Below are 112,086 nucleotides of genomic sequence, written 5' to 3'. Positions count from 1 at the left end.
TGGGTAGGAGGCTGTGAGTCCCCACCATGGCTACTAAAGGTAGGTTTATGCCCAGCACAGCTAGAGTTTTCCTGCCTGTGTATGTTAAGCAGCATCTCAGTAGACTCCTCATCTATTTCATTTCCAGGGATGCCATGATCACCACTACAGATCCCTGCTGGTCAGCACACTCTGGTTGTTTCCTCAGAATCACCACCATTGCTGGATCCCATCACTTCCATGGAGTTAAGGGAAGCCAATTCCAGGGCAGCATTTCCTGCTGTCATTCCTGACCTATAGAGAATAGCCACCAAAGAGCCTTGGAAGGTTGCTAATACCCAAGACCAGGAGCAGGGAGAAAGAGGGGAGGCATCCAGGACACAATAATTAAGGAGGCACTCACTCTCAGGCTCGTGCAAGTGTAGGGCTGGCACCTGAGGCTGAGCACCTCCTTCAGCGATGCTCTGTGGCACCTATGTGCCTTACCACCACTGGCCACCCCCACTGCAGCCCTGCCAGTACCCTCCTCACCAATGCATGGCCTAATTCCTTGGGGATAGGTACATTGTCTGGGCTTGCACAGGAATTATGGTTAGGTTGTAATGTTGAAGCATGTTACACATAATCACTGAATTTTTGTAAATCTTTGAGCTCCTTCTTCTAAGATGGTGCCACTCAAACTGTAATGTGTAATGTGCATATGAATCCCATGGAGATCTTGCTGAGACTTTAATTGAGATGGTCTGGGATGGAGCCTGATATTCTGCATTGTTAAATAGCTCCCAGTGATGCTAATGTTGCTGGCCCAAGGTTGCATTTTACATACAGAGGCTGTAGCAAATGACAAGGAAGTAAAGGCATTTCAAACTCATTAACTATTTTTATTTTTTAAGTGAGAGGAGGGGATATAGTGAGACAGACTCCCGCACGCACCCCAACCAAGATCCACATAGCAATCCCCAACTTGGGCCGGTAATAGAATCAACCAAACTATTTTAGTACCTGAGGCTGACACACTACAATCTACCGAGCCATCCTCAGTGCCCTGAGACAATGCTGAAACCAATTGAGTCACTGGAAGGGGGAGAGGGCAGAGAAAGAAGCAGCTGGTCCCTTCTCATGTGTGTCCTGAGTGAGAATTGAACCTGGGATGTCCATATGCTGGGCCAACACTCTACCCACTGAGCAAACCATCCAGGGCCTCAAACTCATTAACTATTGACCACTGTTGAGTCCAGGCATCAATTAGCCAAAATCAATTTGTTAATTCTAGCATAATATTAACACCTTCCATTGTCAACACATTCAATCCCAGCTGAGTGTCTATGATTTTAGGCAGATCAAGCCCTTTATTTCACCCGCCTTCATTGAACATCTTTAGTATACATTGCCATAGTTGCTCCCCAGGCTCTGCCAATATACATGGATGAGATGCTGAAACTCTTTTGCCTATGGGCTATCTCCTCTAGGAACAGGTCTTCACCTCTGGGCCATGTTGGGATCTAACTCTTATTATGGGGCTGGGTTTGAGTCTTGAGGAACATTAGCATCAGGTGGTGAGGAAGCTGGCCCAAGTGCAGTCAATCAGCTATCACAATGCTTTTTCGCCTGGGAAGGCTACTTTCCTTACACATGGTGTGCCTCCCTCTCTAAAGGTATTTGGGGGTCCAGAGTTCTCAACACCTACCCAAACATCCTTATTTTGTGTCTCAGGGTCTCACTCCTTCCACACCAGTGCCCTTCCCTTAGTGCAAAAGATCTGGTGTGGTTGTAGGTTTTGCACTGAATTCAGCAACCCTAACAATCATGTCTTCGGCATGGTGCTCAGCCATGTCTGCCCTGCTGCGACCAGGGGACCAGGGACTCTTCCCAAACTGTCATGGTCTTTGGGTTTTCCATGAATCTTCTCAGCCGGATAGTTTTGGACATGATCTCAATTTTTTCATTGTTTATACTTCCTAGAACTATCAGAAAGAGTTTGCTCCACAATCTTTATAATTACTATTATTGCCACAGAAACTAAATGCCAGTGCCTTGCCCTCCACCTTCACTTCATCCTCCTCCGATAATGACGATGCCCATGTGTGTGCAAATGTTATTAGGTAGCCTGAAAATGCACCTGCCAAAGCCCTGATGGGTTCTGCTGCTGCGGAGCAAGGAGAGAAATTATATAGGAAAGAGAAGAAAAATGAATTCAAATTTCCCTAAGCAATTTTATTTCTATTTTTTAATAGGTTGAAGCAACTATGAAAAGAAATAGCTCTTATAAATCCTGGATAGCAAAGATTTACTACATTCATATTCTTACCTTTTGTGTTTAAATTTTACCCCTCGTCACTCACCATACATCATTATTCATTATGATCATAGGGGCTTATCCCAGGTACAGGTTGATAGAAAACTAAGAAAGTAATTCATAAAACTATTACATCAGTAAGTGAAAACACACACATATGGCAAAATCACATCAGTAAATACCCAAAATAACTACATTGTACCAAATCCAAAAGTCATAAAAAGCAAAATCTGTCTTTTTTCTCATCTGGGTTCCCTCACATTCATTTGCCCTTCCCCAGAGCCAAACACTATTACCAGTTTCTCAGTACACTTCCAAAGATATTGAATACATTTACAAGCACATCTCTGTATCAATTCCAAAAGTCAAAAATAAGCATCTTAGAACATTGCTTTGCTATATCTTCATAGTATTGATATACCATAAGTTAATCAATCCAATCTATTGAGGGAGATATTTACTATTTTACACTCTTCTGCTATTTAAAAAAGTCCAATTAACTGTCATTGCACACATTGAGCATATATGTGGAATAAAATCCAAAAAGAAGAATTGCAAGTTAATGGAATACCTACCTGTAAAATTTTGATAGCTACTGCCAGATTGATAAAAGTTTTCCTACTTTATAGCAATGTATAAAAGTGCAATTCCCCGCCATCATTTGTTTAAACTTAATGATTTTGTCAATTAAGTGAAAAAGAGAGATATGTTGTTGTAGCAGTGTTTAGTTGATGCTTCCATATCATGACTAAAAGATTCCATATATTTAGGAACTATTTTTAAATTTTCTTTTCTGGGTTCTTCTTCCTGTTCACATTTTTTGCCCATTTTTCTTTGGGAATCTTAGAGGTTTTTCTCTTTGATTTTTAGAAACTTGTTTAAAAATACAGAGTAAACTATTTGTCTACGACTTTCATTGCAAATATTTTTTTACTGTGTTATTTGTTTCTTGACCTATTTTCATGGTGTTTTTTGCTACAAAGATAATTTTGATTAAAATAGTCAATGTTTTCTTTTGTGGTTTCTGATTGGGGGCCATATTTAGGCCTGAGATTATAAAAATAAATGTCCTATTTTTGTTTCATGTACTTCCATAATTCCGTATTTTTATGTTTAAGTATTGAATCCACCTGGAGTTTATTTTGGTGTCCAGTGTGATGCCCAAGCCTAACTTTTTGCAGACAGGTACCTAAGTCATTCAACATCATTTATCAAATAATCCATCTTTCCCCTGCAAATGTGATTGCCACCTTTAGCATATGCTTTATTCCAACACATATTTGTATTTAGTTTTTGGCATTCTTGTCTGCTCCATTTACCTGCCACACAACAGAACACATTGTTTTAATTATTGTAGCTTTATGTTCTAATATTTGGTAATGCTAATTACTCTCAGGTTTTTTCCCTTTTTAGATTTTTCCTGGATATTCTTGCTCTTTGTCAATGAAGTTTAAAATTATTTTGATGCTTTGGGATAAGATCTGTTAGGTTTTTTATTTTATGGGTTTTGTTTAGGGTTTTGTTTGTTTGTTTTTTTTGGTATTTTTCTGAAGTGAGAAGCAGGGAGGCAGACAGACAGACTCCTGCATGTGCCCAACCAGGACCCACCCGGCAAGACCACTAGGAGGCGATGCTCTGCCCATCTGAGGCATTTCTCCATTGCAACTGGAGCCATTCTAGTGCCTGAGGTGGAGACCATGGAGCCATCCTCAGCGCCTGGGGCCAACTTTGCTCCAATGGAGCCTTGACTGTGGGAGGGGAAGAGAGAGAGAGAGAAAGAAGAGGGGGAAGGACGGAGAAGCAGATGGGTGCTTCTCCTGTGTGCCCTGGCCGGGAATCCAACCTGGGACTTCCACACACCCAGCCAATGCTCTATCACTGAGCCAACTGGCCCAGGTGATCTGTTGGTATTTTTATTGGATGACATTTAATTTATAGGTTAGCTTAGTGAAAATGGATATATTTATGATTCTGAATCTTCTTATCCAAAAATCACATTGTGCTTTTTATCTGTTCAAATTCCCTTTGGTGCTCTTTAGTTTCACTTTACAGTTTTATTCATAAAGAGCTTGTATGTTTCTTGTTACAGTTATTCTTATTTTACCTTTTTTTTTGTTGTTGGAATTACAATTAGCCTTTTTTTCCTTCATTATATCCTCTAACTAGAAGTAGTTTGCATAGAGGGAGGCAATTGGATTATTTGGCAATTAACAAATAATATACATAGGTCACTTTATGTTTTATTAATTTATTTGTTCACCCTTTTCTCTTGAAATCAATACTTTCTTCTCAGTTCCTTTATCTCTTACTGAAGTACCTTATTTAGTAATTATTTTAGGGAATTCCAAGTTGTTACAGTCTGAAGTTTTATTTATTTTGCCCTCAACTTTGAGTGATAGTTTGGGGAGAGAAGATTAGGCTCCAAGTCTCCAAGAAGAGCAGAGGCGTGCATAAAAGATATTGGAAGGAATAACAGCTGAAAGTTTTCCAAATTTGTTGACACTATCAACCTATAACTGCAAGAAGCTCTCAAAAACCTCAACCACAAGAATGTTGTTTAATTACCAAAAATCATCATAATTAAATTCCTTACTTCAGTAATAAAGAAAAAAAATCTTAAAAGCTATCAGAGAAAAAGGACACATTATGTACAGAGGAACAAAGATGAGGGGAACAGCAGATTTATCATGGGAAATGATGCAAGGTAGAAGACATTGAAGTAGCATGTTTAACTTGCTAAAAAACAAAACTATCAACCTAGACCTCCACCCAGCACAACTATCATTTTTTAAAAAGGTAAAATAAAGATTACTTTTTAATGCATTCAAAATCTAAATGAATTCATCAGCAGCAGACCAATAGTATCGAAAATGTTAAAGAAATTCCTTTGAGCAGAAGGGAAATCATGCAAGATAGAAATCTAGGTTTACACAAAGGAATAAAAACCACCAGAAATGGTACTTACTGCATAGGTAAATATAAAGAATTTCTTTCATAGTATTTATATCTCTTTAAAAGATAAGCAGCTGCTTAAAGCAAAAATAATATCAACAGTTATGGGATTTATAACATATATAAAAATAAAATACATCTCAACAATAGCACAAAGGTTTGAGAAAAAAAGGAAGTACACTGTTGTAAAGTTCTTACACAATACATGAAGTGATGTAATATCACTTGGAAGTAGACTGCGATAAGTTTAAAGATATATACTGTGAACTTTAGGGCTATAGCTAAAATAACAAACCAGAAAGTTATAACTAATAAGCCAATAAAGAAGATAAAATGTATTTTTTTAAATGCACAATTAAGTCAAAAGGATGCAGAAAGAAAGAACAAAAGGAACAAAGAAGAAGTGGGGGAAAAAAGAAAAAAATAGGGTAGATAAAAATCCAAATATAGCAATAACATGAAAAATTGGGTGAAATATACAGGGAATCCCTCTATACTACTCAGTACTGCCTTCGCAACTTCCTGGGAGTCTCTAGATATTTCGAAATAAAGGGTTAAAAAATCAAATGCTTTAAACACCTCAACTAAAAGGTAAAGATAGATTGGATTAAAAAGCAACTGAATATTGCTCCAGAGAAGTGCACAGCCAGAATGATTGTTCACACTTAACAAATAATTGAATTTTTCTGCATGGATTGTTAAGAATTATTTCAATCAGAGGATTTCTTTTTTTCTTTTCTTTTTAGGTGAGAGGAGGGGAGGCAGACTCCCACGTGCACCCCAACCAGGATCCAACTGTTAACCCCATCTGGGGATGATGCTCATGTACCAAGCTATTTTTAGCATCTGATGCTGACCCACTCCAGTGGAGCTATCCTCAGGACCTGGTACCATGCTGGTATCAGTTGAGGCACTGGCTGCAGGAGTAAAAAAGGGAGAGAACGGGGAGAGGAAGGGGAGGAGAAGCAGATGGTCGCTTCTCCTGTGTGCCCTGACCAAAATCAAACCAGGGATGTCCATACACTGGGCTGATGCCATTGGCCAGGGCCCTGAATAATTATTTTTTTAATTTTTCCCTTATTATATCTTAGAATATTTTACCATTCTATTTATTGAGTTCTTTATTTTATAACCATCTTTTGTGGATCACTGTACTCTAGGTATATCCTCTTTATAATTACCTTAATATTTACCTTATTTCTCTCCATTTATGTGATTATCTCAAGGCTTCCCATAAGCCAGGAATTGGGTTTTCAATTTCTTTTTTTTTCTTTTTTTCTTTTTTCTTTTTTTTTGTGACACAGAGAGACAGACAGATAGGGACAGACATGCAGTAAAGGAGAGAGATGTGAGAAGCATCAATTGTTCATTGCAGCTCCTTACTCTCCCTAGTTGTTCATTGATTGCTTTCTCATATGTGCCTTGACTGGGTGCTACAGTAGAGCAAGTGACCCCTTGCTCAAGCCAGAGACCTTGGGCTCAAGCTAGAGACCTTGGGCTTCAAGTCAGCGACCTTGGGCTTAAGCCAGCAACCATGGGGTCATGTCTTTGATTCCACACTCAAGCCAGTGACCCCATGCTCAAGCTGATGAGTCTCGCTCAAGCCAGATGAGCCCGCACTCAAGCCAGCAACCTCAGCGTTTTGAACCTGGGTCTTCCGTGTCCCAGTCTAATGCTCTATCCACTGAGCCACCACCTGGTCAGGCGGGTTTTCAATTTCTTGTTGCTTCTAATTTATTTTCCACCTGTAATGCTTCACAATCTGTCTTCTTAGCAATATCCATCTTGATCTTTTTTGGCGGCTTTGTCATTTGGTCTTGCAATTCTTGTTTTATGGAACTGTGAAGTTCTGTAGCAATTCTTGTTTTATGGAACTTGAGAAGTTCCTCTGTAGCATGAGACACTTGCAGGGAGTTTACTTCTGTCCCATGAGTTATATTTCCTTGCAGGCTCATCTGGCTCATCTCATGTTTCTTTTTTACATTTTTCCCCCATAGTCTTTCTGACTACTTCCCATGCCATTGATCTTTCTAACATTTAATAAGAGCAGCTCAGGATAGTTTTTCCACGTACTTTAAGGCGTGAAAAGACTCTCTTTGACAACTTTCTTTATGAAGTAGAACTTACTTGTCTTCCTCTTCACTGTATAGTTGGGAGCCTTAGTGGTATCTTCCATCTAATTCTCTGCAGCCTGATCTGACCTGCTGTTATATGAGATTGCACTCTTGATTGTTGCCTATGCATTTCTATTAATTCCACCATACCAGGGGCTGTATCTTATTCCCAAGGGCCTTGCCTCCTTCTCTGAATTCACAGAAAACCCTAAAAACTACTTCCAATCCCTAGAGAGAGTCCTCAGGAACAATCGGGGGCTTCTGTGCTTGAGGGTCTCTGGCGTTTTCCCAAGCCGCCTATCAGTGACTCAGATGGCATTCTTTAAGTTGATCATGTTAGTGAGAATTCTGATTTTCTTTTTCTCATGTACCTTCTTTACTTCACACTACCTTGGGCGTGTGTGAGATTAGCTATGCCTCTACATAAATCTTTTTCATTCTGTTTTTTATGTCCATACATATTTATTAGACGTTTATGGTGTGTGGTTGAGCTCCATTCTTTGCTTTTCTTTTGCTGGTAAACTTTAGCCTGTAATTTTACTAATTTTCTTCATTCTTTTTGGTAAAGGGAGAGTGCATGAACTGGATTGATCCAGCTCTTTATTTAGAATTGCTAATTCTTATATTAATTTTATTGTAAAAGTATCTCTCTATACTAGCCTAAGTTATTTGCAATGTATTCCAAGTTATCTGCAAATCATTTTACAATAAATTATTTCTATATTTTCCCATGGATGGGTCTCAAAATTTTTATAGTTCTTAATATTGTAACCAGCTACCAGAAATAACAAATTCTAGCTTCAAATTCATACTTCTTACAATGAGATTTCAATTTCCCTATTTTGGGGAAAGAGTGGGGTCTTTATTTAATCAAGAATTAACTCTGACTATTTTAGTTTAAATTTCTCAGGAAAGAGGGATTTCTTTAACTTCAAATATTGTGAGAATTTCTGAGAGACTTACAGTACACAAGGAATTTGCCCTTTGAAAGCCTAGCTAAAATCCTAAAGGATCAGAAGAACAAAGATATTAAATTTACTTTATCATTTCATTGGTTATTAAATTATGTGAAAAGCAAATTGAAAACTCTGAGTTCAGTACATTCATCCTCTTAGGGACCCTTGCATTTTAAAATTAATTAAATACACAATATGTCTTCCTGAGCGACTGTGGCAATCTTAACTTTGAGCAGTAACCTAAGAGCCTCCATAGAAACAGTATTCAAGCCAAGCTAAACAGCAGAGATTTCAAATAACTGAAAAGCACACATAAAACTTTAAAAAATAGTGATCAAAAATACTAAGACCATTAAAGGAAAATAACAAAGTAATGTAATGTGGCCTTCCAAAAAATTATAATTCGTACCTTCTGATTGTACATTTTGAAACATGCCACAATCGTTCCTGGCCAATAAAAGCTCAGACACACTACACCTCTCCATCCTTCATACTCTCCCAGCACGTCATCATACTCAAGCAGTTCTGCACATGGCTATGTTACAAATAATGAAGATACCCGAGTCTTCCTGGCACAAACAGCTCAGAGATCTTCTCGTGACTTCTTTCCTGCTGAGCACTTCTCTGACCACCCTAAATAACCAACCTCTCTGTATTTACATACACACACACACACACATACACACACACACTCACACACAATCTCTGCATCTCAAGTCCCTCCAATTACTACTCTGATGTTCCTTATTACTATCTGAAATGTCTTGTTCTTGTGTTGTTTCACTCTCTGTTATTTGCCTTTGCCCAAAAGAAGAAATTTTATCTGTCTGGTGCATTAACTGAGCCAAACCCCAGAGCCTGGAAGAATACATGGCTCACTGTGAATGTTCATTAAATATTTGGTGATTAAATGTTTTAAATGTTTAGATCAAATAGTTTCACAGTTAACCAGAGATGAGGGCTACTTAACTCTTTCATAGATTAAGATCTTCCTGTTCGTTAGAAAACATCAGAATATATAGATGTTTCCTCGCCCTGGAAGCCAGACAGAGCAGAAGATTGTGGAAAACAGCTGGCTCGGCTGCCCTTGGATCAATCCCAAACACTATGTTTCTTTCCAGGCCTGAAAATCGACGGACACTGTCCAACACAATGTGATTGCCCGTAATATCTGATGCATTTTCGATCCGTACTAACAGATCAGATTCCTCACTGAGTTGAGAATGTGTTCTCTTCCTCATTGCTCTTTGAAGCTTAGGTTTGTATTTGTCCACATCACTTGCTTTGCTGCAAAGCACAGCAATATCCTTGCAGGAATAACCTTCTTTGAAGAGAAGCTGGCATTTCTCTGTTATATAACCCACCATCTGTTCCAAGTCATCGCACTTCATAGTCTCAAAGCAGCCTGGAACACCCTGAGACCATTTAGCTCCACAGAGTATCTCCAGGGACCCAGGAGGGATGTTAGGTGGTGGATTTCTTCTAACCTCCTGCATTATTTCTTGTAGGTGATTGGCTATTGGATCTGCATTGCGGACCACTCTGTTGAGCTCTTCTCTTGACTTCTGTTCTGAGAAATGGGGAAGGCCACTGCATTCCACATGACTAGTCTGGAAATAGTCCAGAAAGATCCAGAGAATTCCAGGGCAATCCCTTTCTCTCTGAGTGATGGTTTTTGCCTTCTTGTACCAGTCCCCATCTTCACTGCGAAAATTCTGAGCTTCATCGATGACGATGTGTTGAATCTTTCCAAAGTCTGTTTTCATGAAGGTTTTTCGTGTCACTGCCTGGCAAATGTTTTTGTGTCTGAAAATGTAAGAAACACAGTCAAGTTTCCCCAGTCAAACAAAGGAAGTCAATTTTCTTTCTTTCTTTCTTTCTTTCTTTCTTTCTTTCTTTCTTTCTTTCTTTCTTTCTTTTTTTTTTGACAGAGACAGAGAAAGAGTCAGAGAGAGGGACAGACAGACAGGAAGGGAGAGAAATGAGAAGCACTTTAGTTGTTTATTGATTACTTTTTTATACATGCCTTGACTGGGGGGCTATAGCAGAGTGAATAACCCCTTGCTCAAGCCAGCGACTTTGGGTTCAAACCAGAGACCTTTGGGCTCAAGCCAGTGACCAGTGACCATGCAGTCATGTCTGTGACCACATGCTCCAGCCAGCGGCCCTGCGCTCAAGCTGGTGAGCCTGCACTCAAACTGGTGACCTCAGGGTTTCGAACCTGGGTCCTCTGCGTCCCGGTCTGACGCTCTATCCACTGCACCACCACCTGGTCAGGCATCAGTTCTACTCTTTAACTCCTCTGGGCATAGTAAATACACTATGAATCTTAGCATGTAAATTTAAAGCCACACCAGCCAAACTTATTAAAAGGAAGAGAACACAGGCTGCATACCTCACAAATTCTTGCAGGGGCTTGTTCTCACAGATGTAAAGAATGTCACCTGGTTGACAGTCAAACACATTCCTGATCTTTTCTATGATCTTAAGAGCCAGGATGGTCTTCCCTGATCCAGGTAAGCCATGCACAAACAGCTCTGGGGTCTTGCGAAGGTTCTTTGAAAGCAACTCATACTGTTTATCTGTGAGTAGGTTCAAAATCTCAGAGCCCAGCTCTTCACTTAAGAAAGATCTGAACCCAAACAAAACTATCAAAAGGGACTGTAACAGAGTTTCCATGTGCTCAGTGGACTTCAGTTTATAGGACTTGGGGTAAAGTTGCAATTCTGAATCATGAAGGTCTGTTGCTGTTCTATCAGGATTCAGCAGGATGACCAAGGGGGTGATGCACAATTTTCCAGTGTAGCCACCCATGTTCACCAGCTTCTGCTTTAAGGAACAGGCAACTCTCAGAGAATAGTCCTTCCAGGAGTCATCACATTCTCTGAGGATAGTGTAGAGGACTGGGAATTTGTTCTGGGAAAGTAGAAGAGCATCACAGATGACTTCCTGCTTCTCTGGCAGACCCAGGTCCACAGCCCAGCTTCGAGAAAAAATCAGTATTCCTTCAGAGATAGCACGCATTTTCTTATTTATTAAGTTTCTGAGTCCTTTATGTTCTGAAAATAGTCTCCTGTAGAGCTTTTTTGGTCGAAACACCACTCTGTCAGTTAATACTAGATAAGGAAAGAATTGGAATAAATTAGAGAATTCACAGACAAGCAAATAATCGTCATTATATGCAACCGATTCAATCCCCATTTGGGTCTACCATGCGTTAGTATTAGGTTATGCATTAGTAGCAACAAGATAAAACAATCCAGTCCAGTGGAGCTGCTAATGGACAGGCATAAAAGGAGAAAACAATAATTATGGCACAAACTGGTAAATCAATGGGGAAGAAGTGCACAAAGCATTATGTGAATGCCAAGGAGAGGTGCAGCTTAGAAGAGAAGAAAATATGAAAGTCTTTACGAAGGAGATATCTGAGCTGCTTCTTACATGGCGATTGGTAGTTAGCCTGTTGAAGGAAGGGAGGATGGAGACTAAGCAAAAGGGGTATATGAATAAAGCATGGAGACAAGAAGCAGCAGGGTCCGTGCAGGCAGCTTCAAGGAGTTTGTGTTGCTGACGTATAAAGTGAGAGGCAAAGCAGTAGACATAGGGAGCGAAGCATTACAGTGCCATCTGAACAGCTGGCCATGCTGATGATCGTTAACAATATCGTATAATTATATACTTGAAAGTTGCTAAGAGAGATCTTAAATGTTCTCAACACACAAATGATAATCATGTGAAGTAATGAATATGGTAATTATTCTTACTGTGGTAATCATGTTGCACACCTTATACATGATGTTGTCAATTGTAACTTCATAAAGCTGAGGGGAAATACCTGGCAAAGGCAATACACTATATCAGTGGTCCCCAACCCCGGGGCCACGGACCAGTACCGGTCCGTGGGCCATTTGGTACCAGTCCGCAGAGAAAGAATAAATAACTTACATTATTTCCGTTTTATTTATATTTAAGTTTGAACGATGTTTTATCTTTTTTTTTTTTTAATGACCAGATTTCCTCTGTTACATCCGTCTAAGACTCACTCTTGATGCTTGTCTTGGTTACATGATACATTTATCTGTCCCACCCTAAAGGCCGGTTCATGAAAGTATTTTCTGACACTAAACCGGTCCATGGCCCAAAAGAGGTTGGGGACCACTGTACTATATGATTTCACCTACATCGTATTCTGTGAAAGGCAAAATTCTTAGGATGGAGAACATATTAATGGCTGCTAGGGGCTAGGGTTGGAGGAGATTTTGACTAAAAAGGTGCAGCACAAAGGAGCCTATTTTTGGTGATGGAATTGTTCTGTTTCTTGAATGTAGTGGTGGCACACAAATCTATATATATTTAAAATCCCTACCCTGGCTGGATAGCATGGTTGGTTAGAGCATTGTCCTGAAGATCAGTGGTTGCTAGTTCAATCCCCAGTCAGGGCACATACAGGAATAGAGTAATGTTTCTCTCTCTCTCTCTCTCTCTCCCTTTCTCTTTCTCTAAAATCAATAAAATAAACATTTTTAAAAATAATATAATAAAAAATAAAAACCCTTAGTCTATTTACAAAAAAGTCCACTGTTACATTTGTAATTTTAAAAAATTCTTAAAAGTGCTTTTTATTTTTTATTAAATTTTTTTTCCTTTGATTTGAAGGGGACAGAGGGAGGGAGAAATGAGAGAGAGAAACATCAACTTTGTCCCATTTAGTTGTGCATTCACTGATTGCTTTTCTTTTAGCTTTTATTTATTTATTTTAAAGAGGAGAAGAAAGAGAGAGAGAGATAGAAGGAGGGAGAAGCAGGAAGTATTAACTCCCATGTGTGCCTTGACCAGGCAAGCCCAGGGTTTTGAACCAGCAACCTCAGCATTCTAGGTTGATGCTTTATTCACTGCGCCACCACAGGTCAGGCCATTGATTGCTTCTTCTACGTGCCTTGATCAGGGATTGAACCCGTAACTGCAAGCAATTGGATGCACCAGTAAAGTTTGTCTGAGCTTAGAGAAATACTGTTTTCTATAAAAGTGGACTAAACTAAAGGTACCTCCTACCACTATTTTGATTTAACACATTCTGGAATTATTGGCCAATGAAGTGAAACAAGTAAAAGAAATAATGTGTATAAATATAAAAAAAGTTAGTTTAAAATTACTTTTGCTTTTGCATGAATAAAAATATTAAGTAAAATGTTTAAAAATAGCATAATTTAAAACTATGAGCTTTCCAACATGCCAGCAATTCATAATCAGAAATTATTATTATATAATGATCTCATTCTAGGAATATACATAATTTAACATATATTATAAAATATGGATAAAACATTGAAATTATTAAGAGATATGCCATATTTCACTGATCATAAATATACTTTAATAGCTCTTAAATTAAGATATATCTTCTAGTTTAATAAACACTATTTTCTTTTTAGTGGTAAATAAAATAATAATATAATATTAATTTCTTAAATTTGATGAAATATAACAAAGAAAAATTTTAATAAATGGCCAAATATTCCTTGTGTAACTATCTCACTGTTGTAAAAATTGCAATTCTTCCAAAATTCACTTATCAATTTTATGTAATTGCTATCAATAATAATCTCATAGTACCCTTTTCCTTTTTTGTGGAACAAAATAATTCTAAGCTTCTCCTAGAAGAGAAATGTCATGATAATATCATTTTGGGAAAGTGTATACTGGTTGTTTTGAATTACAATTTTTTAATGTTCATCTAAGTTTACAAGTTTAAATAAGCGATAGCCTAGGTGTTTGCAAAGTTCTACTTTTTGGCCTGAGTGGTGATTAACACAGGTTTCACTACATAATTATTTATTAATTTATACCACTGTTTTATGTACTTTCTGTATAAATAGTATATTTTTCAATAACAACAGCCAAAACTTAATAACATCCATGTTGAGGAATACTATGAAATACTATAGTATAACCAATGAAAGAATCATGTAAACCTATAAGTTAACTTATGACAAGATGTACATACACATTACTCAGATTTAGCTCTACGCTTGCGTATAGCTGCAATGCATTTATTTTCACTGCTGAATGATATTCCACTATGTGAATATACTACAACATATTTATGCTTTGTTGTGACAATAGACAATTGAGCTGTTTCCTATTTGGAGTTATTACAAATAGTAAACTTATGAGCCCTATGAGATATTAATATAGGTCCAATTTATATATATTTCCTGATGTATGTGCACACATTTTTCTTTATAAACTAGAAAAAATGCTGAATGGTAGAGTAGGCAAATAACCAATCATACAAGATAATGTCAAATTTGTTTTCCAAAGGAATTCAGCCAATTTAAGTTCCCAGCAGCAATATAAAAGATCCTGATTACCCACAACTGGGGTTAAGTATCCCTTCATAACTTTTTTGGGTATATGTGTTTCCTTTTCTGAGAAGTGCACCTTTATAACTATTGCCCAGTTTTCTACTAAGTTGTTTGTTCTTTTAAAAATGTACAGCCCTGGCGCCCTGGCCGGTTGGCTCAGCGGTAGAGCGTCGGCCTAGCGTGCGGAGGACCCGGGTTCGATTCCCAGCCAGGGCACACGGGAGAGGCGCCCATTTGCTTCTCCACCCCTCCGCCGCACTTTCCTCTCTGTCTCTCTCTTCCCCTCCCGCAGCCAAGAGTGGCTCTGGTCGCAACATGGCGATGCCCAGGATGGGCAGAGCATCGCCCCCTGGTGGGCAGAGCGTAGCCCCTGGTGGGCGTGCCGGGTGGATCCCGGTCGGGCGCATGCGAGAGTCTGTCTATCTCTCCCTGTTTCCAGCTTCAGAAAAATAGAAAAAAATAAATAAATAAAAATAAATAAAAATAAAAATGTACAGCCCTGGCTGGGTGGCTCAATGGAGAAAGCATTGCTCCAGAGCACCGAGGTCACAAGTTTGATCCCCGGTCAGGGTATATGGAGAAGCAATCAATGAGTGCACAACTAAGTGGAACAATGAATTGATGCTTCTCTCTCTCTTTCTCCCTTCTATCTCTCTCTTAAATCATAGAGGAAAAAAATTTTAATTTATGTAAGGTTTTTATATATTCTTGATACTAGTCCTTTGTCAGCTACATGGTTTGCAAATATCTTTCAAGATTGTAGTTATATCTTTCACTCTCTTTAAGGTATCTTTTGAAGAGCAGAAGTTCTTAATTTTAATATCGCAAAATTTATCAGTTTAAGTTTTAATTCTTTTGTGTCTGGTTTAGGAAATCCTTTCCTACCTGAACAACACAAAATTATTCACGTACATTTTCTTTTCTTTCTTTTTTTTTTTTTTCCTGAAGCTGGAAACAGGGAGAGACAGTCAGACAGACTCCCGCATGCGCCCAACCGGGATCCACCCGGCACGCCCACCAGGGGCAGACGCTCTGCCCACCAGGGGGCGATGCTCTGCCCATCCTGGGCGTTGCCATGTTGCGACCAGAGCCACTCTAGCGCCTGAGGCAGAGGCCACTTAGCCATCCCCAGCGCCCGGGCCATCTTTGCTCCAACGGAGCCTTGGCTGCGGGAGGGGAAGAGAGAGACAGAGAGGAAGGCGCGGCGGAGGGGTGGAGAAGCAAATGGGCGCTTCTCCTGTGTGCCCTGGCTGGGAATCAAACCCGGGTCCTCCGCACGCTAGGCCGACGCTCTACCGCTGAGCCAACCGGCCAGGGCCACACGTACATTTTCTAATAAAAGTTTGAAAAGTTTGTTTTTTACACTCAAATTCTAAAACCATCTGGAACTGGGCCCTGGCCAGTTACTCAATGGATGGAGCAGTGACCTGGCATATGGACATCCGAGGTTATGTTCCAGTCAGGGCACACAGGAGAGGCAATCATCTACTTCTTTCCCTCTCCCCCTTCCCCTTCACTCCCTCTTCCCCTCCTGAAGCCAGTGGCTCATCTGGTTTGAGCATGGCCCCATGGGCTGAGGATAGCTTGGTACTTGAGCACCAGCCCCAGATGAGGTTGCCAGGTGGATCCCAGTCAGAGTGCATGTGGCAGTCTGCCTTACTATCTCCCCTCCTTTCACCTAAAAAAATTAAAATTAAACTTTCTGGAATTGATTTTTTATAGCATAAAACAGGAATCCAATTCTATTTTTTCCATATGGATGAACAACCAACCTATTCCAAAGCAACCACCGATAATGAATTACCTGGAAAATGACGTTTTTGCTGTTCTTCCAGACATTCCAAATTCTTATGAATGCACACACTCCTGCTGCAGGGTGTGGTGGATGACAAATGCATCTGAAGGCACATCTCAGATAGTCTGGAAAGATCTTAGGAAACAAGAACCAAGGGTTCAATATGCAAAAAAGGCTGATCCCCAACTTAGAGTTGAGCTGTGTTGCAAAGTCTTTCACTAAAGTCTGAGAACTCAAAGTCTTGGACAACGGATATTTGATTTCTCATCCCAAGTCAGCTCAGAATAGCCTACTGATATCTTGGGGTAGGGGGAGAAACTGGTGTGGAGCAATGGTTTTTCATTTTTAATTTTATTACATTGAATCAAACTATTTTTATATTTGTAGAATGCTTCTATTGAAAAAAAACAGGATTAGAAGATGTGTTTCTGAGCTGATTCTGAAATGGACTTCGTTTATCTAGGCTTTTGAGGAAGTTTCCATTGATCGCCTTTTTTCTAATTTCTCTCAGGCTTTCTTTTTCTAAGGTGGTTGCGTATCAAACACTTTATTTTTGGGCTTATCAGTCATGGTGGACGTCATATGTTGGTTCTCAAAAAGAAAAGTGGGAAAGGAGAGGGACAGCTGTGGGTTGGTCATCTTTCAGCTCAGAAATGGAAGTGGGGCAATAAGACAGGGAGAATATTTATTCCTGAGAATCATACAAATGGGAAGGCAGAGGAAAGTGGGAGTAGCTTAGAGAGGACATGTGAAAACGCATAATTAAGTATGAATTTATAACCAGAAAGGAAGAGATTTGAATGTGAACACAAGAGAGGATGTGAAGATAAAAATTACTAGGTGAAACAAAAGTTACTAGGTCAAACAGCCCCCTGTACCACTCACTCTCTTGTGGGTCAACTAGCCCAGGGCATCTGCTGAATGCAGGGTATTTAAAATGGACAGAGGGAATGAAGGACAATGCTCACCAACTGCATCTATAGGAATTAATAAATCCGAAAGCTGCACCTCAGAGAGTACTCCTCTTTGCCAAGGTTCTAAAACAATGCCCGCCCTTTCTCCCTCCCAACCCCCACCTCCCAGCAGCGTGATCATTACTGCGAACTCTGCTCCCAGACCTGGGTCGTCTTCTGTCATCCAAACTGCCCATTCCTTCAGGGACAGACGTCTCACACGGTTGTCCTTCACCTGCCAGGCACTAGGCTCTTTGGCAAACACCGCACAGCAGAATCGTTCCACCTTGACCGCGCAGACATATCCATGGAGGGCCCCCTGATTGTGTACTTCAAGGAAATTAATGGCATATTTTATCTCATGCCTCTGGGTACAGAAATGATAGACAGGTAACTTCCTAATACAGCTACCAATGTAGTCCTTCAGGGTGGTAGGATCTATTTTCTCTTTTTCACATCCAACGACTTGAAGGGTCTCATAATTCACCCCCCAAAATATGTACCCTCCTTCGGTGTTTGCAAATGCAGACACACAACTGGGGAGATCCTTGTCAAAGCATTGAGATACCCCTGCTGGGAACATTTTAAATTCAACATGTGTGGACTTGGTAAAGTTGAGCTTTTCCAGGTACTGAAGGTGAGCTCTATCAAACAAAGCAGCAGCTAAGGTCTTTATGGTACTTTCATTTTGGACCCCATCTTGAAGTTCCTGTGAACTTGGCAAAGAGGGATCATGGTTATTCATAAGCATCCTTTCTTTGAGGAAATCCACTGCTTCCCGAGACCCCATAAGATTAGTAGATGTTTGATGTCTGTGGTACAAGTAGGAACACAAAGTAGCAAGCCGTACACCAGAGGCCTTTACGTTCCATGATTGCACAAAAATATAAAAGAGATCTTTCTTTTGCATCTCATCTAAATAGCTTTTGAAATGCGAAGGCACATCTAATCCTGTTTCATTATTGTTATACTCGTAGTCTTTGTTCACAATCTCAGCCATGACCACTCCCCCACCGGAATTCAGCAGAGCACATATTGCATGCACGATGACTTCATTCTGCTTCTTCCGCAAGTGAGGGTCCATTTCATTCCTTTGCTTTCTCCCAAGGACGATGTTTCCTGCATTTAAAACACACTCAGCAAAGTTTGTTTCCAAATCAATCCTGAGACTCATCTTCTCAGCACTTTTTCTATTGTTACCGTGAAATGTTCTCCTGAAAAACAAGAAGATAGAACCATTAGACTGAGACAAGAATAGGAGGAGTAGGACATCGACAGTTTGAGGCCACTCTTCTGAAGATGGTCACTTTCTGTATTTCCACTGAGCTGGGGGCCAGATTCATGCAGGAATTAAGGGCACAGAACAGGTTGAGAAACTACTAAGTCTGCCAGAAGCCCACTACCACCACAGAAATGATCAAGAGGTTATTTTTTATGCTATGATTTTTAGGAACTGTCTCTGCTAAGTTCTGTAAATGACAAGGTCTCTCAAGACACCTGCAGAAAACATAAAATATTACAAAGATACACGTGGAATGGAACTGCAATGCAACTGGAAAGATTTCATGGTCAAAATATATATTTGAGTTTTACTGATATTTATTGTTATTCTCAGTACTTTTTCTCTTTCCTCTCACTGAGACCAAGACAATTCTTATATTATTTTATAGTCCAATTTTGTGAAGGAGCAAATCTGATTGAGTTGGTAATTTATCATTGTTGTTATAAAACAGATCATTTAGCTTCTCCTGGTCCAAGCACTTCCCACCTTATGAAAAAAAATATATAGATGTATGTCTATATGTAATATATTTTATATGTTAAACACATATAATAATTATTATATACTTACCTATATATAATTTTTGCAACCAATTAACAAATTATTGACCGTTTCTTTGGAACAACCAGGATGTCAGGTTGAGGTGGACTTTTGACATTTCCTAAACCTCAGCTGACAACAAATAATCTCAGAAGGAAAGCTGAGTGAGAACATGCAGACACAACATCTCTGCAACCACCCTCCAGAACTGAAAGCAGGTGTGAGTGATACACATCTCTGTAGCTTCCAATCTTTGGCCAATGTGTGGCAGTTGAGGAAGAACGGGGAGCAAATAAACTAACTCACACACAATTCCAAAACCCTCTATAGTAAGAAACTTCCCTGAGAACCAAGAAAATGTCATGCTGTCTGGACAGTGTCCTGGCTCTGTCCTCCCACACCCCAACACACACATTTCCATCCTCAAATACCTGGATGAGGGAACAGAAGATGAAACCCAAGAAAGAAGCATGCACAACCCCCTGGATGAGTGTAGAGATAGAGCCCAGAATGACAGCAGCGGGACAGGACTAAAGGATCACGGGGGGAAAAACTGGCACCAGATGGTAGCAAGCTTCAGTGGGTGGCACCGGAGATTATCCAATTGCTGGGATTTAATAAGTTAGCCAATGAGGAAGTGGAGACTTTGAGAATAAATTAGTAATAGGGACTTAGGAAAATATGCAAATACAAATATAAGACAATAACTAAGATTAAAATAAAAAGAAGCGTAGGAGCCTGATCAGGCGGTGGCACAGTGGATAGAGTGCCAGACTGGGATGCAGAGGACCGAGGTTCAAAACTCCGAGGTCCCTAGCTTGAGCATGGGATCATAGACATGACCCCATGTCGCTGGCTTGAAGTTCAAGGTCGCTGGCTTGAGCAAGGGGTCACTTACTCTGTTATAGCCCCCCGGTTAAGGCACATATGAAAGAGGTATCAATGAACAACTAAGGTGCTGCAACGAAGAATTGATGTTTATCTCTCTCCTTTCCTGTCTGTCTGTCCCTATCAGTGCCTCTCTCTGTCTCTGTCTCACACACACACACACACACACACACACACACGAGTGTAGGAAATAAAATATAATCATAAGGCTATGGTACTGCTATAAATAAAATGACAGCCCTGGCTGGTTGGCTCAGTGGTAGAGCGTCGGCCTGGCGTGCAGAAGTCCCGGGTTTGATTCCCGGCCAGGGCACACAGGAGAAGTGCCTATCTGCTTCTCCACCCCTTCCCCTCTCCTTCCTCTCTGTCTCTCTCTTCCCCTCCCGCAGCGAGGCTCCATTGGAGCAAAAGATGGCCCGGGCGCTGGGGATGGCCCCTTGGCCTCTGCCCAGGCGCTAGAGTGGCTCTGGTCGCAACAGAGCGACCCCCCCCCCAGAGGGGCAGAGCGTCGCCCCCTGGTGGGCGTGCTGGGTGGACCCTGGTCGGGCATATGCGGGAGTCTGTCTGACTGTCTCTCCCCATTTCCAGCTTCAGAAAAATACAAATAATAATAATATAATAAAATGACAATCATAATAATATAAACTCTGAATATTGTTCTGACCAGAGATAATGATATAATTGTACTGTCAGCCTGTGGGGAGAGAAAGTGTAGGGAAAGAAGTGTGAGAAATTGATACCTATATCTCCAAAAACAGGTAATATCTAAAATTGACTGTGGGAGGGTTAGAGAGGGCATAAGCATGTTTAGAAATATATAGTTAAGTGCCAAAATTTAAAGCCAAAGAGGCAAAAGCATGAAAAGGGGGTGAGGGTACAGGTCATGGGGTTTTTTATTATCTTTTATGGAACAATGACTTTCAAAAACTGAATGCATGAAGCTTCCACTTCCAGTCAGAGTAGAATACCAACGACTAGATTACTCTCTTGTCTGAAACGGCTAAAATATTTTTGAATAAATAATGGCCACAAAATTTCCAAATTTGATGTAAACTCTAAAATATCAAGATCAAGATCTAAAATAATCAATGAGCACAAGAAACATGAAGAAACTACACCAAGCACATCACAATTAATTTGCTCAAAACTGTGATAAAGAAATAATCTTAAAAGCAACCAGAAGGAAAAGATATATAACATACAGAGGAACAACAAAATGACATTAGATTTTTTTATTTTTTTTTTGTCAGAAACAAAGCAAGTAAGAAGATAGTGGATCACCTCTGGCTGGTTGTCTCAGTGGATAGTGTGTGGGTCTGGGGTATGGATGTCCTGAGTTAGATCCCCAGTCAGAGCACACATGAGAAATGACCATCTGCCTCTCTTTCCCTTCCTCTCCCCTTCTTCTCTCTCTTCCCCTTTTGCAGCCAGTGACTCAATTTGTTCCAGCATCGCCCCTGGTGCTGAGGATAGCTCCATTGGTCCAAGCACAGCCTGGGCACTGAGGATAGCTGGGTTGATTCCAGCATGGAGCATCAGCCCCAGATTGGGATTGCAGGTGGATTCCAGTGGGGGCGCATGTGAGAGTCTGTCTATCTCCCCTCTTCTCACTTAATGCCTGACCAGGCAGTGGTGCAGGGGATAGAGTATCGGCCGGTGATGCTGAGGACCCAGGTTTGAAACCCAGAAGTCGCTGGCTTAAGCATGGGATCATAGACATGGCCCCATGGTCGCTGGCTTGAGCAAGGGGGTCACTGGCTCGGCTGCAGCACTACTCCCCCCCCAAGGCACATATGAGAAAGCAATCAATGAGCAACTAAAGTGCTGCAACTACGAAATGATGCTTCTCATCTCTCTCCCTTCCTGTCTGTCTGTCCCTCCATCTCTTTCTCTTTCTCTCTTAAAAAAAAATTGATTCCTGTTTTCTGATAGATAAAAAACAACTGTGAATTTTCATAATTAGGCCAAGAGTAGGTCATCACATTTCAGTCTTCTTCCACTTGCAAGAAAATTCTAAAACTTGTGATTCCTCATTTTCTTATTTAAACAAAAAAGTTGAAGAGTCTTGGACATTTAAAAGAACACTTCTGACACAGGACACTGTTCTTAAGCTGCTCATCTTCCCTGCTCTTCTGGCCACAGGAACTCTCAGCTCCGCCCTAATGTCCGCCCCTGACAGACTCAGGAAGAATCAGTTTCTCTTTCCCCACCAAGGCAGGCATAGCCTCCCCACTTTTCAGAAGGGGTAGGCCAGGAAACTTGAGCTACCGCACTCATTTTCTCAGAGCCCGTGATGGGTGTGGATGAACCCTCAGGAGCCAAGAAAAAGTCCCACCGTCCAGCAGCCCCTCCCTACCACACTAGTTGTCAGGGATTCCTTTCGGCTCCTAGACAGGCCTGTGCAAAGGTAGACCGGAATCGCCACAGCGTAGCCCCTGTGGACAGAGCCCCTGAGAACTCGAGTGAGCCACCTGAAGGGGGTTAGGGAGCTTGGGGCCCAAGCTGAGAACCCACCCACCCATGTTTAAGGACTGATATGCCAAGCCAGGGCTTATGCCAAGCCAGGGGCTTAGGGCAATCCCAGAACACAGCTTTTTTTTTTTTTTTCCGAGAGAGAGAGAGAGGGAGAGAGAGAGAGAGAGAGAGAGAGAGAGAGAGAGAGAGAGAGAGAGAGAGAGAGAGAGAGGAGGGAGGAAGGGAGGGAGGGAGGGAAGGAAGGAAGGAAGGAGGGAGGGAGGGAGGGAGGGAGGGAGGGAGGGAGGGAGGGAGGGAGGGAAGGAGAGAGACACTGACTTGTTCCACTTATTTAGGCATTCGTTGGCTGATTCTTGCGCCCTGACTGCGAATGAACCCTCAACCTTAAATTACGCCACCAAGGCCCTAACACAGCCTCTTGTAGGCTTCGCTTTTAGGAGCCTCGGTACCTCGTGTAGCTGTTTCCTTTAAATTTCTTCCAGTTCCTGAACCGTGGGGAAATCCTACCAGGCTCGGTTTGGTAAGATTTGGGCTGTGAAGCTGCGCGCCTCTCCTTCCTCCCAGCGCGCCAGGCGTTCCAAACCTCCCCGCTCCCGGACCCTTCACTGCCCATCTGTTGGAAGTTGCTACTACTGAGCGCGAGTCCATAAGCCCAGTCTCCCCAGCGAGGAAAGGAGCTCCCAGGGCAGCGCCCAGGCCCCGGGACGCAGTCGCTGCACCTGGCCTTCACCACAACCGGGTCGGGAAGCAGAGCGCGCCGGGGACGGGGGGGAAAACCGAGCTTCTGGAGAACCTGTGCAAAGGAGCGCGGGATCTCATTACCGATCAAGGTTTCTCCTCTGCAGCGCGCCGCCCTCCCGTAGAAAGCGATGGAGCTTCCCAGGTCCAGAGCAGCGAGCGGCCTTGACCCTGCAGGGTCGGGTCCTTATATCAGCTGAACTCGATGGCACCTCATGGGCGTGGCACCGCGCAGCTCTACAGTTTCGTTTCTGTGAACCCAGAACCCCACCAAGGCAGCAGCCTGGTTACCGGATATGGGTGGGGTGATGAGTGGGTTGGGGGTGTCTTCTTTGTTGTTTATGTTTTTTTGTTTTTTGATTTTTGTTTTTTGTGGGGTTGTTTTTTTTTTTGAGATTGGAGTACTCGCCTCCACCCAGGGTTCTCTAGCCCTGTCCGAACACCCCAGGGTCCTGTGCGCGGGGAAGTGTCTCTCTCCCCAACGCTTCCAGCTTCTGGATTGCGGCCGTAATTGCGGGATCAGCCTCCCAGCTCTCCCTCCGGAGGAAGTGGGAGCAGAGAATTAAGCCTCCGCTTCTGCCGCACCTCCCTCCCAGAACTGGGAAAAGTTCATTCTGCCTCCTGTCTTTTGAGGGTACCTCGATTTGTAAAAGGCTGATGACTGCTGCTAACGGCTCCAGCGAAACCGGCCGGAAGTGTCGCCGTGTGCTAGAACCTTGTCAGGATCGGGCGATGGCGTTTTGGTGAAAGAAAAGGAAAAATGTCTCTTTGATTCACCAGCCCGCTACAGACTTCCTCACACCTAGGTCTTGTTCAAAACCACAGTTTTCCGTTTGTTTGTCCTACTCTTATAACCAAGCGTGTTCTGGGCGCTAGAGAAGGACCTGGCTCGGTGCCGGGCGCGGCGCGGACGCTCCTCACCTGCCGCGGCTCGGGGCGCGCGGGGCTGCTGGGCGGCGGCGGTGCGGGAACCCAGGAGGCAGCCCAGCCCGGCGAAAGGGGCGAAGAGCAGGCTGCACGGGGACAGGTCCGAGCCCGAGCCCCAGGGGAGTAAGTAGCATTTAGGAACCTCTGGAACATTCAGTGAATTCCTGACTCCAACTGCTCCTATCCTGGGTCGCCCTCCTTCTGTTCTCCTGGCCCTCCTAAAAATCAAGTGAACAGACGTTTCTCCATCTCATCACTTCTCAACTCCCTCTGGCATAGCCCAGAGGACTATGGGCTACGCTCTTGCCTCAAACTCCAACACCCAGATTTGCGACGGGAAGTGTTCCATTCCCATGAATGTAATCCAGGCCATCCCTTCTCCCGACGTAACCACCCGGGGCGGGGCGGGGGAGGGGGCGGTGAGCCCTTGGGCAGAAACCGGAAGAACGCGGAGGCCAGCAGAGAGGCCCTGAGTAGGGAGTGGTGGGAGTAATAATAGGGGTGGCCGAAGAGTCGTGCTAATCGCCACCTGTGGCGCTGGCTCAGTGTGGAGGAGGCGCGGTCTCCTTCATCGATAGGTTGCTGAGCTTGCAGTGCGTGATGGGGTGGAAGGAAAAGAGCATTGAACAAAAACAAGCTCTTGGTTTCCGGTCCTCCAACTGTGAGAGCTGTCACCTTGTCAGTTCTTCCTTCGCAGTGCCCCCAGCCAGCCCTCCTCTGCAGTCTGGGCGCCAGATTCCTAAGGCCCGAGGGTGGAGCAGCAGGTGCGGAGTGTGTCCCGGCAGAGCCGGCACCGGCACCGAGCCAGATCCTTCTCTAGCGCCCAGAACACGATTGATAATAAGATTAGTACAAACAAACAGAAAATGTGGTCTTGGACAAGACCTATGTGTAAAGAAGTCTGCAGTGGGCAGGTGAATCAAAAGGACATTTTGAACCCTAGATCTAACAATATCAGAGCTTTCCCTGGTTAGACAAGATACATACCCAATGATTTTTTTTTTCTTCAAGTACTTTGAGTTGATCTTGTTTATATTCATTATGGTCATCTTGCTTGGAAGACTTCTCCAAGATAATTGCAAAAATCAGGTCACACTATTGAACATGAACTGCATTCCCATCACAGCTGAGTGATGGGATATGATACGGGCTGGCACAGGGCACGGCACAGAAACATGCAGTTCTAGGCAGCCTTCTTCAGACAGTATGGGAGAGAGAGTACGAAAACCAGCACAGCTCAACATCCAGATACAATAGCACTAACTTTATGTTCACACATGTATGAAATCCTACCTCACCACCCAATTCATTTTCCAAAGTATAAAGAACTTCAGTGCATTCTCCTGGTCTTTGGAATGGGTACAGAAAGACTTATCCAACCTGTCTTCCAAATTATGGATAAAAATTATTCTAGGAATTTCTAGAACATGACAGACATATGGAGACAGTGAGCAAGAGAGCCAATGAAACAGACAGACTTTGGGCAAAGGGGATGCTTCACAACGCAGGGAAAATGAGTATTTTTTTTATATGGCTTCACTGTCACTGCTATGATCCCTAGCTGAACCAACACTCCAGGAGTTCCCGGCTCAGGTCTCTGCACAGTCCAGGATCAGTTCCAGCATCCCTGTGGACTCCTGTCTAAGACACTGGTTTAATGAAGCCATAATCCATGCACTTGATGAGACAGTCCCGTGCTATCTGAATCACTGCTGCCTTCTTCTCATCCGGTTCCTGTTTGCCCACCATAGTCAGGATCTCCAGCAACTCACTCTCCACCAGCTTCTTGGCTAGCTCAGCATCAGCCTCCAGCAGGTTGTAGGCAATGACCAGGCCCCGGTGTTGGACTGACAGCCGGTCGTGCAGGCAAAGCCTCTGTAGGATCTCCAACCACTGAGTTGTCTGGAGAGGGGAAGGTGGATAACGAAGGATTGAAGGAATCAGTGGATGGACAGAGAGAGGAGAGTTTGGACAAGATAAATAGAAGCATTAGCCAGGCCCAAATTCTGGGCTCTGAAAGGGCAAACACGTATTTGGTTATGTGTGTATGGAACTCAGCCTATGCCTACTTGTCCTCCTTGGGACTAACTGGGTGCCCACCTTACCAGAGCCAGGGCAGGAATTGGAGAACTACAAAGAACTTGAAATAATCCAATTCCTTTCATTTTACAAGTAGAGGGACTGAGGTCCAAGAAAGAGAAGTAATTTAGCTATCTGTGGTCACTTATCTGGAAATAGTAGAAAATAAACATCTATTTATCCATTTATTTTTTAAGCATCTTAAGCAAAGGAACAGGCTCACCGCATGCCTGAGCAGAATGGTCAATGCCTGTTCCTGCTCACCCAGGTGCCCCTGAGACACGAGCCCTAGGTATGTACGCCACCAGCCCTGACTTCAACTGGGACCAGCACTGGAGTTGGAGTGTATCCTCTCCTCCGCCCCTCCTCCCTTTCTCTGTTCCATTCTTTGGTGCAAAGCAGCCCAACCACTGTGCACAGGGAAGACAGGCCTCTGCACCACTCTGATCACCCCAGGAGACAGAGAAGGAGCTGAGGGTAGAACCAGGAGGCTTGACTCTTAATCATTCAACAGACACACATGGGCAGCAGAGTAAAATAATTATCAGCATGGGTCTTGGAGTCAGAAAGACCAGTGTTCGGGTCCCTGCTTAGCCACTTACCAATTATATAACCTTGGCTAAGTTATTTAACCTCTGCAAGCCTCAGGAGCCTTGTCTACTATCTGCTATGCTTATCTCTTAACATTGTGATGATTTAGTAAGATAATACATGGGAAGAGCTTACATGGGAATTGGAGCATAGTGAAAACCCAACCAATAAAAGTGGAGAAGGATGATGATTTCAGATGCTAATCCAAAGATTTCCTCTTTGCTTCCTTGTACCCATTACCCTTAGCCAATGGGAATAGCTTTCCACATGCACTGCTCTCAGAGGGGGAGAAGACAGAAGGGAAGAAAAGGCAAATTATTGGCTTCTTAGCATCTAGGAGATTTTTGTAAACTCGTCACCGAGTCTCCTACCACAAAGAAAGGAGATGAAAGTTCGGATAGTTTGTGGTAGGGTTCAGGGAAGATTTAGTGCTGATGGGTAGCTGATAATGGGTCCAATGTCTATCGTTCCCTGGGATGAGTTACTGGGGGCTAAAGGGAGTGTGATGATCCTATTGGGATAGGACTCCAGTGGGAAGATCAGTTTCCTGGCTCCCTAGGGTGTATCCCAGCAGGTGTAAGACTACAGAGAGATCCAGCATCCAGCATGGCTCCAGGGTTGTACAAAAGACAGGTCTGGCCAGCTTCACAGAGTCTGCAGGATGCCATTGTGGGTACAGGACTGTAGCCAATATTTCTGAGCCCCTCGGGAAGAAGGAGAAAGTGGCCAGGAGTGGATCCGCAATTTTAAAGGATCCCAAATCCTTTCTCAACTAACTAGCTGTGTGGCCTTGAGCTACTTTTCTATACTCAGTTTCCTCACCAGTAAAATAGGAATAATAATAATCACACCTACTGCACAAGTTTTTTGGGGAGGATGGGATGACTTCGTGGATATAAATTCTTAGAGCAAGCTCTGGAGGCCAGTAAGTGAAAGAGTCACAGAGTGCCTTGTGGGGGACTGTTGATAGGAGTTGTGTGACTAGTTAGTTCAACAGAGAACTGCTTAGGACAACAGTTTCAGAGCAGGCTGGAAACACCCCACCCCTGATACTGAATCAAAATATCTGGGGAGCCTGACCTGCGGTGGTACAGTGGATAGAGCCATGACCTGGAATGCTGAGGTTGCCAGTTTGAAGCCCTGGGCTTGCCTGGTCAAGGCACATATGAGAAGCAACTATGAGTTGATGCTTTGCCCCCACCCTTTCTCTCTATCTCTCTTCTCTCTAAAAATCAATAAATAAAATCTTTTAAAAAGTATATATATCAGCCCTGGCCGGTTGGCTCAGCAGTAGAGCGTCGGCCTGGAGTGCGGGGGATCCGGGTTCGACTCCCGGCCAGGGCACATAGGAGAAGCGCCCATTTGCTCCTCCACCCCCGCCCCCCCTCCTTCCTCTCTGTCTCTCTCTACCCCTCCCGCAGCCAAGGTTCCATTGGAGCAAAAGATGGCCCGGACGCTGGGGATGGCTCCTTGGCCTCTGCCCCAGGCACTAGAGTGGCTCTGGTCGTGGCAGAGCGACGCCCTGGAGGGGCAGAGCATCGCCCCCTGGTGGGCAGAGCGTCGCCCCCTGGTGGGCGTGCCGGGTGGATCCCGGTCGGGCGCATGCGGGAGTCTGTCTGACTGTCTCTCCCCGTTTCCAGCTTCAGAAAAATACAAAAATACAAAAAAAAAAAAGTATATATATCATATATATATATTAAAAAGTATTAAAATACTTTTCTGGGGAAAGTATTTTAACCAGCCTTCCAGGTGACTCTTACACACCATCCAATTTTGAGAAGCTTGCCTTAGGGAAAGTGCTAAAGCCCAAGGACCAAGCAGAGACACCACTGCCCTGGTGCCAGGACAGCATAAGCACTGTGGACCTCAGAGATCACTCACACACACACACACACACACACACACACACCTTAACTGAACCCGCCTTTAATGATGCAGACTTGGGTACATTTGAATTGAGATGTTTACATTTTTCTCCATCAGTGGAAATGATGGCCACAAACTAAGTTCAGTTTAGTAAAATAAAGTTTCATTTTGCACCCCCATGTTTGTGACTGTGTAAATATCTCTTTCATTATACCCTGCTAAGATGGCCACAGTGCCACCAAAGGAGCTGAACACTGTGTCCACTTTAGAGAGCTCCCCTTTGTGCCCCACCCAGGGCCATGCTTCTCCTGGGGAGCTCGAGGCTCCACAGCAGTACTTAGTCTTCAAAGTCAATGGTGAAACTATAGTGGAAGAGATTTGAATTGGAAAATTCAAATAATAAATATAAAGGGCAGGCCCTGGCCAGTTGGCTCAGTGGTAGAGCATCGGCCTGGCGTGCAGAAGTCCCTAGTTCGATTCTCGGCCAGGGCACACAGGAGAAGCGCCCATCTGCTTCTCCACCCCTCCCCCTCTCCTTCCTCTCTGTCTCTCTCTTCCCCTCCCGCAGCCAAGGCTCCATTGGAGCAAAGATGGCCCGGACGCTGGGGATGACTCCTTGGCCTCTGCCCCAGGTGCTAGAGTGGCTCTGGTCGCAACAGAGCAACGCCCTGGAGGGGCAGAGCATCGCCCCCTGGTGGGCAGAGCGTCGCCCCCTGGTGGGCGTGCCGGGTGGATCCCGGTCGGGCGCATGCGGGAGTCTGTCTGACTGTCTCTCCCCGTTTCCAGCTTCAGAAAAATACAAATAAAATAAAATAAAATAAAATAAAATAAGGGGCAGAAGGGTATAGACTAGAGTCTCCTCTCCTTAGGTGGTAGGAACAAGGGAGCTGAGAGTAGTTACCATGGAGACGGGCCTTCCCACAGGGATCATACAGGGTAGTGTAGTCTGGGTGAGGAGAGATCCCCTAGAGCCAGTGGTGGGATTCAGCCGGTGTACACCGATTCGGCAGAATGAATACCTAATCTTTTGTTGAGTTTGACGAACCGGTTGTTAAAATGGCACTTGTATGGCCCTGGCCGGTTGGCTCAGTGGTAGAGCGTTGGCCTGGCGTGCAGGAGTCCCAGGTTCGATTCCCAGCCAGGGCACACAGGAGAAGCGCCCATCTGCTTCTCCACCCCTCCTCCTCTCCTTCCTCTCTGTCTCTCTCTTCCCCTCCCACAGCCGAGGCTCCACTGGAGCAAAGATGGCCCGGGCACTGAGGATGGCTCTGTGGCCTCTGCCTCAGGCGCTAGAATGGCTCGGGATGCAACAGAGTGACGCCCCAGAGAGGCAGAGCATCGCCCCCAGTGGGCATACTGAGTGGATCCCGGTCGGGCGCATGCGGGAGTCTGTCTGACTGTCTCCCCGTTTCCAGCTTTGAAAAAATGAAAAAACAAACAAACAAAAATGGCACTTGTAATCAGGGTTCTCTCTAAGGTGGGCACCTGGGTAGCCGCCCAATGTGGAAATCACAAATTTACATTCCTTACTCTTTTTTAACATTCATCTGTGCAACAGCATACTCTAAGCGCCTGTAGTAATGTTCACTGCATCCATAGGTGAAAAAAATCTGACAGAACTATGCTTGTAATATTTACTTATTCATTTCATAAACCTCATTGTACCTTTGATGAAATACTACATTTTAATTCCCTCGCGTTTGTTACTTTAGTAAACAAACATATAACGTAAAAAGAAAAAGTGCCAAACAACCAGGGGGTGACAGCTTGTATTGTTTTTTGTCAGGTATTATTTAATATCTTTTCACTAATATTTCAAAACTCTTACAATCTAGTTAGCGTACCTCTTTTTTTTTTTTTTTTTTTTTTTTTTTTTTTTACAGAGACAGAGAAAGTCAGAGAGAGGGATAGATAGGGACAGACAGACGGGAACGATGAGAGATGAGACGCATCAATCATCAGTTTTTCGTTGTGACACCCTAGTTGTTCATTGATTGCTTTCTCATATGTGCCTTGACCATGGGGCTACAACAGACCGAGTAACCCCTTGCTCGAGCCAGCAACCCTGGGTCCAAGCTGGTGAGCTTTGCTCAAACCAGATGAGCCCGCGCTCAAACTGGCGATCTCGGGGTCTCGAACCTGGGTCTTCCTCATCTTAATCCGACGCTCTATCTACTGCACCACCGCCTGGTCAGGCTCTTTTATTGTTCTTATGTAAGTATTAAATGCATGAGGTAATAAACTACCTTTCAGTATATCTTTTTTTATTCTTTAAAGGACCATTAGGGCAGAGAACCGGTTGTTAAATTATTTGAATCTCACCACCGCCTAGAGCCCACCCTCACTTACGGCCCCCGGGGCACACTCTCACCACTTGGGTCATCTTGAGGCACAGTTTCTTATGTGCTGCTGTCAGCATGGCCAGGGCCCCTGCAGCTGCATTCTGCACCTTGTCATCATCCTCCCCGCAGAGCAGTACCATCAACTTCAGCCGGTCATTCCCATCAGCCAAGAACCGCTCCTGTACCTATGGGAGGAAGGTGCATGGCTCAGAGAAAAATGTCTCCACCTGAGCAGCCTGGGGAGAGAAAGATGCGCCTGAAGCCACGTTCTCTGACCCAGGATCTCTCAGAGATTCCCTTTGAGCAGCTCATCCATGCCACCTCCCTCAGGAAGTCTTCCTTGATTAGCTGGATAAAGGGGCTACAATCTTCTCTAGCTAAAAGGTTAAAGAAAAGAAGGGATTTCCCAGACTGGGTGTTCCACCACCTCTGTTTGCATTCGGCTATCCACCAGGGAAGGAGGAAGACACAGACTCCTCAAGGTAGATGTTGCCTGAAGAGCTGTGTCTCACTTCCCTTTGCGGAAGCCTGGACTGTTTTTCTCACAACAGACTGCTCTTCAGGTTCAGCCCTGAAGTGACTTTGCAGTCCCTAAAGGCATAAGGGCTTGGCAAGAGCAGGGGATGGTTGGGTAGATTAATTGGTATTAAAGAGCTGTCGTACTGTCTCTATCAGGTAAGAGATGAGATTTTCCAAGGATCCAAAAGCAGGAGAGGATCCTCCTGGGGCCCGGGGCCAACCCCTCTGCTCTACAGCACTAGCTCGTTGGTCAAGTTTAAGGGCATTTTGTTGGGTCAGATTTCCTAGAAGTGGAGCTCCAAAAAGAGTCAAAGATCACAGCTTCCCAGATTATGAGCCTCTACTGTGCCTCCCTGAAGCTGGATCAGTAGTCCTCAGAAGGGAGACTATGGCAGAGATGGTCAGTGTGGTCCTCTCGTGGGGCACACTTGTGAACGGGAAGCAGCTGTCCCAAGTGGAGTATGTTCACCAAACCCTTGCACCTAGATGTGGTCATAACTAGTTCTCAGCAATGAACATGAGTGGAAGTGATACGTGTCACTTCCAGGCTACCATGGTAGATAGAGTACCACAGGTGCCTCTCCCATGGTCTCTCTCTCCATTCACCATCTTAATAGACATCACTCCCAAGGTGGCAGAGGGGAAGACAGTTCTTGATTAAAGAAGCCTGGATCCCTAAGTCACTGCTTAGAAGTGACTACCTGATCCAAATGTGAGTAAGAAATGAACTATCCTGTTGAGACTACCATATGGGGTGGCAGGGAGGCAGAGAGACAGACTCCTGCATGCACCCCAACTGGGATCCACCCAGCAAGCCCCCTACAGGGCAATGATCTGCCCACTAGGGCCGCTGCTCCATAGCTAGGCAAACAAGCTATTTTAGCCCCTGAGGCTAGACCATGGAGCCATCCTCATCACCCAGGGCCAACCTGCTCGAACCATTCGAGCCATGGCTGCAGGAGAGGGAGAGAGACAGAGACAGAGAGAGAAGAGGGAGGGGCTGAGAAGCAAATGGTCACCTCTCCTGTGTGCCCTGACCAGGAATCGAACCCAGGACTTCCACACGCCGGATCGATGCTCTAATGCTGAGCCAACCAGCCAGGGCCAAGACCACCGTATACTGTATTTTGATTTTGGTTGTTGAAGCAGCTGTTAAAGCTGCTGCCCCTTCCCATTGTTTCTCTCCTCCCCTTCCCGTAGGCACACTCTCTTCTCCTACATAGCTGCCAGGCCCCCAGCCCAGCTTTAGGTTAGCTCCCTGGTGTGTCCTGGTAGCTTTATATCTCTTGTTTTCTTTTATTTTCTTTATTTTTTTTGTGACAAAGACAGAGAGAGAGAGACAGAGAGAGGGACAGACAGACAGGATGGGGGAGATATGAGAAGTATCAATTTTTTTGTTGCGGCTCCTTTAGTTGTTCATTAATTACTTTCTCATATGTGCCTTGACCAGGGAGCTACAGCAGAACAAGTGACCCCTTGCTCAAGCCAGCAACCTTGAGCTCAAGTCAGTGACCTTGGGCTTCAAACCAGCAACCTTGGGCTCAAGTCAGCGACCATGGATGGGGTCATGTCTGTGATCCTACGCTCAAGCCAGTGACCCTGCTCTCAAGCTGATGAGCCCTCACTCAAACCAGATGAGCCCGCGCTCAAGCTGGTGACCTCAGGGTTTCAAACTTGGGTCCTCTGCATCCCAGTCCGTGTTCTATCCACTGTGCCACCGCCTGGTCAGACATGGTAGCTTTATATCTTTTTACTTTAACAGGTTTTTATGGGTCAAGTTTCCTTCCTACATCAGTGAGAAGATCCAGGACTTAAGTTGAGGAGAAATAGTGAGTCTCACACTAGGCTCTCCCTGAATGCTCAGGAGGGCCACTTGGCCTGGCTACTTCATTCATGAGGAACCTCAGATTTACACCTTCTATTACCTCTGATGCTGATCTGCCTACAGGCACAGCAAAATACTCTGGCAGGATGAAAAGGAGAAGGCATGCATTCATCATATGATTACAATGTGTCCTATCATTGAACCCTGAGGCCATTGACATGTTCTGAACTCATTCTACTGTTATAAATTCTGTGACTATTCTGTGAAGAGCACAGTTGTAGTGCAATGCAGTTTCTATGGAAACAGTGGCAGTTCGTTCATGTTAACATTTCAAATATTCTAAAGCTGTAACTGTTTTTGTATTTCTTCCATATATATTGATATATATGGAGCTTCAATAAATGCAAGTGGTCTAGCCTTTCTTGGCCTGAAGGAGGTCCTGGTCTCCCACCCTGCTTTGCTATGAGATTAGTTAGACCTAAATAACTCACAGAAATGCTAACTTCTGCCTCATTCAGTGCTGTAATCCAGGAAAGATTCAGAGATTCCGTATTCTCTGGCAGAAATGCTACCTTCCTACCATTGTAACAGTCCCTGCTCCCACGCCAGGCCCTGGCCCATGGTCTGACTCACCGTGCCTCCATCACTCCCTGCCCCCAGGATGAGCCCCTCACCTCCTTGTTCACCACCATGTTACACATGCACTCGGTGGCCGCCTGTCGCAACTGGTCATGATTCTCAAACATGTAGTTCTCGATGTCCGGCAAGGCCTTCTCCTTAAAGATCTTCTGCCTAGAGCAGGAGGAAGAGAGTTCTCTGTCATGAACATTCGGGGTGTTTGGCTACCCAGGTGCCCCTTTCTCCGCCCTAGCGGTGTCCCGCCTACACCCTCAGCCGGCACGGTCTCTATGGCGTTGATCCTGCTGCAGCTCCAGGAGGGGCACCAGTGGGCATAAACTAAATGACATAGCATAGCATTCTGGACCGGGGGGGGGGGGGGGGGGGGGGGGGGGGGGGGATTTCCAGGATGAAAATGTCTCCCAGCTGGAGATGCTCTTGTATAATTGCTGGGGGAGAGAAATCCTCTTTCCCTCTCTTCCTGCAGGATATGAAGGCAAGAAGAAGATGAAGCCATTTCCTGCTGGACGTGAAGAGGAAGCCTTGTGGCTGTGAGAGAGGGGAACACCCATCGGAGTATCCAGACAACACAGACAGGAAAGGTGCAGAGAACCAGGCCCGGGGACAGCTTTGTAACCCCTGCCTCAAGCTGCACCCGAATCTGAAGTACTCCAGACTTTATTTACACAAGCCAGTAAATTCCCTTTACACTTAAACCAGTCGGAGTTCAGGTTTCTGCCACTTGGTACTAAAAGAATCTCACCCCAATAAAGTCCACCATGCCCTGCTTCTGAGAAGAAATACACTTTCTCTTCGCCATCTTCCTGGGTATCTTTTCACAACTTCAGGAAGAAGAAGAAATATCTGCACAGTCTCCTTTGGCTTGTCCATTCACCACATGGTTTTCCAAGTGCTAATTCAAATCCCTCCCACTGGGTTTCTTCCCACGGCCTTTGATCCTATCCTTGGAGGAAAGCAGTTTTTGCACATCTTATATGTGAAATTTATCCAAACACTTCCTGGGACGCCTCTTTTCACACCTGCTCCCTCCACACCCCACTCACCGGAGTCTGTCACTCCGCCCAGACAGATTGGTGAGGCCGAGGAGAGCCTCATAGTTCTGGAGCCCGTCCCTCTGTGTGTCCAGGAGTCTCACAAGGGGCCGCACCACCTCATAGACCTGTGGGGGAGGGGGGAGGAGTGGGTCAGGTGGACACCATGATCCCCCAGTTCCTGACATTTACAGGTGTCCAGGTTTAGAATTTCCAAAGCACTTGTCCACCCATTGTCTGATTTGACCTTAACGATGATCCTGAGAGGCAGGGTCATCTTCTCTACTTTGCAGATGAGGTGAGTTCCCGAGAGGACAGCCCTGTTAGTCACAGGCAGGGCTAAGTCTGGACTCCAGGCCCCTCCGGTTGATTGTCCTCTCTGTGACAGTACCATGCCCCCTCCCAAGCCAGGAGCAGGGTGACAAAGGAAAGTCCCTTAGGAGCAGAGGAGACTCCTCCCATTGCCCCATCCCACCCACCCAGACACCCACCCGCTCCCCTGGGAAGGCGATGTCCGGATTGGAAACAGCAGCGATCTTTGCTAGGGCATGGGCTGCCTTCACCTTGCCCACGTCTGTGCCCTCCAAAGCCAGGGGAATCAAGGCCTGCAAGAAATGACACAGTCACTCCTGGGTCACAGACATCCGGAGGCTTCTCTCTCCACCCTCCCTCTCCAGCTGCTGTCTGTCTGTCTGTCCCATCAGAACTTCAGGATGACTCTGTGATATAATCAACTCTTGAGCATTATAGAAAACAATTAAATACATGTTTAATCACAAATCCACTCCTCCTGGTTCCCAGTGCACATCAAAGATTCATCCTCACTCTTCCCACTATCCATACATTCATCTGGCTTTTGGAAAAATAATTAAGTCAATACACTAATTTTTTACTTTCTGCCTAAGTCAAACCTAATCAGAACAGCAGCCATTTGACCCTGGCCAGTGGCTCAGGGGCTAGAGCATTGGCCTGGCATATGGACATCCCTGGTTGATTCCCAGTCAGGACACACAGGAGAAGTGACCATCTGCTTCTCCCCTCTTCCCCTCCTGCAGCTAGTGGCTCAATTGGTTCGAGTGTGGCCCCGGATAATAGCTCCTCTGGAGCGCATCAGCCTCAGGTGTTAAAAATAGCTCAGTACTCAAGCATTGGCCCTAGATGGGGTCGCCAGGAGGATCCTGGTAAAGGCACATGTGAGAGTCTGCCTCAATATCTCCCCTCCTCTCATCTAAAATAACTAACTAACTAAATAAATAAATAAATAATAAAACAGCAGCCATTTATTAAGTACCTGCTATGAGCCAATTCTTTAAGTATATTTTCTCTAATCCTTGTGACAGTCTACAGAGTGGGTGTGTGATTTTTTTCCCCACCATTTACAAATAAGGAAACAGTGGCTCAGGGAGATTAAGTCGTTTGCCCAAGGTTAGGCAGCTAAGAAGGGGATGAGCAAGGACTGAATGGCAAATCTTCTGTAGCAAAGTCTACAGTCTTCGTACCCACATCATTCCTCCTCACAGTAGCCAGGAGGATAGATGGGGTTCTACAGTAAGATCAGAGAATCAGACAGAAATTGGACTGAAGCCATGGGCACAGACCATATTCCAGGAGGTTGGGTTAGAGCAGAGGAACATTATTCTTGAGCCAGGCAGAGGGTGTGTATGTGTGTGCACACACGTGCGTGCGCACATGTATACACACGCACACAAGTGTGCTCTGCCCCAGTAGAGCACCTTCTAGGATGGCAAGGACCTTATCCTGCCCAATTACCTTGCCACCACCTTGAGCCACAATGGTGCCTCGGTCCTTTGGGTTGTCACACAGTGCCAGGAATACCCTGTAGAGTACAGATAAAGGACATTTAATGCACCAGCACACCCTTCCTTCCCAGGCATCAGCTGGCCCCCAGTCAGACCCAGTGAAGCCCTGGGAAGTGCTGCCAGTGCGCATGTGCACCTTGGGAAGATGCTCCCAATAACATGAGAGGCTGAGGAGGAAGTGAGACCGAGCAAGGCTGCAAAGAGCCAACTCATCCTCACTGAGGGAGACAATGAATGGCTACTTGCTGCCTACGAGCCAGGACAAACACTTTAACACTGAGGCATCCCAGGACCTCTGCAACCCCGCCCTTGCCTCCCACTCTGGTCTTACCTAGCACTACTCCAGACAAATTACAGGAAAACCCCAAATCCACTCATTCTTCTTCCATCCTTGGTTCTTTGTATATGCTGTTCCCTCTATCTGGATCTCTTCCCTCCCCTGCAGGTGAGTGGCTCTTTTTGTTCCTTCAGGCTGCCTTGAACCGTCACTCCTCCAAGAGGCCTTCCTGGCTGCCCACCCTCCTACCCAAGCTGGCTGGTTGGGTACCACTGTTTGTGCTTCAACCAGCCCTCTGTCTTCCTCCCGTCATAGCACCTGTTGCATTGTATGGTGACTGACTGTGAGCCTGTTTGATTCCCCATCAGGCTGCACAGACACTGTGCCTTTCACCTCTGAAACACCAGGTGCCTCATAAAACTTGAGAACAAGGTGACCAGATGAAGAGTGACCTCCTGATGCAAACTTTCACTTGTGATGACCTGCCATGTCACTTTTCTTTTTTTAATTTTTTAAGACTTTATTTATTCATTTTACAACGAAGAGAGAGAGAAAGAGTGGGGGGAGAGAAGCAGGAAGCATCAACTCCCATACGTGCCTTGACCAGGCAAGCCCAGGGTTTCGAAAGTGTGACCTCATTGTTCCAGGTCGACACTATCCACTGCGCCACCGCAGGTCAGTCACTATGTCACTTTTTAATGTCAATTCCCCTTAGGCTCCTCTCCAAGCCCCCAGTGACTCATTCTTTCATTTACTCCCTGCCATACCTCGCTCCCTGCCCAGCCTCCTGTCTCCAGCCCCCTCCCACCCCAGCCCTAGCCCGCTGCGGCCGCACCTGGCCAGCAACTCTTTGGTCTGGTCGGTGAGGATGGCGCTGTCCGCTTTCACCATGCAGGTCAGTGCAGAGATGACACCGGCCTTCAGCAGCCGCTTCACCCGCATGTCTATGAAGTCTTTCTTGTCCTGGGGAGACAAAAGGGTGCCATGGGGAAGGGCCCTTGGCACTGAGCAGATCTAAGATGGTGCGTTTCTGGCTTCTTGTGGTACATTGAATAATGGCTCCTAAAGGTGTCCGTGTCCTAATGCCCAGAACTCATGAATATGTTACCTTACATGGAACAAGGGACTTTGCAGATAGGATTGAGGTAAGGGTCCCGAGCTGGGGAGATAATCCTGCCCTACCTGGGTAAGCCCGATATAAGAACCAGGGGCTCATAACAGGGAGGCAGGAGGGTCAGAGTTAGTAGTCGGACATGTGAGAGCAGAGGAAAAGGGTTGAAGTGATTCAGGGTCACAAGCCAAGGAAGTTGAAAAAGACAAGAAAACAGATCGTGCCCTCAGAGCCTCCAGAAGAAGTTCGCCCTACTGATTCCTTCATTTTGACCCAGTGAGACGGATTTTAGATTTCTGACCTCCAGAACTGGGAGATAATAAATTTGTGCCATTCGGGGCAGTTATGTAGGTGGCAATTTGTTGTAACAGTAATGGGAAACTAGTATATTCCTCCAGATTCCCTTTGTGCAGACAAGAGCCCAAGGGATTACAGCAGGCTCTGCCGTTGTGAATATCTGAACAACTCCTTCTCCGACTTGCCCTGCCCCTCCCAATACAGAGCGTGAGCAGGTGATGCGGCCAGGGAATCATTGCCAAAGGCTCTTCATTCACAGAGGAGTGAAATTAAAGAGTGATAATCCAAAGAACTAGATGACCCATGTTCATTTTGATTGCAGTTGGTTTTCCATTAGAGTATGTGGCAGGTGGAAGGGTAGGGGGGTGCGGGCAGGAGTGAGAAGGGCTGGGAGCTGACATAACAATGCATTGGGTTTTGCTGGAAACCCAAAGTCCACGCTAGAGTTGAATAGTCTTTACAGGCAATCCTCAGAGTAGCTGGCAAGTGATTGGCAGTCACAGGTAATCTCCAGAAGCCACACTTGAACTTGACCGCAGCAGCATATGCTGCACACACTTGCTTGCATGAAATACTACCCAGCCTTGGAAAACAATTTGAAGAATGACAAAGCCCTAAGAACACATATAACGTAATTTCTCAAATTGGATACCAAATGATAAGTGCATTCTGATTATAACTATCAAAAGGAAAAAGGTGTATAGAGAGAAGGGGAAAAAAGCCTCTGGTAGATAAAGTAACACACCCAAATGCCAAGAGTGGTCGGGGGAGATGATGTTGATGTAAGTGGTTAATTTCTTTACTCCCCACCATTTTGCTTGTTTTGCAACATAGTTATATTACTCAATCATTTTTTTTTTTTTTTTTTCATTTTTCTGAAGCTGGAAACAGGGAGAGACAGTCAGACAGACTCCCGCATGCGCCCGACCGGGATCCACCCGGCACGCCCACCAGGGGCGGTGCTCTGCCCCCCAGGGGGCGATGCTCTGCCCATCCTGGGCGTCGCCATATTGCGACCAGAGCCACTCTAGCGCCTGAGGCAGAGGCCACAGAGCCATGCCCAGCGCCCGGGCCATCTTTGCTCCAATGGAGCCTTGGCTGCGGGAGGGGAAGAGAGAGACAGAGAGGAAAGCGCGGCGGAGGGGTGGAGAAGCAAATGGGCGCTTCTCCTATGTGCCCTGGCCGGGAATCGAACCCGGGTCCTCCGCACGCTAGGCCGACGCTCTACCGCTGAGCCAACCGGCCAGGGCATTACTCAATCATTTTTAAAATCTACATGTTTTACTGGCTGGAAATATGATGCGTATATATTCATATGCAAACCACATACAAAATGTTCTGTTCTGTGCGGGGAATCATAGGGGGAGGACCTCAAGGGGGTTTGTGACATCTTGACGACTGTTAATCCATGTCCCTCTTCCACTTTTCCTACTTAGCACCCATATCCCCAAATCCAGATTTCCCAGAAAATAAAAGTCTTGTATGTTGGGAACATAAAATGCAGATAATTTTATGAAATCAACAACATCAGCTGCAAAACGTTCATCATGGCTCTGTTTGTTTTTTCAGGCTACAAATTGTTGGGTTCCTGACTTCCCCCCACCTCCTGCCACCCTCTCCAAGATAGAACATTAAAATAAGAAAAAACATGATCGCCACCTAGTGGAAGAAATTTACCATTCTTATCTTAGGTTTCCCTTAATGCCAAATTCTCCTATACACACTCACACAGCACCCTGACATCACAATCTTTTCTTTCGACCTCTCTGGAGGTCTGGTGGCACAGAATCCCACCCCGGGATGTCCCCATCCCCACCTTAGGGTGCTCCTCGGGCACGTGCTGCTTGGAGAACTTGGCAAGCTGTACGAGCTCAGGGACGACCTCCTTGACGTCGTAGCTGTTGGTGCAGTTCACCAGGGTGGTGGCCACTGAGTACAGAATGGTCTTGTCGGAGGTCTGGAGGCACGGGATAGGCGTAGAGGAGAGTAGAGACAGAATGGAAACTTTAGAACAAACTTCTGCTTCCAAGATGGCTCCCTCACATGGCCCACAAGTTGGTTTGGGCGGAGTGTGTGGCTGACACAGCTCAGCTCGGAGAAGTACGAGCAGCACAGAGGGAGAGGAACGGGCCCTGCACTCAACAGCACCCCTGAAAGCATGGACGAGAGTCCCTGCATACACCCCTGGCTTTGCGCTTCTTTGAAAAGTTCAGGCCAACATACTCTCACATAGTATGCCTACCTTCCCTGGGGTGGCATGGGATGAGGACGGGCTGGGTGCCAGGCACCCTCTGGTCTGGCCCGGGCAAACTCTTCTACACTTCCCCCCTTCAGTGATGAAAAGGAAGAGGAGAGAAGTCTGAAAGGGGCTGGAAGGAGAGAGGGGGCCCAGAAGAGGCTCGTTCCTTCAGACCTGAGGCTCCCAGGAAAGAGTACCATCCTCTTGTTCCTCTTCCCACTGCCTGGAGGCATGAAGAGTTGCGAGCCCGTTTTGTAGTCAGGTAAAATGAGGGTGAGAGAGAGGGAAATGACTGGTCCAGGTTTACACGGGGTGTAGAGGGTACTGACAGGATAAGGACTCAGGGGTCCAATTTCTCAGGCTCAGTGAGCCTGAATCCAGATCTTTCTGAGGTCAGAGGTCAGGTCCATACTTGCCTTGGCCAGCTCAAACATGGCCCGCAGGGCAGGAATGTCCTGGACAAAGTCATCCTTCACATCAGCATCCAGTGTGAGGTAGGCCAGACCCTCCACCGCCCACCGCCGGGTCCGGGTGTCTATGGATGCGTTGCACAGCCACCTGGAATTGGGGAGGGAGGGTGCCGGGGAAGGGATCCAGGGCTTGGGTCAGGACCGTGGAGCCATTTCAGGGTGGTGGGGAGCAGGTGAGGGGCCTTGCACAATGTGCTGTACACTAGGCCACAGGCCAGAGAGAAGGTGACAGGCCTCAGGAAACAGGACCCCCTTACTTGCGACACTGTTTGGCCAGCTTCTCCGTTGACCCTTCAGCAAACTGCCTGAGACCGTAGTCTGTGCCACCCGCAGAGCCGAGCTTACAGAGTCCCTGTGGAGGAGGTGGGACAGGAGACACTTGAAGGATCAGAGACACCAAGGCTTGGGAGCAGTGCCTTGCTTGAACAGGTCCCTGTGGCTGGAACATTTTGCCCTTTTCTTTGCCTGGATAAACCTCTATGTGTACTACAAAACTCAGCTCAGGCATCACCTCTTCTGAGATGCCTTCCCTGAGGCTTCCAGGCAAAGGTAAATGCCCCAAAAGCTGGAGCTTTTTAACCCCTTCCCTCACCATTTGACCCCGCAGATGTTTTGTGTTGGCTATTTTGAAAAATCAACACGAGAAAATACTAATCATACCTGAAACTGCAATGGTGAAACTTGTCAGAGCACAGAAACCATCAAAGAAATGATATTTTGTGGATAACAAATTCAGATGTACAGAATTTTACTCAGGAAATTTGGACTATTGTTAGAAAAATAAACAAATAAAAAGTCTTCCAGAAGAGAAAACTCACAATGGCAGCAGCTAAAATTAGTTTTCAAAAAAATTGATACAAAAAAAGATCAATGAGCCTGATCAGGCAGTGGTGCAGTGGATGGATCACCAGTCTGGGACCCAGGAGACCCAGGTTCGAAACCCCAGGTCACCAGCTTGAGCTTGGGCTCACCAGCTTAAGCACAGGCTTACCAGCTTGAGCGTGGGGTCTCTGGCTTGAGCATGAGATCATACACATGACCCCATGGTCACTGGCTTGAAGCCCAAGATCACTGGCTAGAGCAAGGGTCACTCGCTCTGCTGTAGCTCTCCCCTGGCCAAGGCACATATGAGAAACCAATTGATGAACAAATAAGGAGACTAAGGAGCCACAACAAAGAACTGATGCTTCTCATCTCTCTCCCTTCCTGTCCCTATCTGTTCCTCTCTCTGACTCTCTCTCAGTCTCTGTCACACACACACACACACACACACACACACACACACTAAAAGATCAATGACTCAAATCCTCACTATAATTGTTTACAAGGAAAAGGTCAATAAAAGTAATTTCTGTAAAGTGAAGATAGAAAAGTTGAACCAGGTTTGATTGTGCCATACAGAAACTGATGGATGAAACAAACTGAATTTTTGGAGTTGGCTCTAAAAACACTTGCTGAATAAAGCCCATCAGTGTTAGTGCCATTCAGAAGCATGGAGGGGTGGAAGGTTAAACAGCAGGATTCACCATTCTGAATCTATGTTCTCACAGCCTCCTGCATGTCACTCTGCTCTGCAGGGACCCATGGTGCCCTCAGAGTGTGCTCTTCTCAAAGATAGGGGCTACGCTTCATTCATCTTGAAGTCCCTGATGCCTGGAATGGTGTCTGGTACCGAGCCCACTTACCACCAGTGTGCGGATCTTGATCTTCTCATTTTTGGTGGTCTTGTAGATCTCTTTGAGCAGCGACACGCCGTTGGTGATGATGAATGTGGCGCGGCTGAGCTTGGTGGAGGCATGGATGAGGGCCTCCACGGCCACCAGCTGGTCGGCCTCACGATCTGAGCCACACAGCGCTACCATCATCTCCATCACACCTTTCAGCCCCAGCAGCTGGTTGCCCAGGTCAAAGGGTCCCTGCAGGATCCCTGACACCGTCTGGATGGCAATCACATTCTTGTCCATGTCCTGGGGGTCAAACTTGCCCCTAAAAGGGAGAGCAGGGGTTGGTAAGAGAACTGGACTGGGAAGGTGGGGTGGAAAGAGTGTGAGATTTGGGAGCAGACAGATTTGGATTTGTATCCTGGATTCACCACTCATGTGCTGTGTGACTTTGGGAAATTCACTGACCCTCTCTGAGTCTCAACTTCTTGATCTGGAAACTAAGAATAGTAGAACTACTTTGCAGAGTTACGATGAAGGTAAGTGACATAACAGATGTGCCAGGGGTTGTGATCCCCAAGCAGCACTCTCTGAGACAGGAATTGAAATGCAGGAAGTTTATAAGGGAGAGCTCTTGGGATCAACACCTCTTGAGGAAAATAAGAAAGCAGGATTGGACATAGGAAGATGTTGGGCTGCACGCATCATGACAAAGCCTCAGCCTGTGAAGAGTTCTGGAGCTGAGACAGCCAAAGTTGTTCCACGCTGAAGTGAGGGACAAGTCATTGGATGCTAACTACCCTGGAAAGGGTGAAGCAACTGTCCTCAACTGAGACAGGTCCTGAAGAGAGTGTCTGGTGGGTACAACAACCACAACACAGAAGGACCTCGTGATGCCTGGCGCACTGCATCTCTCTGCTGTGTGGCTGAGTCGCAGCAGAGCCTGAACCAGTCACTCCCCTGTCTGCTCCCGGGCCCTTCCCCTATCAGGTGAGGGTGTGGGCTGCAGGCCAAATCTGAGAAGCTGAAAATGATTTCCACTTTTTTTTATCTTTTTTTTTTTTTTCAGAGACAGAGAGAGAGTCAGAGAGAGGGATAGACAGAGACAGACAGACAGGAAAGGAGAGATGAGAAGCATCAATCATTAGTTTTTCATTGCATGTTGCAACACCTTAGTTGTTCATTGATTGCTTTCTCATATGTGCCTTGACCGCAGGCCTTCAGCAGACTGAGTAACCCTTTGCTTGAGCCAGCGACCTTGGGTCCAAGCTGGTGAGCTTTGCTCAAACCAGATGAGCCCGCGCTCAAGGTGGCGACCTTGGGGTCTCGAACCTGGGTCCTCCGCATCGCAGTCCGATGCTCTATCCACTGCGCCACTGCCTGGTCAGGCCACTTTTTTTTTTTTAAGTGACAGGAGGGAAGGTAGTAATACAGACTCCCATAGGGGCCTTACCAGGATCCATCCGGCAAACCCTGTCTGGGACCAATGCTCAGATCAACCGAGCTATCCTCAGTGCCCAGGGCTGATGCTCGAACCAATCGAGCCCCTAGCTATTGGAGGAGAAGAGAGAGAGAAGGGGGAGAGGAAGGGGAGAGAAGCAGATAGTTGCTTCTCTTGTGTGCCCTGATCAGGAATTGAGCTCAGGACCTCCATATGCCAGGCCAATGCTCTATCCACTGAGCCACCAGCCAGGGTCGATTTTTACTAAAATGTAAGGTTAGTTAGTTAGTTTGTTTGTTTATGTGCAGTAGAGACCTACCTGTCCTACAAAACCTAAAATATTTATTCTCTGGTCCTTTACCAGAAAAGCATGCCAAACCCTGGAATGGACGAAGGAAAGTAGAGTGAAGGCAGGGTCTTTACCTTCCCAAGACTCATCTGGATGCTTTTTAAAAATGCAACTTCCTGAGCCACACCCCAGACAACCGAGTCAAGGGCAGGTTCCAGAAAGCTGAATCTTATACAAGCATGAGGATCATTGAAATAAAAGATTAAAACGTCATGTAGCAGTGGGAGGAGAAGGGAGAAGACACATAAAGAGAAAAAGACACAGAGGGAGCACTTGAGTCACGACGGTGATGGAGTGGCAGTGAGAAGACCCGGGAACTCCAGCTGCTGAGGGCCTTGCCCCCGTGTAGGCCTCTCTAAGGCCACACAGTTCTTAATCTCGACAGAGCCCGGTCTCCCTCCTTGACAAGCTAAGGTCTGTTTCTTTCAACTGTAGGAAACTGTGGTATGCCTAATGTATGTCCAAAAATATTTTGACATACCTCCCTGCAAAAGGTAGAGCCTAATTCTTTCCTCTTAAACACAGACTAGACTTAATGACTTGCTTCTAGTGAATGGGATACAGTGGGGGTGGTGTTGTGTGACTTCTGAAGCTAGGTTGTGGAAGGCATTGCCATTTCCACCTTGCTCTCTCTTGGAGCACTCACTCTTCTAGAAGAAGCCAGCTACCATGAGGAGAGCTTTATACAGGGAAGAATCAAAGCCTCCTGCCAACAGCCAGCACCAATGTGCCAGCCATGTGGGGCGCCATCTTGGAAGCAGATCTTCCAGCCTCAGTCAAGCCTTCAGATGACTGCAGCCCAGGCCAACATGTGACTATAACTTCAACAGAACCCCAAAGCCAGAACCACCCAGCCGAGTCACTCCCAAATTGCTGTCTTATTATAATAAGTGGTCACTATTGCTTTGAGCTGCTAAGCTTGGGGGTAATTTGTCCTACAGCTAATGCAGAGGCCGATCCACAAAGCCTCCAGGAAACTCACGTGATGTACTCCTCACAGATCTTGCGGAAGTGATCGCGCTCTGGGTCACAGCGCAGGTCGTCATAGAGCTTGTTGATGAGGATGGAGGCCAGCATGCGGGTGTTGTCCGTCAGGGGCAGGCAGGATGGAAGATCTGGAACCTGCCCCACCACCTTCAGGATCTTCCTCAAGCCTGAGGGACAGATGGCAGCGACTCTGTCATCACAAACATCACCCCCCCCCATCAGACCCTAGTACGCTAATGCTCCTTCCTGCCTTTTCATTTGGGACTAAAGACTTCTCCCAGACAAGAGCCAAGTCTCTTCCACTTCCTGCTCAGTGCAAAGTCCCCTGGGCCCACTGGAAAGGCTGGAGCAAACCCCGGCCCCACCCAGACTCACCGTTATCTACCACGTAGATGGTACGTGAGTTGTCGTGAATGGAGAGGTCTTTCCTGGGGACGTTCTTGTTGAGCAGGTTTAGGGCCTGATCTCTGCCCTGGCCAGACACCTTCTTACTGACCAGCATGTCGAGCAGGTGACTGGTGATCTGTTTCAGGTCCTTCTTGGTGTCTGAGGAAGGAGAAAACAGGGATAAATGGAGAGGACGAGGGAGCCTCGGGCATTTAGGACCAGGAATGAAAGAATCTTCAAGAAGGGCTCTGGAAATATCAAATCTACTGCTTTTTGGCTACTGGAATTTCCCAGGGGAGTATAGTATTGCCCTTCTCACTAAAAAAAAGGTGGGGGGAATCCTTGGACGATATCTGGGGATCCTCCACCCACTCTGAGCACTGACTTCTATAACATCCCTTTCTATCCTTGAACAGCACTGGTTCTTAAAAACCTCTTCATTCCAGGTAAAGATTGGCAGCAATCCAGGGCCGCTTTGTGTAGTTTTTAATAAACTGATTTAATAAAATGTTTTTCAGGAGGGAAATTTATACTCCTTACAGACATCTCGCTCCCCACAGGTGCAGGTAGGCGGGGAGCCTGAATTCAAGCCTCTCGTCTGGGAAGCCAGGTCCCCCCTGCCCACTGGGAATCATAAAAGACAAATGCATTTTCCTGCTTTGCTCCGTCTGACCTCTCTGAGACTTGGAGACTTTTGTTCTTATTCTAGGTTGGAGCCCAAAGGCAGGCAGGCAGAAAGGAAAGCTTCCCAGACCATGTCATAAATAAATGATAAGAGAATGAGGCTCTCTAACCAGAGAAGGAAAGCCGAAAGTGGACATGACAGCTTGTTTTCAGATAAAGGTATGTCATGTGAGGTAACAGACTTACTCTATAAGCCTGCAGGGGCAAAATTGCGACCAGAGGTGGGTGGATGCCACAGGGAGATAGATTTGAAATCAATACATAGAATTTTTTAGCAGAGATATTTACTAGCTCACTACCTCGCAAAGAAGGTATGCAGTATTAACATAATGGTCAGTGAAGAAGAAAACACAAAGCTATCTGTAGCCAAATTTCAATTTTGTTACATAGATATTTATCTGGCTAGAGAGCCAAAAGGTTATCTGGAAAAGTGATTACAGGGTTTTTGTCATCTTTACATAGTTCTAAATTTCCCCAAATTTCTCCAATGAGCCTCTGTTTCTTTTTAAAACTGTAGTAAACTATACATAAAATAAAATGACCATTTTAACCATTTTGAAGCATACAGTTCCATGCTTTTAAGTACATTCACATTGTTGTGCCACCCTCATCACCATCCATCTCTAAAACTTCTCCACCTTCCCAAACAGAAACTGTGCACATCAAATACCTCTTCATTGCCTCCGACCCAGCCCTGGCAGCTGCCACGCCGTTCTCCCTTTCTCTGAGCGTGACAACTTTAGAATCTGCATGTACGGGGAATCATACTGTACTTGTCTTGTTGTGACTGACTTATTTCACTTAGTATAATGTCCTCAAGGTTCATCCATGTGGTATCACGCGCCAGAATTTCCTTTCTTTTTAGTAAAAGGCGAAAAATTTATGCGATCTGAAGAGAAACCAGAGTATTCCTTTCTTTTTAAAGCTGAGTAAATATTTACTACATATTGTTTATCTACTCATCTGTTGATGGACACCTAGTTTGCTTCTACCTTTAAGTTACTGTACATAACACCGCTCTGCATCTGTTACTATTACAAGCAGGAAATAAGTATGAAAATAAAGCAGGCCACCTCCCCCTACAAGCAATTCCCAGTCCAAGTTGGTAACTGACTCTCTGTAGCCCTCCCCCCCCCCAGAAACCAGACCTGAAGACTGTCTCCTACCTAGAACCAGGGCCTCCTCCTTCCCTCGGTGCTCCCGCTTGTCCTCCCCCGACAGAGAGTCAATGATGGTCTGGAGCAGGTTGCAGACAGCCAGAGACATCTCCTCATTCTCCACTGCCATGAGGCTACAGATTCGGTCTAGGCGGACTGCATGGAGAATCACTGTGGCCTAGACCCCCGCAAACCGCAGTCAGCTCTGTGCCCCTCCCTTCCAGCTGCCATGCAGGTTAGGAAGTTGGAAATAATCACCTCATGCAATAGGAACATAAGCCCAGGGAGCCAGTGCCTTATGGCCCATGGTCTGGGAATGCCCTTAACCAGGGGTCCCCAAACTTTTTACACACGGGGCCAGTTCACTGTCCCTCAGACCGTTGGAGGGCCGGGCTATAAAAAAAACTATGAACAAATCCCTATGCACACTGCACATATCTTACTTTAAAGTAAAAAAACAAAACGGGAACAAATACAATATTTAAAATAAAGAACAAGTAAATTTAAATCAACAAACTGACCAGTATTTCAATGGGAACTATGCTTCTCTCACTGACCACTGATGAAAGAGGTGCCCCTTCCAGAAGTGCGGCAGGGGCTGGATAAATGGCCTCAGGGGGCCGCATGCGGCCCGCAGGCCATAGTTTGGGGACCCCTGTCCTTGACACAAGCCATGCCCCTTTCCAGAGGTTTAGAGCCACTGACCACAGGGAGTCATTGAGCGTTTGCAATGTGGTGAGTTCACATTGAGACGCGCAGTAAGTGTAAAATACACACTGGAATTTGAAGATTTAGTATGACAAAGTGTACATTCTCATAGCCTTTGCATTCAGCTCTTCCTTAGAAAACAAATGTTAATAAACTTATCGTTGCATAGACCCATTTTCAGCTCAGAGGGAAAACAGAAAAGCAATCTCTGTGGAATCTGGGACCATACAACCAAAGTTGGAGGGGACACTTTAGACTTTGTATCAGGGTCTGTTTGGGACAGCCACACCCTGCCCACGTCACCCTCCAGGTCTTCCAATGGGCAGCTATTCATGCCAAATGTCCCTCACCAGGCCCTCACCCTAGCGCGGTGGCCACTGCACATGGCCGACAGGGTCCGCACCGCAGCCAACACCAGCTCAACCCTCTTAGTGTCCATCAGCTGCAGAAGCAGGGCCACACCGTTGTTCTGGAAGATCTTTTCTGCCCCTGCTTCTTCTCGGCCCAGTACAATGAGGTTGTTGGCAGCCTGAAAGAGGGAAGAGACAATAAAGGTCAGGAGGAAGGTTTGGCTGCTGAGGTCTTGGCCATGGGCCAAATGCAGGGTCTGGCTTAAGAACCGGGTCTTCAAAACATCTTTATATTTTTTTGCCCTATAATCTAACTCCTGGAAACATAGCCCAAGAACATAATTCAAAAGAAAGACATGGTAATTTGCATAAAGCCCAAGCTGATGAAACATATTGCAGTCATTAAAGACATAAATAAAAAGACTACCGAGCAACTTGGAAGAAAAAAACAGTGGTAAGCAGAATCAGAATCATAAGTTTAACTTTGCACTTATGTTAAAATAAAACTGTGTATATGTATGTGTTTATGGATAAGGACTTTAAAAAGGTAGAGAAGTGTTAAATTAATTGAACGAAGAGGCCATTAGACCAAGGTGGTTTTAGTGCCTTCGCAGCCTACCTAAGCAAACCAAAACCTAAGCCTGTAAGCTTCAAGGTTAAGAAGTCCAAACTTAAGAACAACCAATCACAGCCAACTAGGCTTTCCCAAATTATAAACTGTTTAGCCAATCAAATAATTTCCTTGCTTTACTTCTACCTGTTTTCTTTGTCTTTGCCCTAGCTCTGGTAGGGTGGAGCTCTCCTAACCACTCTGTTTTGGCATTGCCTGATTCAAGTTGATTTTGCCCACCCTGGCCAGATAGCTCTGTTTGTGGGTGCATCATCCCTATTCATAAAGGCTGTGGATCTAATCTCTGGCCAGGGCACAAATAAACTCTTGAAAGTATTAATATGCCTCACCTTCTCCAGCCTATCAGCTTCCGTGTTTTCGTCCAGGAGGATCTCAAACATCTTCTGCACCCTGGAGTCTGTGGAGAACTGCACATTGAGCTGAGGAAGGAGAAGGGAGTGGGGAAGGAAGGAGGCAGAGGTCCACATTTCAGTTGGCTCCACATGAAATTCATCTCCATAAATAGCTGGGCTCCTGCACTGTTATTCATTCATTCATTCAACAAATGTTTACTGAACATCTACTATGTGCCAGGCACTGTTGTAGATGCTTAGATGCTAGGGATAGGATGACTAACAAAATCAAGTCCTTGCCCCACAAAGCTTACGATCTAGTTACATTCACTATCCCATTTGGTTATTGCTACTCTTGGAAGGCAAGGGGTCATCACCCCAATTTTGGAATGTAGTATACAGTCAATTGTTAGATATTTAAATATGTACTAAAACAGAAACTTGCCTCCAGGATCAGAAACCTGAAGCAGTTTTAAAGTAGCTCCTCAAGCAATTAAAACCACTATTTAGATGTCTCATCCCTCACAATTACAACCCCAAACTCACTGCTCTGAAGCTTCCATAAAATGGCCACACTAATCATCATCTCCATTGCACCAGCTCCTTCTGTACCGCCCACTACCTTGTTGTGCTGGTCCACACTCCCTCCTATTTCCATCCTGGCCTTTAGGGGAGGGAGAGGTCTCTCATACACTGCCCCTTCTTTGATCACTCCTTAGTTTGCATTTCCTCAGCCCTGCATCTACATTCTGGACAGTGGTCCCACCGTGGGGCCCCACCATGGGGCTGCCCCAGGCACATAGGAGTTACTGAGTCTTAGAGCCAGGAGCTGAGTGATCAGTTATCCTCCTGCTCCTAAGAGGGGAAACTGACACCCCAGGGGGTCCCTCAGAAAATCGGTAGCTGAGGCAGGACAAGGTTGCTGGATTCCTCACCTCTGGTCCAAGTTCTTCCCACTTGACTCTATTTTCCTAGAAAAGATTTCCTGTCCTACCGGCTCCTGACTCCCCTCTATCTGCCACCAATCCCCTTCCCCTGTTCCTACGTATCTCATGCTGCTTTTATCCTCCTAGAAAGAGGAAAAGTTGCAATTAAAAAAACCCCAGCACCTCCATCTGGAATGTAAAAGATCCATGCTCTAATCTGGCTGCCTCGAACCCTTACACAAGCATCTCTGACCACTCACAGACAGTGTATCGGCTCAGCTGTTCTGAGGTACCTGTCTGTGCCACGGTTTCGCTCCATCCAAGTGTGTGGAGGTAGGGCTAAACTTGCAGTGAGGTCCTGCTTCTCTACCTTGTCCCTCTAGGAATGTGGGGAGGTGGGAATGTGGGAAGGGGTCTGGTTCACCTTCTCCTGGATACTAGTATTGAGCCTCCTCAGGGTCTCCTGGAAGTTCTGGTTCCGTGGCTCGAGGGTGGCACAGCGCTGCACGTCCTTGAAGGCCTGGTCAAACTTCCCCAGGTGCTCCAGTGCCTGGCACCGCCGATACAGAGCCTTGATGTCCGAGGAGTTGATGTCAATGGCTAGCAAGGGCGACAGACAGGGACCGAGGGGGCCGGGCTGTAGACCACCTTCCTTCCTGCTTGCCACTACCCTCACCTCTTCCTTAGAGATGACCCACTGATGTGGACTATCTGGCCCATGTCTCCCCTTGGTAGGGTGAGTGTAAAAACCACAGTCTCAACGTCGGAAGGGAGTTTAAAGGTCATCTTGTCCAACTTTTGATGCTCCAGAATCTGCTACATGATGATCCCAGTCACGAGTTCATCCAGCTGGTGCTTGCATACCACAAGCAGTGGGGAGCTTTCTCCTTCTCAAGGCAGCCAGGCGGCTCCATCGTAAAGCCCTTCCCTTTTCCTACCTGAAATATCTCTCTCTGTAACTTTGCCCTTTTGTCTTAAGTCCAGCCCTGGAACCCCTGAGAGGAAATTCAATCTTTTTTCCTTGTGACAGCTTTTGCTTTTTAGGGATTCGGAAGGCAGATCTCTGTCCCACCGGGGAGTTGCCTTTTCTGAGCTAAAAATTGCCACTTCCCTTGACTGCTCTTCACAGGATGTGTTGCCAGTCCCCTCCCCAGCTGGGCCTCCCCTCTTCTGAACTTATTCCAGGCTATGTGTTTCTCCTAAAAGAATGGTAACCAGATCAAAACCCAACACAGATCTGCCGCCAAGAGAAGTCTTTACATTTTAATCATGCATTTAAAAGAATATTAATTTACTTATGCTTTTTATTTATGTTTATTTCTCCTAGTGTCTATGTAACAGGTTAGTGCTTCCTTCTTCCCAGAAGAAGCCAGGCCCCCAGGGAGTACACTGGGCTGAAGGACCCAGTTCTGGGATCCCCATGAGAATATCCTAATTTACAACAAAGGGGGGTGTGTCATTACCATGACAAAGATTTCCAGGGGCGCAGTGGACAGAGTATTGACCTGGGATGCTAAGTACCCAGATTTGAAACCGGAGGTCACCAGTTTGAGTGTGGGCTCATCTGGTTTGAGTGCAGGCTCACTCAGCTTGAGCGTGAGATCATAGACATGACCCTATGGTCATTGGCTTGAGCCCAAGGTTGCTGGCTTGAGCAAGGGATCATTGGCTCAGCTGGAGCCCCCCAGGGTCAAGGCATATATGAGAAAGCAATCAATGAATAACTAAGGTGCTGCAACGAAGAATTGGTACTTCTCTCCCTTCCTGTCTGTCTGCCTGTCTCTCTCTCTCTCTCTCTAAAAAACAAAACAAAACAAAATAAAGAACACAAACAAAAAAAGAAGATTTCCAGAAGCAATCTCTTAAGAAAAGAAACCACTCCAGTGCTCCTTTTGGCAGCACATATACTAAAAGACGACTCCAGCTCTCTCTAGGGATGCATGGCACAAAGGAAGTCCCGCCCACAATGCCTAGGATGAAGTTTACTCAATTTGTAACTCCTTGAGTGTCAAGAGCCTTTTAGACAAAAGAGGGATGCAGAGTGGGGGCAATGGTGAAGGAGGGTGGCTCACCTCTTGAGGCATCTGAAGCCGCCTGCACATAGCTCTCCTGAGAAAGAGAAGGAAAGAAGACTTGGTTAGTATGGGCCCAGTGCACAGACAGCCTGAGAGGGTCCCCATGGGAAAGGAGAGCCCTTGCTGGGCGCTGTCAGAAGCCCAGGCAGGGGAGGGCCCCTCACTGGCCGTGCTAAGTGGGTCAGCTTTGGCATCAGGCAAACTTGGGTTTGACTTTGGGCTCTGCTACTAACTACCTGAGAGATCTTGGGCAATTTATTGAACCCTCCGAGCCTTGAGATAAGAATTATCTGCAGTATGTGCATGACAGCAGCTGCCTCACCTGCTGTTATCAATATGTCACACAATGACATATGAAAAGCCCCTGGCTTGATGCCAGGTCCCATCTGGGGGAGACAGGAGTGGGTCAGGCAGTGGGTCTAGGAAAGCAGTGAGAGAGGCCCTTCTCCAGCCTGAGGGTTCAGGTGAGAGGACTGGGATGATGGAGGATGGATGACACCTATCAGGACGAGGGACCTGCCTCCACACCCCTGCATCCCAGCCCGGCCCTCAGCCCCCCGCCCTGCCCCGGACCGTTTTCAGGCCACAGGCCGCCCGGTTCCGATAGAGCGTGGCCAGCAGGGCCTTATCCTTGGCCAGCTTCAGGGCCTGGCTGTAGCTCTTTGTCGCAGCCTTGTAGTCCTGGAGCTGGAAGAGCCGGTTCCCTTCCTCCTTCAGCTGCACAGCTTCTGCCTCCGCCATCTGTCGGGACAGAACAGCTCTGTCTGGCCAGCCGTTCACATCAGACCCAGGGCTGAACTCCTGGCTTGAGGTCTGGAGCTCCAGGGTCCCCTCCCACCAGAATGGAAGGCGAGGATTCTACCTGGAAGGGCCCTGCGCCCAACACCCCCAAATCCATTACCCAGAAGAACATTACAGCATTTGTTTGGAGCATGGCCCGTGTTGAGGGGGTCTCAGAGTCCCTGTGCCTCCCTCTCTGTCCCTCTCAGCTGAGCAGGTGAGGCCCCCGCGCCAAAGGCCTGAACTCTCTTTGCAGACCTTAAAAGTTCTTGCCGGTCCCCCTTCTCCCCAAACCAAGAAACATTTCTACTGGCTCACTTTTTCACAAGGATAATGCTCTCGGTCTGTCTTCCTGTGACACAGCTCCTCCAAGCTCCGGTGTGAGCCCTCAGCCAGCCAGCCTCAGTCTGCCCCTGCCAGCCCCAACCCAGGAGACTTTATCTCCCCTGCCCATGGCTCCAGACCATATTTGGCCACAGGGGCAGGTGCCCCTGGAGTCTGTCATTGATACTCAGAGCCTTCCTCCTCCCCAGACTGGACAGTCAGTACCACGTGGAGGTGCTGACTAACTTCTGCCCCAGCACCCCTGCTCAGGGGCAGTCCTGGGGGCTCAAGCACTCATACCCCAAAGAACGAGAGAAAAATCCAGAAGGTACAGGCACCCCCCAGCAAATCCCCTTTCCTAAGCACAGCTAAAATGCCCGTCTCCACCTCCATCCCAGACAAACAACCTCCTCTCCCTCCCCCACCACAGCTATTTTGGGAGCAGAGTGACAGCTGAGGAGTTGACAAACTTGGATACACAGAGCAGCTGCCCAGGCCCCAGAGGAACTGGAGACTTCCAGAAATGCCCTTCTGGAGGGAAGAGAGAAGAGGGAGGAAGGCTCCTTCCCCTCTTCCGCTTGTCCACAACTCTCCTGCCCCTCTGGCCTTTGCGTGTTGAAAATGTCCTTGCTTTACAGAAAGACCAGCAGACTTGTTAACTCAGTTTAATGTAAGTGGGTTCCGTTTTGATCTGCACGTCTTCTCCCTATTTGTAATGCGTGGATATAAGCAGCCCGCCTCCTGTGTGGCTGGGAGCTCCCTGAGGATGGGCTCTGTGACTCCCCCAGCAGATGGCTATCTCCTAGGGCAAGAGCTGGGTCAGCCTGGGAACTCCTCGGGACCAAGGACTGTACCCCTATCCGACTGGGAACTCTGCTGGGACAAGCTGAGTCTCCCTCATCAGAAAGAGGTCATTCTGCGATAAGAACTATGTGTTCAGGCCCTGGCTGGTTGGCTCAGCGGTAGAGCATCGGCCTGGTGTGTGGGGGGACCCGGGTTCAATTCCCAGCCATGGCACATAGGAGAAGCGCCCATTTGCTTCTCCCCCCCCCCTTCCTCTCTGTCTCTCTCTCTTCCCCTCCCGCAGCCAAGGCTCCATTGGAGCAAAGATGGCCCGGGCGCAGGGGATGGCTCCTTGGCCTCTGCCCCAGGCGCTAGAGTGGCTCTGGTCTCGACAGAGTGACGCCCCGGAGGGGCAAAGCATCGCCCCCTGGTGGGCAGAGCGTCGCCCCTGGTGGGCGTGCCGGGTGGATCCCGGTCGAGCGCATGCGGGAGTCTGTCTGACTGTCTCTCCCCATTTTCAGCTTCAGAAAAATACAAAAAAAAACAAAAGAAAAAAAAGAACTATGTGTTCACCACCAAAGTGGGTCTCCCTCTGGGGAGGGGCAGGAATTGTTTCTCCCCATCTGACTGATGGTTCCTGAAGCAAACTTGTGAGGTTGTCCCCACCTGGACTCAGAACTCTCTTGCCTTTCACCATCTCCAAGCCTGGGCTGTGAGCTCCCTGTCTGAGGGCAAGAATAGCATCTCATGCAGTTTGACTTCCCCTGCTGCACAGCCTGGCAGAGTCAGGGCCCAATGTGTGTTTCCTGAAGGGATAAATAGATGAATGAATGGAGTCTTCATGCTGAGACTTTGTTTCACTTACCACCATTGTGCCCCCCCTTCCTATGTATCTTCAAACTTACCTGGCCCAGGGTGAGAAAGTCACTGAAGAAAAAGCATAAGTGGCTTAACCACACTACATTCTGCTCCTGGCTCTGTGACCTTGAACACACAGCTACGACCCTGGACAAGTTCTATTGCCTTGCTGGACACAAGGCCCAGCCCTGATGCCCTGACGCATGTTTGTCTAATATATATATATATATTTAACTAAATAAATAAATGGATGGATGGGTGGATAGATGAATTCCCTGAGCTCACAGTGTCCCAAACCCTGGGCCCCTTTGTGGGGCAAGTGCTCTGTAGCAATGAGGTAATACAATAAAGGATTCTGCCATTGGCAGAGAACTGCTGTTCTGTGATTTTAGGTTCAGTGAATTCCAGATTTAAATCCTGATGCAGGAATTCATTCCACAAGCATTTCTTAAGCATCCACTATGGCCCAGGAAATTAATGATCACAAAAACAGAGAACACTCATGAGGACAAGATCTATTTTGTTCACTTATATATTGCAAGTGCCTATAATAGTATGTGGTTGTAATATGTGCTCAATAATATTTGTTAAATAAATGGATAAATTATTCCATAATTATGCAATTTTAAATTTGAAGAATTCCTGGATATTTTTATAACATGTATTAGGGAAACATGACATCATTTTAGAGAAGGTTTCCCTGAGTAGATGATTAAAGGAGTTAATATATGGAGAGTTCCTAGAACAATTCCTGGTAGAGAGTAGGTGCTTTATGTACATGTTGAATGAATGAATGAATGATGAATGAATGAATATTCAAGACAAGACCTGAAGGATGAGAAACTTCCTGTATTAGTGTGCTGGAGCTGCCTTAACAAAATACCACAGACTGGTGGCTTAAACATCAGAAATTAATTTTTTCACAATTCTGGAAGCTAAAAGTCTAAGAAAAATATGCCATCAGGGTTGGTTTCTGATGAGACTTCTCTTCCTGACTCATAGACAGCCAACTTCTCACTGTGTCTTTACCTGGCCTCTTCTCTGTGTGATTGCAAAGAGAGCTCTGGTGTCTCTTCGTCTGCTTATAAGGACACCTGTCTTATGGAATCAGGGTCCCATCCTTATGACCTTCCTTAACCTTTATTACTTCATTATAAGGCCTTTCTCCAAATACAGTCATACTGGGCATCAGGGTTTCAATGTATGAATGGGGGGGGGCACAGTTCAGTCCACAGCAGTTCCAGACACAGAAAACTGCCTGGGCAGAAGCCCTGGTGCAGGAAGGACCATGCCTCGGAAGAAGTAAGAAAAAAAACCCAGAAAGATTTTATCTTAAAGAGAGAGGAATGGTGCCCTGACTGGGTGGCTCAATGGGTAAAGAATTGCCCCAGCACACTGAAGGTAGCAGGTTTGATCCTAGGCCAGGGCACATGCAAGAAGCAATCAATGAGTGCACAACTAAATGGAACAACTAAGTGGAAAAATGAGTTGATGCTTCTCTCTCACACACACATACACACAAATCAGTGGAAAAATTTTAAAGACAGAATGAGAGAGAGAGAGGAATGGCTGCCCTGGTCAGGTAGCTCAGTTGGTTGAAGCATTCTCCAGATAGGCCAGGGTTGTGGGTCAGATTCCTGGTCGGTGCACGTGCAGGAGTCAGCAAAGTAGAAGCTGGCTGATGAATGTGTGAATCAGTAGATCAGTGAATCAATATTTCTCTCCTTTTCTCTCTCTCTTTTAAAATAAATATAAAAATTTATTTAAAGAGACAGAGGAATGGCTGGAGAGGCATGGCTGTATGGACCATTATAAGGAGTTTGAATTTTTTTTTTCCTGCATGTAATAGGAGCCCCTGCAGGGTTTTAGGTGAAGAAGATTTTTTGGTTTGAAATCATCTCCCTGGTTGCAGAGTGGAGAATGCATGGGAAGAGGCAAGCGTGGAAACAGGGAGGCGAGCGAAGAGGGGCTGTAGGAAACCATGGTGACTCGGAGCAGTGTGGCAGTGGAGATGGGGAGAACAGATCCATGACAGGTTAACAGGGCGGAACTGACAGAGCTTGAGACTGCCTGGATGTGAGGGGCGCGGGAGAGGAGAGCTGACAAGGCAGAACCCAGGTTTCCGGTCGGAGCACTCGTGTTCTGCATTCTTCAGCTGTAATATGGGGAGAAGTGTTGCTGTCAGGATTAAGTTATATGAGCAAAGCACTTAGAACATTGCTGTCATTGTCATTATTGTTATTGATTTACAGTGTTGAGAACTATAGACACTTTCTGCTTTTGTGTTCATCAAATATTATTAATTGATTTGCTCCATTTTAGAAATATAATAAGGGGGAAGGGAGCAAGGGGAGAGGGTGAAGACAGTAAAGGAGGTTAAATATATGGGGACAGAAGGAGACTAAAATTGGGTGATGAGCACACAATGCAATATACAGATGGTGTATTATAACATTGTATACTTGAAACTTATATAATCTTATTAACCAATGTCACAGCAATAAATTTAATTTTTTAAAAGAGTGATTTATTTCCGAGTGGGTAAAGTTATAGTGGCTTTTATTTTATTCTTTTTTTACTCATATAGTCTATTTTTTCTAAATAAACATGTGTGTAATAAAAATACAGTAAAAGTCACTTTTTCAAAAGAAAAAAGTAGTAATTTCTACCCTCGACCCAATATAGCCTCTGGCTTTGTAAGTAACTCCCTACATGGTGCTGCCTGGAGCCTATTCGTTCTTCTGTCATTTTCTGTCTTTTGTGATCCCAGGGAAAATCAACTGCTCAGAGCCTTGATTTCCCCATCTACAAAGTGGGACAAGAATTCTTGTTCAGAAGAGACAAAAGGCTGTTTGCATTCTGCAAGGCACTGGGAGGGATTGAATGTGGCTGCCCCATGGCAGGTGGTAGAGGTGGGTACTAGGTAGGCCCATTCCCAAGACCGGAGGCACGGCGCGGCGTGACACTTTTCCTCCGCAACACCAGAGGGCAATGTCGCAGGCTGCGGCACCACCCGACCACGGGGCGGCGTTCCGTCCCGCCGGAGTCTTTCTCCTCCACGTGGGGACGCAGCATGGCGGCGGCGGTGCCGGTGGGTGTGCGTGAAGTGGGGCGGGGGCGTCTCAGCAGGGCTCCGGGGCTCGGGGGAGGCGGGAGTGGGGACCGTTTGGTCCCAGCCACGTGGTTGATGCCCGCTGCGCTTGTTGGCTCAGGACGAGGCGGCAGCCGGCGACGTGCAGCGGCTGCTAGTGCAGTTCCAAGATGAGGCCGGGCAGCTGCTGGGCTCCCCGTTCGACGTGCCCGTGGACATCACGCCGGACAAGCTGCAGCTCGTGTGCAACGCGCTGCTGGCCCAGGTGAGCGGTGGGCGGCGCCGCCCGGGCCGGGCCCACAGGGGATCTGAAGACCAAAGGTCTAGAGCTCAAGGGCCCCCGCCACTCGCCGGCAGTGGGTGATGCACCCCAGCGCTGGTCCGAGGGGTGATCTGGGGGAGGGTCAGAAAGATGCATCAGTGTGAGACCGCTTCCGACCATCGCAGCCCACCTGCGGAGAGACTGCGTTTTGAAAGCATCGGGTGCACTGTCAAATGATTCCTCGCCACAGCCCCTCATTAATTATCTCCATTTTACAGTGTAGCCCGGACACATTAAGTTACCCCCACGATGCTACGTAGTAGATAGATTTGGAATCGGAGCCCAAATGGGTCAAACTAAAAGCCCATGCTCTTAACTTTCAAGCCAGTGTTTTCAGTGTTGCACTCGCTAGGGGTGGGAGGTGCTTAAAGGAGTACTAGGACTCCACCCCCGCCAGACTTACTGCACCCGACTCTGGGGTGAAGCAGAGAGTCTGCATTTCCAAACAGAGCTTTGGATGCTTCTGCACATTACACAGCATGGTGCGGTGATTTGGGAAACACTGCGTACACTAATCCTGGACTTTAGTGTTCTTAAAGAACACTAAAGAATCTGAATTAGTCATTAGCAATGGGACATTGGGCTAATTAATTACTTAGTTGTTCAGAGCCTCTTTTTTTTTTCATCTATCAAATGGGAATATGAATGCCTACCTCCCAGGGTTGTTGTGGGATGCAGATGAAGGATTTTAATGTGTTCTGTAAGCATCCTGCAGTTGCTCTTCAAGGATTAAAAAGGTTGAACTCTAATGGGGAATGATGGGCGTGGTGGTGGGGGGGGTAACTCAAGCCGGGTGGCTGAAAAGAAGGAAGCTTTACCTCCCCACAGCTCAGTGGGCAGGCTCCCTGGTGCACGTGGCCTCTGCCCATCTTTTTTTTTTGTATTTTTCTGAAGCTGGAAATGGGGAGGCAGTCAGACAGACACCCGCACGCACCCGACTGAGATCCACCCGGCACACCCACCAGGGTTGGATGCTCTGCCCATCCGGGGCGTCGCTCTGTTGGGACCAGAGCCAGTCTAGCGCCTGGGGCAGAGGCCAAGGAGCCATCCCCAGCCCCAGGGCCATCTTTTGCTCCAATGGAGCCTCGGCTGCGGGAGGGGAAGAGAGAGACAGAGAGGAAGGAGAGGGGGAGGGGTGAAGAAGCAGATGGGCGCCTCTCCTGTGTGCCCTGGCCGGGAATCGAACCCGGGACTTCTGCACGCCAGGCCGACGCTCTACCACTGAGCCAACCGGCCAGGGCTTCTGCCCATCTTTTGATGGGAGAGTTGCCCTTTCCCTTTGCCCTCCAGGAGGATCCCCTTCCACTGGCTTTCTATGTCCACGACGCTGAGATAGTCTCCTCGCTGGGGAGGACGCTGGAGTCCCAGGCAGTGGAGACGGAGAAGATTCTAGACATCATTTACCAGCCACAGGCTATCTTCAAGGTCCGTGCGGTGACCCGCTGCACCAGCTCCTTGGAGGGGCACAGCGAGGCAGTCATTTCTGTGGCCTTCAGCCCCACAGGAAAGTAAGGATGGCCGCAGAATTGTGGTGGGGAGTGTGGGGGTGCAGCTTCTGGCTGGGGTGAGGAAGGTACCCCCAAGTTATGATCAATGTGGGCTCAGGCTGCTCCCAGAGACCCAAGCTCTGGGCTCAGGTCGCAAGCAAGGGACTTCCTGAGTGAGGTTTGGTCCACAGAGACCAAGGACACCTGCCTTGAAGAGTCCTTCCTGGACTTGATCTCAGGAGATCTGAGCTGCAGGTTCAGCTCTGCCCCTTCTAGCTGTGTGACCTGGGTAAGTCACTTAACCTTTCTGAGTTAATTCTTCATCATCTGTGAAACTGATTTTCTTTGCTTCTCACCATCCTATGAGGATAATGAGAAGCTTTAAGTTTGGTTGTAGCTGTGGCAATTCCATTTAGGAAGGCAGAGAAGAGAAATGGCCTCCTGGGGTCTTCTTCTGGATGGCATCAGTGTTAACATTTCTCCTTTTCAGGGGAGTGAGAAAAATCCAGTCCCAGATTCTATTCCCAGAGGACAATTGAATAGGCAGCAGAAACGGGCAGTATTTCAGGATTGGGCCCTACCCCTCATCCCCACTGCGAAAGTCAGGCAGCATCTCTTCCTCCCCAGGTACCTGGCCAGTGGCTCTGGAGACACCACTGTGCGCTTCTGGGATCTCAGCACAGAGACACCTCATTTCACATGCCAGGGTTGGTATGCAGTTAGCCGTTTAGGGAGGCTTAATGGTGGGCGGGGGATTCACTCAGCTCTAATTCCTGAGGAGGCCCAGAACAGATTCCACCTCCACATTCATGTAAGTGACTGCCTGTTCCTAGAGACTGTACCTTGGAGCCTAGCCAGCCACTTATAAACAAGCAGGCTAGACCAAAGAGAGCGTGGGTTGTGGGAAGAGCCAGCTGTCTAGTAGCAAGGAGAACCTGACTTTAATCCGACCTCAGCCATAGTGCTTTTTAAACGTGCGGCAGAATCACCTGGGGGGGAGGAGCCTTGTTAGAATACAGACGTCTGGGTCCCAACCCCAAAGTTTGTCTCCTTACATCTGGGGCGTGGCCTGATAATTTGCATTTCAGTTTCCTAGATGGTGCTGATGCTGCTGGTCTGGGGACCACACACTAGCTGAGCAAGGACCCTGTATGTGTAGGGCATACTCCCTTTCTAAGCTTGTTTTCTCTTCTGGAAAGTGGGGATGATAATTCTTGCTTTACCCCATACCTTAGAGCTATTGTGGGAATTTCAAGGGATGACATATATGAAAACATGGGATGTCACGTAAGGAATTATTAGAAAGTGGCATTGTTATCTCTGCAGCAAGATGCATGGCTCTAGCACAGGGTGCATTCTCCCGCTGCCTAGGAAGCCCGATCTTTCCTTTCGTTTGGTCATTCACTTATTCAGCAACTAGTTTAGGGGTCCCTGCTATGTGCCAGGCATTGCTAGGAACTAGGGATAAAAACATGTTTCTCTCTCATATTCCTTAGGACACAGACACTGGGTCCTTAGCATATCCTGGTCCCCAGATGGCAAGAAGCTGGCCTCGGGCTGCAAGAATGGCCAGGTAGATGGTGGTCAGGGTAACTAGGCAGGAACTCTGGGACTACCTTTGTGGAGCTGGGTCAGAATTGGGTTCTGGGTCTTCAGGGAGGGAGGATGGGACAGTGAGTGTGGGGGGGTCTTTGGCGGGGCAGGGAAAGGTTGGGGGCAGTTATTACGTGAGCTCTGTCTTTCAGATTCTCCTGTGGGACCCAAGCACAGGGAAGCAGGTGGGCAGGACCCTCGCTGGCCATAGCAAGTGGATCACGGGCTTGAGCTGGGAGCCCCTCCACGTGTAAGTGACAGAGAGCTGGGGTAATAAGGAACAGGGGTTCAAAGCTGTCCCCCCTTCTGGCTGGATACAGGGGGACGAGGTGTACAGTCTGCCAGTGACTGTGGGGCAGGAAGTAGGGAGGTCTTCTGTACCTGCGTTGCTGCTCGGGAGGGGGCTGTTCATCACAGGGCCTGAGAGGTGCCTGGAGGTACAGCTGTCTGGACACTGTCCTTGACCCTTGAATTGGGAATGGGGAGGTGCCATAGGAAGATGGCGTTGCCAGGTCAGCAGCGAGGTCAAATCTCCCTCCCCCTCCCCAGGAACCCCGAGTGCCGCTATGTGGCCAGCAGCTCCAAGGATGGCAGTGTGCGGGTCTGGGACACAACCTCGGGCCGCTGTGAGCGCATCCTCACCGGGCACACCCAGTCAGTCACCTGTCTTCGGTGGGGAGGAGACGGGCTTCTCTACTCTGCCTCGCAGGACCGTACCATCAAAGTCTGGAGGGCTCACGATGTAAGAGCTGGGAGTGTTCAGAAACCAGTGTGGGGAAAGCTGAGGCCTCCGTGTGCCAGCACTAGAAGGAACACTGACCAGTGTTTCCTGAGCATCTTCTGAGAGCCAGGCCAGGAAGACACTTTGGGAACAGGGGGTCCTGTGGTTGGTGTTGTGTTATTGGGGAGGTCCCAGTGTCCATTAGCATGGACAGGCTCTGGAAATTCCTGCTATAAGAGGCCTATTTAGCTTAATTTAATTTATTTATTTATTGACAGAGACAGAGTCAGAGAGAGGGACAGGTAGACAGGAAGGGAGAGAGATGAGAAGCATCAATTCTTTGCTGCGACACCTTAGTTGTTCAATGATTGCTTTCTCATATGTGCCTTGACCCAGTTCGGGGTCTACTGCTCAAGCCAGCGACCAGGGGGTTATGTCTAGGATCCCATGCTCAAGCCAGTGACCTCAGGGTTTCGAACTTGGGTCGTCCACATCCCAATCTAATGCTCTATTCACTGTGCCACCACCTGGTCAGGCTGTTTAGCTTTATTGAACGTGCCATATCCCAAACTTACTTAACTGGAGCCTTTTAATTCTGACACACTTCTTTCCATAAAACATGTCAGAAACATTGATTTGAACTAGTACCCTCTTTTTACAATGAGAGGTTGAGGCCATGAAGGTGATTGGATTAAGATCGCAATGAATGAAGGTCCTGATTCCGAGTCTCCTCGGCTAGCCAGGGGGTGCAAGCGCCCCTAGATAGAGAGTTGGATGTCTGACCTATCTCCTTCTCCCCTAGGGCGTGCTGTGCCGGACTCTGCAAGGCCATGGCCACTGGGTGAACACCATGGCCCTCAGCACTGACTATGCCCTGCGCACAGGGGCCTTTGAGCCAGCCGAGGCCTCAGTTAACGCCCAAGACCTGCAAGGGTCCTGTGAGTGAGCGGGAAGAGGCGGGAGAGCTGCTTAGTAAAGAGCCAGTTCTCTAGCTTAAAGTATGAGAATTGGACGTAGGCTAGGAGCGTGGGGAGGGTTTGCTGCTTGTGTTGGATCTGCTAATCAGCCTCGCTCCTCGTCCTCTCTCCCTCCGGTACGTGGACACAGTGCAGGAGTTAAAGGAGAGGGCTCTGAGCCGATACAACCTTGTGCGGGTGAGTGCTGGCGCCAGCGCGTCCTGCCCTGTGCTCTTCTCTGCTCGTCCCCGTGACGCTGCAGACACCCAGCCCCTCTGCCCTCTCGTCCCACCTCAGAAAGCATCTCTTCTGCAAAGCTGTTCCTGAAAATTCTAGCTTATTCTCCTAAGAGCCTAACGTGGTAGGGATCATTTTATTTCATTTTGTTCCTCTATTGATTGCATTCCCATTACTTTTCTTTTTCATTTTATTGAGTTTAAGGAACACATTCACATGATCTAAGAACGCAGAAAGTAAATAATGGAAAATCTCTCCTCTCTCTCACACATTCATTTATTTGTTCCTTCTGGAGGCTCTAGTGCCACCAGTATCTTGTTTCTCCCCAGAGACTTGTATCTACACATGCATGTAGATATATGTACACTGTATACAGTACGGTCATGTGCTGCATAATGATGTTTCAGTCAACAACAGACCGGACATACAACGTTCCCATAAGATTATAATGAAGCTGAAAAATTCCTGTTGCCTAGTGAAGTAGCTGTCCTGACGTCCTCTCGCAACAAATGACTCGTGTTTGTGGGGATGCTGGTGTAAACAGACCTACTGCGCAGTCAGTCATGTAACAGTACGGCACGTGCAGCTGTGTACGGTGCATAGTGCTTGATGGTAACAAAAGACCATGGTGCTGGTTTATGTGTTTACTGTATTTCTCATTGTTAGCAGACTGTACTCTTTAAGGTTTGCTGTGAGCAATATGCCATGTTATGCCGTCAGCAGCCTCATACGTCCCATGTTTGCTTGTCTCTAACTCCATCATTTTCTGCTGTGCTTGATTTAATCTCGTGTTCTGTCCAGTGGCAGGCTGTACGGGCTCTTACCTAGGAGCAATAGGCTGTACCATACCACCTAGCTCTGTAGTAGGCTGCACTGTCTGGGTTTGTGTAAGTGCACTCTGTGAAGTTCCCACAGGCACAATTGCCTAATGATGCATTTCTCAGACTGTATCCCCATCATTAAGCAGCACAAACCCGCGTGTAAAATCCTCCTTCACACACCATCTATACCTTGTTATTTCATGTAATTACATATCTTAGAAATTATCCTGTGTTCATAAAGTTTCCTTTTGGGGGAAGTGACTCACATAAGTTAGTGGCTGGCTCAGGCCTCGGTGCTCCTGTTCCTGGCCTCCAGGCTGGTATTGAGTAATTAGTAGCGTGTTTGCTGCTGGGGTGGGGCTCTCTTGTCTGAGACCATGTCCAACATGGCGTGCTTTCTGCCTCCCCTAGGGCCAGGGCCCCGAGAGGCTGGTGTCTGGCTCAGACGACTTCACCTTATTCCTGTGGTCCCCGGCAGAGGACAAGAAGCCCCTTGCACGGATGACGGGACACCAGGCGCTCATCAACCAAGTGCTCTTCTCCCCTGACTCCCGTATAGTCGCCAGCGCCTCCTTCGACAAGTCCATCAAGCTGTGGGATGGGAGGACGGGCAAGTGAGTGGGAGCGTGGGGAGGGAGCAGGAGGCCACCATTCCTGTGGAAGGGGCTTGGCTCTGCCGCTTACTAGCTGTGTGGCCTTGCCACCTGGCTTTTCTGAGCCTCTGTTTCCTCTTCTGTAATGAGCCCCCTGACCTGTCAGCTATGTTACAAGATTTGAATAAGATGGTATATTTAGCAGCAGCAGTAAGTGGACACCAAGAACACTCTTTCTCATCTAAGGAAACGGTTTTCAAGCTGGCCTTCCTCAAAGTGATCCACAGACTAGCAGCAGCAGCAGCCTCTGGGAATTTGAAAGAACTTCAGTTCTCACCCCAAGACCTTGTGAATCAGAATCTGCTTATTTTAATTTTTTTAAAAATTAATTTTCTTTCCAATTATCGTTGATATACAATATTATATTAGTTTCAGGTATATAACATAGTGATTAGACATTTAGATAACCTTATGAAGTAATCGCCCCAGTAAGTCTAATATTCATACATTGTTGTTACCGTATTATTGATTATATTCCCTATGTCTTACTTTACTTTCCATGACTGTTTTGCAACTACCAATTTGTACTTCTTAATCCTTTCACCTTTTCCACCCTTCCTGCAACACTCCTCCAATCTTTTGACCATCAATTTGTTCTCTGTATTTATGAGTTTGTTTTTGTTTTGTTCATTTATTTTGTTTTTTAGATTTCACTTAGCATAATACCATAGGTCCATCTATGTTGTCACAAATAGCAATATTTCATTCTTTTTCATGGCTGAGTAATATTCCATTGTACATATGTGCCACATCTGCTTTATCTGTTCGTCTGTCAGTGCACACTTAGGTTGCTTCCCTATCTTGGCTATTGTAAATAATGCTGCCGTGAACATGGAGAAGCATATATCTTTTAATTAGTACCTTAGGTATTTTTCAGGTAAATACCCAAAAGTAGAAATGCTGGGTCATATGGTAGTTTTATTTGTAGCTTTTTGAGGAACCTCCCTACACTGCTTTCCACAGTGGCTGCACCAACGTACATTACCTCCTGTGGTACATGAGGGTCCCTTTCTCCACATCCTCACCAACACTTGTTTATTGATTGATGATAGCCACGGAATCTGCATTTTAATAAGGTCACTGGGTGATTCTGCTTGTCATTAAGCCAGAGAAGCACTGGTACAGTGAGGCACAGTACCCTCGGGGTTCTGAGTTTGGAGCAGGGGCAAAGGCCTGGGCGGGAAGGAGCAGGGGGGACCTTGGCACCTATGTGTCAGTTGTATATTTTCACACAGCAACTTTTTGAAATAGGCCAATCAGGTTTTTAAGGGTAGACAACTGAATTTCAGCCCTGGTTGAAGAGCTTGGTTGGAGCGTTGCTCCGGAGCGCCAGGGTTGTGGATTGGATCCCTGGTCGGGGCGTGTGCAGGAGTCAGCCAGTGAATGCGCGAATGGGTGGAGCAGCAAATCAGTGTTTCTCTTGCTCTCTCCCTCTTCCCCTCTTCTAAAAATAAAGTAGAACAAAGACAACTGAGTTTCAGAGATGCCTAACAACCTGTCCCAATAGACGTAGCTGGTCTGGATTGAGCTGGAAGTTCCAGGTGGCCCTGGCCCAGCATTTCTCTCTGCCACCTGTCAGCAAGCAACTGTCATATTGGGGGGAGGTCAGGCAGATGGGCCGAGCAGATGGCTGTACTGGATTCTGAGACGTGCAGAGTTGAGTGGGCGTGGAAGCCTGGCAAGAGGCACCCTACCTACAAGCAACTCATTTGGAGAAGTTTTACACGTGCATAATGGGCATTAATGATTAAGTAGGTTTGGGAGGGGCCAGGCAGTGGGAATTTTTTTTAATTCCCAGATAATTCTAATGTGCAACCAAAGTTGAAAACTGCTGCTATGGGCATAGAGGACCTTTCAGACATGTTTGAAGATCTAATCTCCAGCATCAGTAATTTTCAACCTTTTTACCCTTGGGACCAGTGAAAATAGAATTATTTCAGGGATTGCTAAGGCAGAAATCACCCTGAGCATATGCGAATTTGACTAAGGTCATTGGGTGTACAATCTTCATACAATATCAGGGTAGTTAACTCTTTACACAGACGGGCACAAAATTTTTGGCAGATCAGTAGGTGGCCCGATGGTTAACAAACACTGTCCATCGTCATGTTCTTCCCTTGGCTCAGGTATCTGGCTTCCTTGCGTGGTCATGTGGCTGCTGTGTACCAGATTGCATGGTCAGCCGACAGCCGGCTCCTAGTCAGTGGCAGCAGTGACAGCACATTGAAAGTGTGGGACGTGAAGGCCCAGAAGCTGGCCATCGACTTGCCAGGCCACGCCGATGAGGTACGGCCGGCTCCTGTGGGCCGGGGATGGGTGTGGAATTGAAGCCTGACCCTTCTTCTCTGTCCTTAATGCCTGACTTACCTGTTCTTCCTCTTTGGTTTAGGTGTATGCTGTCGACTGGAGTCCAGATGGCCAGAGGGTGGCAAGCGGTGGGAAGGACAAATGCCTCCGGATGTGAGTTTAGGGGAAGTGGCTGTTGGTGTGCTTGACTCTGCTGACCTTGAGTTGGTCACTCTTTGTGACTTTCCCTTCTGGCATTGAATTCTGAGGCCCGCCAGGTGCTGAGAACGTCCTGAGACGGTGTGTGGTTCTCAGTGGCCAGTGGAAGGGTTGTGGGAATTACAGGGAAGATGCGAGACTGACGGTTTTGAAGCCACTCTCCAAAGGACAAGTCCAGGGTTGTTCCAGGGCTAGGCAGTAGTTCTTTGTTCACACTGGACCTGGCAGTCCTGAGATCTAGTTCAGATCCTGGCTCTGCCTTTCAGTGTGCAGTCTTGGAGAGCACAGTTAACCTGTCTGCAGGTTATCAAACTTCAGCAGACAGGATGATCAAAGATAGGCGCTGGACGCACCTTGGAACGGGAAGCATTGTGTACTTGTAAAGAACTGTCGCTATTTGTCATTCAACAACCTTCATGGGCGTCCCAAGGCCAGGCCCTGGCATGAGGCTCTGGTATGGGGCCCTGGTGAGGCAGGCAGGGGATGCCCAGCCTGAGTGAGATGGTAGCTGGGCTCTGGATGGCTGAGGGGAAACCACCTTCTCCCTGTGGGGGGCTCCTGGGGTTACATGGCAACCTCCCTTTCCTGCGGTGCACTCCCCATCCTGTTCCCTCCTCTTCTGCACAGATGGAGGAGATGAGAAATCCCACGGCACTCTCTGACCTCCACCTGGACTCGGCCTGGGCCAGCTGCCTGCCCTGACGGAGACCAAAGGGCCAGGGTGGTGACCTGGAGAACAAGTGTGGCCTGCTGTCCTTGCACAGACCCCCGTGGGGTCCCTCCCCAGAGTGGGAGACCGGAGATCACAGGAAGTTACCATGGACTCAGCCATTGGGCATCACTCTGTACCTTCCTGGTGCCATCCAGGGTGGCAGGAGGCCAGGCAGGGACTAGACCCCTGCGGCTGCCCCTGCCTCCTTTCCCGGGTGTCAGCTCTATTCAGGGGCAGACCCCAGATTCTGTGACCAAATAAATAACTTATATTTTGTGTGTTTGAATTAAAATCTCTTGTATAGAATCCCAGAGCTCAACCAAGGTGTGTGCTAAATCAGTTTAACCTCCCCTGTACTGGTCTACACCAAAACCAGACTGGCCAGGACGTCACCTTGCCTCTCTTCCCACTGCCTACAAGGGAGAGTCCAGCTGAGGCTGGGGAGGTGGCCTGAGCCCCGTGATAGTGTCCAGAGGATAATTTGAAGCTGTGCTGTCCGATGTGGTATGCATTAGCCTCGTGGCTGTTTCTTTAGCAGTTCATACAGTGAGAAATGCTGTTCTCAGTCACACTACTCGGGGCTACTTACGATACTGAACAGCACAGGTAGACCACTGTCACCATCAGAGGGAGTTCTGACCCCTGCTGCTCTAGGGGTGCCTTCCCAGGCCTCGCTCAGCACGCTCTCGGCCTGCCACGCACTGAGCACTGCCAAGCTCGGGATACAGGTACAAAGGCGATGGCTCTCCCAGAGGGCTCGCTAATGGCGCACACAGTGGGCAGAGCTCTAGTGGAAGTGGCTGTCATGATATGGGAGGATGGTTCTCTGTCTCATGAGGACTTCATGTAGTGAAGGGTCTCCCCACCAGGACGTCCACAGACCCTAGAGCAAGATCTCGGCCTCCATGCATCCTGCCTCTGCTTTCTGTTCATCGCTAAGGTGGGTCAACTTGCTGAACTTCTAGACCACCCTTATATGGACTGCTCAGGGCCGCAGCATTTCCAAACTCTTGTTTCAGCCTCCCCCACCCCCATCTCTGCCTTTACAGCTCTGCACGTTGCCAGCTGTGGTCCCAGCTTCCACCTTCCACGTCTGCAGTGATGCTGCAGGAGGGGCAAAGGGAGGCAGCAGTTGAGCTCCTGTCTACAGGCACTGCACGTGCTCTCACGTGACTCAAAGTGACAGCCATGCCTGGAATGGTCTCACATGCCCATTTTTATATATATATATATATATATATATATATATATATATATATATATATATATATATATATATATTTTTTTTTTTTTTTTTTTTTTTTTTTTTTTTTTTTTTTTGTATTTTTCTGAAGCTGGAAACAGGGAGAGACAGTCAGACAGACTCCCGCATGCGCCCGACTGGGTTCCACCCGGCACGCCCACAAGGGGCGAAGCTCTGCCCCTCTGGGGCGTTGCCCTGCCGCGACCAGAGCCACTCCAGCGCCTGGGGCAGAGGCCAAGGAGCCATCCCCAGCGCCTGGGCCATTCCTGCTCCAATGGAGCCCCGGCTGCGGGAGGGGAAGAGAGCGGCAGAGAGGAAGGAGGAGGTGGGGGTGGAGAAGCAAATGGGTGCCTTCCCTATGCGTCCTGGCCGGGAATCAAACCCCGGGTCCCCCGCACGCCAGGCCGATGCTCTACCGCTGAGCCAACCGGCCAGGGCCACGTGCCCATATTTTTGATGAGGAAAGAGCCTAGGAGGCTGTAAGGGTTTGTCCATGCCCTTACATCCAAGAAGAGCCAGAATTAAATCAGAACCTGCCCCAAAGCTTGTGTCATTTGCACTGTGTTCCTTCAGAGCTCAAGTCTGATGCTGACAGTGTGCAGGCTGCCACCACCACTGCCCAATGTCGCTGTTTTTCCTGGTGTATGTTTTAGTCTGTCGCTTTTCTTCCTTAGGGAAGAAAAGGTGGTGTTGGCATCTCATTTCTCTACCACCCTTGTTTCCATCCCCCCGCCCTCCTGGCAGAAGCTAGGATGGTGGGTGCCGTGCGCAGAATGAAGCAGGGTTTACGGGTGCTGAGTGACCTGCAGTTCTTTAATGAGGGACCTGGAATTAGCCCAGATCTGGCGAGGGGAGCGCCTAGCAGCTGTGGGCAGTGGCTGCCCTGCCCTGCAGTGTCCTGAACCCTACCCCCTTAGTAGGGAAATACGTTTTCCAGATCTTCCAGCCTCCGCATCTCATCCACCTCGATTGTCACTGTTTTCTGTTGGGCTTCCCTGTGCCGCACGGTGATCTGAATGGGGTTGTTCTCAAGGAAGCTGCTCAGGTCATTGGCCAAGGTTGCAAACTGAAATAACGCAAGGAAACCCCTTAGACTTCCTTCCCAGACCTGACCTCTCCGCTTTTCCCACCTGCTGAATTGCTTGCTAAGTGGGATCTTAGCTAGCCTTCACCCACCCATCACCACCAGAAATGGGTACAAAGAAGCTGTGTACTCAGGCCTCTCCCCCACCCGGTGCCTGTCCCCACCACCAGGCTGCTCCCTTCTCTGTCCCCCTTCAGCCTCTTCACTGTTTCTGTCCATGGCCTTGACTTCCCAACCCAGTCACAAGTATCGGTACCAAGTTGAAACATGAACATCATGGTGATGCTGATGAGTACATTAGTTTGCATTCCCAATGGGCACCAGTGTCCCAGGAGAGAGCAGCCTGGAAGTGGTGTGTATTTACCCAGGTGGAAGGGAGGCAAGCGGGGAGATGAGTTGGCGGTGTAGGGTATCCCCCACCTCCAGAGCCCCTGGTGCAGACTTCTCCCCCTGACCCCTGGGGCCCCCTTCTCCCAGGACTCACCCTGTAGGGCTTGCACCACTTCCCCACCCCGGCTGTGTTGGCGGCACGGACCATGAGGCAGTAACTCGTGTTAGGCTTCAGCTCCATCAGCTTGACGGTGGTGCCCAAGATCTTGTGGAAGATCCATGGGTGGTTCTTTGTCTTGGGAGGCTTATTGTCATTTTTCTCGTCCACCTCCTGCAACACAACCTGGTAAAAACTGACCAGCTGCTTGCCCAAGGCATAGGTCCAGGAAATCTAGGGGAAGAGAACCCCAGAGGCCTCCTCAGACCAGGCTGAGCCAGTCCTCCCCTCACCCCGACCCCCACGCCTCCCACGTGGGTGGGAAGGCCCCACTTCCACCTGTGCCAATTCCCCCCACCCCACTCCCACTCCCATCCCCTGTCCCTGCTGGAGCTGAGGCATCGACATGAAACACTGAGATCACTGATTTGAAACCCCAGGCTTGCCTGGTCAAGGCACAAAAGAGAAACAACTATGAGTTGACGCTTCCCGCTCCCCCACCTTCTCTCTTCTCTCTCTAAAAACCAACAAATGAAATCTTAAGCAAAAACAAAAAAACCCAAGATCATCAAGTCCTGGATTGGGGCCTGGGTGTTTCCTCCGCCACTTTCCCACCCATGAGCCTTTGCTCGTGTCAGCCCGTCCAGGAAATGCCTTTCCCCCATCTCCAGGTGTTTAAATCTTACTTCTGTGCCCCAGCTCAAATGTTACTAAGAGCTACGAAGCTAATTCCTGCACCTGGAAATAATGTTTCTTTGCCTCTGACTTCCTGGTGGCACTTGATCTGACCTCTTCCTACAGAAATGAGCCCTTTCTAGCCTGCTCTGGAGCTCCTTACAAACACATCCTCTCTCCTAAACCAAGAAGTTGAGTCAGTATGCAGGTGGTAGGCATCTTCATACTCCCCACAGAGCGCGGCTCAGTGCCTGACACACTGGGGGTGGCCAGTAAGCTTTAACCAAATGCATGAGAAGAAAAACACACCGTGGCGCCCTGGCTCGATACTCAGTTGATTAAAGCGTCAGCCCGAAGTACACATGTTGCCAGTTTGATCCCGTCAGGGCACACACAGGATCCATATTCCTGTCTCTATCTCTCTCTCCCTTCCTCTCCCTCTAAAATCAATAAACTAAACATTAACACACACACACACGCACACACCACGGCCGTGTAATCATTGACTGTGTGTTCACAGATGAAGGGCGCCTCTGGCACGTCCAGGACCACGGAGGACTTCGAGGATGTCGAGGTGGTATCTGTGTCCAGCTCAGGGTTGTCAAAGTCCAGCAGGTCCCCAGGGACTACCTGGGACTTAGATTGGTGGAAGCAGAGGGCCAGGTCCCCTTTTCCTGGATTTCCTGGATTATTGGCCACTGGAGAGACAGTGAGTTTGTTCAGCTCACCTTCCAGCAGCCCTGCAAAGAAATTGCTGTTGGGCTGGGTCACGACCAATTTGATGGGATTCAACAAACTGGATGAGATGGGGGAGATGCTGGTGTCATCAGAGCTGCATTCGGAGTCCTTCCCTGGCATTAGCTTCCTGGAGTGGAAGGGGAGACAGGTGAGCCAGATGAAGGAGGTCACCCCAGCCAGCCCATGCAGCCTTGGAAGCTCCCAGAGCCAAGGCTTGGGCCTGAACAGCTCAGAACAGCCTTATTGCTGTGCAGCAGTGCACCTTTCCCAGCAGGGCACTTAGTAGTGAAAAATGCAGATTCCTGGTAGCCAGTCCCCAGTTGGGATGGGACTGGGGAAGCTGCTAAAGTTAATAGGATCCTCAGATGATTATGATGCAGGTGTTCTGAGAACCACAATTTGAGAAACACTGCTAAATATTTAAGTCCTACCTCCCAATAGGGAACAAATACTCCAGGCAATGACTACATGATCTACTGAGGCATGGAAAATACCTAAAAGAAAAATAAATTAGGTCCTGGCCAGTTGGCTCAGTGGTAGAGCATCGGCCTGGCGTGCAGGAGTCCCGGGTTCAATTCCCAGCCAGGGCACACAGGAGAAGTGCCCATCTGCTTCTCCACCCCACCCCCTCTCCTTCCTCTCTGTCTCTCTCTTCCCCTCCCGCAGCCAAGGCTCCATTGGAGCAAAGATGGCCCCGGCATTGGGGATGGCTCTATGGCCTCTGCCTCAGGTGCTAGAATGGCTCTGTTTGCAACAGAGCGACGCCCCAGGTGGGCAGAGCATCGCCCCCTGGTGGGCATGCCGGGTGGATCCCGGTTGGGCGCATGTGGGAGTCTGACTGCCTTCCTGTTTCCAACTTCAGAAAAATACAAAATTAATAATTAATTAATTAATTAATTAAGCTTCAGTAATATGTATTCACTATGTAATATTTAATGTAATTGCTAATTTATTATATTTAACAATATTAATATATAGCATATAAAATTATATATATATACATACATATATATGTGCATATATACTTATACATGTATGCTCAAAACCTTTTTCTTTCATTTTAATTTTTTAAAATTGAACTATTTTACACATATCCAAGATATCAAGAATAATATATTAAGGCCCTGGCCGGGGAGCTCAGTTGGTTAGAGTGTCATCCTCATATGCCAAGCTTGCGGGTTCGATCCCTGGTCAGGGCACATACAAGAAGCAACCAATGAATACACAACTACGTGGCACAACAAATCGATGTTTCTCTCTCTCTAAAATCAATAAATAAGTTTTTTGCCTGACCAGGCAGTGGCACAGTGGATAGAGCATTGGCCTGGAACGCTGAGGACCCAGGTTTGAAACCCCAAGGTTGCTGGCTTGAGCATGGCGTTGCCAGCTTGAATGTGGAATCATAGGACCCCATGGTCACTGGCTTCAAGCCCAAGGTCGCTGGCTTGATCAAGGGGTCACTGGCTTGGCTGGAGTCCTCTTGGGTCAAGGCACATGTGAGAAAACAATCAGTGAATAACTAAAGTGCCACAACAAAGAATTGATGCTTCTCATCTCTCTCCCTTCCTGTCTGTCCCTCTCTCTCTAATCAATCAATAATTTTTAAAGAATAATATATTAAGCTTTTACTTAGCCGTCATCCAGCTTCTGAACTAAAGCCTCAGTATAGTTAAAGCCCCCTGGACACTTCTCTCCCCCGCCTCACTCCTCTCACTCAGAGGTAACCGGTACAGTAAATTTAAAATGTTGTGTTTAGCCTGACCAGGTGGTGGCGCAGTGGATAGAGCATTGGACTGGGATGCAGAGGACCCAGGTTCGAGACCCCGAGGTTGCCAACTTGAGCGCGGGCTCATCTGGTTTGAGCAAAAGCCCACCTGGTTTGAGCAAAAGCCCACCAGCTTGAACCCACGGTTGCTGGCTCCAGCAAGGGGTTACTCGGTCTGCTGAAGGCCTGTGGTCAAGGCACATATGAGAAAGCAATCAATGAACAACTAAGGTGTTGCAATGCGCAATGAAAACTAATGATTGATGCTTCTCATCTCTCTGTTCCTGTCTGTCCCTGTCTATCCCTCTCTCTGACTCTCTGTCTCTGTAAAAAAAAAAAAAAAAAATGTTGTGTTTATTATTCCTTGTGTGTCTTTATAGGTTTGTTACATATGTATTTTATCCCTAAGCAAGATCTATTTTGCATATTTTTAACTTTACATAAATAAATGGTATCATTCAGTATACATCCATCAGCAGCTTGATTTTTCACTTAATATTGTGTTTTCCAATTCATCTGATATACATGTAGCTCTAGTTCAGTCATTTTAACTGTTGTTTGGTTTGTATTACAGGAACAGCTGTTACAGAGTAAAACCTTGTACATGTTTCCCCACTAGTAAAAAATTTTTTACTGATGAAATGCAGAATGCCCAAAACTTGGCTTTCACACCTTTTCTTTCTTTGACCCAAAGTAATACATATTGCATATTACGTGGCAACTTAGTATACTCATACACACCCATAAAACTAAAACATACTGCACAAACCAGTACTTATTTATGTGTGATGTGCTCTGGAATTTTTGATTCCATTAATTTCATTGTTTGATACTGTTCTCTATCAACTAGAATGAGTTCCTGACCCATGAATGGATCACAACCTAGAGTCTGAAGAGCACTTGTCTAGAGAGAGCAGTCAATGTCACACAGTGATGTCGGGAGCCGATCCACTAATGCTGGCTAACTAGGTCACAGCAGAAGAAGATCCACAACTGCTGGTTGACAAAGTCACAGCAAAAGAAGATAGAGTCACTGCAGTAAAGACCAACAGCTGCGGGTTGACAAAGTCACCGCAAGGAAAGGCATAACGATACTTCCCCCTTTAATCTTTTGAATTAATCTGGCCTTATATCCCCCCTTTTTCTGGGTGTGTGCTATTATTTGTGGCACAGGGATAATAGTACCGTGCTTTCCCTGTAGATTTGTAGTAATTTCTTTGGAAATGAGACAGAAGGTGTAAGTTCCACAGAAAAGCCTGTAAGCCCCTTGAACTGGGCTCATAAACATAAGAGGCTGGCTATGATATCCCTCATAAAGGGTTAAGTTTGTAGGAGAATTTCTTCTTATTAATCATGTTAGAAAGAATATAGTTAGAACTTAGCTAGTATATGAATATAGTAAATAAATAAAGTTTAACTAGACATTAGAATCTTAGGTAAAGTGTAGTGGAGTGGCCTGTTGCGTGGCCTTGGATAGGAGTGCAGCTGGCTAGTAAGAATGTTTTGTTAAGAGACTTGTTTTATGACTAAAGGCAGTTACTGGGCTTTCTCATTGAGACATTCTCATGAGATTTATATACTTTCCCAAGGTTTTTCGTTCAGATAATAAAGAGGAATATGGAAGAATCCATAGAAGCAATAGCAATTAATGCCTTCTGATATTATGTTGCTACTAAGCTATCTTGCAGGTGCACTCTATATATCTTTAAGCAAAAGTTACTCTTGATGTTATGACAATTTCTTAATAAGCAAGCCTTTTGAAGTCTTGTGAGAAAACTTAGGACACTGCATAAACTCAAGGCCATTTGCCTGAGCAAGCGGTGGGCCTTTGCTAGTCCTTAATGATTTCGTCTGCTAATCTCTCTCTGCGCCCTTAACTCACAACAACAGTAGAGTTATTAATTAGTACTAATCTTTTAGAAGTTTGTACCAATATTGTTATTGCTATTGTATAACTATACTTTGAATAACTTACCACCTGATTTATAGTTTATAGATATGAATTAACTGTTATCTGGAAACATGTAAACATAGTGAAACAGAAGCAATGATTAATACCATGTAATTGTAACTTGGTGTGTGTGTATAAAAAAGGAGCTATACTAGCATTTGAGAGAGATGCCTGGCAGTAAATGCTAACTAGAGAATAAAGAGAAAGAAAAGAATTTTGCTCTCTCACTCGATTTTTGCCGACGCCGTCTCCTCCTGTGGGACCCCTGGATCCCCCCCGGGGCTGGACCCCGGCACAGTGAGTTGGTGGCAGAGTTGGAACTAGAGGCCAGACCTCCTGGGCCCCAGACCTGACCATGCCATGCAACTCCCGTCTGCCCTTGGCACTTTCTGGCTCCTCTCCTCTGCTTCCTACCCCATCTCCCTCAGCTGCTCTGGTCAAGTTCAGCAACCAAATTAACCCTCTGGATCCCTTACTCTAGGGCGGTGGTCCCCAACCTTTTTTGGGCCACAGACCGGTTTAATGTCAGAAAGTATTTTTACGGACCGGCCTTTAGGGTGAGATGGATAAATGTATCACGTGACCGAGATAAGCGTCAAGAGTGAGTCTTAGACGGATGTAACAGAGGGAATCTGGTCATTTTTTAAAAATAAAACATTGTTCAGACTTAAATATAAATAAAACAGAAATAATGTAATATTCTTTCTCTGTGGACCGGTAACAAATGGCCCACGGACCGGTACCAGTCCATGGCCCAGGGGTTGGGGACCACTGCTCTAGGGCATCCTCTGGTTTCATGGTTGATTGATGGGCCAAATTCTTCTTCCCTGTACTCCAGCCCCATTGACCTCCTCCTAAGAAATCCTGATTAGCCCCAAACTCCTGTGCTAGCCCTTGGCGTACATTTAGGATAGATGATTCCCCACCAAGGTCAGAAGAGTCTGAGTATTGCTCCTTTTATACTTCAAGTTGTCCTAATGAATCTCTGTTTTAGATTTACTTTTTCAAAACACCAGTGCCGACATGGGCATGGAAGGAAGCTGGGCACCAGGCTATCCCCTGAACATATTCTCTTCTGATCTTTACAGTAGCCCTGCTGGCTGGGTGTTAGCCCCAGTTTCCCATGAGGGACTGCGGGTCCCTGATCTTAGTTAACTTAATCATCTATAGCTGTATACCTAAGTGGTAGAACTTGGAATTGAACTTGGACTCATAGCCCTAGACTTTCCCATGATAACATGACGTTTCCTATAAGCATCCATCACGTTAGCCATACCTGCATCCATCACAGGCCCCTTAGGAAATGGACACCATATCTCTTTCATGTAATCAGGACTAGCTACATAGTTAGTGGGTACCCCTCTTCAAAAATTAAGAATTTCAAGCCTGGCCTGTGGTGGCACAGTGGATAGAGCACCGACCTGGAACGCTGGTGTGAAACCCTGGGCTTGCCCGGTCAAGGCACATACAACAAGCAATCAATGAACAGCTAGAGTGAAGTGACTACTTCTCGTTTCACCTCCCTTCTCTCTCTGTAAAATCAATAAATAAAATCTTAAAAAATATATTTTTCAAGAGAGTGACAGCAGAGTATTAAACTAAGCACAGGGCCTTTCTAAGTGTGGGCTGCGTGACTATAAAGGTCACACACCATGAAAGTGCCCTGCAGATAATTCCCTCAGCCCACATCAACCCACACCACCACCCTTTTGTTGGGGACCGAAATATAAACAGGGTATTTTTACAATCTGGATATCCTGGGGACAGAGGTGCTGGGCCTAACCTCCCACCTCACCTGCCTAGTTAACAAAGAACTATACCTGATTCTCGCTAGTCCCACCCATGTTCCCCTGAAGAGGCTGGAAGCTAGTTTTTAATTGGTGTAAAGTTAGATTTGAATGGTATGGTGGGGGTTGAGTTGTCTTGGAAACAACTGAATTGCTAATGACCACATTTTTCCCTGAATAAAGACTAATGCGCTTTTGGAAGCAGCCATGTTACGGCTGAGGAACAGTAGAGACTGTTCTCCGTGCCATCCTCCCGAACCCATCTGTATGTATATATCTTTATGTCTCTATCATTTACTTAATTCCATACCTTTCCCCGTTCAAAGACCCCATAATAGACTCGTCGTGGCTAGACTGCGACACCCTTTCGCTGCTTCTCTCCTTCCGTTCCTAAAACATGCATTCAGCTCACACATCACTTCTTCCAAGAAGCCTTCCTTAAAACTGCACACTTTCCCAAGCTACACCAAGCCTCCTCCATTTTCTCAAGGTGTCCTGCCATAGCACAGACCATATTGTATTATTTATTCTCTTTTAAATTTTTAAAAAATTGATTGATTTTAGAGAAATAGAGGAAGGAGGGAGAGAGCATTCATTTGTTGTTCCACTTAGTTGTCCATTCACTGATTGCTTCCTGTGTGTGCCCTTACCAGGGATCAAACCTGCAGCCTTTGGGACAATGCTCTAACTGACTGGGCTAACCAGCCAGGGCCTATTATTCTTGATTCTTCACACACACACACACACACACATACACACACATACACACACACACACACATACACACACACACACACACTGTGTACACACACACACACATACACACACACATACACACACACACATACACACACACACACACTGTGTACACACACACACATACACACACACACATACACACACACATACACACACACATACACACACACACATACACACACACACATACACACACACATACACACACATACACACACACATACACACACACATACACACACATACACACATACACACACATACACACACACATACACACACACACACATACACACACACATACACACACATACACACACATACACACACACATACACACACACATACACACACACATACACACACACATACACACACATACACACACACATACACACACATACACACACATACACACACACATACACACACATACACACATACACACACATACACACATACACACACATACACACACACATACACACACATACACACACATACACACACACATACACACACATACACACACATACACACACACATACACACACACATACACACACACATACACACATACACACACATACACACACACACATACACACACACATACACACACACATACACACACACACATACACACACACATACACACACACACACACATACACACACACACACACATACACACACACACACATACACACACACACACACACACCAGGCTGGGAACTTCTTGAAGACAGCGACTGTGTTTTTCAGGGGCTAGCTCAAAGAATTTTTGTGGAATGAAGCAAAGGGAACCCAGAATCACTGAGGAGGAGCAGTAAACCTCAGTCTGAGGACAGACCCGCTATTGGAGGGACATAATCAGGAAGGGGAAGGCACCAAAAGGGAAAATTGAGAGAGAGGAGCCATGGAGGACAGGAGGGGGGCAGGGGTGAATGGAGGAGGGGGTGAGGACCCTAACTAGACAAAGGTGATGAGAAGCACTGTCAACAAATCTCTGACTAAGCCCAGAAGGCCTCACGGAGTGGGAGGCCTATGCCTACATAACTCTAAGAACTGACTTGGGATCAGGAATCTCTGATGCAACTTGCCTACATGCTCTTTCCTGGGAGTCCAGAGCCCAGGTTGTGACAGGTCCAGGAAGTACCTCTTCTTTTTCTGCTTTAAAATTTTTTAACTGATTTGAGAGAGAGAAAGAGCCTGACCAGACAGAGGCACAGTGGATAGAGTGTCAGCTTGGAACACTGAGGACCCAGGTTTGAAACCCCGAGGTTGCCGGACTGAGCACGGGGTCGCCAGCTTGAGTGTGGAATCATAGACATGACCCCATGGTCACTGACTTGATCCCAAAGGTCGCTGGCTTGAGCAAGGGGTCACTGGCTCAACCAAATCCCCCTGGTCAAGGCACGTATGAGAAAGCAATCAATGAACAACTGAAGTACTGCAACTATGTGTTAATGGATGCTTATCTCTCTCCCTTCCTGTCTGACTGTCTCTGTCTGTCCCTTTCTCTGTCTCTCTCTAAAAAAAAGAGAGAAAGAGAGAAACATTGATTTGTTGTTCCACTAATTTACGCATTCATAGGTTGATTCTTTTATGTGTCCTGACTGGGGATTGAACCTACAGCCTTGGCATATTGGGATGATGCTCTACCCAACTGAACTACCCAGCCAGCCAGGAAATGTCTTTTCTTCAAGCCCCACACTACCCCCCAGCTCCAGTCTTAGAAAGAAGGAAAGGATCAAACTTGTGACTTACGGTAGATTGATGTTATCTTCCCCTGTGAAATTAACCAAACTGCCCCTTGAGAAAAGTCGAAGTCGTTTGGTAGCAACTGTCCTGTTCATAGACTTGGGGTTTGGAAAGGGCTTCAACATTTGGTTCAAAACATTGACAGTTTCCTTCTTCATCGTGACCTTCTCCCCATCTCCTATTTTGCAGACTACCTCTGATGCCATCTAGTTTGTTTGGGACCACAGCCGTCACAGTGCAGGACAACCAAGCTGACAGGAAGTAGAGAGAAACTGGGGGCAGCAGACCCTCCCTCAGTTTGGTTGGGATGGGGGTGCAGTGAGCTGACTTCATAATCATCGCAGAGTGTAACAGTTAGGGGTCAGCCTCCCCCTTGATCTGAGGCTGCTGCTGCCCAGGGCTAGGGCCAGGGTCTAGGGTGGGGTAGAGCCAAGAAACAGACTCCATCACCTGTCCAGGTCTAACAGTGGTTCAGCAGCTCTGCCCTTCTTTGAAGCTCTCAAAATGCTTACCGTTGGTGATGCCCTTTGTATTTTTTTTTTTTCTGAAGCTGGAAACGGGGAGAGACAGTCAGACAGACTCCCGCATGCGCCTGACCAGGATCCACCCGGCACGCCCACCAGGGGTGACGCTCTGCCCACCAGGGGGCGATGCTCTGCCCCTCCGGGGCGTCGCTCTGCTGCGACCAGAGCCACTCTAGCGCCTGGGGCAGAGGCCAAGGGGCCATCCCCAGCGCCCGGGTTATCTTTGCTCCACTGGAGCCTGGGCTGCAGGAGGGGAAGAGAGAGACAGAGAGGAAGGAGGGGGTGGGGGGTGGAGAAGCAAATGGGTGCTTCTCCTATGTGCCGGGAATCGAACCCGGGTTCCCCCGCACTCCAGGCCGACGCTCTACCGCTGAGCCAACCAGCCAGGGCCGGTGATGTACTTTGGAGCTGCCCTGGGAAGGAGGAGAAGGATGATGGGAGAAAGGCACCTGGGTGTGGACGGAGGCAGCCCTGGAATGGGTGTATGGGAGTGGGAGACTGTAGAATGCTGATGCACCATGTCCAGAAATTCTAGGCATTCAGCCCCCACTACGTCCAGTCTGTGGGCATAGGGAAAGCACAGATGGTACATGGGTTCACGGCTCACATACCCCCAGATCTTACTGCTAGAATTCTAAATGTGCCACACTCTTACCCCAAGTGTCTTCACGTGTTGAGTGACAATGGGGGGTGCTGCAGAGGGATCCAAAGACAGACGAGACATTATTTCTGTTCTCAAGGAAACCACTCTGCAGTAGGAAACATACAACAATTTCAGGGTGGGAGGAGAGGCCGCTAGAGCAGCATGGGCTCTGCACTTAGATGTGGATTTGTCTCCTTGAAGTCCACTTCTGCATTGCGGGCTCTCATCTTTGGCAATGACTTCACCTCCCCCAGCCTCAGCTTCCTCATCTGTGAAATACGGATAAAAACAGCACCTGCCTCATTGGATTATGAGGAGATTGAGAGGAGAGAAACCAGAAGAATGCGGGGAAGGGGGCCTGCAATGTCTGTGATCCTACGATCAAGCCAGTGACCTCAGGGTTTCGAACTGAGGGAGAAAGGGCTGACTGAGAAAGTTTGAAAAGTAACCAACCACAGCTGTAGCCCCTTTACCAGCTCCCTGAAATAAACTTGCAGCATCAGCAAGGAAAATAGGATATGTGAATAGTCAAGGACAGTCCAGACCTCTCTCCTCTTACCCCCTCCCCTCCCAGAGACATAAAAGTCATGTAAGTCTGCAGACAAAAAAGTCAAAGCCTGACCTGTGGTGGCGCAGTGGATAAAGCGTCGACCTGGAAACACTGAGGTTGCCGGTTCAAAACCCTGGGCTTGCCTGGTCAAGGCACATATGGGAGTTGATGCTTCCTGCTCCTCCCTCCCCCTTCTCTCTCTCTCTCTCTCCTCTCTAAAAATTAATAAAATTTAAAAAAAGACACTAAAAAAAAGTCAAAGAAATCAGGCACTTGTCACATGCCCCTTGCATAGACACTGTGAAAGGTATACTGTATAAGATATAAGAAATCTAACTTGCCTGACCTGTGGTGGCGCAGTGGATAAAGCGTCGACCTGGAAATGCTGAGGTCACCGGTTCAAAACCCTGGGCTTGCCTGGTCAAGGCACATATGGGAGTTGATGCTTCCTGCTCCTCCCCCCCTTCTCTCTACCTCTCTCTCTCCTCTCTAAAAATGAATAAATAAATTAAAAAAAAATTAAAAAAAAAAAAAAGAAATCTAACTTCAGGGAGCTCATGCTTTGGTGCTACTAGTCTCCTGTGCTCTACCGGCTACTAATAAATTCCTCTTCCTCTACTAAGTTGTATGGATGTTGCCTGGTCTGTGGTGGCGCAGTGGATAAAGCATCAACCTGGAGCGCAGAGGTCGCCAGTTCAAAACCCTGGGCTTGCCTGGTCAAGGCACATATGGGAGTTGATGCTTCCTGCTCCCCCCCCCTCCTCTCTAAAGTGAATAAATTAAAAAAAAAAAGTCTGGATGTCTATTATCCTCTGTTTGGGTGTCATTCTTCCTGCTACAAGATAACCCTGTAAGGTTGTTTTGCTTTTTCCAGAGAATGAGGCCAGGCAAAGGACATTTAGGCCTGACCTGTGGTGGTGTAGTAAGATAAAGCGTCTATGTGGAACGCTGAGGTCATTGGTTGCAAACCCTGGGCTTGCCTGGTCAAGGCATGTATGGGAGTTGATGCTTCCTGCTCCCTCCCCTTCTCTCTCTCTCTCTTTAAAAATGAATAAACAAAATTTTAAAAAGGACATTTAAAAATAGCAAATCCTATATTTTGTGTTTAAATATTCAAGGTTTTTGTTGTTTTTTAAAATGTTATTCATAAAATAGTGGAAAATACAGAGAAGCAGGTGCCCTCTGCGTGCTCTGCTGTTTCTTAGCACCCAGTATATAATATCCAGGTAGGTCCCCTGAGCATAGGGACGGTAGTCTTAATGGAACTTTCTGGCTCAGCGTTTACAACAGAGGCTCACTGGTAGGTCTGCGTGCATGTTTGAGGAAGGGGCCGAGGCGAACGCGGGCGCAGGTCACGTGGTGACTGCTGGCGACGTGCGCCCGGGTGTGCGCGGGGCGTCCGGGCAGAGAAACCTGTGCGGATCCGCTGGCGTTGGGGCGGCTCAGACGGGCGCAGTGGCCGCGGCGCCCGGGCTTGTTTCCGCCTTACCAGCCGGGCCGCGGGGAGGCCGCGCATCCGCCCCGCACGGCCAGCAGATGGCGCTGGCGGCCCGGAGACTGGAAGCCGGAAGCGGCGGGGTGGCCGGAGCAAGCGCGCCCAGGGCAGGGGAGACCCGGCGGCGGGGTGCGTCATCCGCGCCGCCCGACCCCGCTTCAGAAAGGGGCGCCGAGGGAGGTCTGGAAAAGGTCTGGCGGTTGCCCACAGGACTGTCCCCATTCCCCAAGGAACATGGGCGTGCTCAGGGCCGACCTTTGCCCAGGCCTCACCCAGGACATGGTCCAGCTTCTAAGGAGCCACGGAATCAAGACAGGTGACCGCGTGTGCGTGCCACACAGCTGGGCACACCATGGAGGGATGGCGTCACGGCCCGGGCATACTCGGGAGGGGCCATATCCGCCCTCCTCTGCGCCCCACCGTTCTGGAGAGGCTTGGAATGGTGGGAGTGATCGAGCCTAGCCTCAAGCAGGGCAGAACCCCTATGCCCACGCCAGATTCTGCAACTGTTAGTTTCAGTAGGCTTCCTAAGCTAGCAGGCCCCAAGGTAGAATTGTCACCCCTTTTACAGATGAGAAAAAGGCAAGCATGGGAAGCCCCGCCCTCCTGCCAATCAACCACTGTCTTTTGTTTTCAGTGGTGGATCTGGTTTCTGCAGACCTGGAAGAGGTAGCCCAGAAATGTGGCTTGTCTTACAAGGTGAGCTCATCTTCACGGTCCAAACCTGGGTGTCTCTGTCTATCCCTGAGCAAAGGGTTCCCAGAGATTGATAGGGAAGAGGGGAAGCATATGGGACTCCGGGTTGCCCCCTCCCTTGTCTGGTCATTGCTTTTTGCTGTGTACTTTGGTCTGCTTTGGGTTGAATTGCCCCTGGCGCCATCCTGAGTTGCCTACACCCCTTCGGCAGGCCCTAGTTGCCCTGAGGCGGGTGCTGCTGGCTCAGTTCTCAGCTTTCCCCTTCAATGGCGCTGATCTCTATGAGGAACTGAAGACCTCTACTGCCATCCTGTCTACCGGCATTGGAAGGTTTGTATGTGTACTTAGGGAAGAAGGTGAGAGGTAGGACATGGATGCTTCTGCTGGGCTTTTGATGCTTGAGTCTAGAGAGAGCAGGGTTCTCAGGCAGGGGTGAGGGCAGCGTGCACCAGTGGTCAGGTCTTCTGAGTTCTCTTACCTTATAACAGGGTTTGTTGACCTCACACCCCTAACATTTTGGGATGCATAACTATTTGATGGGGGAGGGCAAACGTCCTGTGAGCTATAGGATGTTTGGCCACCGCATCCCTCACCTCTGTCTACCAGATACCAGTAGCACCTCCCGCCTCCCCAGATTGTGATCATCCATCCTTGGCTGGGTAGCTCAGTTGGTTAGAGCATCATCTTGATATGCCAACATTACCAGTTCAATCCTCCATCAGGGCACATACAAGAGTCAACCAATGAGCCCTGGTTAGCTTAGTTGGCTAGAATGTCTTCCCCAGATGCTAAGGTTGTGGGTTTGATCCCCTGTCAGGGCACATAGGGAAAGCAACCAATGAACGCACAACTAAGTGGAACAACAAATAAATGCTTCTCTCTCTCTCTAAAATCAAGCAATTAAAAAAATCAGCCAATGAATGCATACATAAGTGAAAAAACAAATGAACATTTTTCTCTCTCCATTACTCTATCTCTAATGAATTAAACAAAAGTTAAAAAAATATGTCTCCAGCCAGCCAGGCAGTGGCATGGTGGATAGAGTGTTGGCCTGGGATGCAGAGGACCTAAGTTTGAAACCCGAGGTCACTGGCTTGACTGTGGGCTCATCAGCTTGAGTGCGGGGTCGCTGGCTTGAGCCTGGGATCATAGACAGGACCTCGTGGTTGCTGGCTTGAGCACAGAGATTGCTGGCTTGAAGCCCAAGGTCTCTGGCTTGAGCAAGGGGTTACTCGCTCTGCTATAGCCCTCTAGTCAAGGTACATATGAAAAAGCAATCAATAAACAACTAAGGTGCTGCAACAAAGAATTGATGCTTCTTATTTCAATCCTTTCCTATCTGTCTGTCACTGTCACTGTCTGTTCCTCTCTCTGTCTCTCTCACACACACACACAAAATGTCTCCAGACATTGCCAAATGACCCCTGAGGGACATAATTGCCCCTGATTAATAATCACTGTCCTGTAACACAACATGTCAGTATTTCATCATTATTCAGCAGATCAGAGCAACTCTTCCTGGCCCCACATCCTATTTCACTTAAGGATAGAACAAGAAAGAACACGCAGGACTAACATTTATTGAGTGTCTATGTGCCAGTCACTGACTATAGGTTATATAATTTCTTCAGTGAACCCTGTGTGTTTATGATTATTAAGCCCAAGAGGAGCCAGGAGTGGAGGTAGGGCGCAAGCCCTGGGATAATTGACCCAGAACTTGGTTCATGCCCCATACTCTGCAGCAGAAGGAGTCAAGAGAGCTTTTCATAAAGGAGTAGTTACATTCTGCCATGTTGTTTGGAGAGGGAGAGAATTGAAAGACAACAGCCACTTTCTGACTGAGTGAGTCTGACCTCTTCCCTGGCCTGTTTGTGCAGGATTTGATGGAGGACTTTGCCACCACAAGGCCTTTGGATTAGTTTGCTCTTGCTGTTTCCATAACACATTGTCTTGGCAAGGTTCACACAGCATGGTGCTTGCTCCTCCTGGTTGGGGGTCTGAGTCTGTTATCCATCAAGCACTGGCTGAGTGCCTACTGGTTGCCAGATACGTGCAGTTGATAGGTGTACGAGTGAGGCACGACTCCTGCACTGAAAGGAGTATGTGATGGGGTCCAGTGGGCAGAGAGAAGAGCGGGTGAACAGTAGAGGCGTGTGTGAACGCGTGGAGACAGCATAAGGAGGGAGTGATGAACAGGAAGCAAATTTGGCCTTTGGGCTTGGGGAGCTTACAGAACAAACATACTCGGAGGAAGCATTTAGGGAGCAGTCAGGTGGGGAACTGGAAGGATTGCAGCTGCAGCAGTCACTGCTGGGGAGAGCAGAGTGTCAGGAAAGCTCTGTGAAGGAGGCAGGCCTTGGGCTCTGGGGAACAGGTGGGCTTTCTCGGGGTGCTTACCAAGAACCAGGCGCTGTGCTTGCATTTCATGGTACATTTGTTCTTCACAACCACGAATGAGCACATTATGATTAAAACCACCATCTACAGGTTAGGAAACTGGGACTCAGGTTGAGTGGCTTGCTCAAGACTCTGCAGCTCGTAAGTGGCGGAGCAGGGACTCGAAGTCACGACTACCACACGCCTAAGTCTAAGAACCTAACCCTCACTCGCCCGCCCTGTTGCCTCCCTGGAGGCAGGAGGCTGGGTGGGAAAAGTGGGACTATAGGAGGTGAGGCAGGGCTGTGCAAGATAGATGGGACTAGGGAGGCTGGCAGGAGAGGGGCCAAGGAGAGAGCTCAGGTGTGGCAGTGGTGGGCTGCGTGGGTCCGAGCTAAGGCAGGTGACAGCGGGAGATACGTTCAAGAGCAGACATGACAAGCTTTCCTACCAGGTGGGGATATGGGCATGAAGAATCAAAGATGAGAGCCTGACCGGCCAGTGGCGCAGTGGATAGAGCATCGGACTGGGACCCAGGACCCAGGTTTGAGACCCCGAGGTCTCAGCTTGAGCATGGGCTCATTCGGTTTGAGTGCAGGGTCCATTGCTTGAGCGTGGGGTCATAGACATGATCGCATGGTCGCTGGCTTGAGCCCAAGGTTGCCGGCTTGAGCAAGGGGTCACTCGCTCTGCTATAACCCCCCCCTCCCGTCAAGGCACATATGAGAAAGCAATCAATGAACAACTAAGGTGCTGCAAGAAAGAATTGATGCTTCTTATCACTCTCCCTTCCTGTGTGTCTGTCCCTCTCTCTGTCTCTGTCTCTCTCTCTCTCTCTGGCTGTCACACACACAAAAAAAATCAATGTTGACTTATTAGGGTTCTGCCTTCCTCACAGTGGTCTGTGGACAGTTAATGGATGTGACTTTTCTTTTTTTTTTCTTTTTTTCTGAAGCTGGAAACAGGGAGAGACAGTCAGACAGACTCCCGCATGCGCCCGACCGGGATCCACCCGGCACGCCCACCATGGGGCGACGCTCTGCCCACCAGGGGGCAATGCTCTGCCCATCCTGGGCGTCGCCATATTGCGACCAGAGCCACTCTAGCGCCTGAGGCAGAGGCCACAGAGCCATCCCCAGTGCCCGGGCCATCTTTTGCTCCAATGGAGCCTTGGCTGCGGGAGGGGAAGAGAGAGACAGAGAGGAAAGTGCGGCAGAGGGGTGGAGAAGCAAATGGGCGCTTCTCCTATGTGCCCTGGCCGGGAATCGAACCCGGGTCCTCCGCACGCTAGGCCAACACTCTACCGCTGAGCCAACCGGCCAGGGCAGATGTGACTTTTCAAAGGGAAGGGGGAGCCCTGGCTGGATAGCTCAGTTGGTTGGAGCATCGCCCAAAGTGCAGAGGTTACCAGTTTGATCCCTGGTCAGGGCACATACAGGAACAATCGATGTTCCTATCTGTCTCTTTCTAAAATCAACACAATAAACATTTTTTTTTTTAAAGAAAAGGGGGGAGCCTGATCTCTGGTGGCGCAGTGGATAAAGCGTCGACCTGGGAACACTGAGGTCGCCGGTTCAAAACCCTGCACTTGTCTGGTCAAGGCACATATGGGAGTTGATGCTTCCTGCTCCTCCCCCCTTTCACTCTCTCTCCTCTGTAAAATGAATAAATAAAAAAATTTAAAGAAAAGGGGGGAATTTTTTAGTAAAAAATTTGGGAAATGCTCCATTAACGCAAATTAAAGAGGTTTCTTTGTGATAGCCCTTCCCAGCACCTTTAGTGCTGATGTGCCGTGTGGATCTTTATAAGGACAATAAACCATGCGGACCTTGGAAGAAGCTGTATTGACTGGGGGAGATGGGTGGTTCCTTGAAGGCCAGAGGCCAATGTCTCATTTGTTTCTGTATCTCCCAATTTTAGAAGGCCTTCGGGAACTGTGGGGCATCCAGGCAGAATGAATGGCTGAAAGAATGACTGAAAGCCAGATCAGAGGGAAAGGCAGAGGATAAGTCCTTGCATTCAAAACATGTGCTAAAACCTAGGTGGGTTTTTTGTTTGTTTGTTTGTTTTTGAGAGATAAACAGGAAAGGAGAGAGATAAGAATCATCAACTCACAGTTGCATCACTTTAGTTGTTCATTCATTGCTTCTCATAGTGTCTTGATGGAGGGGTGGGGTGGCCCCCAAGCCAAGTCAGTGACCCCTGCTCAAGCCAGTGATCTTGGGCTTCAAGCCAGTGACCATGGGCAATGTCTAGATACATTTTTAAAAACTTTTGTTTAATTGATTAGAGAGAGATGTTCAACCATTCAGCAATTTGGAAATTTCCAACTTTTCTTCTGTAATTCATTCTTTCACGAGTATTTATTGAAGCCCTGGCTGGATTGTTCAGTTGGTTATAGTGTTGTCCCAATACACCAGGGTTACAGGTTCGATCCCTGGTGAGAGCACATACAAGAATAAACCAATGGCCTGACCTGTGGCGGCGCAGTGGATAAAGCATCAACCTGGAATGCTGAGGTCGCCGGTTCAAAACCCGGCACTTGTCTGGTCAAGGCACATATGGGAGTTGATGCTTCCTGGTCCTCCCCCCTTTCTCTCTCTCTCTCTCTCTGTCTCTCTCTCACTCACTCTCACTCTCTTCTCTCTAAAATGAATTTTAAAAAAAGGAATAACTTTAAAAAAAGAATAAACCAATGAATACATAAATAAGTGAAACAGCAAATTGATGTTTTATTTTCTCTTTCTCTTCTTCTCCCCTTCCCCTCTCTGTAAAATCAATAAATTAAAAAAATTAAAGGATATTTATTGAGTATTTACTTTAAATATGCCAAAGCCCAAGCCTTCACCAAAAAACCCCCATTTTTTTTAAGTGAGGGGAGGAAAGATAGACAGACACCTGCATGTGCCCTGTCTGGGGCTGGTGCTTGAATCAACCAAGCTGTCCTAAGCACCCAGGGTGATGCTGGAACCAACTGAGCCATTGGCTGTGAGAGGAGAAGAGAGAGGGGAGGGGGGAGGAGCCGATGGTTGGTTCTCATGTGTGCCCTGACTAGGACATCTGCACACTGGGCTGATGCTCTAGCCACTGAGAAAACTGGCCAGGACCACAGATAATTTAATTATTCTCTCTGGGGGTGAGACCAAGGCATCAGTAGTTTTTTAAACTCCCAGGTGACTCCAGGGTGCAGCAAGTTTGGGAACTGCTGATACCTGCCTCTTTTTATTTTATCCCTCTTTTTATTTGATATTTTTGTGAGAGAGAGAGAGAAGCATCAGCCCATTGTTCTACTTAGTTGTGCACCCATTGATTGTTTCTCACATGTGCCCTCACCAGGGGTAATTGAGCCTGCGGACTCAAGGTAGAGCTGGCGCTCTCAGGATCAAGCTGGCGGCCTTGGTGCTCCAGGCTGGCACTCTATGCACTGTACCACTGGCCAGGGCAATATCTGCCTCTTTTAAAATGTCTTTGGTGGGCCTGACCTGTGGTGGCGCAGTGGATAAAGCGTCGACCTGGAAATGCTGAAGTCGCCGGTTCGAAACCCTGGGCTTGCCTGGTCAAGGCACATATGGGAGTTGATGCTTCCAGCTCCTCCCCCACTTCTCTCTCTCTGTCTCTCCTCTCTCTCTCTCTCCCTCTCTCTCTCCCTCTCCTCTCTAAAAAATGAATAAAAAATAAATTAAAATGTCTTTGGTGATTTTGACTGACCTGTGGTGGCACAGTGAATAAAGCATCAACCTGGAACACTGAGGTCCACTGGTTCGAAACCCCAGGCTTGTCCATCAAGGCACATATGAGAAGCAACTACTACAAGTTGATGTTTCGCACTCCTCCCCCCTTCTCTCTCTCTCTCTCTTTCTCTCTCTCTCTTCTTTCTGAAAATAAACAAACAAACAAATAAAATTTGGTGATATTAATAGGCAGGCAGGATTGAGAATCACTAGCTTAATGGTTTTCAAACTGAGCATGCATCTAAATCACTTGGTAACTTGTTGGAACCCAGATGCAGTCTCCACCGCCAGGTGGAGCCCGAGAGTTTGCATTTCTAGCCAGTTCCCAGGAGATGCTGCTGGTCTGGGGCCCACACCAGGAGAAGCACTGCTGTAATGGGACTGGGAGTTCTCTTATCTCAGTGAGAAGAATGGGATCCTGGAGTTGCAGGGGCTGGATGCCTTTTTTTTTTTTTTTATTCATTTTAGAGAGGAGAGAGAGACAGGGGGGAGGAGCTGGGAGCATCAACTCCCATATGTGCCTTGACCAGGCAAGCCCAGAGTTTCGAACCAGCGACCTCAGCATTTCCAGGTCGACGCTTTATCCACTGCGCCACCACAGGTCAGGCCGGGGCTGGATGCCTTTTAAAACAGGTACTTATTAAACAGAGATAGGTTGAGCACAGTTGTCCCAACAAGCTACAGGGCTGCTGCTGTGGTAACCAGAGCATAACCTCCTGAAGCCTGTGGTTATAATCATGGGGTCCCTGGAATTAAAATAGATGGGGTGCTTTCTAAGGTGCCACTTGGCATAGACAGAGGGATCATTGGAGATCTTCAAGAACTATTTCAGCCTGACCAGGCAGTGGTGCAATGGATAGAGCGTCAGACTAGGACACGGAGAACCCAGGTTCAAAACCCCAAGGTTGCCTGCTTGAGTGTGGGATCATAGACATGACCCCATAGTTGCTGGTTGAAGCCCAAAGGTCACTAGCTTGAAGCCCAAGATCACTGGATTGAGCAAGGGGTCACTCACTCTGCTGGAGCCCCCCACCCCCGGTCAAGGCGCATATGAGAAAGCAATCAATGAACAACGAAGGAGACTAAGGAGCCGCAATGAAGATTTGATGCTTCTCATCTCTCTCCCTGCCTGCCTGTCTGTCCCTATCTGTCCCTTTCTCTGTCTCTCTGTCTCTGTCACAAAAAAACCCCAAAAACCAAAACCCCCCACTATTTCAAAGGACTGACACCTGTGACGGTGATTGCAGGGTTAGATGAGGGGTGCTTATGGTCAGGACATGGAGGCATTGGTATGGGCTCTGGTGTAGTAGGAGAATCTTCAGCCTGTAGTTGGACAGGGAGTGGAGGGTGGTTAGTTGCTTGTTTCATGGTGGTTCAAGGACAGAACCTGGTTTAGGCACTGGCTGTGTCTTGAGTTTTATCCCAAGGCTTCCACAGCCGGAGTGCTGACAGTGATAGGACCACATAGCACTGTTCTGTCGCTCATTTCTCTGGGAACATATACTGAGTAGTGCCTGTGTTTCAGGCACTGTGCCAGTGTTGGGGACATAATAGTGAACAAGGCCCAGTTCTTGCTCCAGGGCACTGTGGGCCAAATGAGGAAGACAGACAAAAACAAGCAAATAGAAAATAATTCCAAACTGCTAGAACTAATAAGTGAATTCAGCAAGGTTGCAGGACATAAGAGTAACACATAAAAATCAATTGCATCTCTAGATACGCAAAATGAACGTGTGGGAATGGAAATGAAAAATACAATACCATTTAAAATTGCTTCCAAGAAAATGAAATACTTAGGTCTACGTCTAACACAGCAGGTATAGGATCTGTATGCTGAAAATTAAATATTGCTGATAAAAGAAATCAAAGAGGACCCAAATAAATGGAGGACATACTGCATGTGCAGATTGGGAAACCGAATATAGCAAAGATAGCAATTCTCCCCAAGATGATCTATAGGTTTAATGCAATTTCTCCTGAAAATCCCAGCAAGGTTATTTGTTGAAATAGGCTTATGCTAATAATTTTATGGAAGAGCCAATGGCCTAGAACAGCTAAAACAATTTTTAAAAAAGAAGAATAAAGTTGGAGGAATCACTCTAGCCAATGTTAAGGCTTACTGTATAGCTGCAATAATCGAGATAAATGTGGTATTGGCAAAGAGATAGACATACAGATCAGTGGAGCAGAATAGAGAGCCCAGAAGTAGACCCCAGATATGTCCAACTGATTTTTGACAAAGATGCAAAAACCCTTCAGTAGAGGAGGAATATAGCCTTTTGAACGAATGCTGTTGGAGCCATTGAACATCACAGGTAATAAAGGAATAAACCTGAAATAGAAAGTGGATAATGGACTTAAATGTAAAGTTTAAAACTATCAGTCTTTGAGAACAAAACAGGAGAAAATCTTTGGGAACTAGGACGAGGCAAAGAGTTCTTAGACTTGACATGAAAGTATGAACTATAAGAGCAAATTGATAATTTTTTTAATAAAGTCAAAATGAAAAACAAATCAAAATTAAAAACTTTTATTCTGCAAAAGAGGATGAACAGTCAAGCTATAAAGTGAGGAAAGTATTTTAAAGCCACACACTCCACAAAGGACTTAATCTAGAATATGTAAAGAATTCTTTTTTTTTTTTTACAGAGGCAGAGATAGACAGGGACAGACAGACAGGAACGGAGAGAGATGAGAAGCATCAATCATTAGTTTTTCATTGCGCGTTGCAACTTCTTAGTTGTTCATTGATTGCTTTCTCATATGTGCCTTGACCGCGGGCCTTCAGCAGACCAAGTAACCCCTACCAAGTAACCCCTTGCTGCAGCCAGCAACCTTGGGTCCAAGCTGGTGAGCTTTTTGCTCAAGCCAGATGAGCCTGCGCTCAAGCTGGCGACCTCGGGGTCTTGAACCTGGGTCCTTCCGCATCCCAGTCCGATGCTCTATCCACTGCGCCACCACCTGGTCAGGCTGTAAAGAATTCTTAAACCTCAACAGTAGCCTTTGCTAGATAGCTTGGTTGGTTAGAGCATCGTCCCGAAGTGTAGAGGTTGCCAGTTTGATCCCCGATCCGGGCACATACAGGAATGAATTGATGTTTCTATCTCTCTCTTTCCTTCCCTTTCTCTCCCTCTAAAATTGTTAAAAATAAACATTTTATTAAAAACAAAAACAAAAAACACCTCGCCTGACCAGGCAGTGGCTCAGTGGATAGGCGTTGGACTGGAACACAGAGGACCCAGGTTTGAAACCCAGAGGTTGCCAGCTTGAGCGCGGGGTTGCTGGCTTGAAAGTGGGATCATAGACATGACCCCATGGTCACTGGCTTGAGCCCAAAAGTTGCTTGCTTTGAAGCCCAAGGTCACTGGCTTGAGCAAGGGGTCACTTGCTCTGCTGTAGCCCCCCGGTCAAGGCACATATGAGAAAGCAATCAATGAACAAGTAAGGTGCTGCAATGAAGAATTGATGCTTCTCATCTTTCTCCCTTCCTATCTATTCCTATCTGTCCCTCTCTCTGACTCTCTCACTGTCTCTGTCACACACACAAAAAAAAACAACAAAACCTCAATAGTAACACAAACAATCCAACTAGAAAATGGAAAAGACATGAACAGACATTGCACCAAAGAGGACATACATGTGGCAAATAATCACATAAAAGGATGTTTGATATCATTATTCATTAGGGAAAAGGAAATTAAATCCACAGTAAGATATTACTATACACCTGCCAGAATGGCTAAAGTAAAAAATGGTGATAACACCAAATGCTGGTAAGGATGTGGAGAAATTGGGTTACTTATAGATTGCTAGTAGAAAAGCAAAATGGCACAGCCACCCTGGAAAATAGTGGTTTTGTATAAAATTAATATGTGCTTACCATTCAACCCAATAATATATTCTTAGGCATTTATTCCAGAGAAATAAAAACTTAGGTTTACACAAAAACTTGTACACAAATGTTTATAATAGCTTTATTCATAATTGTCCCAAACTGGAAATGGCTTAAATGTTCTTCAGTGGGTGAATGTTTAAACAAACTTGGTACATTCATACCATGGAATACTGCTCAGCAATAACACGGAACAAACTATCGATATACACAACCACTTGGGTAGATCTCAAGGGAATGATGCCAAATGGAAAAAGCCAGTCATAAAGGTTACATACCTTATGATTCTATGTCTATAACGTTCCTGAAATAACGGAGATGGAGAACAGATTAGTGGTTGCCAGGGGTTAGAGACTAGGGGTGGGTCGGAGGGATATGGTCATAAAAGGGTAGCACAAGGGAGTCTTTTTTTTTTTTAATAGAGACCAGAATGGGGGCGAGTAGAGAAAGATGAGAAGCATTAAAGCATCAACTCCTACTTGCTTCACTTTAGTTGTTTATTGATTGATTCGCACATGTGCCTTGACCAGGGGGGTCAAGCAGAGCCAGAGACCCCTTGCTCAAGACAGCAACCTTGGGCTTCAAGCTAATGACCACTGGGCTCAAGCCATCAACCTTGGGGTCATGCTGATGAAGCTGGCGACCCCACGCTCAAGCTGGCAAGCCTGCGCTCTAGCCAGAGACCTCGGGGTTTTGAACGGGGGCCCTCAGTGTCCCGTGCTGATGATCAACCACTGCGCCACCACTGGTCAGGCCAAAAATGTTCTGTATATTGACTGTGGTGGTTACATAATCATAAATGTAGACGTGTGATAAAATAGCATAGAACTATACACACAGACAGACACACACAGAAGTAACACTGGTGAAATCTGAATAAGTTCTAGGGACTGCATCAATGTCAACTGGTGACATTGTACCACAGTGCAGTTTGTCTTATAGTGCAAGAGGCTACCATTAGAGAAAACTAGGTGAAGGGTATGTGGGACCTCACTGTACATTTTTTTCCCAACTTCCTGTGAATCTGTAGTTATTTCAGAATTTAAAAATGATGCATTATGGGAAATGCAATCAAGGGAACCCACAAGGGGCTGAGATGGAGAATGAAAGGAAGACCTTTTGATGAGGTGACAAAGACCTCTGAGGAGAGATGATTTTTAAGCTGAGAGTGAAAGGATGAGGGGCCATGGAGGAACATTCAGCCGCGTCCTTTCCCCGAAGGAAACTCCTCTAAGAGAAGCCTCCTGGCCAGAGCCATGGATCACGTCTCTGGACAGAACCAGTGCTTGGAGGGAATGTCTTGCTTTTCTTCTTGGCTACTACTTCCTTCCCTACTCTCCAGTCCCCCTGGGTTGATTCTCTTCCCTCCCCTTCTGCCATCAGCCTAGACAAACTGCTTGATTCTGGTCTCTATACTGGAGAAGTGACTGAAATCGTAGGAGTTCCAGGCAGCGGCAAAACCCAGGTAACATGTGCAGCCATCAGCCAGGAGGATTAGGGGAGGGAGGTGCACATTCCTGCATCCCTGGGGAAGCTTCGGCTAGTAGCTTGTGGTTCAGAGCTTGGAAGAGAGAAGATGGGTGGTGAGCAGTGGGCCTTGAACTTGGCCCATTCATGTCACTGGGCTCTGAACTAGATTCTGGGCAATCTTTAAGGGCTCAAGTTTACCCAATGTGTCTGGTCTCTACTCAGGTATGTCTTTGTGTGGCTGCAAACGTGGCCCATGGCCTGCAGCAGAACGTCCTATACATTGATTCCAATGGAGGGCTGACAGCCTCCCGCCTCCTCCAGCTACTTCAGGCCAGAACCCCCGATGAGGAAGAGCAGGTAAGGGGCGGGATTGTTAGATTCCTTCGAGGCTCTGACACAAAGACCCCATTATCCCTTACATTGTAAAACTTTGGCCATTTGGATGAATAGTCCTTCCTGGCTTTGACACTTGCTCTTCTATTAATACTTCCTGTATTCTTTAAGCCTTCCTGTTATGACATCATCCCAGCTTGGATGCTACCCACATTATCCTCCCAGGAAACCCAGCTCCTTGCACACCTATATTCAGGGCTGGCAAACACCCAGCACTAATGTTTCTATCCCACTTCTGGCCCATGGCAGATACTGCGAATCAGTCCTGTCACTCATTCCCGCTGTGCTCTGACTTGGCTTTGCGGCTCAGCACCCAGACAGCCACCACTGTGAGAACTGGCCCATTGAACAAAGCCCACTCGCCATCTTGGACCTGAGTCCTTGCATCCAGATGCCTCTTCCTGCTCATCCTTAAAATCCCCCTTCATCTGGCTTGACTCTGCTCCCTCTTATCCAAAGCCCCTCCTCCTCTCTCCCACCCCTTCAGGCAGGAGCCCTCCAGAGGATCCAGGTGGTGCGTGCCTTTGACATCTTCCAGATGTTAGATGTGCTGCAGGATGTCCGAGGTGCTGTGGCCCAGCAGGTGAGTCTGCTGTCCTGCCCCTCCCTGCTTCACCCAATTTGCCAGGTGCTTTCTGTACATGGGCAGCTGTCCTACTACAGACTCTCTGGAAATGCAGATGTGCAATCTGGTGACTCCAGCTGTGCTTGCCACTCCCAGGATGGGATGCTGAATGCTTAATTCATTCTTGAGTGCCTTGTTGTTTACATACTCGTCTTCCCCACTAAACAGTAAGTCCCCTGAGTGCAAGGATCGTGCCCTATTCCTGCATTCCCCTGCTGGATCAGTTTTCATCTGTAAGTAATAGGGTATGGCTGACAGACACTTAAACTTTGAGGACATTTCATTATCTCACATGAGGCCAGAGGTTGGCAGGGCCACATAATTAGGGCTCTAGGTGGGTGTTTCTGATTCTTGTGCTCTTTTCCCTCATGATTGCAAAGTGGCTGCTATTGCTCTCAACCTCATGTTTTTATACATCCACATTCGTATTCAGGGCAGTGAAAGTGGATGCTTCTTTTTGGCCTTCTTCCCTTTTATCAGGGAAGAAAATCTCTCAACCCACTAGCAAGCTGCCCGCTTCCCTCTACACCTAGTTGGCCAAAACTGAGTTATATGTGTATCTTAGATCAGGAGTTGGCCCCATCTTCCCTGATGTCAGAAGATCTCTGCCCAGTACCTGACCACATTCAGAGTTCTGTTAACAAGCAAGAGGGGCTCGGAATGGCATTTGGGTTGGTACCTTGCTAAGCCTGCTACCTGTTTAGACAGGATTTGGTGCACTGATTTATAGACTATCAGATTTGGAAGATACCTTAGACTAGTTTTAATTCATCTTAAATGTATTCTTTCACCCCAAAGTATGACATGTTCCCATGCACATACCTGGGATTATATATCATTTTCATAAACTTTAGAATGTAAAATAGTTGAACAACTACTTGCCATAGGAGTCAAGGCTGGTTATGACTCTCCTGTGTGTTGAGACATGAAGTCATATAGTCCTGCTCTAATCCAACCCTCTCGTTTCTAGAGAGAGCAGAGTGAGTGCCAGGGAGGTTCAGTAAGTTGCCCAAAGTCACCACCTATTTAGGATAGATCTAAGCTTATAATCCAATCTCTTCACTCCCAGGTCAAAAGACTATAATTTTTACTGGTGGACTGTAGATGTTACATGTTCTGTGATTGCATAACAAATTATCACAAACTAAGTGACTTAGAACAACACATACTTATTACCTCACGGTTTCTGTGGGTTAGGTGTCTGGGCACAGCTTAGCTTGGTCCTCGCTTAGGGTCTCAGTACTGTAGGCTGTACCCAAGGTGGCATCTGGCTATGTGTGTTCTCATCTGGAGGCTCACCGGAGGATAATCAGCTTACAAGTTCACACAGGTTGTTGGCAGAATTCATTTCCTAGTGGCTTCAGTTTCTTGCTGGTTGTTGGTGCCTTCAGCTCCTAGAGGCTGCCCACTGTTCCCTGCCATGTGGCCCTTTCCGTAAGCAATTCACAGCATGGCCACTTGCTTCTTCAGGATAGCATGAGAGTGAGAGCAAAATGAAACATGCAGTCTTATCTTTTTATTTTTCAATTACAGTTGATGTACAATATATTAGTTTCAGGTGTACAACCCAGTGACTTACATTTATATAACTTACTAAGTGATCATCCCGATAAATCTAGCACCCGTCTGACATCTTACATAGTGATTACAGTATTATTGACTGTATTCCCTATGCTGTACTTTACATCCCCGTGACTATCCTGCAACAACCAGACGACCAATTTGTACTTCTTATTCCCTTCAGTTTTTTCACCCATCCCCTTCACCCCACTCCCATCCAGTGACCGTCAAAATGTTCTCTACCTATGAGTTTGTTTCTGATCTGTTTGTTTATTTTGTATTTTAATTCCACAGATAAGTAAAATCATGACATTTGTCTTTGACTTATTTCACTCAGCACAATACCCTCTAGGTCCATCTCTGTTGTTACATATGGCAAGATTTCTTTTTTGTTTTTATGGCTGAGTCATATTTCACTGTATATATGCATAACTTCTTTATCCATTCTTCTGTTGATGGACACTTAGCTTGCTGCCATATCTTGGCTGTTGTAAATAATGCTGCAGTGAACATATGCATGTCTTTTAGATTTAGTGTTTAGGTTTCTTTGAATAAGTACTTGGAAGTGTAGTTGCTAGGTCCTTCATTGTCTTTTGTTGTGGCTTTTGTTTTAAAGTCTGTTTTTTCCGGTATAAGCTTTTTTGTTTGTTTCCATTTGCATGAAATTTTTTTTTTTTTTTTATCATTCCTTTACTTTCGGTCTGTGTATGTCTTTTGATTTGAAGTATGTCTCTTATAGATAACATACGTAAGGGTCTTGTTTTGTTATCCATGAAGCCACTGTATGTCGTTTCATTGGAGCATTTAATCCATTAGCATTTAAGTAATTGTTGATAGGTATGTATTTATTGCCATTTTATTATGAATATTTATCTTTTTTTTTTTTACTCTTGTATGTATCCTAACCAGGGATTGAGTACGCAAACTTGGTGTATCAGGACAATGTTCTAACTAACCGAGCTACCTAGTCAGGGCATCTTCTTCTTAAGAGGATTCTTTTTTTTTTTTTTCTTTTTTTGTATTTTTCTGAAGCTAGAAACTGGGAGAGACAGACTCCCGCATGAGCCCACACCCGGCACGCCCACCAGGGGGTGATGCTCTGCCCCTCCGGGGCGTCGCTCTTTTGCGACCAGAGCCACTCTAGCGCCTGGGGCAGAGGCCAAGGGGCCATCCCCAGCGCCCGGGCCATCTTTGCTCCAATGGAGCCTTGGCTGCGGGAGGGGAAGAGAGAGACAGAGAGGAAGGAGAGGGGGAGGGGTGGAGAAGCAGATGGGCGCTTCTCCTGTGTGCCCTGGCCGGAAATCGAACCCGGGACTTCTACACGCCAGGCCGACGCTCTACCACTGAGCCAACCGGCCAGGGCCACTGAGCCAACCGGCCAGGGCCAGGATTTTTAAACATTTCTTGTAATACTGGTGATGGTAAACTCCATTAGCTTTCTCTTGTCTGGGAAACTCTGCATTTGTCCTTTGATTCTAAATGATAGCTATGCTGAGTAGAGTAATCTTAGTTGTAGGTCCTTGCTTTTCATCATTTTGAATATTTTGCACTAATCCCTTGGGCCTGCAAAATTTCTGTTGAGAAATCAGCTGACAATTTTATAGGAGCTCCCAATAGGTAATATAGTTTTTTCTTATAGTCTTTAAGATTCTCTGTCTCTAATCATTGCTATTTTATTTTATTTTTTTTAGATTTTTTTAAATTTATTCATTTTGAAGAGAGGAGAGAAAGAGACAGAGAGAGAGAGAGAGAGAGAAGGGAGGGAGGAGCAGGAAGCATCAACTCCCATATGTGCCTTGACCAGGCAAGCCCAGGGTTTCGAACCGGCGACCTCAGCATTCCAGGTCGATGCTTTTTTCCACTGCGCCACCACAGGCCAGGCTAATCATTGCTATTTTAATTATGATGTGTCCTGGTGTGGACCTCTTTGGGTTCACCTTATGTATGTCTCTTTCATCTAGTGTATGTCTATTTCCTTCACAGGTGAGGGAATTTTTCTGTCATTGTCTTTTTATTTATTTTTTACAGGGACAGAGAGAGAGTCAGAGAGAGGGATAGACAGGGACAGACAGACAGGAACGGAGAGAGATGAGAAGCATCAATCATCAGTTTTTCGTTGAGAGACCTTAGTTGTTCATTGATTGCTTTCTTACATGTGCCTTGACGGCGGGCCTTCAGCAGACTGAGTAACCCCTTGCTCAAGCCAGCAACCTTGGGTCCAAGCTGGTGAGCTTTACTCAAATCAGATGAGCCCACGCTCAAGCTGGTAACCTCGGGGTCTCGAACCTGGGTCCACCGCATCCCAGTCCGATGCTCTATCCACTGCGCCACCGCCTGGTCAGGCTGTCATTGTCTTTTCAAATTGGTATTTTTTGTTTTGTTTTATTTTTGGTTTTGTTTTTGGGAGAGAGAGGAGAGTGAGAATGGTGAGGGGAAGGAGCAGGGAGCATCAACTCATAGTCTTCTCGATGTGCCTTGAACAGGCAAGACCAAGATTTTGAACTGGTGACCTCAGCATTCCAGATCAACGCTTTATCCACTGCACCACCACAGGTCAGGCTCAAATAGGTTTTCAATTCCTTGCTCGCTCTCTTCTCCATCCAGTACCCCCATGATGAGAATGTTGGTACACTTGAAATTGTCCCAAAGGCTCCTAAACTATCCTTAATTTTTTGGATCCTTTTTTTTTCTTTTTCTTTTCTGACTGGGTGTTTTCTGCTTCCTTATCTTCCAAATCTGCTTCAACTGTGCTACTGTTGATTCCTAGTAATGTATTCTTCATTTCAGTTATTGTATTCTTTTGATTGGTTCTTTTTTATATTTTCTGTCTGCATTTTTACGTTTCCTTTCTCTTTGTTGAAGTTCTTGCTAAGTTTATCTACTCTTCCTCCAAGTTTTTGAGTATTCTTATACGAGTATTTTGAACTCGCATCTTCTAGATTGCTTGCCTCCATTTTGTTTAGTTCCTTTTTGGAGTTTTGTTCTGCTCTTTAACTTGGGACATACTTGTCTTCTCATTTTGGCTGCCTTGCTGTGTTTGTGTTGATGTATCAGACAGAGCTGCCATGTCTCCCAGTCTCGGGAGAGTGGCCTCATGTAGTGCCCAGGGGTGCAGCCTCTTTGGTCACTGGAGCTTGGCACTTCAGGCAGGCTGCCCTCACGAACTGTCCCCCAGGTGGGCTGCGTGCAGCAGCCTCCTGTTGTAGTTGAGCCTTGATTGCTGTTGGCATGTCAGTGGGAGGGACTGACCTCCAGGCCTATCAACTGTGAGGACCGATTGCGACTACAGGGGCGTTGCTGCTGTGCAGGGGTGAACCCACAGAACAGGACTCGCTTTAGCGGGACGCTGGTGCCTGATGAGTTCCACCCCTTGTGTGTGTTGCTGGTGGAGGAGATTGGGTGGTGCTCCTGTATGGTCTGAAGCTGTCCACCAGGTGGCGACATGCAGGTTTTTTTTTTTTTTTTTTTTTTTTTATATTTCTGAAGCTGGAAACAGGGAGAGACAGACAGACTCCCGCATGCGCCCGACCGGGATCCACCCGGCACGCCCACCATGGGGCGACGCTCTGCCCACCAGGGGGCGATGCTCTGCCCATCCTGGGCGTCGCCATGTTGCGACCAGAGCCACTCTAGTGCCTGGGGCGGAGGCCACAGAGCCATCCCCAGCGCCCGGGCCATCTTTGCTCCAATGGAGCCTTGGCTGCGGGAGGGGAAGAGAGAGACAGAGAGGAAGGTGCGGCAGAGGGGTGGAGAAACAAATGGGTGCTTCTCCTGTGTGCCCTGGCCGGGAATCGAACCCGGGTCCTCTGCACGCTAGGCCGACGCTCTACCGCTGAGCCAACCGGCCAGGGCCGACATGCAGTTTTTTATGACATGACATAATCACAGGAGTGATGTCTTCTTACCTTCCCCATATAAATAGCCTAATTAAGAGAGTGACACTCCCATTGCCTTTGACATTTTATTAGTCAGGAGCAAATCTCAGGACTCACCCATCCATGGTCAAGGGGAGAGGATTATACAAGGGCTTGAGAACCTAAAGTTTAGGATCATGGGGGCCACATTAGGGTCTGTCTGTCTGTCACAAATAACCTGATAGCTTCAGGGTTACAGGCAGGGAAAGGTTTGCTGTCCCATTTTAGCCAGATATTTCAACCTGCTCTTCCAGAGAGTAAAGAAGGGGTAAGCCAATTTCAGTGTTTTTTTATTTTAATTGTTAAAAATTTATTCATTTGTAGGGAGAGAGAGAGAGAGAGAGAGAGAGAGAGAGAGAGAGAGAGAGAGAGAAAGGGGGGAGGAGCAGGAAGCATCAACTCCCATATGTGCCTTGACCAGACAAGCCCAGGGTTTCGAATTAGCAACCTTAGCGCTCCAGATTGACGCTCTATCCACTGCGCCACCACAGGCCCGGCCAATTTCAGTTTTAGCTTCTCTCTTTTCTGCCACTCTTTCTGAGATAAGCTGTTGACTGGCCAAGGGTTAGTAAGTGGAAAATGAAGGAATACAAGCCAAAGACAAAGCAGATAATGCAGAATATCTAAGACTCAGCTGATATGGAAAAAAAGTTAAGGAAACAGAATCAGTAAATGTCTTTCATGTAAGGAGTAAGGGAGAAGGGAAGCATCAAAGACAGTTTAGGTCCAAGAAACCAGGAGGATGGTAATGCTTGTGTAAAGACAAAAAAATTATGTATTTAACAGATGGCTGTCTATATTGTCTATATTTGGAACCACTTTAGCTATGGAAGATGAGGCCCTAGAGGCATGGTCTAGAAGGAAACAGTGATGTAAAGAAGAAAATAAACTCAAAGGAAGTTCAGAATTTGGGGAGTCGCCCTGGCTGGATAGCTTGGTTCGTTAGAGCAGTGTCCTGAAGCACAGAAGTTGCCGGTTCGACCTCTGTTCAAGGCACATACAGGAACAGCTACATGTTCTGGTCTCTCTCTCGCTCTCCCTTCTTCTTTCTAAGATCAACATTAAAAAGCACTGGCCGGTTGGCTCAGTGGTAGAGCATCAGCCAAGTGTGTAGAAGTTTGGGTTTCATTCCCAGCCAGGGCACACAGAAGAAGTGACCATCTGCTTCACCACCCCTCCCCCTCTCCTTCCCCTTCACTCTCTTTCTGTCTCTCTCCTTCTCTCTTGCTAAAATCAGTTAATTAAAAAAAAATTTAAGATCAATAAAAAGAATTTTTTAAAGGAATTTTTGGAATAAGCAGAAGAGGAAAAAGAGGGGCCTGACAAGATGGTGGGGGGCTGGACATGAGAAAGATGACCACTAAGAAAATTCCTGACCAGGGCACCACAATACTCTGAACAGGGATTTCTCAAATATAATTATATTAGAATGTCTGGGATGTCCTGTGATTTAAACCCTCTATATCCACCCAAGTCTTCAGTAAAATCTGTTATACATACAAATGGGGTTGGGGAAGAAAAACATGGCTGAAATTTGGTGATGCCTGCGCAGCAGCTACGTTTGGTGAAGGAAAGTTCTTAGCAGTTACTGGGAGGAGAAAGTTGGTCCTGTAACGAGAGCCCCCTAGAGGCCAAGTAGTTCATGGTACCTGCTTCTCCCAAATGTCTTTAGGTGAGCCATTCTTCAGGGACTTTGAAGGTGGTAATTGTGGACTCGGTCACGGCGGTGGTCTCCCCACTCCTGGGAGGGCAGCAAAGAGAAGGTGAGTGATGTGTGCGGCAGAGCCCAAGGTCGGGGGTGTGATCCTGTCTCCCAGCCAGCCCAGTCGCTGCTGCCCTGCTGCCCTCCCCTCTGCTGTTCCTCCCGCAGGTATGGCCCTGATGATGCAGCTGGCCCGAGAGCTGAAGACCCTGGCCCGGGACCTTGGCGTGGCAGTGGTGGTGAGGACATGCGCTTGGCCAGTCATGCTTGTCTTACATCTAATCCCCTGGGGTTCACCAAAGGGGAAGATAAACATGATTTCTAGCCATAGCTAGAAATTTATTTCCCTTAAACAGCAGCATCTGAACCCCCAAAGTGGCCCTTTAGGGAAAGGTTCATAACTTCCCAGGGTCATAGAGCACTGGATCATGAGGGGATTGGTCCGTAAATAACCAGGGATCGGGGGCATTCTTGTCTTGTTTTTCTTTTTTACTTTCTTTAAGTTAGGTACATTTACACAGAGTAACTTTCTTCTTGTTTGAAGTTTGACCAACGGATACTGTTGAATCCTGTCTTGTTACCTCACCACAATCACAAGAGGCAGAATATCTATTTCTATCACCCCAGAAGGGTTCCCCAGCCCCAGACAACCACTGGTCTGGTTTCTGTCCCAATAGTTTTGGCTTTTCCAGAGCTTCAGAACTTGCCTATGGTGTATCTTAAAAGTCTTCATGCTTCTCATAGAAAGGGTAAAAAGTAGTTAAGTATAAGAGTCAAACTTGGCCCTGGATGGCTAGCTCAGTTGATTAGAACATCATCCTGATACACCAAGGTTGAGGGTTCAATCCCTGGTCAGGGCACATACAGTAATCAACAAATGAGTTCATAAGTAAGTGGAACAACAAATTGATGTTTCTTTCTCTCTTATTCAAAATCAATTTAAAAACATTTTAAAGTCAAATTTGTAATCAATTTCCACATGCGCACAAACCATATTTTTACATATGTCCATAGAATCCTTTTTTGCTGCATATATATATACATATATGTTTAACCACTTTCCAACTAAACTGTAACCTTGTTTTTTTAAAAAATAACTTACTGTCTCATTCCATTTCCATGTCTTTAAATAGATTCTCTAAAAACACCATTTTTAGCAGTTATATATTATCTTGTTTAATTTATATGTTACAGGGGTCTGCAAACTTTTCTTTCTGTTTTTTTTTCTTATTAAGTGAGAAGCAGAGAGGCAGAGACAGACTTCCACATGTGCCCCAACCAGGATCCACCTGGCAAACCCCCTACCAGGGGTGATCTGCCCATCTGGGCTGCTGCTCTGTTGGTCAGCAACCGAGCTATTTTAGCACCTGCGGCAAGGCCATGAGCCATCCTCAGCACCTGGGGCCAACTTTGCTCGAACCATCCTAGTCATGGCTGTGGAAGGGGAAGAGAAAGAGGGGAAGTAGATGGTCGCTTCTCTTGTGGCCAACTGGGAATCAACCCGGGGACTTCCACATGCCGGGCTGACGCTCTACCACTGAGCCAACCGGCCAGGGCCAAACTTTTCTATAAAGAGTCAAATAGTAAATATTTGAGGCTTTATGACCATATAGTCTATGTCACAACTACTCAACTCTGCCTATATAGCGTGAGAGCAGCCATAAAGAGTACCTAAACGAATGGCAGGACTGTGTTCCAAAAATACTTGATTTTCTTTTCTTTTTTTTTTTTACTGAGAGAGAGAAAGAGAAACAGACAGGGACGACAGAAAGGGAGAAAGATGAGAAACATCAACTTGTTGTGGCACTTTAGTTGTTTATTGACTGTTTTCTCATATGTGCCTTGACTGGGGGGCTCCAGCTGAGCCAGCGACCTTGGGTTCAAGCCAGTGACCCTGGGGCATGTCTGTGATCCCATGCTCAAGCCAGCGACCCTATGCTCAAGCTAGTGAGCCTGTGCTCAAGTCAGATGAGCCTGTACTCAAGTCGGTGACCTCGGGGTTTCAAACCTCAGCCCCTCAGTGTCCCAGGTCGAAGCTCTATCTACTGTGTCACCGCCAGGTCAGCCAAGAAAACTTGATTTTCAAAAACAATTTTTGGGCCAGTTCTGGCCGGGTAGCTTACTTGGTTAGAGCATCATCCTGATACGCCAAGGTTGCAGGTTTGATCCGTGATCAGGGCACGTACAAGAGTCACCAATGAATATATAAGTGGAACAACAATGCTTTTCTCTCTCTCTCTCTCTCTCTCTCTCTCTCTCTCTCTTTCCCTCTTTGCGCCCTCCCACCCTCACTCCTTCTCTAAAATCAATTTTTATTTTTTTTATTTATTTAGTTGTGTGTGTGTGTGTGACAGAGACAAAGAGAGAAACAGAGAGAGGGACAGATAGAGACAGACAGACCCAAAGAGAGAGAGAGATGAGAAGCATCAATTCTTCGTTGCAGCACCTTAGCTGTTCATTGACTGCTTTCTCATATGTGTCTTGACCGGGGGGCTACAGTAGAGCGAGTGACCCCTTGCTCAAGCCAGCGACCTTGGGCTCAAGCCAGCAAGCTTTGGACTAAGCCAGTGACCATGGGATCATGTCTATGATCCTACACTGAAGCCAGTGAACCTGCGCTCAAGCTGGTGAGCCCATGTGCAAGCCAGATGAGCCTGTGCTCAAGCTGGTGACCTCGGGGTTTCCCAGTCTGATGCTCCATCCACTGTGCCACCGACTGGTCAGGCAAATTTTTGAAAAAATATTTAAAAATTTTTTTTAAAACAACTACAATTTTTGGGCCAAATTTGGTCTATAGGCAATAGTTTGTTGACTCCTGGTGTATTTAATCATCTAACTATTTCCTGATTTGGGGCCTTTAGATCATTAGTGGTTTTCTTCTATTTAAAAAAAAACTATAGTGAACACCTTTATACCTAAATCTCTTCACACATCTCTTATTATTTGCTCCTAAAAGTATGATTACTGAATCAGGAATACCCATATTTTTAAATATCTAGATATGACATTGCCAGATTTCCAGAGAAGCTTATTAATTGCCACCCACCAGCAGTGTAAGAGGATCTGCTTTCCTATTCTTTTGTTCTTATACTGGGTTCCAGGGCCTCCTTCTCTTGACTTTAGTTTTGTGTGTGTGTGTGTATTTTGTGTGTGGCAGAGACAGAGTCAGAGAGAGGGACAGATAGGGACAGACAGACAGGAAGGGAGAGATGAGAAACATCAATCTTCGTTGTGGCTCCTTAGTTGTTCATTGATTGCTTTCTCATATGTGCCTTGACCGTGGGCCTTCAGCAGACTGAGTAACCCCTTGCTCGAGCCAGCAACCTTGGGTCCAAGCTGGTGAGCTTTGCTCAAACTAGATGAGCCCGCGCTCAAGCTGGCGACCTCGGGGTCTCGAACCTGGGTCTTCCACATCCCAGTCCAATGCTCTATCCACTGCACCACCGCCTGGTCAGGCTTGACTTTAGGATATATATGATCACTGGCTGGGTGCCAGGCTGTAGCTTAGGTGGTGGGGATTCGATGATGAGCAAGTCACAGCCCCTGTCTGGGGGAAGGAGAGTGGGGAGAACCCCATCAAGAGGATGCTGTGATGAGGCCTGGTTTGCTTACCTGTGACTAACCCTGGCAGAGCAGAGCTAACCAACCAGATTGGGAATTCCCTTCCCAAACTCCCCTTCACCGCATATACATAGATGCACCTCCTGACACATCCTGGGCGTGGCCTCAGGACACCTGTCTGCTGGGTTGGAGAGACAGGCGGTAGTAGGCTAAAGCCAACCACTGGCCGCCCTTCAGGAAAGTGGAGACAGCACTGCGTATCCTAGATGCATTCCACATCACCTTTGTTGGAGTCAAGCCTGAGGCGTAGTGGAAAGAGCTGTGCACATCAGGAGCCCATGGTGCTAGTTCAAGACCTGCGGTAGATAAGCTGTGGAGCCTTGGGGAAAGCATTTCTCCACTCTGGGCCTTGGGTTCCCTTCTATAAAATGAAGCGGAAGAGCAGATGTCCCCTTACTGGCATTATGGATCTGTAAGTCTTTGATTCTCTCTCCATAGGTGACCAACCACATGACGCGAGACAGGGACAGTGGGAAGCTCAAACCTGCCATGGGCCGCTCCTGGAGCTTTGTGCCCAGCACCCGGGTGGTCCTGGCCATCAGCGAAGGAGCAGGAACACCAGGCAGTCAGCGCACAGTGTGTCTGACCAAATCTCCCCGTCTGGTGAGCCAGTCCCAGGGGAAAAGAAAACTAATAATAATAATAAAACTAAAATAATAATAATAATAATAATCTGGGCCTTTCTGGGTGGGTTTCTATGGCCAAAGATGTCTTAATAGAGGAATTCTTGGAAGCTGAGACTTTGCAACCAAAGAGGCTACCCACTTGGGTTGCTTAACTCAAAAAAACTTACCTTCCCTTCTGCCTTCTTCTAGCCAACAGGTGTCCAGCAGACAGTAGACATTGAGGCCTGGGGGACTCTGGAGCAGAGCCCAGCGTTCCAGGGAGATCAGATATGACTGCTGTTGACTGGGCCGGGGAGGGACATCAAGCCCCTCAACTGTCCTGTGCAGGAATGCCTGCTATTCACTGCCGGCCGGCGCTGGGGACTGCAAGAGAAGCTCTCGGGCTGGGCAGAAGAGACGTCTGTTCCCTCCGCTGCTCTCTCTGTGGAAACACATAGAGCTACAGGCAAGAGAGAATGCTGTAATGAAAGGACCCCAGAAATTCATGCTGGAGCCAAGTTTTCTTCCCTTGTTTCTACCATGTATGTTTCTAATGGGAGCCCACCCAGCTCACCCTGGCGTGGTATCTCCGCAGAGGCCCACTAGTGACCAGATGGGGAACCCTGTGCATCACCATCATACCTGCACCGCATCCTGACACAGTGACTGAGCCATGAAACTTGTCTTTGCTTCTGTTTGTTTGTTTGTTTGCTTTGTTTTTCCATCTGTAAAATGAGGCTTTCTTCCCCTTAGCTCAGTCTTTGAGTTACTGACTTGAAGTAACCTTGTAAATACAACATTCTTCATCTATGCCCTGCTCTTAAAAATATAAGAAGGAAATTCCCTGGGCCCCAGATTCACCCAATTTCTCCCCAGCAGGTCGTTTTTCAGTTTCTCCCAGTGCGGCCCCGGAGAACGGTCATTCCTCTTTTGTTCTTGCTGATTTGGTTTCACACACCTGCGTGCATCACCAGGACTAGGTGAGACTGGGAACTCGCTGCAGTCCCAGGGATATAATCTAACGAAGGGAGGATGTGACCTGCTCCTGGTGAATTCAGACACTTGTTTAATATGCATGGTGCCCTGGGGGGGGGGGGGGCTGCACAGTATAGAGTAACCAGAGGTGCTGAACCATAGCCTTGCCTATAAACAGAGGAGAATTTGCTCAGTAAATAGAGCCAGCTGGAAAAATTGATGCTGGCATAAATAATACATGGCAAATCTAGTCTTCATGCAGAAATTCATTGCCGGTGGCTCCAAGAGGCAATATAATTACCCTCCTCTTCCTGCCAGCTGTACCACAGCCTAGTGCCTAGTATATGAAATAACTCCCCTGTCTGTTAGCCGCGCGGTGGCCATCCGTCTGAAAGCCGTAATCCTGGCTGGGAGGAGAGGAGGACACCAGGGAAGGGAAAAGAAAAGGCAAAGTTGAGAAATGATCAGGTCATTTACTGAACACATTTTTTAAAGGGAAGGTTGCCGTTCTCAGAGAGCCTGTTGTATAATTAATTAGTTGTGTCTTGGCTGCAGGAAAAGGGGTTAAGAATTATAAATGGATGATGTGACATTTAGAGATGATAAACAGCAGGGACAGAAGCAGGGAGCATTGGGAATGCGTGGCACCCTGGCTCAAGGTATCTGCCTGAGCGAGGACAGGGCTGGTGAGCCGAACTGCGGGACCCCTGGTGCTGCCACTCTCCCAGAATACGCCAGGAGAAACTAATCTTCATTATCCCTACACGGTGAGTGGCTGGCACACTCCTGCAACCATGGTAGGATCCAACATGTGAAGCTAGGAATGGCAGATCCCTGCCACTCTCACCATTCGGGCATCCTGATCCCACGCCGACATCACCGGCCAGTCAAGCCTTCTGTTTTGCGGAGCTCGTGGTCTTTGGCAGTTTTTCTCCTCGCAGCTCCCCAGGTAACCACAACCAATCCGATGGACTTAGCCTTAGCATGGAGCCTGGTGGCTATGCCTGCCCTGGGGAGATCGGCCATGTTTCCAGGTCCCTGACTGAGGACCCTAGAAGAATGTGGTTTGAGAGGCCTATAAAGATCATCTGGCCCAGCCTGTCGTTGACCAGAGAAGGAAACTGAGGAGTAGTGATAGTCTCAGGGGTAGCACAGGGTTGGGACACAGTACAGTACTCCTGGCTCCTAGGCCAGGACTCTTTCTGTCGCCACGATGCCTTAACTTTTCAATCCGCACAGCTTTGTTCCCACTGGGGCACTACTCCAGCTGAAAGGGCCACAGCCCTCACCCAGGTGGCCATTCTGGCCATGAAAAGGAACCTCATTCACTGCTATGTGAGACCAACCTGTACATGACTGCAGCACGTGGCCCCTGACCCTTGCTTCCTCCTTGGGCCTTGCTCTTAGACCAGGGCTTTATCTCTCCCCGACTGCTATGCATGGGACAGTTCCCCGGGGCACCTTGGGCCAGGCTGGCTCTTCTACCTAAATACCTCTTACTCCCTTATGTGCTGCCTGTGCCCACCTCCCCATCCCCACTCCCCACTGTGGCTGGTGCACCCACCCTGACATCCTCCCTTTCTTATGCTTCAATGACGGTCCAAACAGACGTTTCTCATAACCCCCTGTACTGCTCACCCATATTTTCTGTTCATTTGTCTGCTGCCCATGAGCCCAAAATCCACTTTAAGGGCTCCCGTATCAAATTTTCTTTTGCTCAAAAAAATTAAAAAAATAAATAAAAAAAATTTTTTTTCTTTTGCTCTTTACACATTATGGGAGCTCAGGAGTTAAATATATAGTGAGCGGACTAACTTCTGGTACGAAGTTGAATAGAAGCCATGATAGCCATTGTCCTTGTTCCTGACATCAGTGGGCTGTTTCCAGTATTTATCATTACCACGTCGAAAGTTCTCTGTTTAATCAAGGTAGAGACTCATTGCATTTCCTGTTTGTCCTGGAGAAGGGAATTCAGGTATTGGCCATTACATTTGTCATGACTAGAGTTCTCTCTCTCAGCCAGCGGAAGGTCCATGTGTCAGAGCTATACAGCTGCACTTCAGCTGCTGCACAGGTTGGAGTCCTTGAGTAGCCGTTGAATCCTCTCTCTCCCCTGCCTCTGTAGTTTCTGGGTGTAATTTAACCTTAGGTTTTAAAAGACAAT

At 47.0% G+C, this 112,086-nt stretch overlaps 5 protein-coding genes across 6 annotated transcripts; 2 read left to right on the top strand and 3 right to left on the bottom strand.

The window, feature by feature from the left end:
• Positions 1 to 4,662: 4,662 nt before the first annotated feature.
• On the bottom strand, positions 4,663 to 23,549 carry SLFN5 (schlafen family member 5). The gene is made up of 5 exons (XM_066263357.1): positions 23,418 to 23,549; positions 17,576 to 18,624; positions 16,467 to 16,592; positions 10,693 to 11,413; positions 4,663 to 10,103 (listed from the first exon to the last, which is right to left on the bottom strand). Exons 2-5 carry the CDS (start codon positions 18,582 to 18,584, stop codon positions 9,272 to 9,274), a joined length of 2,688 nt encoding a protein of 895 aa, XP_066119454.1. The 5' UTR covers positions 18,585 to 18,624; positions 23,418 to 23,549; the 3' UTR covers positions 4,663 to 9,271.
• Positions 23,550 to 25,509: 1,960 nt separating this feature from the next.
• On the bottom strand, positions 25,510 to 54,253 carry UNC45B (unc-45 myosin chaperone B). Its single transcript, XM_066263377.1, has 20 exons — positions 54,153 to 54,253; positions 53,628 to 53,795; positions 53,052 to 53,088; positions 51,404 to 51,579; positions 50,051 to 50,140; positions 49,102 to 49,269; positions 48,042 to 48,210; positions 46,180 to 46,350; positions 45,800 to 45,971; positions 43,052 to 43,352; positions 41,624 to 41,718; positions 41,313 to 41,454; positions 40,474 to 40,614; positions 38,085 to 38,212; positions 36,923 to 36,989; positions 35,644 to 35,757; positions 35,165 to 35,280; positions 34,157 to 34,274; positions 31,168 to 31,323; positions 25,510 to 26,162 (listed from the first exon to the last, which is right to left on the bottom strand). The coding sequence occupies exons 2-20, from the start codon at positions 53,793 to 53,795 to the stop codon at positions 25,902 to 25,904; spliced, it is 2,790 nt and encodes a 929-aa protein (XP_066119474.1). The 5' UTR covers positions 54,153 to 54,253; the 3' UTR covers positions 25,510 to 25,901.
• Positions 54,254 to 58,791: 4,538 nt separating this feature from the next.
• NLE1 (notchless homolog 1) lies at positions 58,792 to 69,175 on the top strand. The gene is made up of 13 exons (XM_066263356.1): positions 58,792 to 58,890; positions 59,012 to 59,155; positions 60,503 to 60,720; positions 61,327 to 61,406; positions 62,196 to 62,272; positions 62,445 to 62,542; positions 62,842 to 63,034; positions 63,816 to 63,951; positions 64,121 to 64,167; positions 65,439 to 65,641; positions 67,807 to 67,966; positions 68,070 to 68,140; positions 68,813 to 69,175. Exons 1-13 carry the CDS (start codon positions 58,873 to 58,875, stop codon positions 68,823 to 68,825), a joined length of 1,458 nt encoding a protein of 485 aa, XP_066119453.1. The 5' UTR covers positions 58,792 to 58,872; the 3' UTR covers positions 68,826 to 69,175.
• A 1,806-nt stretch (positions 69,176 to 70,981) lies between these two features.
• Positions 70,982 to 81,743, bottom strand: FNDC8 (fibronectin type III domain containing 8). Its single transcript, XM_066255379.1, has 5 exons — positions 81,663 to 81,743; positions 81,157 to 81,422; positions 72,873 to 73,251; positions 71,709 to 71,945; positions 70,982 to 71,206 (listed from the first exon to the last, which is right to left on the bottom strand). Exons 2-5 carry the CDS (start codon positions 81,354 to 81,356, stop codon positions 71,054 to 71,056), a joined length of 969 nt encoding a protein of 322 aa, XP_066111476.1. The 5' UTR covers positions 81,357 to 81,422; positions 81,663 to 81,743; the 3' UTR covers positions 70,982 to 71,053.
• A 2,628-nt stretch (positions 81,744 to 84,371) lies between these two features.
• Positions 84,372 to 109,642, top strand: RAD51D (RAD51 paralog D). Of its 2 annotated transcripts, none has more exons than XM_066263354.1 (10): positions 84,372 to 84,491; positions 85,000 to 85,061; positions 85,270 to 85,388; positions 96,441 to 96,522; positions 96,750 to 96,884; positions 97,408 to 97,503; positions 104,692 to 104,782; positions 104,890 to 104,960; positions 108,781 to 108,945; positions 109,158 to 109,642. In XM_066263354.1, the coding sequence occupies exons 1-10, from the start codon at positions 84,404 to 84,406 to the stop codon at positions 109,239 to 109,241; spliced, it is 993 nt and encodes a 330-aa protein (XP_066119451.1). In that variant the 5' UTR covers positions 84,372 to 84,403; the 3' UTR covers positions 109,242 to 109,642. The 2 variants fall into 2 exon arrangements, with proteins under 2 accessions (XP_066119451.1, XP_066119452.1); XM_066263355.1 differs by having other exon boundaries at positions 84,420 to 84,678.
• The last annotated feature ends 2,444 nt before the right edge of the window (positions 109,643 to 112,086 follow it).

This window comes from Saccopteryx bilineata, chromosome 2, assembly GCF_036850765.1.
Source record: "Saccopteryx bilineata isolate mSacBil1 chromosome 2, mSacBil1_pri_phased_curated, whole genome shotgun sequence".
In the NCBI taxonomy this organism is placed as follows: Eukaryota; Metazoa; Chordata; class Mammalia; order Chiroptera; family Emballonuridae; genus Saccopteryx; species Saccopteryx bilineata.
This window is presented reverse-complemented; position numbering and strand designations above follow the sequence as displayed.

Bases quoted from the DNA above. Each gene is read 5' to 3' on its own strand.
- SLFN5 (XM_066263357.1), bottom strand. From the start codon at position 18,584: ATGAGTCTCAGGATTGATTTGGAAACAAACTTTGCTGAGTGTGTTTTA. The intron at 16,593-17,575 runs GTCTGGGAGCAG...TTGTTTCCTAAG, and splicing joins GATGACAGAAGACGACCCAG to ATCTTTCCAGACTATCTGAG. The intron at 11,414-16,466 runs GTAATTCATTAT...TTCCTTATCTAG, and splicing joins GCAAAAACGTCATTTTCCAG to TATTAACTGACAGAGTGGTG.
- UNC45B (XM_066263377.1), bottom strand. From the start codon at position 53,795: ATGGCGGAGGCAGAAGCTGTGCAGCTGAAGGAGGAAGGGAACCGGCTC. The intron at 46,351-48,041 runs GTAGGAGACAGT...CTCCTTCCTCAG, and splicing joins GGAGGAGGCCCTGGTTCTAG to ACACCAAGAAGGACCTGAAA. The intron at 34,275-35,164 runs GTGAGTGGGGTG...CTCCTGCTCTAG, and splicing joins GGGCGGAGTGACAGACTCCG to GCAGAAGATCTTTAAGGAGA.
- NLE1 (XM_066263356.1), top strand. The intron at 63,035-63,815 runs GTAAGAGCTGGG...CTTCTCCCCTAG, and splicing joins AAGTCTGGAGGGCTCACGAT to GGCGTGCTGTGCCGGACTCT. The intron at 67,967-68,069 runs GTACGGCCGGCT...TCTTTGGTTTAG, and splicing joins TGCCAGGCCACGCCGATGAG to GTGTATGCTGTCGACTGGAG.
- FNDC8 (XM_066255379.1), bottom strand. From the start codon at position 81,356: ATGGCATCAGAGGTAGTCTGCAAAATAGGAGATGGGGAGAAGGTCACG. The intron at 73,252-81,156 runs GTAAGTCACAAG...CTTCCACTCCAG, and splicing joins GAAGATAACATCAATCTACC to GAAGCTAATGCCAGGGAAGG. The intron at 71,207-71,708 runs GTGAGTCCTGGG...GCGTTATTTCAG, and splicing joins AGTGGTGCAAGCCCTACAGG to TTTGCAACCTTGGCCAATGA.
- RAD51D (XM_066263354.1), top strand. From the start codon at position 84,404: ATGGCGCTGGCGGCCCGGAGACTGGAAGCCGGAAGCGGCGGGGTGGCC. The intron at 85,062-85,269 runs GTGAGCTCATCT...CCCCTTCGGCAG, and splicing joins AATGTGGCTTGTCTTACAAG to GCCCTAGTTGCCCTGAGGCG. The intron at 108,946-109,157 runs GTGAGCCAGTCC...GCCTTCTTCTAG, and splicing joins TGACCAAATCTCCCCGTCTG to CCAACAGGTGTCCAGCAGAC.